Source organism: Anabrus simplex, chromosome 1 (genome assembly GCF_040414725.1).
Source record: "Anabrus simplex isolate iqAnaSimp1 chromosome 1, ASM4041472v1, whole genome shotgun sequence".
NCBI lineage: Eukaryota > Metazoa > Arthropoda > Insecta > Orthoptera > Tettigoniidae > Anabrus > Anabrus simplex.
In genome coordinates, this window is record NC_090265.1 from 1,758,234,325 (window position 1) to 1,758,378,503 (window position 144,179).

Below are 144,179 nucleotides of genomic sequence, written 5' to 3' on the forward strand. Positions count from 1 at the left end.
GCTGTCGGTCTTTTTTATTTTCTATGATCAATAAGCATATCTTTCTCCTCTTTCTTAAAATTTTCAGTGCGCGTCTTCTTACTACACTCTTGCTTCTCCATTTTGCTGCTTTGTTTACGTATCGCAGACAAATGAATGTCGAATGGCGTCGAGAATTGTCGATCGTTCCTATCTAAATCGCAAGTTCGATACAACTTGATTCGATACAATCGCAAATATCTCTCTTATTTAGCGATGTTGTCAACTCTGTTTCGTCGACATTAGTTCAACACTGAACTTGGTTAGTGTTATACAACTCACACAGAGAAAAGAACGAAGTTCATTTCTGATCTTCGATCAAAACTGAACTACAGTAAGCGATTTTTATGCAAGCGGCCCTCAGTGTGCCATGCGTACCGACGCTAAATTTCGAGACCGCGTGTACTTCGTGCATCAAATAGAAATGCGTATTTGAACTTAACCTACGAGAACGTAACTTATAACACGAGTACTGACTTTCGAATTATACATTAATATCAAACAGTGGATAGCTCATACGCGCTGTGATTGTTAGTTCGAGTTGTATTGAATATATCGAGTTCGTGGAAATTTTAGTGCGGTTCGCGCTCAGTGTAGGGCCTTAATAAACTTGTCTGTGACCGATTATCCTTAATATATGTGGGCACTGTTTTAGACGGTCTAATTCTGAAGTAGGAGATTTATCAAATCGATCTCGCCCAGGTCATAGCATCGTGCGAGATTCGCATGATGAAAATATAAAGAAGATTGTTCGTGTTTGCAGACGCCAGTTCCAGAACAAGACTAGCTCAAGAACGAAGACGATATCCACGCAGAAGCCAGTCCCGAGGATCGAAGCCCAGTATTCCAGTCTTGACGCCCAGAGCGTCATGAGTGGCTAAGCAAATCATGGGTCCCGGCAGGTAGCTGTGAAGCCATGATGGTGGAAATCAGATGATTAAATCTACACCTTCTAAGAATGATACACAATTTAAGCTCAAATTGTGCCCTATTTAAATTAAATGATAAGATTGGAGATATTCATTTTTCTGATCAGATCTGCTCTGATCAGAATGGTTTGAGGGAATATTAGTTTAATAGTTACGTGTTGTTTTAGTGTATTTATGTGACACCTTTTTCTATGGTGCAATCGTACCGATATTATGATCATTTTACATAATAAGAGGTAACACAACCTCATATGTTGTGCTGGGATAATGGCTAGGTTGCTGTGTAGTTAAGGCTAGGGAAGCGTGCTGCATGAATTACGGTTTGGAGCAAGGCCAGAGAGTCATTTACTTTACCACCATCGTAATGAGCTAAGTTCTTTCAGAGTAATTGAACAACAGACCAAACCATAGCTAAGGGTAAGAGGAGAATATTAGGGACATGTTTTTATGAGGCCGAGATGCGCCTAAATCTTCAGTACCGCCGCAGATGGAGATATTGTTTGAGTTGCGAGACAACTATTTTAGAGGCTGATTGTAAGCCCGAGTTACGAACCTGCGTATTGTAAGATGAGAAGCCTGTAGTGCTGCGTTAACTACGAGAGCTAACCATGTTATAAGTGAAATAGAGGAGCCCTGAGATGGCCTAATTTTTCCGCATGTGAGATAAATTGCGAGGAAGGCCCGTTATGTATTTGCGTCTCTGCGTGCTACCAGAGAAAGCTGGTGTATTTATGTCAGCCAAGAGAGCTGGTTTGTGTGTGAACTACAGGTTTGAAGGTTGTTCACAGGCGGTGCGGTACGATGTGCAGTGCCGTTACACTGTATCTCGAGCGAGGGGTGGTTCGTCATCCGTTAAGCTTTCGTTTTATTTGGCTCATTCATTCGTTCGCCCAGCTGTTGGACTCTGCCATAACGTTTACAGAGTCCCGCCACGTGGGCGTGGCCCGGTTATTGACATCCCAGGCATGCAGCGGAATCATATTGCATGATATTGAAGAGTCTATTTACATGTGTTTATTTTTCAGGTGTATTTCAGTGGTGTGTGTATATTTTTGTTCTTGTCATATTCTTGTGTGTGTGTGTGTGTATATACAAGGTTGATTAAAGTTGTGTGACAGCACGGGCTGTTTTATTAGTCGGAAGTTTTTGCCCTCTTCATTTGCATCCGGGCCGTCCCGAGATTGTAGAAGCAGAGTTTTTGGAGGTTAGTTACGTCAGTCCCAAGACTGCATCTCATTTTTTGTGTTTGCCGACAAGTTCGGAAGATTTGTATGTAAATATTCGAGCGTGTCAATGCGAGTCTTAATATTGAGTATCATCATTACTGTGTTTAGATTTTCTCGAGTCTTTATGTCATTCCGTAGATATATTCTCTGATTTAATTCTGCACAAACATGCGTGCTATCCAATTATTCACCCCCTACGATGCTTAATTGTGCCCTTAACCCATATTCTGACTGACATTCCGTGACGTCGATGGGTGTTTTCTGTAAATTAATTTTAACGTGTGTAAGTTATATTCGGTTGACGTATTTTATCTCATGCAAATTTTGCTCAACCATCTAAACCTACGACTTCCCATTTAATTAAGAAATGTAGACTTATACCTGTCCTGGTTTGTTTAAGTAATTTTTTTTTAGATTTCTCACCCACTTTTCTACCGGACGATGCACGTAGCTTCTCTGCTGTGCTAGGCCGAGGCGTATAGGACAGCGCAAAGTACTCTTCCAGTCATTCAATTCTCTTCGTTTACTTCTCTACGGACATCATTTCAGTGTTGGCAATGCAAACTTTTATACACTGACTGACAGAGCAAATGCAACACCAAGAAGGAGTGGTTCGAAAGGGATGAAAGTTGGGGAAAAAACAGAGTCGGCACGGAAGAATAATTGATGTTTATTACAAACCGATATGCAGGTTACACAATGCGCACGGCATCGACTCAGTAGGATGTAGGACCACCGCGAGCGGCGATGCACGCAGAAACACGTCGAGGTACAGAGTCAATAAGAGTGCGGATGGTATCCTGAGGGATGGTTCTCCATTCTCTGTCAACCATTTGCCACAGTTGGTCGTCCGTACGAGGCTGGGGCAGAGTTTGCAAACGGCGTCCAATGAGATCCCAAACGTGTTCGATTGTTGAGAGATCCGGAGAGTACGCTGGCCACGGAAGCATCTGTACACCTCGTAGAGCCTGTTGGGAGATGCGAGCAGTGTGTGGGCAGCCCCTGAAGGTACGGGAGTGCCACCGGCCGCAGCACATGCTGCACGTAGCGGTGGGCATTTAACGTGCCTTGAATACGCACTAGAGGTGACGTGGAATCATACGCAATAGCGCCCCAAACCATGATGCCGCGTTGTCTAGCGGTAGGGCGCTCCACAGTTACTGCCGGATTTGACCTTTCTCCACGCCGACGCCACACTCGTCTGCGGTAACTATCACTGACAGAACAGAAGCGTGACTCATCGGAGAACACGACGTTCCGCCATTCCCTCATCCAAGTCGCTCTAGCCCGGCACCATGCCAGGCGTGCACGTCTATGCTTTGGAGTCAATGGTAGTCTTCTGAGCGGACGCCTTCTAACCCGAAGTTGGAATACCAACTCATAAGACATTTAAAGACAAAGTCCGTAAGATCATGTAGACTTATACTAAGTTTCCAGTTGTAGTAAAAAAGACGAAGTTATACTATCGAAAACAGTTTCAGAATGTTCGTTTCTTCACATTTTCATATCATTACACCGCCCGTTACGTCTGGTTAAGTGACATAATTTCCCGATTAGAGTTACTTTTGGTCGAGATTGCAGCTTAACTCTGATTTGTTCCCTTTTACGAGATCACGGATCTTTCCAGAATTTTGACACCCCCTTTTCCACTCTTCCAGCATGACGTTAGCATACCACTGTGACGTAGCCCATGTGTCCTTGACAAGCTCGACCCAATTCCGACCCTTGCTTAAACGTTTCTGCCTGGATATCAGATATTAGCTCGTCCGTGTGTATTGCATGAATAATTATAAATCAAACCAAATATCCTTTCGTTCCCTTAAGGTACCGTTTGGAAGGGTTCATTATTGACAACCATGCCGCAGTGCGACGTCTTAGTAAAATGAGTTCCTGGTTCAAAGCATTTACAGGGTTGGACAAGGCTGTAATCTTTCATCTTCGTTGTTCACATTTCATAATCATAATTTCCTGAAGGGTATAGAACGACAGGGAGATTATCAGTTGGGTGATAGAGTTTGGTCTCTACCGATGATTTGATATTAACTGAAGACTGCTGAAAGCCCGCAGTCTAATATATTGGAGCTTGGAAAAAGTGCAACGTATATAATACACTGACTGACAGAGCAAATGCAACACCAAGAAGGAGTGGTCAGAACTTTATGCCAATTGCAGGGTAGACTGACGTCACTGAGGTATGCTCATGATGTGAAATGCGCCGCTGTGCTGCGCACGTAGCGAACGATAAATGGGACACGGCGTTGGCGAATGGCCCACTTCGTACCGTGATTTCTCAGCCGACAGTCATTGTAGAACGTGTTGTCGTGTGCCACAGGACACGTGTATAGCTAAGAATGCCAGGCCGCCGTCAACGGAGGCATTTCCAGCAGACAGACGACTATACGAGGGGTATGGTGATCGGGCTGAGAAGGGCAGGTTGGTCGCTTCGTCAAATCGCAGCCGATACCCATAAGGATGTGTGCACGGTGCAGCGCCTGTGGCGAGGATGGTTGGCGCAGGGACATGTGGCACGTGCGAGGGGTCCAGGCGCAGCCCGAGTGACGTCAGCACGCGAGGATCGGCGCATCCGCCGCCAAGCAGTGGCAGCCCCGCACGCCACGTCAACCGCCATTCTTCAGCATGTGCAAGACACCCTGGCTGTTCCAATATCGACCAGAACAATTTCCCGTCGATTGGTTGAAGGAGGCCTGCACTCCCGGCGTCCGCTCAGAAGACTACCATTGACTCCAAAGCATAGACGTGCACGCCTGGCATGGTGCCGGGCTAGAGCGACTTGAATGAGGGAATGGCGGAACGTCGTGTTCTCCGATGAGTCACGCTTCTGTTCTGTCAGTGATAGTCACCGCAGACGAGTGTGGCGTCGGCGTGGAGAAAGGTCAAATCCGGCAGTAACTGTGGAGCGCCCTACCGCTAGACAACGCGGCATCATGGTTTGGGGCGCTATTGCGTATGATTCCACGTCACCTCTAGTGCGTATTCAAGGCACGTTAAATGCCCACCGCTACGTGCAGCATGTGCTGCGGCCGGTGGCACTCTCGTACCTTCAGGGGCTGCCCAATGCTCTGTTTCAGCAGGATAATGCCCGCCCACACACTGCTCGCATCTCCCAACAGGCTCTACGAGGTGTACAGATGCTTTCGTGGCCAGCGTACTCTCCGGATCTCTCACCAATCGAACACGTGTGGGATCTCATTGGACGCCGTTTGCAAACTCTGCCCCAGCCTCGTACGGACGACCAACTGTGGCAAATGGTTGACAGAGAATGGAGAACCATCCCTCAGGACACCATCCGCACTCTTATTGACTCTGTGTCTCGACTTGTTTCTGCGTGCATCGCCGCTCGCGGTGGTTCTACATCCTACTGAGTCGATGCCGTGCGCATTGTGTAACCTGCATATCGGTTTGAAATAAACATCAATTATTAATCCGTGCCGTCTCTGTTTTTTCTCCAACTTTCATCCCTTTCGAACAACTCCTCCTTGGTGTTGCATTGTCACTGTCAGTCAGTGTATTTCGTGTGCGTTGCTTCATTCTGAGGTAAACTTGGGAACATTTCGAGTCGTTGAGAAGAAATTATTATTTCACGAGAGAACTCGTGAACTTGTCGAATACGAAGTGGATCAACATAGAGGATTACCACAGTGCGTAAGTTAGCGAGAGACATCTTCAAGTAACTAAAGGCAAGAGCTATGCAATTGTAGGACATTGAATTCAACTGATATTAGCTAGGAATTATATGTATCGGATACTATTCCAAGGAGTAAGAGAATGAATGGAGCGTTAAATATTGTACATCTCTGCGTCAAGAAATGGACACGTTAAGTATAACATTACACAATTTGGTGGTGTAAGTGCAAGTGTATCAAATTTCTAATTTGAGAGTTTCAGCGTAACTACGAGAGCGAGATCAACTGTCATGAACCGGCGAGGGAGGATCTCCACAAGAATTTCGTTGAATTTTGGAAGCGGTCAATAATGCAATGACTTAAATTAGAATATCGATTGAAGTTGAGATGTACTCTAACCACTTGAATCAGATGGTAACATTGATTTCATTCCTTGGCATCCACTTGATATTTATTTCTTCTCATGAGAGATGGAATAATTATCAGAAAATAAAGATCAAGTAAAGAAGGACGGGGTAATTAAACATAAGTTGTTGAGAGTGAAATTAGGTTGTGAGGTGATTGTTGAAATGCCTAGGATGCTCAATTCGACTGAAATGATATGGAATGCAATCCATGCCGCGAATGGGTTGCATGAGTGGGCTAATTGCAATGGTGGATTCAATTATAACCACGTGGTAACAATAAGGGTACACATTGGTCATGTATGATAATAATAAACTAATTGAAATGAACTCAACTACAATCAAAGAAGATTTCTATGCTGTGATAAAGTATTGGTCTCGCACTATTGAGTGTATGTTACATGAACTTTTCTCTAATTGTGCGTGGTGATGTTTTCATCCCTTATTGGGAATTGCGTGTGTCGTCATTATAGGGTCGTCTACAAAATCTGAGGGCACATAATCTAAAGATAATGAATCAATAATAATAATAATAATAATAATAATAATAATAATAATAATAATAAGAATAATAAGAATAATAATAATATACCTAGATAACAAAAATTATTTCCGTAATACATTCTTCAAGCATAAGGCTATTCACCGCTACACATGGGAGGCTAGGGGTACCAGATCCATAATAGACTATATCTTAACAGACTTTGAATTCAGGAAATCTGTTAGGAATGTACGAGTTTCTCGCGGATTTTTCGATGATACAGACCACTATCTGATCTGTAGTGAACTAAGTATCTCTAGGCCTAGGGTAGAGAAAGTGAAATCTGTCTGCAAACGAAGGTAGAAAATCTCCAGGACGAGGAAATTAGACAGAAGTAGATGGATATGATTAGTGAGAAGTTTCGAACAGTAGACAGTAAGCAGGTTCAGGATATAAAAAGTGAATGGGTGGCATACAGGGATGCTGTAGTAGAAACAGCAAGGGAATGTGTGTAAAGATGGGAAAAGGCGAACATCTTGGTGGAATGATGAAGTGAGAGCAGCCTGTAAACGTAAAGAGAAGGCTTATCAGGAATGGCTCCAAACAAGGGCCGAGGCTGACAGGGATTGGTACGTAGATGAAAGAAACAGAGCGAAACAAATAGTTGTTGAATCCAAAAGGAAGTCATGGGAAGATTTTGGTAATACCCTGGAAAGGTTGGGTCAAGCAGCAGGGAAACCTTTCTGGACAGTAATAAAGAATCTTAGGAAGGGAAGAAAAAGGAAATGAACAGTGTTTTGAGTAATTCAGGTGAACTCATAATAGATCCCAGGGAATCACTGGAGAGGTGGAGGGAATATTTTGAACATCTTCTCAATGTAAACGGAAATCATCATGGTGGTGATGCAAACAGCCAAGCTCATGGGGAGGAGGAAAATGATGTTGGTGAAATTATGCTTGAGGAAGTGGAAAGGATGGTAAATGAACTCCATTGCCATAAAGCAGCAGGAATAGATGAAATTAGACCTGAAATGGTGAAGTATAGTGGGAAGGCAGGGATGAAATGGCTTCATGGAGTAGTAAAATTAGCATGGAGTGTTGGTAAGGTTGGACAAAAGCAGTAATTGCACCTATCTATAAGCAAGGGAACAGGAAGGATTGCAACAATTATCGAGGTATCTCACTGATTAGTATACCAGGCAAAGTATTCACTGCCATCTTGGAAGGGAGGGTGCGATCAGTCGTTGAGAGGAAGTTGGATGAAAACCAGTGTGGTTTCAGACCACAGAGAGGCTGTCAGGGTCAGATTTTCAGTATGCGCCAGGTAATTGAAAAATGCTACGAGAGGAATAGGCAGTTGTGTTTATGTTTCGTAGATCTAGAGAAAGCATATGACAGGGTACCGAGGGAAAAGATGTTCACTATACTGGGGGACTATGGAATTAAAGGTAGATTATTAAAATCAATCAAAGGCATTTATGTTGACAATTGTGCTTCAGTGAGAATTGATGGTAGAATGAGTTCTTGGTTCAGGGTACTTACAGGAGTTAGACAAGGCTGTAATCTCTCACCTTTGCTGTTCGTAGTTCACATGGATCATATGCTGAAAGGTATAAAATGGCAGGGAGGGTTTCAGTTAGGTGGAAATGTAGTAAGCAGTTTGGCCTATGCTGACGACTTGGTCTTAAGAGCAGACTGTGCCGAAAACCTGCAGTCGAATATCTTGGAACTTGAAAATAGGTGCAATGAGTATGGTATGAAAATTAGCCTCTCGAAGACTAAATTGAGGTCAGTAGGTAAGAAATTCAACAGAATTGAATGTCAGATTGGTGATACAAAGCTAGAACAGGTCGATAATTTCAAGTATTTAGGTTGTGTGTTCTCCCAGGATGGTAATGTAGTAAGTGAGATTGAATCTAGGTGTAGTAAAGCTAATGCAGTGAGTTCGCAGTTGCGATCAGCAGTATTCTGTACGAAGGAAGTCAGCTCCCAGACAAAGCTATCTTTACATCGGTCTGTTTTCAGACCAACTTTGCTTTACGGGAGCGAAAGCTGGGTGGACTCAGGATACCTTATTCATAAGTTAGAAGTAACAGACATGAAAGTAGCAAGAATGATTGCTGGTACAAACAGGTGGGAACAATGGCAGGAGGTTACTCGGAATGAGGAGATAAAGGGTAATTTAGGAATGAACTCGATGGATTAAGCTGTACGCATAAACCGGCTTCCGTGGCGGGGTCATGTGAGGCGAAAGGAGGAGGATAGGTTACCTAGGAGAATAATGGACTCTGTTATGGAGGGTAAGAGAAGTAGAGGGAGACCAAGACGACGATGGTTAGACTCGGTTTCTAACGATTTAAAGATAAGAGGTATAGAACTAAATGAGGCCACAACACTAGTTGCAAATCGAAGATTGTGGCGACGTTTAGTAAATTCTCAGAGGCTGGCAGACTGAACGCTGAGAGGCATAACAGTCTATATTGATTATGTAATGTATGTAAATGTATCCGTTATCTCATATGATGGTGTGGTTGTGATGTGGTTTGTAATCTTGTGAACATAATTTTGTGTTTATTCACATTTGGATTTTCGGAACAATGTGCGTATTCACGTAGCGAGAGATTCTGATCATGAACCCAGGAATATGATTGGTGATGGATTATGCTGTATTATTTCAAACAAATCAATTAATACAGTAGATACAATTTTGTTAGATGATGAAGGAAATTGAATACAATTAAGCGAGTTCTCGGAAAGGAGGGAATAAATAAAAAATCTGATAAAAATAGAGTTTGTGAAAAATTAAGGTTAGTAAATAATAGAGAAAGTGTCGAATAATTGGAAAATATAGTAGGGAATATAGAGATAAAGTGTATTGTAATGGAATTGAGCCATGGGAATAGAGTCCCAGTTGACGTATTGAGAGATAGGTGTCTCGTATTAAAAATATTTCAACTAATATTAAAGGATGAGTGCAGGTATAAAATGCGGCATAAATTCATGATAGGATTAAACGTTGCCTATAATCTGTTGGGAAATAGTTATGATAACTTATGACGTAAAAGTAAGCTAACTGAGAAATTTAAAAAAAAAATTGGTAACGAAATACTTTCTAAGATTGGGAGTAAAGGATAGAAATGTTAATGTAGGCTACTAAACTTTATAAAATAGAGCCTATATCAATTCAATTATTACAGATTTAAATCTAATCTTTGTGTATAAAATATACAGTAATATGGGTAAGAATTAGGGCATAGAAATGAACATAAAAATCTATTTTCTTAAAGGGTGTAAGCATAATGATGAGGAGGTAGATGTGTTGAATTCCACGTGGTTTAATGCATTACTGAGTAAGTGGGATGACTAATTTCTCGGGAAAAACATTGTCAATTGAAACAAAAGAAGTTATATTGAGATGTAACGTTGTTAATTGGGAGATGCTAAGAATTTTCTCTAATTTTGAAAACCTTGCTTGATATACCGTCATTATGGTTCGCCTTGGATGACTGGAAGAAGAGTATACAGATAATAATGAATTTTGTTGATTTGTGTATACATCCAAGGGAAGTTCAAGATGTTGAAGGTACTTGTTAATATTTTTTCTTCATATTCAAGGATAAAAACAAATTTTAATTCATGAGAATGATGTAATTTTTTTCCATTTAGTAAATGTCAACTTTATTTGTTTATGTGTGAATTTATTGTGCTACCCATCGCCCATCCTTCCACCGATGCCCCTGCGAATTAAAATGTTATTAATTATCCCGGTACAGATAATTTTCGGCATCTACGAGAGTTCCACGCTTGGAACTCTCGTGTAGATGGTTGAGAGACTCCGGAAAAGGGGACGTTATAAATTCCTCGTTTTGTCTCTAATAAAATATCCCTAATCCATATTCCCCTAGCATGTTCAACATATTTTCCCTTGGTACTCTATCATATGCCTTCCCGTAATCTACGAAGCAATTCTTCAATTACTTGGCGTATCAGGTCCTCACAGCACCTGAGTGGTCTGTAACCACACTGTTTTTAATCCAAATTACTCTCCACTATTGATAGCACGCTCCTTTATACAATGCCAGTGGCCACCTAGCCTGTTGCACTGATCAATGAAATACCTCGAGAGCTGTCGCAATCCGATCACTTCCCCTGCTTTTAGGTAGGTGCAATAACTGATTCTGTCGAATCGGAAGGTATCTCATTCACTTTACACGCTAATCCTATTTTTATAAGCTGCAATTTAATCCCTGCATTCCCACTATATTCCAGAATCTCAAGTTAAATTTGATCTATTCCTGCTGCTTTAATATAATACAGTTTATGTAGCAGTCGTTCCACTTCCCCGAGTGTAATTTCACTGCTTTTTTTTCAGCTCCTGATTACCTAACTTCAACAGGAAAGTGTCCTTTTATGCTGAGAAGATTTCCAACGTATTCCTTCCATCTGTTCAGTGATTCATTTTGATGTACTAGTAATTCACCTGATTTACCCGAAACGCTATTGATAAATTTCCAACTTTTATAAAATATTATTTGGTAAAAGACTAGATAAACAAACGATAAGGATTCTTCCACGTGGACGACAGCCCTAAATGTAGATTAGTGCTGATTGATGCTTGGTGATTATTTTTATTCTCCTACTTCTTCATAGTGTTTTCTTCCTCGATGGTGCGCAGTCCGCTACTTTCCATTCTCCGTTTGGTGCTATCAACGACATCGTGTGATCTTCATCTTTTGACTTATACGATCAAAGCACCCTTTACAGGGACGGCCGCTTGATCAATTTCCCCTAATACTGCACTGGATGGCTAATTTAACCGCTCGTTTCTCCTCCTGACATGTCAATATGATCTGATGCATGCTTCAAGCATCTTACCTGAAATTAGTGTAACTCTCATCCATTGCCTGATGTACTCATTTCGGATACGGTCGAAATATCACGGATATTAGTAGTATAATGGGAGAGTTCTGCGGCCTCCTCCGGCGGGAAATTTGAATTTCGGCGGGAAATTTGAATTCTGGCGGGAAATTGGAATTTTTGCCGGGAGATTTGAATTTTGGCGGGAGATTTGAATTTGTAAACAAAGCCACGTGCTTTTTGACAGCTGTCATCGACAACAACGCATCGCGAACCTCACTGCTGCCATCTTGACGGGCCTAAACCTCAGTAGTACCAACTTAACCTAACTAGCGTGAGGTAAACAAAGCCACGTGTTTTTTGACAGCCACGTGCTTTTTGACAGACAACAACGCATCGCTAACCTCAGTACTGCCATTCTTTGTACTTTTAAGTTCATGTATATAAGTTATGCTAAGATACCAGTACAATCTAGCGGAAGAAGTTCAGTACGAGATTCGATGAATGCAAAATCAATAAGTAATGTGTACACGCTTTGAAACATGGCTATTCTTTGTACTTTAAGTTCACGTGTATAAGTTATGCTAAGATAGCAGCACAACCTAGCGGAAGAAGTTTAGTACGATATTTGTTGCATGCAAAGTCGATAGGTAATGTGTACACGCTTTGAAACATGGCTATTCTTTGTACCTTAAGGTCATGCGTATAGGTTATGCTAAGATAGCAGCACAATCTAGCGGAAGAAGTTTAGTGCGATAGTCGGTGATTGCAAAATCGATAGGTAATGTGTACACGCTTTGAGACATAGCTATTATTTGTACTTTAAGTTCATGCGTCTTAGCTTTGCTAAGATAGCAGCATAATCTACCTGCAGAAGTTTAGTACGAGAGTCGATACATGCAAATTCGATAGTTGATGTGTACATGCTTTGAAACATGACTATTCATTGTACTTTAAGTTCATGGGTATAGGTTATGCTAAGATAGCAGCACAATCTAGCGGAAGAGGTTCAGTACGAGATTCGATGAATGCAAAATCAATAAGTAATATGTACACGCTTTGAAACATGGCTATTCTTTGTACTTTAAGTTCATGTGTATAACTTATGCTAAGATAGCAGCACAATCTAGCAGAAGAAGTTTAGTGTACGATATTTGTTGCATGCAAAGTCGATAGGTAGTGTGTACACGCTTTGAAACATGGCTATTCATTGTACTTTAAGATCACGCGTGTAGGTTATGCTAAGATAGCAGCACAATCTAGCGGAAGAAGTTTAGTACGAGAGTCGATGCATGCAAAATCGATAGGTAATGTGTACACGCTTTGAAACATGGCTATTCATTTTACTTTAATTTTATGGGTATAGGTTATGTTAAGATAGCAGCACGATCTAGCGGATGAAGTTTAGTTCGATGGTCGATGCATGTAAAATCGATAGGTGATGTGTACACGCTTTAAAACATGGCTATTTATTGTACTTTATTTTTATGGGTATAGGTTATGCTAAGATAGCAGCACGATCTAGCGGATCAAGTTTAGTTCGATGGTCGATGCATGTAAAATCGATAGGTGAAGTGTACACGGTTTGAAACATGGCAATTCGTACTGCTGCTCTGTTCCCAAGACTTTTAAGCATAGCTAATCCTAATGCTGCTCTTAACGACGTCGAGCTAAGGATTGATTACGTGACCGTGACGTCACAGCCACGTGCTCTTGTTTGGTAAACATAGCCACGTGCTTTTTTGACAGCTGTCCTCTTGACGAACCCTAACCTCACTCTGAAGGACGCTAACCTCACTGCTGCCATCTTTGCGGCGGTAAACCTCAAGGCTGCCACCTTATGCATGTTATACCGCGGAATTTAAAATCCAACAACGGAACATTGCTAAACTCTCTGCTATCATCTTGAAAAGTTCCGTGTTCCAAACACTAGTTCGAAAAACGTAACTCGTCGCACCTCGGGGATTTTGTTAGGTAAAACGTAACCCCTAGGATCCATTCCTTGTTCTGAACATGAAACCATTTACAAATAAAGATTAATTTTCTACATTTAACAAAGTACAAGCGTTCCTGCTGATAGCGATCGATGAGGTTGTTGCTCCTTTAGCCCTTTAGCCCTTTAGCCCATTAGCCCTTTAGCCCTTTTGCCCATTAGCCCCTTAGCCTATTAGCCCTACAAGGAATGTGCGGTAAACTAATCTTCTTAGAACAAAGGTATCCCCTGACATGTTCTAAACACATGTTGTATCGAGTACAGTGTTCGGTTCTACTTATTCAGTGTTCTAAACACTTCAATCAATGTTCCGATCACATGATAAAGTTAACGGCATAGAGTGCAGTTTTCGATCCCAGCCTTGTTACGTTTCTTCTGTGATTTGCAAGTCTAAACATGCTTAATGGCGTCATCACTGCAGCACGTGCTTACTCTAGCTATTCCGATGTAGGTTTAAACTTGTTCGATAGAATATGCCTTGACATAAGAGGAGGCCTTAACAGCTTATGAAAAAGCACGTCGAAGTTTTCAAATTACCCGCCACCACATTTCAAAGGTATGAGGTTTAGTGCTGTAAAAATACCTGCACGATGCAAAGCTAGCTTTCTTCATCAGAGCAGCCAACATCTTGTGTAAGCACCTCTAGGCCGTATCATAAGCAGCTGTGTATAGTCATCGTCTTGTCGCTGCTACCTCACGCAAGCACCCCTAGGGCGTCTCAAAAGAGCAGCAGTCATCTTGTGCAAGCGCTCTTAAGCTGTCTCATAAGAAGCTACGTATAGCCGCCATCTTGTAGAAATAGATAGGTGCTAATGCCAAAGGGTCTAAGTAGGAATCGAACCGTCGATCTCATCATTAGACTATGCTTTTCTTGTTCCTGATACTGCAAACCTAGGTACCAGGTAGAAAAATTTTGTCCGTTTTCGAGATATTTAACATTTTGCATTTAAGCCCCAAATGTAATGAATCGAACCTGCACGGTACGTTATAGTCTCTACCATAGCTAGACCTGATCATGTTACGAAGACTTGCTTCATTACAAGCTGAAACAGAGCTAATGCCAAAGGACCTAAGTTAGAACCGAACCGTTGATCTCATCATTAGACTATGTTTTACTTGTTCCCCATACTGCGAACCGAGGTATTGGGTAGAAAAATTTTGTCCGTTTTGCTCTACGATGCACCGTTTTCGAGATATTTAACATTATGCATTTAAGCCCCAAATTTAATGAATCGAACTAGCACAACACGTTAGCCTCTAAGCTAGATTTCTTCATAAGAGCAGCAGCCATCTTGCCCAAGCACCCTTAAGGCGTCTCATAAGGAGTCGTGTATAGCCGCCATCTTGCGTCCGCCATCTTGCGCAAGCATCCTTAGGGCATCTCTAGGCATCTTGTGCAAGGACCCTTAAGCCGCCTCATAAGAGCAACCGCCATCTTGCGCAAGCATCTCTAGGGCGTCTCATAAGGAGCCTTGTATAACCGCCATCTTGCGCAAGCATCCCAAGGACATCTCATAAGAACCTATGTATAGCGGCCATCTTGCATAAGCACCTTTAAGGAGTCATGTATAGCCGCCATCTTGTGCAATTAGCGTCGAGAGATGGCTGATGTAGAATTTTTCTTTTTAAATTATCCGCCACCATATTTCAACTAAAGAGTGTAGCACTGAGCTCTATAGATTAAAGATGGCGGATGACAGCTGACAAAAAAGCGCGTGAGTTTGTTTACTAAACAAGAGCACGTGGAATTTTTCAATTTGCCGCCACCACATTTCAAAGGTATCTAGCTAAAGATGGCAGCACGGTGCTCTCTTGATTAAAGATGGCGGATGACAGCTAACAGAATTTTCAAATTGCCCGCTACTACAGAGAGCAGCACGGTGCTCTGTAGATTAAAGATGGCGGATGACAGCTGACGAAATATCCCGCATGATAGCAGCACAGTGCTCTATTGATTAAAGATGGTGGATGACAGCTGTCACCGCCTCAAAGGTAAGTAGCTAAAGAGGGCAGCACTGTTCTCTCTGGATTAAAGATGGCTGCTTGTCGAAAAGAATTTTTCAAATTAAGCGCCTCAAAGGTAAGTAGCTAAAGAGGGCAGGACTGTTCTCTCAGGATTAAAGATGGCTGCTTGTCGAAAAGAATTTTTCAAATTATCCGCCACCACAAAGAGGGCAGCACGGTGCTCTCTTGATTAAAGATGGTGGATGACAGCTGAAGAACACATAGAATTTGTTTCCAAACAAGGGTACGTGGAATTTACCACCACCACATAGAGTGCAGCACTGTTCTCTGTAGATTAAAGATGGCGTATGACAGCTGACGAAATTACCCGCATGATAGCAGCACGGTGCTCTGTTGATTAAAAATGGCAGATGACACCTGTCAAAAAAAGCACATGGCTTTGTTTCCAAACAAGAGCACGTGGAATTTGCCGCCACCACATTTCAAACTAAAGAGGGCAGCACTATGCTCTGTTGATTAAATATGGCGGATGGTAGCTGTCAAAAAAGCACGTGAGTTTGTTTCCAAAGAAGAGCACGTGAAATTTTTCAATTTGCCGCCACCGCATTTCAAAGGTATCTAGCTAAAGATGGCAGCACGGTGCTCTCTTGATTAAAGATGGCGGATGATAGCTAACAGAACTTTTCAAATTGCCCGCTACTACGTGCTTAAGGTAGTAGCCATAAAGAGGGCAGCACGGTGTTCTGTGGATTAAAGATGGCGGATGACAGCTGACGAAATTGCCCACATGATAGCAGCACGGTGCTCTGTTGATTAAAGATGGCGGATGACAGCTGTCAAAAAAGCACATGGCTTTGTTTCCAAACAAGAGCACGTGGAATTTGCCGCCACCACATTTCAAAGGTATCTAGCTAAATATGGCAGCACTGTGCTCTGTTGATTAAAGATGGCGGATGACGGCTGTCAAAAAAAAGCGCGTGAGTTTGTTTCCAAACAAGAGCATGTAGAATTTGCCGCCACCACATAGAGGGCAGCACGGTGCTCTCTTGATTAAAGATGGCTGCTGTCATGTGGAATTGCCTGCCACCACAGGTATCTAGCTAAAGAGGGCAGCACGGTGCTCTCTAGATTAAAGATGGCTGCTGTCAAAAAGCATTTTTCAAATTATCCGCCACCACATTTCAAAGGTAAGTAGTTAAAGAGGGCAGCACTGTGCTCTATAGATTAAAGATGGCGGATGACAGCTGTCAAAAAACACGTGGCTTTGTTTACCTCGCGCTAGTTAGGTTAAGTTGGTAGCACTAAGGTTTAGACACGTCAAGATGGCAGCACTGCGGATGACAGGTGACGAATTTGCAGCTACTGCGATAAAGAGCTCAGCACAGTGCTCTGTGGTTTAAAGATGGCGGATGACAGGTGTCAAAAAAGCACGTGGCTGTCAAAAAGCACGTGGCTTTGTTTACCACGCACTAGTTAGGTTAAGTTGGCACTACTGAGGTTTAGGCCCGTCAAGATGGCAGTACTGAGGTTAGCGATGCGTTGTTGTCTGCCAAAAAGCACGTGGCTGTCAAAAAACACGTGGCTTTGTTTACCTCGCTCTAGTTAGGTTAAGTTGGCACTACTGAGGTTTAGGACCGTCAAGATGGCAGTACTGAGGTTAGCGATGCGTTGTTGTCTGTCAAAAAGCACGTGGCTGTCAAAAAACACGTGGCTTTGTTTACCTCACGCTAGTTAGGTTAAGTTGGCACTACTGAGGTTTAGGCCCATCAAGATGGCAGCAGTGAGGTTATCGATGCGTTGTTGTCGATGACAGCTGTCAAAAAGCACGTGGCTTTGTTTACAAATTCAAATCTCCCGCCAAAATTCACTCTCCCGCCAAAAATTCAAATGTCCCGCCAGAATTCAAATTTCCCGCCAAAATTCAAATTTCCCGCGGGAGGAGGCCGCAGAATTCTCCCATTATACTACTGATATTCCAACCTGAAAAATTGTGCTTGAAAAACTGAATTACATAGTTTTCCCCCAGTTCTCAAAGGTTGGTTTTTCTACTCGAGATATCATTTATCAGGAACTGGGATACGACAAACATTCTGTGGGTGGGAGTCGTAGAATACACACATGAAATAGGCTGTCTGCTATCTGTCATAAGAGGCGACAAAAAAGTTGCCCGAGCGGTTAGGGCCTCGCCGCTGTGAGCTTGCATCCGGTAGATAGTGAGTTCGAACCTAACTGTCGGCAGCCCTGAAGATGGTTTTCCGTGGTTTCCCATTTTCACACCATAAACATGCTGGTGCTATACCTTAATTGAGACCACGGCCGCTTCTCTTCCACTCCTAGACCTTTCCTATCCCATCGTCGCCATAAAACCTATCTGTGTTGGTGCGACGTACAGCCATCTGAAAAAAAATGTTACGCAAAGTTCTCCGAGTTTGGGAGCATCGATTATCGAAACGTGACCTCCATCTGTATCCGATATTGATTCAACTTATCTGTGCTAGTCTCCTGACATTACTCTCTCCTATACGACCCCCTTTGGTCGACTCTTGTTCTCTTCCAACCTCGAAGGTATCAGTTTTACTCTCTTTCTTGCCCTTCCCCTTCTATTGCTAATACCTTAATTTCCCAAAAGGATATGTACTCGTCCTCTTAACCCCTGTAGAATAACACCTGCCTGTCTTAATAGGCGACTAAAACTAACCCAGGGGTAATTAACTTGTTAGCCTGGGTTTGCGACCATGGGGCCCTTAGCTGAGTCGTGACATTGCTTCCTCTTACATATGCTAGGCTCCTCACTTTACTTTTTCCTAACCGACCTTCCTTGGTTAACTCTAGTTTTCCCGCCGTGACGGTCTTACAGCATTCGATACCTAGCGTGTCTTTATTCACACGCCCTTCATAGTCCTTGTCTTTCTTTGGCCATCACCTTTATTTCTCGAACTGTTTGATCCGTTCTATATTTTCTGTCTGATTAGTATTGTATAAGAATGGTTGCCTAGTTGTAGTTCCTAGTAACACAAAACATGGATGTGTCTTTAAGCTGGGGGTCTAACTGGAATCAGCCTGATCAGTTTCCCCTACAGTGTTGCAACCATGCCAACCAGTGTTCGTCTAAGTACACTAGGTCAGTAGCGTCATCTTCTCACTGTGTGCTAAATTCCTGTAACTTAGAGCTTGAGGATATGTTGTATCAAATGAACCCCGTTTTATACCTGAGTCCAGAATTATAATGCTTGAACTCGGAGATAAACGAATCCAGGCCCTTGGAGTAAGTGACAGGCACACTACTTTCACACCACAAGGCTAAAAATAAGCATAACAATAACCATCTATATAAATAAAACCGTAATGAACGTGTGTCTGTGCATTTACTACTTTAGCGAAATTTTCATTCAGTTATCCGTTTCAGGTGTAATAATGACCATTTGCATATTTTTTTTAGTTTTGGTGTCTGTTTGTCTGTTTGTTTATCTGCTTGTCTATGTCTGGGTTCTTATAACTTGAACACTATTGAACATATTTCTATCAAATTTTCTATTTAGAATCCGCCTGTCCTTAATAGGTTTCAGGACCAATATTGTTTTTAAATCCTTGAATTGGCTGGGGGATAGATACGAAACCGAAACCTTGATTTTGCAGTCCCACAACATATACACAACCAAGATTATCGTCAACGATTGGTTTCGTGCGTCTTTAGCCAGAGTGCCACTGCCGGTTTCACATTAACAACATGTAACTTAAATGTAGGGAGAATTACGCACAACTTCGGACCAGGAGCTGTATAGTTCAATAAACTCTGTGATCTATGGTTTTCTGTCTCCTCTTAGTTCAGCTTTATCGTACTTCACGTTACTGCCAGGTGCTTTCGTAGAAGAATACTACTTTAACATGCCGTCTTCAAAGTTTGAATACAGGCATGTTACTCCGCATAAATTCATTAAGAAATCGTGAAATCGTTTACCAATTCCCATGCGAAGAACGGATATATATGCTAGTGTTAATAATAATGTACTTACGAGGTCTAAGTTACCTGTTTTTTCTCAAAATTCATAAGCCTTAGCATTATTTTTTAGACACACTCCTTTTCCTTTGGACTTATTGGAACTCATTTACCTTCTCTGTGAGTGGAGTTAAAGGATGCATTATCTGTACTCGCTCTTTTGTCCCCTCAGCCAATCATCTCCGTTATTCTATGCTTTTCCGTGCAACGAAGAAAAAGTTGTCGCGCGATTTTTCTCCCTCCTCGGTAGTGGTGGTGATTATTGTTTTAAGAGGTAGTGCAACTAGGCAACCAAGCTCTATTAACAATAATCAGAAACAAAAAATGAAAGGACACATCGAGAAATGAAGGTTTCGGCCAAAGAAAGACAAAGACTATTAAGGGCGTGAAAATGAAAGAATCCCTAGGATTCGCAAACCTAATACCGTCGGGCTCGAAAATAACCAGACTTGACCAAGGGAGGTCGGGTAGAATAATTTCTTTTTGCTAGTTGCTTTACGTCGCACCGACACAGATAGGTCTTATGGCGACGATGGGACAGGAAAGGGCTAGGAGTGGGAAGGAAGCTGCCGTGGCCTTAATTAAGGTACAGCCAAAGCATTTGCCTGGTGTGAAAATTGGAAACGACGGAAAAACATTTTCAGGGCTGCCGACAGTGGGGTTCGAAACTACTATCTCCCGAATACTGGATATTGGCCGCACTTAAGCAACTGCAGCTATGGAGCTCTGTGGTAGAATAAAAGAAAATGAGAATCGTGACCCATGTAAGTGGAAGCAATACCATGACTCATCTGAGGGCGCCGTGGTCATCAACCCACGATCCCATCTTAAGGGCCCCTGGTGCCCATTTTAGTCACCGAGGTTGTTTGCCCGGTTGTATTTTCTCTTAAAAAAATAAACACCACCACCATCTGTGATTAGTAGACACCATTTTCGGTACGCTCTAGCCATGTATTCACTTAAATCTGATTCCTACATTGTTATTATTTAATGGAATAGATATCACCGTTTACATCACCCGAGGTAGGTGGACTGTACGTTTCACGAACGCTCTATTTTCTCCGGTAATAAATCGTTTTGCCGGGTTAATGTAGCCATTAGAGTGCAAGAGCGTGTCGTCTGCAGGATGTTGGAGAATAAATTGGAGCCTTAGTGGCCACGAGAATATCACAGTTGTCGTAACGTGACAGTGAACCAGCAAAATAATCACGACATAATATTCAGATTTTCTCACTCTTGTAGCTAGAGTCACTGGTAAATTTTTGTCGTAAATTACTTCTATAGTTTCGGGGTGCGTTACAAAAATCCAAGGTTCAGGCAAGCAACTCAATGTTGAAAACCTCCTAGGGGTATGAGCTACGAATTTTAGGTAAATATAATATGAGGCTATAGGTATGAAAAGGAGCAATCTCCACTTTTCGTTGGTAATTAGTTACTGATACCGTTGTATTGTATTAATAACTGCCTATAAAACTATTTTGTTTGTTTTTTCAAAAAGAACAAAATCCCATCGTTTCAGAGCACGAAAGTACAGTTTGACTTTCAAACAGAACAATCTCCGCCATCTGTTGGTATCATAAGGGGCAATCTCCAGAACTACCAATCAGCTCTTTCTGCTCACGCCAAGTGAGTGCTGCCATATTGTTTCAATTGAGTTATAAATTGAGATTGTCTTCCTTATGCATGCCTATTTTTCGGTTTTAGAGTTATACTGGAGGTATTTTCGTTGTTTTGAAAGTATATGAACGTGCACGATCATGTTATATTACCAAAACAAACTGTAGCTTTCTTCAGTGTGTTCTGTGATGGACATGCTACCCCAAAACGTGACACCTGTGTCACCAACAAAAGCGAGGAAATAGAGTCACGATCATAGGAAATGGAAACCAGTTGTTGAAAAAAGTGGCAATAACATCCAGTCAGTAAATATTTTTTTAGCAGGTAGAAATTCAATTGGGAAATGGACTTATATACCCTTGTGTAGTCAATGTCCATATGAACTGATCGTAACTTCAGGGCACTTTATAATAAGAGTTATCCTTAGTTTACAGACTTCTCTTTCTTCTTTTTACTGAATATCTGAGGGATAATATTAATTTTTAAATTTTATTGTACCCTATATTGAATTTATTGGTAATAAGATTGTTTGCAAATATAAACTGATGTGTTTCGTGCTGGTGGTGTTCCGTTTTTCAGTCTAGGTAATATTATTCATCACTTTTGTAACTCTTAAATAAATGTACAGTACACTATAGTGACATTCTTGACCTTTCAATCTAGTGTAAAGAAAATAGTGTAGGTATCAAAATTCTGTAAGTTATTATCAAAAAGAGCAATATCCACGAAAATCTGAAAGTTTGTATCAAAAGGGACAATCTCCAACCTAATTAACCATTAATTATATGGTAGGTTTTCTTTGATTGCTCGCTCACAGCCCGTCTGTTGTATATATATGACAAAAATCACTCAGGTAGAGTGAATAGAAATGCTATATCTATCTATCTAGGTATTCTGCCTTATGGCAGGTCTTGTCATGGGATGAACCTCTTCCACTGTTGCCTGTCCTGCGCCAAGTTTTTCATGTCCGAATATTTATTTCCTTGGATATTGTCCAACATTTGATATTTTTTCCTTCCTCTTCCTCGTTTGCCTTTCACCATTCCTTCTATTCCTTCTTTCAGTAAACAGTCCCTCCTCAAACAATGTCCGATCCAGTTCATTTTTCTCCTTCTAATGGTTTGTAACTTACTTCGTTCTTCTCCAACTCTTCGTAATACCTCCTCATTCCTTACCCGGTCTTCCCATTTCACTCGTTCTATTCTCCTCCATACCCACATCTCTAGTGCCTCCAATCTTCTCTCATCTTTCTTTCTCAATGTCCAAGTCTCTGCGCCATACAGCGCTAGGCTCCAAATGTAAGACTTAGCAAGTCTTTTCCTCAAATCTTTTTTTAGTGGTCCACAAAATAATTGTGATTTTTTCCTAAAGCCTTCTTTTGCTATGGCAATTCTTTTCTTAATTTCTGTTGTGCAATACATATCATCTCTGATCATACTTCCCAAATACTTGAAGTTACTGACTTGCTCTATTTCTTCTCCTACTATACTAATATGACAACTTCTACCTTTTCTTCCAATTATCATACTTTTGGTCTTCTTCTTATTAATTCTCATTCCATATTCTTCTAGTTTCATGTTGAGTTTATCTAACATTTGTATCATTTCACGTTCGCTTTCTCCCATCACAACCATATCATCTGCAAATCTTATACATTCTACTCTCCTGCCTCCAACACAAATTCCACTATTTCCATTAAAACATTCATTGATTATTTCTTCGAGATATATGTTGAACAGTGTCGGTGATAAAGAGCAGCCCTGTCTTACACCTCTTCCTAATTCAATTTCTTCACTCAACTCATCTCCTATTCTCACTCTTGCTCTCTGGTTTATATACAAATTCTTTATTAGCCTTCTATCCCTCCAATCAACTCCATGTTTCTTCAGGATTGTCATCAATTTGTCCCATCTGACACAGTCAAAAGCCTTCTCAAGGTCAATAAATACAGCATAAACCTTCCTGTTTTTTCTCTATGTACCTCTCTCCTATCACCCTCAGAAGTCCAATGGCGTCTCTTGTTCCAACTCCTCTCCTAAAACCAAACTGTTCTTCACCTATAAAGTTATTCAGCTTTCCATATATCCTTCTGTTGAGCGTCCGCAGTAAGACTTTGGCTGCATGTGAAATCAGGCTCAATGTTCTATGTTCTTCACATTTTTTGCTGTTCTTTTTTCTTTTCCATAGGAATTAAGATGATTTCACTGAAGTCCTTTGGCCATTTTCCTGCCATGTATATTTGATTACATAATCCAATCAACTCCTTTCTCCCTTCATTATTTAACGCTTTTAACAGTTCAACAGGAATCTCATCTATTCCCATTGCTTTTCTATTTTTCATCTCGTTCAGTGATGCTTCGATCTCTCTTCTCAGTATGGTTTCCCCTTTATCATCCTCTTTAACCATATCTTCCTCCTCTAATTCAAGTTCTTCTTCATTTGGTCGATTGTCCCGATCATATAGCCATTCTATGTATTCTTCCCATCTTTTCATTATTTCTTGGGGTTCATATATCATTGTGTTATCTGTAGCCTCTCTTTCCTCATTGCTGTTGTTCCTTCTCTATTCTCTGAATACTATATTTGTTTCTTCTTTGTACATCAAGTCATATTTCCCTTCTTTCTCCAGTTGCTCTATCTCATCACACTTTTCTGTCAACCATTTCTTCTTTGCCTTTTCTGTTTCTCTTCTTAATTCATTATTTAACTTCCTGTAGTTACGCTTTCCTTCTTCTGTATTTACTGTTTTCCATTTCCTGCGTTCCTCCATTTTACTTATCATTTCTGATGTTATCCATTCCTTCTTTGCCCTTTTCCTCTCCTTGACTCCAAGCGTTTTCTTAGCTGCTTCTTTTATCCCATTTTTAAAAGTTTCCCATCTCCTTTCTACATTTTCTGTTTCATTTCCTAATGTATTATTGTTACAATACTCATCCTCTAGTTCTCTATACTTGTCTTTATCTTTCAGTTTCTCACTATTAATTTCTTCTCTCTTCTTTCCTTTCCATACTATTTTCAATTTAATCATTACCTCTGCTACAACTAATATATGGTCAGAATAAATGTCTGCTCCTGGGTAACATTTAGCATTAGATAAAAAATCGCTCCCTCTGTAAGGTGCAGGAAGGTGGAGATTGCTCCTTTTGATACAAAAAGCCTCATATAATAGAGTATGAGACTATATTCTTCATTTATTCCTAAAAGTTACAAGCCTTTTCTTAACCATCGTTATCCGCTAGATTAGATTAGCAGTTTGTCTTTTTCAATCACCAGGAGTGCTAATGTGAACCAATGCATTGTTCGATTTAAGCACCAATTGGAGCGCTAATATAAGGCAATACAGAGTTTCACTTAAACCCTTATAAGTACATTCGGTGTGGACATTTTTAAAACAGTCAAAACAACCGGAGGGTATTGAACCAAGGAACTTATTACAGAAATAAATTATGCCAATTATTAATTTGGCTAGGATTCAAATCAAAATGGAAACGAGAAAAGGAACGAGCCATTTTAGGCGGTTCTGCCGGAAATGCATTTAGGCCAGAAGTGCTGTTTAAATTTCCTTTTAGTTTGATAGATCCAACCAAGACTCACAATTTGGAAGCCTTCCGGGGCATTTAGCCCTTCAAGTTTCGGCACAACTGAGGACGTTGTATAATTCTGTGTTTTTCGTTGTGTGCGGAACGTTACTATATCTGCTAAGATGTGTTTTAAACAGTAAAACATGGAATTGTTCAATTTATCATTGTAAAGAAGGAGTAATTTATCTAGAATCTGAAGCGGTACGATGTTATAAAGTTGCGCATTTGCTACGCAATCTTGAGGTGCTAACCGCGTGGCCTATAATTAGTGTAATTATAAACTTGTGGGTGGTAGCACGTCGCTATAGCAGTCCTTTGATTGATCTCTACGAGCTCTACAAATGGACACTAAAACAAAAATACAATAGCGAATATTCGATGCAATGATGTGCACAAAAACATTTCTATCGCAAAATGTCTTGGCATATGTACAACAGTATAAATGGCTGAAAAATTATCGAATACGTATTCAAAAGGACAGTGTAATTAAGAGGAGACCAACACTTTTGACTGACCAAAAATGCGATTTTTTAATTTACTTTTTCATTTAAAACTGAACTTTTGTCTTTATAACAGTGCAAAAGTTTTCTTAATATCTGCGATATTTTCGGAGTTATGACCAAAAATGTGGAGGTCTATCACCCAATCAAGTCCTTTGTCGGTAAGTTTGTTTCACATTTACCGTAACGACTGCTTTTCAGAACCTTTTACCTGATAACTTAGAAATATTTAGAGATATTAAGATGAAATTTTTTACGCATGCATATTTCATAGAAGAAGACGAATCTCTAGAATTATTGAGCTGGCTTCAATGGTTAAGTTTTTTAAAAATAATGAAAATTAATGAAAAATTGACTATTTGAGTATAACTTCATGAAGAAAAATATTTATACTTGATGGACTTCACTGATTCTAATACAGATTGTACCTATAACATTACTAGTCACAATAAAACCGAACGAGATAAAAATATTCATGTGTTTGGAAATTATCAGAGAAAAGGCAAAATAGTGGCCATCATACACCACCATCTTGAACAATTAATTACATACAATGGCATGGGTTTATATCATTTCTAAATATGCAGGCATATTCTTAAGGAATAATGTGTTTTTCGTACTAGGTTTCCTTTTAGTATTCACTTCCACTGCCGCGGAAACAAACAGTTAACACACCCCATTGAAATGAAATGTCGTATGGCTTTTAGTGACGGCAGTGTCCGAGAATATGTTCGGCTCGCCAGGTGCAAGTCTTTTTGATTTAACTACCGTAGGTGACCTGCGCGTCGTGATGAGGACGAAATGATGATGAAGACAACACAAACACCCAGCCCCCGTGGCAGTGAAATTAACCAATGAAGGTTAAAATTCCTGACCCCGCCAGGAATCGAACCCGGGACCCCTGTGACCGAAGGCCAGCGCACTAACCATTTAGCCATGGAGCCGGACAATACACCCCATTTATCTATGCTCAAAGGTGTAGGTCCCGCCTTAACAGAATTGGAAGAAAAACGAATGTCATTGTGAAAAATATTATCGGGATCGTATCAAATTATGGCGACGAAGCGTTGTGAGGTGAGTTTCGCACCACTGGAACCCCAGCGAAGCTCATCTTCCGCTCCAGTGACGGAAAATGATATGGAGCTCGTGGATTTGGATTCTGATGATAATGCTTCGTGGTTGTGAAACTCTGCGAAATTGTATAGATTAAATCGTACTTTGTCAACAATAATATTTCAGACCTGCACTGAATGAATACTTAATTTCGGCAATACTTATCACGTAGTACGTATTAATACTTACAACCGCGACCCTGACGTAATTTTGTTTGGTTTTCTTTGGGAAAATTCAATCGCCACACTTCCTCTACAATCAAACGCGATGTTGTGACCTTGTGACGTTTTCTGGCAGTACTGGAAATCGAACGTGGACCTCTAAGGATAGTAGGTAAGAGTTGTGCATACACCTGGTGCTATTGCACCCATTCTCTGTTAAAGTGAGTTACATGTTATGGGTCAGCACGGTTGCTGCTTTATCCGTAAAACTTTCCCTGGGGCCAAATGTATTTTTAAGTGATTTGTATTATTTTACGCATATGGATTGCTACCTTGAATTTTATTTTCATCTTCAACAATTATAAGGTCTCATTTTCATGATTTTCACTGTCATGCACATATGAGTGACGTGGCCCTGTGTTAATTTGGAGGTATTCTGTTACATATCGATGGCTTTCTTTTAAAACCTCGTATGTTCAAATGTTCTTCCTACCTATTATATAACCCTAAGACTGGCCACGCCTCCCGGTCATATATTTGTATGCAGTCCATCAGAATAATTTTCGCTGTGTTCATTTTCCTTTGCTGCTGTCTAAAGGAAAATGGACCTTAACGTACCGTATTGTAGGGATGTTGAATGCATGGCAATTTTACACACTCCTACAGTATAATGTATTTAAGGTTCATTTTCCTTTACACATTGGCAGAGGAAAATGACCATAACGAAAATTATTCTTTTGCACTGCATATAAATATGGGACTGGGAGGCGTGACAAGTCTTAAGGAATATAATGGATATGAAGAGCATTCCGACTTACGAGGTTTTTAAAGAAAGCCATCGATATGGTGCACATAACATTCATATACGAATGACACATTTTAATGTTCTTTTCTTTTTCTCTTTTCAGAATTGGTTAAAATTTGTTAAATTGAGTAAGACACGTCGCACAAAAAGACTATCTGAGGTAGGATTGAGGCAAGAAAACATGCAAGGATGGTTTTCACCTATTGCAAGACATGTCCTGGCAACTGTGTCTAGACTGTTTCAGTTCTGTGCACCAGTGATTTCTGAACTGCAAACTTTATATGCAGGTTGTTTTAGATAACTAGACTTTTTTTATTTTTGAGCAAGGCAGAGGGAAAATTCAAATACTACAAACATGAAAATAAACCATTACCAGAGACGGTTCTAGCTCAGCCTGCTTGCTACCAGTTTGAATAGTAATTATAAATCGTCGCCATAAGACCTATCTGTGTCGGCGCGACGTAAATCCCCTAGCAAAAAAAAAATAAAATGTAAAATTGTAAAATTTGTAAGTCTACAGCCACCCCTGGTCATTACTGGTATTATTACATATTATAGGATATTTAGAATACGTTTAAAATGCAATAATTGCGATAATAATTCAGAACAAGTGTGTTTGATAAAATATTTCATTTGTTTTCAACTAGAATAAATAACAAATTTATTTGTGCATATTATGTTAACATTCATAACGGTATACCTAATTCCATTACATATACGGCCAAACCAAGCACACCAGAAAGTAACCCGTAGGTCACACTTTAAGGCTACCATTTGATTTTACCGTAACGTCGTTCGTATGCGAATGGCGAAGCCTGATACAGCTCATCTGCTCGTCATTCATGTATGGATGACGCTGCAGTAGCGGGAAGTTAAGTGTCATTCATATATGAATGACGTGACATTCAATTTGTTAATTACACCCGAATAAAGGGAAATTATTTTCTACCCTCGCAGTTACTAACTCACTCCTAGCCACAGTTCAATTAGTGAAAAACATTCTTTCATTTCTTTCAAAGCGCATGCATTACTCTCCATAACACGCCTTTAGTCATTGTAATACGTTTGCCTTTGAGTTACATCGTGAAAGAGCATCCCTTGATTTCACTCTCAACTTCAAATACGTGGTATGTCTTAAAAGGAATGTTGATTAACAGAGCATTCAGAGTGTAGAAGTCAGAAAGTCTTTCATTCTAAAAAGACATTTTCCATTAAATTTCTCTTTCTCATTCTTGTTTGTCTCAGCCTGTAGAAGGAACATATATTTAACATGAATTCTAATTTAGGTGCAGGACCAAAACATTATCTCTCTGCACAACGAATATCGACTCAGCTATATAATCCTCCGCTATCAGAAATGGACATGTTTTTAATTACAAGTGAATTACTTCTCGTACTCATCACATACAGGGGATGCCTGGCCAAGGCGGTAAAGGCGTGCTCGGTTCGCCCGGAAGGACGTGGGTTCGAATCCTCGCCAGGAAGTCGTAACATTTAATAAACGAGATTTTCACTTCCGGAGGTGCATATGGCCCTGAGGTTCACTCAGCCTGCACCAAAAATGAGTACCAGGTTAATTTCTGGGGGCAAAGGCGGCCGGGCGTAAAGCTAACCACTCTACCCCATCACGTGCCGTGGTTAACAATGGTGGAAACCTTTACCTTCCACTCCTCCAAGGGCCCTCATGGCCTGTACTGAGGTGACTTTGCTTTGCTTTACTCATCACATTCTGATGTCAACGTTTTCAGACAGACCTCTAACAAAATCAGTCTCCTAAGATGGTAGAAATGTCGTGATATATAAAATCTTGGGAAATAACATCATAGAGATTTGACATATTTCAACTGCCTGTGGATTTCTCAAAGATACTGAAGGTTCACACTCATTCGATTCGAGTACAGAGGAACGTCTAGCCTAGGAGGTAGAGATGTGATCGTTTCACGTGGGAAGACCTAAGCCCTACATCTCGACAGAGAGCCGATATATTTAGAAACGACTTTTCAAGTTCTGAACGGGCATAATTATGACTTTGCGGACTTTTAGCCTATGGTTAAACTGAGTACTTCTTTAAATCACGAGAGGAAAGGGAGCGAAGTACTGGGCAATTCTTTGTGAATTTGGAAAGGATACTCTCCCTGTCAGGTTAAATACCACGATCTTATTCCCTCTTAAACATACATCATAGTGATTGATATAAAATCTATTTATGAAGAAATCCTTCATTCTGTCTGTCACTCAGAGCGACATTGAGAAAACGAGAAAATTTAAACAGCTTAAATTGGTACCAGTTATAGATTTCTTTGTCCTCTTTACAAGAAAAGCACAATGAATCTCTCCCGAACACGACTTTTGTACTTTTTTGAAGTAAAATACTTTTTTACCATCGAAGTCGTTGTTGCGTATTTGCCAAAATGACATAAGTACACAGCTATGTCTATCGGCATGGTGTCAAACTGAGTACATTCTGGCTTATGTTGCCTTCCATAGATACATTTGAGAGACTTAAACAAGTACCAGATATGGGTTACAAGAACAACGCAATGATGAACATTACAATTTAACTGTTCAGTGAAAAATACTATCCATCAGCGATGAATGGCTTCTTTTTTTCATTCTGGGTTTATCCGTATCGATGAGCACGAGATAACGCAACCTACTTGGTCGCCATGGTTATTAGCGCTTCGAGAACAGGTTTATATGGCCAGACTCCGTGGTTAGCCGGTTCGAGTCCTGTGCATTGAAAAGAGTTTTACCATCAGAATATTGGCTGGCAGGGTAGGGGAGGTGGTTTATGCAATTTCTAATCACTAAAACGCGTGCCAAAATATTGGATTAAATTCCAAACACCTCCTCATTGCTCATGTGGAGTGAAGGAATATGTTGATGGTGACTCGTTTTGAACAGTTTTATGTACTTTTCTCAAGAGTACGCAGATCCATAGACGTGTAAGAACAACTCCGAACTCCAACTGCACTCAATATAGTTTGTAAGGAAATATTACCTATAATACCTGCTTCTATTCCATTAGAATGCCGTATGAAACTTCGAAAGTGTAAATATTATTCATAAGATATATTAATAGTCCATTCAGAATTTTCAATTTAATTTATAGATAGCAATTTCAACTGTCGAAGAGAGGCTAATGTACTAGTATTGTCATATTTCCAAATGCGGTACATAACCTCTCCAGTTTTGAGAATATATCTAGGATAATCTAACGTACATTGTGAGAACGGGTCTGGGTCTAAAATTAATTAATCATAAACCAATATTTCTACATTTCGGGAATCTTAGCTATCGTTCACTTCTGATCTTATATTTCATTAAAATAATCGACTTATACTGTCCTATTTGATATCTTGTGGCCAAAGAGAAATTATCTTTTATGTTTTCTTAAGCGGAGGTATGACTGTAATTTTAAGGATTTGGGTGAAAATTTTATTTTTATTTTTCGCAAAATAAAATCGCCCAGTCCATGCTGTACCAGAAAATAATAAATTAATATACAATTATATCTCTATAATGCAAATAACAGCCATAACAGGACAATTCTGGGGTGAGAGCCTGGTTGTCTCTCTTTTAAGTATTGTTTTCTCAGTTTGACATTGTAGGATCTCCTCGTCACAGAGTTTTCCTCATAACCTGTACGAAATTCATTCACAAGCTGTTTTTATGTCAGGATTAACACTTGCTATTGACTTTTTTTATATCCCGTATATATAACATACTTATCCTTTACATTTAAAATGATAAAATTCAAATTTCGGAATTAGAAAATCTACTGACTGAAATAATCTTTACAGAATTATAAACATGTGCAGCAAACTTTATTTGTACATACATAAGGTACATTTTTCCTAAATTTGGTTTCATTTTTCACAAAATTGTGTTACGATGAGCGTTTTATACTACGCATAAAGTATAGTATTAAAGGAAGATTAATTTCAAAATCAAACGAGCTAAATTAATGAAATTGAATAAACATAGTACTAGTAAGGGTCAATCTATGTGATATAAATTTCATTACGATAGCTTGAAAACTGCAGACGTTTGAAATTTCAGTCGAACCTCCCCGTAACTCATGTAAGAGGTCAGTATCAACAGCCAAAGTTCTTGCGAATTCTGTCTGATGTATAAGTGATTCTTTTATCTACACTGATGTGGCTGATTGTGCATATCGTCGTTGCCGGGACGAAACCTCCTATGTGATAATATTTTTGGAGATATACTGACCCGCAGCACATACATCATGAAGAGCGAGAATGCCTTGACAACTGTCGCACAATATTGCACCTTATGACAGACCCTTACCGAGCAAAGTTCTAAGGTAATATATTTCACATAAGAGGTTTTGTCCCGGCAACGACGATATATTATTGGAGACTAGAACGGAGTAAAGGGGCGGCTGTATCGTAAATAGTGTGTATGAAACCAAACCTTGACCACTAATCTGCGCCAAGATAAATGTAGAATGCTATTCTTTTGAAAGGGCTTATTATTATCCTGGCGAACTTTAATTTAGGGAAAAAATGAGCAAAGCATTTAATCATGAGAAGATAGGGTGCTAAGGATTGAGTAATCTTTTGTGAGTACAGTAATGGTATTGCTTCAACCAAGTTAAATACTAAGATCTTAGTTCACCTTGAACAAACATCAAATTGGTATATCCCAAGTATACGAGTTCGAATACGGCCGAAGTTGCTGAATTTTGAGGGCGGGAACAGGTCGAGCATTTACGGTGCGTAGAATGCGTGTTCTCTCAATAATATAGTGGAGTAAGTAAAATCACACTGAAGCGTAGAAAACCTAATTCACTGATGTCACAGTTATTTTATTAGGAGTGTTATGTAGGAAGGAAGTGATTTCCCAGATTACGTTCTTACAACGATCCGTTTTCACGCCGGTGGGGTGGACTTAGAAAATGATTCACAGGCTCAAAGTAACATACTTGAAGATTGAATTATGGTAGTGGGGTAATTTCGGGTGAATAGAGGAGGATGGATATCTTACGAGAACAATTGACTCAGCCATGGAGTGTAAGAGAAAGGGACAAAGACAACGTCAATAATTTTTATGGTAAGTATTTTTACAACAAATTAATACAATTTCCTGGAGGTGAGGGCCAATCCATCTGATCAGCCCAAATGGCACTTCTGGGCTAAACTCTGCAAATGCGCACGGCCTAATCACCCAAACGCTGGTTCTATTCCCGTCATCGTAAAATTAATACAATTCAGGGACTGACGTTTGGAATTTACTCAAATCCTCGGCCTATAAGTACAATAGGAAAACATGCCAAGTTTTTATTCCATAATTACAGAATCCAAACACAGTGTATAATCTTACTAAAGGTGCATTAAAATATCAAAAATGTAAAATTAAAAATTAAAAATTAAACATATATTCTGCGGGGCGAATGTTTGACGTAAACAGAAAATGGTGTAGAGGGAAAATCGATACATAAAAAAATGCCACATCTCTACTGCAACGATTAAATATGATTACATTGAAATGGAATGGAATGAAATGGCGTATGGCTTTTAGTGCCGGGAGTGTCCGAGGACAACTTAGGCTCGCCAGATGCAGGTTTTTTATTTGACACCCGTAGGCGACCTGCGCATCGTGATGAGGATGAAATGATGATGAAGACGGCACATACTCTCAGTCCCCGTGCCAGCGAAATTAACCAATTAAGGTTGAAATTCCCTACCCTGCCGGGAATCGAACCCGGGATCCCTGTGACCAAAGGAGGCCAGCACGCTAACCATTGAGCCATGGAGCCGGACTATGATTACATTTATTTTATATTAATGCAGCGCGCGTGGACTCTACGCCAGCCATTTTAACCTTCGACTGGGCGGGGCTAGTTCGCATAAGCCGTGTGACGGCACCAGGCTGGAGCCTCATGGAATTGGGCTGGGGCTCATTGGTTAGACGATGCTCCAAGTGCCGTCATCGGCCGCTACGTCGCTGGGGCCTCGATAGGGGCAGAAACTACTAGGCTCGCCGGTCAAGAGTCTTCCATATCTGGAGTTTTCCACGAGCTTCGAGAGGCCGATATATCTCGAAGGGGCGGCCCTCTTGTACATTATAAGGTGACGGACAAGTGCGAGTTCAGTTGGATTTCAGCCAGTAAGCGAAGGAGAACGAAGGGTGCTACAGTCATGGCCTCTACTCCGTCAGTCAGCGGCCGAATGTGAGTACATCCTGAGCTGAGTTGGCTATTCTGTTGGAGTGTCCGTCTTTTAGACCTCAGGAGTCGATCTGTATGCCTTTTCTCGTGTGTGTCTCCTTTGTGCCAGCTGCTGGGAGAGGATGGGCGTGTTCTGGTGCGTCGTACAAGAGAACATCGAATTTCTGCATGGAGCTGTGAGCGGAGTTCTACTGGAGTGTCTGGAGAGTGGATCTCATCCCAAACTGCTAAAGTCACGTGTGCCAACTGTGAACTGTAGGTAATATCAACTCCTTTCATTTCCGACTTTTCACTTCCATAGTAAAATATTCTAAATTCGTCTGAACAGAAGTACCCGTTTCCTGTCCACCGTGTTTCACATATTCCTAAAATATCAAGTGCTGTTCCTTGCATTGCGATTTTGATTTCTTCTACTTTTCCTATTCTTAGCAACGTTTTCACACGTGCCTGAAATTACAGAAATTATAAGTTCTTTTCATTTACATTCTCTTATTCAACCTTGCTCCTTAATTCTTTAAAGATTGCTCTACCAATTCTCCTTTTCTTTCAGATCGGACAGAACCTTCAATTTTTCTAAACTTTTCGAATTGAGCACATCTCTTTTCCTTGCGTCTTCTATATTGATCTTGATCTAGAGCTTAGGGGATTTTCTATTATCTTCATTAAATATTAGGATCATGTAAAGCTTTCTGGTTCAATTCTTGTGATATATCCATCATTTTCTAATTCGTCGTAGAGATCATTCAACACTTTTCTTAGATCTCTTGGTTTTTTTCTTAGACATCTTCGAATGTTTTTAGCCATACATTTCTCCGTCTACCAACGGATCGTTTCTCTTGTATCTTTCCTTCAATAATTAGCTGTAATAATTGATACCGCTCACCCCTCATAACATGCCATATGCATTGCGTTTTCCTTGCTTCTTCTTGCTTTTACATCCGAAATTTTCAATATCCCAGATATGCGCAAGAAACGGTGATAAGGACACATTTTAAATTTTGGATGCACGGCTCAGCTTTCACATCCTAATATGAGAATAGGGAATTTGTAGCAGCGGATCACATGGATTCATAGTTTCAGAGATCTGACCTTATTTTAGACTATAAATCTCATGTTCAACCCATATTGACGGTTGAACTTCTTGCACAATTGTACAAAATTGTGTTGATTATCCTCCTAGTCAAGACTACAATAATTTACATCCAATTAAGATGAAATTGAAAACAGTTCTGAGCTGGAGGCTTTTCGTTACAATATATTTTCGTTGTCTCCTGATGTAGTTCAACTGATATCTGTAAACTGTTTTAACGATCACCTCCTCATATTTTTAATTTCTAGTATGTTTTTAAGGGAAAATGTTTTAACAAGCACTTCTTATTGGGTGTCTGATATTTTTAATTTATTATATGTGTCTTACTGAGGATGACTCTGTGCCGGTTCGAAACAAGTCTGCGTCAAGTTTCATCATAATTGGATGTAAATGGTTGTAGTACGGCCTGGGGGGGTAATCAAAATAATTTTGTACAATTTTGTAAGGTGAGAATGCTTTCCTGGTAATGAATTGTTTCCTGGCCTGCTCAATTTTAGATTTTATTTCTCATTTGGAATCACATTGGTCGTAATTTATGAAACAAGGATAGACATTAACATTCATATCCCGGTATCTCTCCATCAGTTAATTTAAGGATATATATGATATTGAAAACAGAGCTTCATTTCATTTATGATCAAAAATATGTTTTTCAACCACTTCTAATAAGAAAGAGTTGCTCAGATTCCATGCGAATTACCAGGGCACATTCTTCGTTCAATCACACGACACATGTTATCATTGATTACAGGTATCAAAGGCGGTAATTACTTTCCGCATCGGTCTATATGAGCCTCATTAATGTCTCGTTATTCAGCTCTTTCGATAGGTGTCACATTAGAGAGATGTCTGTTACACGAGGCTTAGATCTCTCATTGCAAGGGGAACAGGTGAGCTGATACGACCTCATGTGTCTACATGGCAAAAGCTATTTTATTAACAACATGGTGTCGCAACATCGTTATGGATAACTTACTGCTGAGGGGACAATGATAGGGGTAAAATCTTTGCTGACACTGACTCTGTTGTAGAATCTGACAGATAAAGTCATAATAGATTCTTTGACTCCGATTATAGAGTAATCCCGTGAATTCATGTTTCTTGAGGAAATATTAACTAAACTAGTAGGGAATTCATGGGAAGTACCTATCCCTTTTCTCTTCGTCGGCTTCTACCGGCTAGCTGTGTGTCATAACTATAGAATCTGGCGTTTCCCTTGGTTTAAGTTACATTGGTAATACAAAAAAATACTAATAACTAATTGGCAATAAACATGCATGTAGCTGTTTGAGAAATATTATTCTCCACCTTCATCTTCCAGTTTTCCCAGATTCTTGTGGAATTGTAAGTGCGAGTGGTGTTCCCGACTGCGAACCGAACCGGGGATCTTCTGAACCGAAGGCCGCACGTAGACCATGCAACCAAGGATCCGAACTGTAGATGTAAGAGTAACGAACTATGTAAGTGATTGGAAGGATTACAGAAGTACAGTATGTCTTGTTGAAACACACTACGAGGGGTCTGTCATTTTGCAGTTGCTCACAATCTTTTAACTTATTTGTTATTCTGTACAGTATGACATCATCTGCAAAAAGCCTAACTTCTGAATCCAGTTCTTTACTTATATCATTTATATATATATAAGAAAACATAAAGGTCCAATAATTCTTCCTAGAGAAATTCCCCTCTTAATGGTTACAGGATAAGGTAATGCTTCACCACTCTAATTCCTTGAGTTCTATTATCTAGAAATATAGTCACCCATTCAGCACTCTTTTGTGTAGTTCAATTGCACTCATTTTTGCAAGTAGTCTCCCATAATCTACCCTGTTGTCCACGATACGAAATCTCAATTTTTCAGGCAGTCCACAGACAGACGTAGTGGGTGTTGAGATGGAAATGGCGTGTGGCTTTTAGTGCCGGAGTGTGTCCGAGGACTTCGGCTCGCCAGGTGTAGGTTTTTTGAGTTGACACCCGTAGGCGACCTGCGCATCGTGATGAGGATGAAATGATGATGAAGGCGACACATACACCCAGTCCCCGTGCCAGAAGAGAAAACCAATCATGGTAAAAATTCCCCACCCTCTTGGAATCGACCTCGGGACCCCTGTAACCAGAAGCCAGCACGCTAACCATTTAGCTATGGAGCCGGAAATATTAGGTGTTGACAGGAGTTTTCTTGTTGAAAAACTTCACCAGGTTGCTATCTCATGAAGGGGAACACATGAAGACGCTGAAAGTCACTCATGTACCACTTTGCTGTCAGATCCTCAGATTTAACACCGCAGGTGACATATCCTTCGGCTCTACGCACCATGATTCCAGTAGTAACGCCAGTGTGTTTCTCCAATACATTGAGAGGATATGTCCTCTCCTTTCGGCGCTGCCATTCCCACACACGAATGATCATCCGTGGTAGTAAAGAGACAAGATTCATAACTGAATAAATGTGACACCGCAGGGCATCATTTTTGTCTCCTGGCTACGGCATCACTTCAAACGCAAGAGTGTATACTCTGGTGTTAACGATACCCTTCGCACGGGAGGGATCCCTCAGTCAGGCTGACACTGGTTATCGAAACATGGTGTAGAGTGACCCGATGTGTTGTAGAAACCAGTAACTGTGTCTGCATGATAAGATGTAGAGATCAAGTGTTCTCGTACTCTTTGACGCACAAGACGGCTATCCTCCCTTGATATGAACAATCTTAATTGACTGGAACCTTCATGAATATATTGCTGCCTCGACGTATCTACTGATGCCAGCATCGGACCACCGTGATATATTTGTGATAAATGGAAAACAATCACACCTTTTAATTGTACAACACGAGCACCCAGCATTATGAAGACCCTAAATGAGTCCCTATGAAATTCCTTTCCACTTAACGCATCTACAAAGAATTCTCCTCCAAGTTCATTCTCTCGTTGAATTGACTGACTCTCCAACGGTCCGCACATGTCTCATAAAACTACTGCTATCACAATTGTGACACAGGTAATGCACTCTTGCAACTAAACTGTGCGTTGTACAAGGAGTGGCAACGAACAGTTACGGAACTCTGCAGGGGATATTGGGAAAACAGATTGCCCGTAATACATGCTAGACTCATGGGCAAACTATAGCACCGTGGGCAGGCGTTCTATTTCATGAGGGTAAGCTTAAATGATTATTAGTTAAGAGTTAATAATGAATGAAGTTGAAAACTCGTGTAGAGAACACGTGTCAGAAAAGTAGCAGTTGAAAATGATGTCCATCATTCTGGACACAAAGGTTTTAGCATCAACGTGCAAAAAAGTTCCGAAACTCTTTCTATATCCACATCTGAAATTTCATGTATCAGTTGTCTAGATTCATTCTCCAGCACTTCAGGAGTAAATTAAGTGTTCCTGCACACCTCCTGTTTTCTTCTTCTTCGACACAAATGGGTCACTTAGGACCACACAGAATCAATATGTGTTGCCTTTTACTTTTAGCCTCATATTCCTTCATATGTAGTGAATGAGTCAGTTTTCGTTACAGGGACCATACATGTCGGTTAGTCTTTATCTCAACATCCTCAAAACTCCTTGTGAATGTGTTTTTTCTGATTTCATCTCGGTCCAATAGTTATGGTGATTCTACTTCCTACAGGTCTTTATCCATCGTATCTCTTTGTACCAATTTGATCAAGTGGTTTTTATTCTTTAAGAATGTGTAAAATCTCTGAGTCAGTCCATTTGTGCCCATTCTTTCTAAGTGCCCCTTGAATAGTTATACTCTTCACACGGGCATTGTCTCAGTAAAATTGAAGAGCCCGGTGCAAGAACCAGACAGCTCCTAAATAAAAACATTTTCAGGATACAAAGAAACTTGATAAAATAATTATATGTCGAAAAGTAAGGGTTATCTATGTACTCTAGCTAGAAGCAGTATTAACGTACATATTAAAGTGGAAATTTTACGGTTGTGTTACTGGACTTCTCTCAGTTTATTCGCACATCTGCTAGAGATGTTTTGTTTCACGCTCCAGGTAAACTATGTTTACTATGTAGAATGAATTATCTGAGTTATCAATGCGAGATACTTTATTATACTGCAGACATACTGTGAGAGTAAATATCGTTACAATGCAGCAGATTTACATACACCAAGGAAATGAGGTTCACAGGAAGTTCACCATTATTCAGCATCAACATCATCACCAGATGCAATATCATCACTCCTAGTTGAAATTATCTCGTTGTAGAACCTCAAACAGTCATGTGGAAGATATTTCGAAGCTAAATCTTTAACATCCTTTGTCTTATTTGCACTGACTTTGAAGACACTGCGATATAGAATTGCGAATACTCCACTCACATATAATTAAAAGTATGAAATTGAATTAAAATGAAATTGTACCGGGAGGTACACCCTAATGCGGCGCATTTAAATCTAGCGCCTAAAAGAACTCTTCTACTGGTGAAACAGTGAAACTGAACCTGCACCAACTTATACATTTACTCAGAAGATCTCACCACTAAAATATGATGTAATTTTGTTATTGTGAAGTCTCCTGGACTGACTGTATTTCTATTTGTTTTGTTTGCCATTCGTCAAGAAGTTTGGACATTCTTTCATAGAGCTCACTACTAAAAACTATGATCACACACCATGGTGCGAAGTGAAGGAACTTTTGATTTAAAGAAGTTTTGTATTCATAAGTTTTATTTACTAATTGATGTTCATTTATTTTTGGGTTGGCAATATTTATCTTTTCTTTCCGCCAGTTTTGAATCCAACCAATCAATAATTTCGGTAATTAATTTGCTACCAATCACAGTCCTCTTCTTCGATTTTGAGTGTAACTTTTCAATTAACCAATAAAATTGAGAGGATGTGGCTAGTTTAATCTTGAATGGTTTCTAACATTCCCCGAGGGTTTATAAACTGCTGATTTTCACATCTCTTGGCCAATTGATCGTCATATTACTGAGTGTGTGTGTCAAGCAGGAGGCGGAGGTCTCTTCGTCAGCTGCTAGAACTTCTACCAGGCAATGGCCACATAACATTTTCTTCTTTCTTGCTAGCTCCGCAATTTAACCCGAGGGAAAGGTCCGAATCATCAATTACGTTACCTTCTTTTCTAAAAAAGTAACTTTCTGCCAGCTAATGTAATAACTTCATAAAATCTTCAACTGTAAATCGGGGATAGAGAGTGATATACCGTCTCGAGCTCCCCTTCATCTTCGTTTGAGGTGCCACATTTTGTTTTTGCAATGCATTAAAGTTATTTCCATGCGTGCAACCTGAGTAGTTTGGGAATAGCTCCTGTTTCGTCGGCCCTATAGGTTTTAGGTTTTTGGAGTTCAGTCTTCGACTCCATTCAAATTGTACTCGGGCCGTTTATTTAACCTGTTCCTCTTCAGTAAGGCCCTGTAGGTTGGGTACTGGATACCTCTGTGTAATAGGTTTTCTATTTTTAAATAGTGGCTGGTAAGACCAGAGATTATTACAGTTTCATGCTATGTTGCCTTGAGTAGGCTTGGAAAACTGAGAGCACGTTAGCTCTCTTTCAAGTGTTGTAAAAGTGCCTCTGGGAGGCCTGACATTGTAATTTAGCGAGCAAGTGCTCCGTGTATTGTGGGATTTCTGCCCTTGAGTAAATTTGTGCTCTTTGTAAATTTGAGCTAGGAGCTCAGAAAAAGTGAAGCGAGGGCTTGAAGCCCATGATGTTAAAACCACTAATCTTGGATTTTTCCCAATATCATTCAATGATTGCTACTTGTACCAGAAATATTGTCATAAAATTTTGTCATGTGTGAAGTTCTGAAAATATAACCTTCAGTTTAAGTTTTAAATTCAATTCTTGTCTTTGTAATTAGACCCATTCACCCTGGCACCTTCTTTCACCTCTGCGATCCACGAAATACCACGGAACAGAAATAATATTAAAATATTCATGAAACACAATACTCAATCGTCGGACTACCTACTCACGCTAAGTCCCTACTTGATTACTTACACACAGTATTTGATTGTCGTCAGCTACAACACAATGCAGCAATAATAGAATAGAGTCTTGAATATGTCTGGGGTGTGGGGTAATAAGCTTACTTAGGCAGCATAACATACACTGTAGCTTCCAGGAAAAGGAGATTGTCGTTTTGTTTCCCCATTAAATTTGAGGTTATCTAATTCTACCATTGAAATAAAACGATAAATTAATTTGATATTGAACAAAATATATTCTTTAAATTTTGTTTTATAATAGCAAGACTTGCTGCGATAAAACAGATGAGAATATAAAATTATGACATTACAACTGAAAGAAACTAGGCATTAAATTTGAATTCCTCTTGACCAGACATTTAAAATCTGTAAAAGAAATTTATCCCTCACTGATTCACATAAGAGTACCTTTAAGACTTTGAGTGTAATTACGATGTATTCCTTTGAGTTGGTGTCATCTGTAGGCATATCAAGCCTAATTTCTTGATGTATCCTTTTTGTTTCACTGACGATATATAGCATGGCTTGAATTACGACGTATTTCTTTGAGTTGGTGTCATCTGTAGGCATATCAAGCCTAATTTGGTGATGTATCCTTTTTGTTTCACTGACGAGATATAGCATGGCTTGAAATTAGATTCACACTCAACATTCAACTTTACAAGTAATTCACAGATAACTACACTAGTTAACAAATTTAAACATTTTTTTTGCATCTGGTTTGTAAATAGGTGGATTTACCTAATTTTGGGGTGCTGAATACACTGGTAAAATCAGTTTTTCTCTATGACGTCACATTTCCTAGATATATAGCAGAATAAAAAACGGCAATAGCGAAAATTGACACAATTAAGTCAAACAAAAATACACATTCAGAACGTTTGAAATCAATACTGTTTTGTATGTATATATGGGCATGATGCCAATAAAAGGTCCAAATTAGTTCAGAAGATATTTTCACCTTTAATCGTCTTTGGTTTTTGAAAAATGTGACGACGAAGCTCTTCTGTTGTTTGCCGTTTCATCACTCTCCCGAACAAGACCCCAGCAGCAGTAGTCACCCATCATCGAAGGGTTCCAATGGCGTTGGTAACAGTGTTCCTTGGTAAGAATGTCTTGGTGAAAGCGTTCACCATGCTCATCGCTTACGGCTCCCAAATTTTCCGGGAAAAAATCAAGGTGAGAATGTAAAAAGTGAATTTTAAGCGACATTCTACACCCCATGTTCTTATAGTTGTCCAACAGATCATTCACAATGGTAACATAGTTTTTGTTTTTCCTGTTACCCAAAAAGCCCTTCTCAATTGCTTTAAAAGAAGACCAAGCAGCTAATTGGATATCTGTGAGTTTGGTATCAAAGGTTGGGTATTTCAGCAATTTTCTTATTTGTGGTCTAACAAATATACCCTCTTTCAGCTTTGCCTCACTTAATTTGGGAAACTTTTCTTTTAAGTGATTGAAGGCCTCACCTTCTTTATCCAGAACTTTTACAAAGTTCTTGATAAGGCCCAACTTGATATGAAGGGGAGGCAAAATGATTTTATCAGGCTCAACCAATGGGGTATTGTTCACATTTATGTTTCCAGGAACATACGACTTCCTTATAGGCCATTCCTTGACTGTATAGTGGTTCTTGATGTCACGGCTGTCCCAAAGGCACAAAAAGCAGCAGTATTTCGTGAATCCAGCCTGTAAACCTGTAAAGAGTGCAACAACTTTTAAATCACAGCACATCTGCCATTCATGATCCTTATATTTGATTTCCTCTAGCAGCAAAGCCATGGCTTCATAAGTTTCTTTCATGTCTACTGCGTAAGCCAAAGGTACCGATGGAAATGCATTGCCATTATGCAGTAGTACTGCTTTCAAGCTGGATTCAATAAATATTCGCCACTCCTGTGGATTATGTTGTACACCTAGCTGCATCATCAGACCATTGACATCTCTACATACACATTGAATTCTGCATATCGAAATATTGAGCGAAGGAAGCACCTCTTGATCTGAAACAGGAAATTTTTGTCCCTGGAGCTAGAAAGTTCCGTTGCTGCAGTCTCGACCCCAAGAGTTCAGCTTGCTGTTTTGAAAGTTTTAGATCGCGAACCAAATCGTTCAGTTCCTCTTGATTAAAGAGCTGAGGTGAAGTGTCATGATATTGAGGGCAGTACTCTTCTATATCTTCAGTACTTTCTGATTCACTTGACATGGTGTCTGGTTCCATGGCTTTCAAGTTACAGACAGGAACAGACATCCCCTCGTCATGGGGCACAGGCAAATGCACTGAAGATACATTTGTATACTTTATTTTATGTCTAGTTTTGCTTGAATGTCCCGAAATATTTGTAAGACGGAAGTAACAGTCTGAATAATGGTCTTTAGGCTCACACCACACCATCGGAACAGCGAATGGTATGGCTCGGCGTTTTCCTTTCAACCACTCGGTTAAAGTTGTAGTACAGGTTATGTAGGCAATATGAGGTGCAAATTTTTTATCTTGATCACCAACAGGACAATCAAAATACAATTCATATGCCTTCTTAACCAAATCAGTGATTGGTTTTCTCTGGGCTTTTGGAGTGAATTTCCCACACACATAACAAAAGTTGTCGGGGTGGTTTAGACAGCAACGAGATTTACTAGTTGCCATTTTTCTTAGTGTAAGTTTTAAACACTTTGCACTATCTTTCACAGGAAACACTCACTGAGGATCTCTTTCACACCACTGAATTACCACACCAACCATTTACTGACGATTTGTAGATCTTCTAGCTCTCCTCTGCAAATCAATAAGAAACAATTAGACATCAAAACAGAAGAACAGCAAAAAGCGAAATACTGAATACAAAAATAAAAAACCTTTCAAACTCAAAAATGGTACGTGCTAGAACATTTTGAAAGGTATATTCGGATTCTACACACCAAAATACATACTAGTTGATGTATCACATTCCAGATGCAAAATGGCTGTTGACTAGTGCTATTAGTCTGAATGCCGACGATTCAATATTCGGCTGTCATTGACCTAACACAAGAAATCAACCAAACAGATATACGAAACACACTCCGAACATATAATCCACATGGTCACTGACGACTAAGTATCCATGTTACTGCTGCTTCACCATCTCATGGACTGACTACTACCATCTCAGTAGTGCTCCGTATGGCAAGGTTCGGTATCCATCTGACTTCATGGCAAGTCTCTCCATTCATCTCCGTCCACTCAACTGCTTCCAACTAACTGAACTCTCTAAGTGACTGACCGACTGAGGCCTCTCCATCCAAATGACTGACGCTATAATATACGGCCAGCTTATATAGGCATTTCTTGACACTCATACGCAGTCTCTAAAAATAACGATGATGTCACGCCCACCCAACTCAGACTGTTGCAGGTTGTTGTGAAAAAGCCTAAGGCGGCTAGGTATTTCCCTGAATATGAGCTCTTGGCTGAATACACACAATAACATAGCGATGACTCGACAATTATGGTAGCAGTATTGAACCTAGTGTTTCAATGTCAAAAGGTTTCACAAAGCATATCCATATATGATATTAGGTAGCAAGCCTCACTTTACATGTCTTTAATGTTAATCTACACACACACACACACATATATATATATATATATAACAAAATCACGCAAGTGATAATCAATTACTACATATCGAGTCAGATTACAGAATAGAATTAAATAATCATAATACAGAAACAACAACAACAAAAATAGCAATATTAATAATAACACACATAAAATAATAATAAAGTATGTTTAGTCCTCAGCCCGAAGACTGGTTGGATCCTCAACAGCTCCGCCATCAGCTGTCATAGATGGCCTAGGCATCACTGAAGAGGCGTACTAGGAAAATGAGGAGTGAGGTAGTTTCCCGTTGCTTTCTTCACCGAGCCAGAAGTTGCTATTACATATCAGTCTGCCAAGCCCACTGAAATGCATGCACCAACTGACCCTATGAGCAATATTTTCACACCATTCATAGCAGGGACTGGCTGCAGAAGGAATGATATTACTAGCATCGCCCATACCTCAGTCACATTCATTTCGTCAAAGCCAATGATAAAGCTGAGACAGATCAATGAAAGTAACAAGATTGCTCTAGCCCATACCAGAAGACATTGTGCACTGTAAACACTAGGTCCCGCCAGCAAAGGCATATAATAATAATAATAATAATAATAATAATAATAATAATAATAATAATAATAATAATAATAATAACAATAACAATAATATTAAGGTAATAATAATAATAATAATAATAATAATAATAATAATAATAATAATAATAATAGTTACGGAGTTATCCGTGGAAGGCAGAGGTGAAAGAAGGTGCGGGCTGGAATGGGTCTAACTACAAGACCGAAAGATGAATTAAAATTTCAATAAATTTCGAAACTAAACAATGGTGACATAGAATTTTGAGCATACAACAAATAACAATTTAAATTAGGCACAATCAAGAAGTCCAAGATTAGATAAAATTTAACGAGTTTCCACTAGGGGAAATAACAAAATCAGGTACCAGAGTAGTTTTACAAGGAAAGCCCGAGTTTCGAGTTCATACAAGTCCTGGGCTTCGAGCCCCGATACGACAATCCTTGAGCTCTTAGCTCACAACCACAAAATACAAAGGGGCAGAAAACCCTTAATTAGATGGAGCTCTTGCTCCCGCTTAGTAATGTCAAGCCTTCTAGAGGCACCTTCCAAAATACCAGAAAGAGCTGACCTGCTCACAATTTTACCAGCCTATCAAAGGCCACAACAAACTTTACTTCAAACTGCCCTCAAGGCACACTTACAGTGAAACAGGGGTATCTTGTACCCAACCTACAGGGCCTTCGCATGATGAAAAAGAAAAAAACAACAGGTTAAGTTACTGGCCCAAAGTACAAAGAGGACTGGAGGCGTGAACTTGCACTCCTATGTAAGGTTAATACCTTATGTTTAATCTCCTTCAAACATGTCCTCCTTAAATTGTTAGCAGAGGTATACATATCTTTGTCTGTGTACCTCTGTTTCACGCTGCTCTAATTGTGGCTATTTTCCTCCTTCCCCCCTCCACTCGCTCCCTGTTACTAGCGATAACGGCGGGGCCTTGACGAGTGTTGTGGAAGCCATTTTGCTTTTTGTTTCCTGTCCTTGTACGGGACGGACGTGCCATGTGAGGGTTTATATTAATCCAGGGTTTTCCCTGGGTTTTCCCCCCTTTTGGGGTGTAATTTTGGTAGGTTCTGACCTTTTTGACTATTCTTATTTTATTTACGTAAATTCAACTTGTGTTATATTTTTCTGTTCTGATTCTCCTTCGGAGCCGTCATTCTCGCTAGTCCATAGCTGACCCCTTTTCAAAAACTCATTTTCTTCTGGTTCTCGGTTTTATTTTTCAGTGGTCAGCTATGCTAATTTAACCTTCCCTTTATGCAAGGTATCAAAGTTGTTCTATTGAAAGAATGTAATTCTGTATAGGGTTATACCCATTTCAAACTTGGCAAGCTAAATATGCCTAACTGATCTATAAGCTTAAACCTGTATCACCAACCACCTTGGGTGGTAAATTGTTATTTCTTAACGGAGCTGAGAAAAATGAATTCCAATCCCTTCAACGGTGATTGGTTTCTCGTTGACCGTCTAATTTTAATTTTAGTTCGCGGTTGCCTTGGTGACTTTTATTGCCATTGAGATTGATTGACATTGTTCGATTGAATGAGGTGACTGATGTTTTTGCTGGAGACTGACACGGCTACGTTTACTGTTGGTTCTTGTGAACTTGACTTGGAATTTTGGGGAATTATTATTATTATTATTGATTTCTTAATTTATCCCCGGTAACTGATTTCTTAGTGAGATCCGTGCGATCTCTATGGTGATTTGGTACGTGAAGTGTTGAATTTGGGAGTAACTTCTCCGTTTCTTGTAAGGCTCTGGTTGAGTCGGTATGGAATTTTATTGCAATTACTCCTCTGCGCTTGTGATGCCCTTCTGATTATGGGCATATGATCTAACCTATGTAATATTATATCGAGCGGTTATTCCTGCTCCCGCCGATATGCTCCTGAAGTATTGGTAAATATATTACCGTGTTTCCCATTTCTGGTCTCCACTGGCCCTGTGGTGTCACACATTGAATTTATTTCTTAAAACTGTATTCTGCTATTTCTCGAGTTAACCATTTTATTTGTGCCCGTGCTGTACCTCTGGTTTGTGAGGTTTTTCATGTTTCGCGTTTTGGGGCTTTTCCTGTTTTCTGTGTCCTGTTAATTTATGCAAGTATTTCCAGATTAACATCGTGGTAAGGATAGAATTCATTTCTCTCCTTGTGATTGTGAATTCATGTAAATTATTATTAGCTCCACCCTTTGAATCTTTAATTTCGCAAACCTCTTGATTAATCTTCGTTTAGTTCAACCTGGTGTAGTATTTCATTTTGTGTTTAAATTAAATTTCTATATTCCTAAAACCTCGGCTTATCCTTTCGTGTTTATGAAAGTGCACTAATTGTTAGATTACCATGATACTGTAATACTATAGGTCACGGTTGCAACGATCCAAAAGCACCTTCTACATACCATCCTCGAGGTAAGTTGTTTTTTTTAAAAAAAACTGGCATTTACTTATTGCTTTCGCTGTTTCTATGTGGTGACTCTGTGTGATAAGTTACTTGGATTTTCTGGGTGCATTATCTTCGGTAATTGCTGTGCACCGGAGTACTTACTGCCTTTGAACTGTCACTTGACAAACGCCTACTACTTACCAGATACCTTGGTACCAAAGGATTATTAACTAGTGAGTCGCTCTGAGCTTCTAGTGTTATGTTTGGTGTCCTAGCTCCTTATTGTGCTAAAAGTGTTTTCATATCGATGTACCAAACTCTCTCTAGTTTATGTACTGACCTAACCCGTCCATCACTGCGTGTCTATAGTCAGGCTTAGTGTAGCAGTGCTACGGATACTGTCTGAGTTCTAATTGGACCTCACCGTATACTTGTAATCAACCTAACTGTAACTGAGTATATCTCTTGGAATTTTAACTAATTATCGTGACATCTCTGAGTGTAACCCAAACCTAACCTTTAAATAATTGCATCGTCACCGTTCTTATTATCGCACGTCACAGTGTCATTGTATTTTAAGTGTCCTCTCCCCGCCACGTTACAGTGGTTAAGTGTGTCTCCCCGCCACGTTACACCTAAATACACATTTTTCAATCTAAGTGGCGCTAGGCCAATACACAGGGGCTAATCCCAAGCTAGGGAGGTGACTGGTATGAGAAAACATTAATACATTAAGGAAGAGAAGAAACGGTCACGAAAATGTAGTCACCTCAATTTCAAATGAAGGGGAGCTCGAGAGGGTGAAGCACTCTCTATCCCCGAATTACAGTTCAAGTTATGTGAAGTTTTTACAAGGGTAGAAAAGGCTTACATACTTAAAGATATAGATTACATATTAAAGATTTCGCACCTTCCCCGAGAGTTAAAGTGCTGGGCTAGCAAGAAATACAGATGTTAAAAGGCCATTACCTTGTTGAAGAACGGCTGCCTGAAGAACGAGGCGCTTCCCGCTCCCTGCTACATATTCACACACTGAGAAAGATGTTATACGAATGGCCCGGAGACAAGAAAATCAGCAGTTTTATACCCTCGTGGAAAATTCGAGACTTTTCAGGAATGAGTAAACATACCCACTCAATTCTTATTGGTTGACTAAGAGTTACACACGGAAATTTGAAGAAGAAAGCTGTGATTGGAGGAAAATTAATTACAGAAATTATTGATTGGCTAAATTGAAAACAGGTGGAAGGAAATTATTAATATTGCCAACCCACAAACCACAGAACAAAATTTAGTAAAGACAAAACTTATGAATGCAACATTTCTCCAAGAAGGTTCATTCCTTTACACCAGAGTTCGTTATCATAGCTTTTGGTAGAGACATCTGTTAGAAAATGTCCACACTTGTTGATCAATTAAAACCAAAAGCAAATCAAAAACACGCAGTGACATCTTCTGATAACCAGTAGAGTTAGTTCGGTTGTTAAAGTTCCGGGTTTCTCCAGTAGAGAAGTTTCAATTGGCGCAAGATTAGAACTTGCGTCGTAGAGATGTACCGCCCGGTACAGGCCTCCCCCCCAAAAAGTCCTTCCAAGGGGTGACCCAGAAGAATTTTTTTTTTTCCAAAACAAAGTCCAAGTTTGTTGCTGACTGGTTATTTTTCTAAGTCCACCAAAGGTTGATTTGAAGCAAAAAATTATGAATTGCAGAAATAGAGTGTGAATGTAGCTGAAGAAGTACATTAGCTGTCGATTAATTTTGACGGCAAGACAAGTCGCCGCTGCCAAAGTTCTGTCGAGGTCGCCCGGACCCCTCAAGTACCCTGAGATACCTATCTCCCGCTACTATGAGAGGGGTAGTCGTGGTGAAGCACGTCGCAGATACGAAGTTTGTTTACAGTCCTCGAGTAGCTTGCGGGTGGTGCGCCGCCCATCAGCTTTGGCCGGAAGGAGGGCTGCGGCTCACCGTACACTGGTTGACCTCCTGGAGTGGAGTGGGCCCGTACCCCACCTCAGTGGCGGTACGGCGCCGCACGGCTGCGGGGGCATTGAAACAGTAAGATCTCGGCGGCTGAATTTGTGTTGGACATTAATGTTTTAGGGTACTGTCTTTGTGGTGAGGCTGAGGGGCCAGCGGCGTGGAAACTTATTTTATTTGCCACTGGTGTGGTTTAGCAAGAGACGGGAGCGTGGTAATGGCCGAATTGACAGGACAGCAGAGTAACTATGGGGAAGGTTGTACAAGGTAAATGAACAAGCACAGAGCAGAAGGCCTTAAAAATACCCCCCCCCCCCCCAAAAAATATAACCTTTGAGGTTCTTACAAGATGTTAAAGATCCAATGAGCAAGTAATTTACACAGGTTTCATCTGAGACAGGTGAACCCTAAAGATTCTCTCGGAGGCTGGATTGCTCACTAACAATGTGACCGGCGTTAGAAAATCTAAAATAATGCACGGCCCATGAAATCTGGGGGCAAGCTTGCCCGCGGGAACAAAGTTCTTGACCATAACTTGGTCTCCTACCTTTAAATTGGTGGGCCTCCGTCCACGATCATATCTTTCCCTAATTGTTTCATGAGAAATTTTAAGATTGGCCTTAGCCTTCTTCCAAAGATTTCTAATATTATCTGGATCTATTGTCTGAGGTAGAATATCACTAAGAGACCAAAGGTTAGAGAGCGGCGTGTTGGGTACAAACTTGAACATCAATGAAGCAGGAGTGAATTTATGAGATTTGTGAACCGCCGAATTTAAAGCGAAAGCTAAGCAATGCAAGGACGTGTCCCACCTGGAATGATCATCATGATGATAGGCAATAAGAGCCGACCTCAGATTACGATTGACCCGTTCAGCCAGAGATGGTTGAGGATAGTATGCATAAGTTGTTACATGTGAGATAGATAGATCAAAACAGAATTTACGAAAGAGATTAGAGGTAAAGGCTTTAGCATTATCAGACACAATATACTGACACGGACCAAAAGAAGCAAAGATAGAATTTAAACAAGAAATGGTGGACTGAGCGGTAGCCAGCTTAGTCGGAAATAACCAAGAAAATCTAGTGAAGCCATCTACACACACAAGAATGAACTTGTTGGCATTCCCCTTTGACTGGGGGAAGGATCCTACGTAGTCGATGTAAAGACGTTCCATGGGGCGCGACGCTTGGTGAGAAGACAATAGGCCTAGCTTAGTGGACATGGTGGGTTTACTAAGTCAACAAGATTTACAAGCTTTTACTAATTCACGAATTTCGCCGTCCATACCTTTCCAAATGAACATATCTCTGATCATTTCTCGAGTTTTAAAGATGCCTTAATGCCCCCCTAATGGGGTCTCATGATAGTACTTGAAGATCATGGGCACGAGAACAGTTGGAACCACAGCTTTCATCTTCTTATCACGCCCCGACGGGCAACATAAAACACCATTCCTCAATACATAAGGGACGACATGTTCCCCAGAAGAAAGGATTTCCATAATAGAAGCCAGCACTGGATCTTCACGTTGATATTTTTCGATATCGCTAAATAATATGGGAGCATCCGTTAAAATGGCATTAACCTCAGGTAGTATGGATTCGGGAGGTGAAGAACTATCAACCTGTTCAGGGGTCTCTACATCATTGGCAAACATACGGCTTAGTCCATCTGCCACAACATTTTACGTTCCTCTTATATGCCTAACATCAAACTGGAAGGCAGAAATTCCGATGACCCGTACGACGTGGCCTAGTTAAGACCCAGCTTAAGTCTTGGTTATCTGTTTCCAAGTCGAACTTGACATGTTCCAGATAGAGGCGGAACTTTTCTAGAGCAAATAAGACTGCTAAACCTTCAAGTTCATAGATGGAATACTTGCATTCTTGGGCCGATACTGTCCTAGAGGCATAGGCGATGGGTCGCCTCCCTAGTTCAGTCTCTTGAAGAAGGACTGCAGCTGCCGCCGACGACGACGCGTCAGTTTGTACGATGAATTTCTTCGAGAAATTAGGCATAGCAAGAACAGGAGCGTTACAAAGAGCTAATTCGAGGCCTTCGAAAGCGGCTTGTTGAGAAGGCCCCCATTCAAATTTGACACCTTTCCTACGAAGTAAGTTCAAGTGTGCCGCTCTATTAGCGAAGTTAGGAATAAATTTCCTGAAGAAATTCACCATGCATATGAACCTGCCAATACCTTTGATGTCCTTAGGAGGCTTAAAATCACGGATGGCCTGTGTTCTAGAATGATCTACAGCGACACCATCGGGCGACACAATGTGCCTAGAAATGACATGGAAGGTTTAGCGAAGGCAACCTTCGACAACTTCACCGTTAACCTTGCCTTACGAAGGCGACTCAGAAGCTCTTTCAGATGATCTGGATGTTCTTCAAAGGTCTCAGAAAATACGACGACATCATCAAGATAATGGTATAGATACTCAAATTTGATGTCGGAGAAGACCCTGTCTAGCAGTCTCGTAAGCACGGCTGCTCCCGTGGTGAGCCCGAAAGGTACGCGGTTGTACCGCTTAGAAGTTGAGTTTATTGAGCAGAACGCAGAGCGCATGCCCTGGGTTATTGATTATCCGTGAGTGGATCACAGACCTTGAGAATTTCATATGTTTTCTAAGCTTTGATAGAAGGTTATCATAACCTAGCTTTATTTCAAATTCAAATAGTGTATTGTACACTCGGTGAAGTGAATTTGCGGGAATGTGCCGTGTGGTTGTGTAATATTGGGGGTAGAAGGTGCATTGATGTTAATGTGTGTGTCCGACATGGTTGACTTTTGCTATTCTTACCTAACTGGTCAAGGAGTTGTATCATAATGAAAATCTGATCTCTGATTGGCGGAGAACCTGTATCATAATGATACTCTGATCTCTGATTGGCGGAGAACCTGTATCATAATGATACTCTGATCTCTGATTGGCGGAGAACCTGTATCATAATGATACTCTGATCTCTGATTGGTGGAGAACCTGTATCATAATGATACTCTGATCTCTGATTGGCGGAGAACCTGCATCATAATGATACTCTGATCTCTGATTGGTGGAGAACCTGTATCATAATGATACTCTGATCTCTGATTGGCGGAGAACCTGTATCATAATGATACTCTGATCTCTGATTGGCGGAGAACCTGTATCATAATGATACTCTGATCTCTGATTGGTGGAGAACCTGTATCATAATGATACTCTGAACTCTGATTGGTGGAGAACCTGTATCATAATGAAACTTGTACTATAATGATCCTCATTAAGGTTCAGTTTTCTGGCATATAATATTTACACTTCTACATAGTCGAACATAAAATATATTACGGTACCGCGGTAATGTTTGCCCATATCGGAGCGGCCGCAAACGGGTTAACGGAAACGTCTCCCTTGAGGGCTAGGCGTCAAATGAATTGCGGTCACTATTCGGCAACATTTGCCACTCTCCTTTTTGATTTTCTCTTGACGGGACGCTCCCCTGTACAGATTAGACAGCATCACTAAATTATAACATATTCCTCGGCTCAGAGGGGCTTTCCTCCCTGACGAGAGATGAATACCACCCCTCAGCCAGATCATTTGTCCCCGCCAGTATAGAACCAGATACTTTTCCGACTCATCGGTATTTCCCGGAAACAGATGAGTAAAGAGCCCTTGTTTTCGCCCTGGGAATCTCATGTACTCGCCCTCAATGAATGAAAGGGATAGAAGGGCAGGAGGGATTTATTCGAAGTTCTTGAGGAGTTTCACTTGGAGTTGCCGTGCTGTAACTGAATACGCTGAATGTAACTGTAGAAAACCGCAACTAAGTCAGTGAAAAGGGTTAAACTACATAAGATTTGCTGATACTAGCATGAAACATCGTAACTGGTAATATTTTAACAACGAAATTTAGTAAATAATGCATTGCATTTTGCTCTATCCTTATCTTCCTTGTTTTGGCTTGATATTTTTCAGTGTAGGCTTTTTACATGATAAAACTTGGTTTAGTATTTGTTGTGCTCTTAATAGGCCTACATCTGTTTTACATATAGTTTAATATTGATATTTCCCAACGTTGGGCATCAGAATCGCGCGTTTACCATGTGTTATGTACATTTTATGGGATTTAATTAAAATAGTAAAATCTGCATTGGAGACGATTGTGTTAACTTTCATTAGTAATCCAAGCCACATTGTAAAACAAACGTTTACAAACAATGATGTTTATATTTGGTGCTTTGATTTAAATGTTCAATACCACGTTATACTTATTCTGTTGGCGGAAGTACGGTGAAGTTGATCAAATATATCGGCTACAGGCTTGTGGCGAGTTTCACCCTGCGAAAGATGTAAAGGTAAATTGAATCGAAACCGACTTTCAACCTATTAGGTCGTGTTACGTACATTTAGTACGTGTTGAAGAGATGTAAAGTACAGAACAAAAATGGCCAACCAGACACCAGTGGGATCCGAACCCACAACCATAGCTCAATTGGTAGAGCAACCGATGCGAAATTGGAAGGTTGTGGGTTCGGATCCCACTGGTGTCTCACTAACCATTTTTGTTCTGTACTTAACAACTCTTCAACACGTACTAAATGTACGTAACACGACCTAATAGGTTGAAAGTCGGTTTCGATTACAATGCGGTCGTGAAAATTCAATATTCATTAAAGGTAAATGATTTATATATTATAGGACTACCTTAATCAGCTTTATGGAGATTTACCTTCTTTTTGTCAACCCAATACTATTTCATCCTTCATCATCATCATCATCTGCTTACCCTCCAGGTTCGGTTTTTCCCTCGGACTTAGCGAGGGATCCCACCTCTACCGCCTCAAGGGCAGTGTCCTGGAGCTTCAGACTCTTGGTCGGGGGATACAACTGGGGAGTATGACCAGTACCTCGCCCAGGTTGCCTCACCTGCTATGCTGAACAGGGGCCTTGTGGAGGGATGGGAAGATTGGAAGGGATAGGCAAGGAAGAGGGAAGGAAGCGGCCGTGGCCTTAAGTTAGGTACCATCCCGGCATTCGCCTGGAGGAGAAGTGGGAAACCACGGAAAACCACTTCTAGGATGGCTGATGAGGGAATCGAAGCCACCTCTACTCATTTGACCTCCCGAGGCTGAGTGGACCCCGTTCCAGCCCTCGTACCACTTTTCAAATTTCGTGGCAGAGCCGGGAATCGAACCCGGACCTCCGGGGGTGGCAGCTAATCACGATAACCACTACACCACAGAGGCGGACACTATTTCATCCTTTCTGAAAGTAATTCTCTTTCTACTTCTGGAATAACTCTTCCCACTCTCCGATTGTATATTCTCGTCTGTAGGCTAGTGTGTTTATCTTTCAATATCTTGAGGGTATGTGTTTTGTATTTAAAATCTTCTATTGTAGTATGTAAGTCCCTTTTGTCTTTAATTTCTCTGATCGATCTAATATAACTCTTACTCGTCCATCATATTTCTATTATTTTTCTACTGGTTCTATTTTCTAGTGACTGTGTTAGATGCCCTAAGAATAATATTCGTTCCTTCTAAAAGTTATAAAACCGGGAGAGTTGGTCGTGCGGTTAGGAGCGCGCGGCTGTAAGCTCACATCCGGGAGATACTGGGCTCGAACCCCACTGTCGGCAGCCCTGAAGATGTGTTTCCGTGGTTTCCCATTTTCACACCAGGCAAATGTTGGGGCTGTACCTTAATTAAGGTCACGGCCGCTTCCTTCCCATTCTTAGGCTTTTTATGTCCCACCGTCGCCATAAGGCGGTGCGACGTAAAGCAACTAGCAAAGAAAGTTGTAAAGATATTTTTGTAAAATAACATATGCAAAACCACTTATAAACTTATTTAGAAAGAATTGTAGAATACTAGTCAAATAATTTCAGTTGCAAGAAGATTTAGCTTGGTAGTAAATGAAGGGAATAAATGTAGGAGGATGACATGAAGGTGCTCTACCTTTCAGACGTGGTCGGTAATTTTCTCCTTCGAAACAATGAAATGATTAAGAAAATAACAGGAAACAGATAGATCTACTAGTTTTTATTACTAGATTGGTAGAGAACATGAATAGGCACTACCTAAAATACCCACAGGCTATTTTCTTTTCAATTTTAGTCGAAACCACGTAACATTAGTCACTTAAAATCAAAAATAACAAATCTAAGTAGGATCCACCATTGCTGAATTTAGAATTGTCACTTATTAACATCACCTAGCATTACCAAATCAAATAAAACCTCAATGAAATCTTACTAAATGCACATTGACTTTTCTGAGTACATTATTCACGAAATTGAAGACATATCTTTGTATCACCAGGGTATTCAATAAATTATCCATACATTCCGCAATTCTGTTCTCCTTGATATTATCATAATAGTCTTGTAATTCTACTAGCACGTATCCTCGGCTTCGCCCGCGTTTATTAATTCAACCGTGTTAGATGTTTCTAAACTGTAAAAGTTGCTTGCTGATGACGCTGACATCTCTAGGTCCCACAGATTTGGCTCGACATCGCACGCATTCATAAAGACAAACAATTCTAGATATCATGGACTGAGCTAAAATAGCTTCCTAAGCCATGGACTTAAAATAGCATCTTGACTGATGCCTGTATTACCATTCCATTGTTTACAAAATTGGCTTTACGTCGCACCGAAACAGATAGGCTTAATGACGATGATGGGATAGGAAAATGTTTGGAGCGGGGAGGAAGCGACCGTAGTCTTAACTAAGGTACAACCACAGCATTTGCCTGGTGTGAAAATGGTAAGCCACGGAAAACCATTTTCACGGCTACCGACAGTGGAATTCAGAATCCACTATCTCCCGAAGGCAAGTTCGCAGCTGCACGACTCCAAACCCTGTATAAATATTCATCGAACAATTGGCCTGTATCCAAAATTTCAGAATTCTGCGTGCCGTAGATTAGGCTGGGCATCAGGCACACAGACAGACAGACAGACAGACAGACAGACAGACAGACAGACAGACAGACAGACAGACAGACAGACAGACAGACAGACAGACAGACAGACAGACAGACAGACAGACACTTCCTTTTATTTTTATCATAGAATTGAATATAATAATTTATTACACTCTGAACTGCAGCAACAGTGAATATAGCAAAACGACAATATGGAAGTTGGTAACAGTTTAACTCTTCGCAAATCATGAAAAATGCTATCAACATCAGATCTGAAAGATAACTGCAAGACGTCGTTTAAGCCAGCAGGATAACATCACTGAGTCAACGGAGCACTTGAAAAATAATATAAATCACATTTTTCGGTAGGATTTTTAAGACAATTTGTTTTACGTCGCACCAATACATCTTTCAGTAGTATTGGAAGAGAAATGCTGAGGTTTCTTGCTTATGGACCAAACTTTCATGACCAAAAACCAACCAAACTTTATTTTGCTACAGAATTGATGGCCGTTAGCCTGTCGAGCTAAAATGCCTGCAGATTTCGAAGTGACGCGTGGTTCAAGCGACGAATCCTCGCGGTAGATAATCTTAACTTTTTAGAACGTTATGTATGTCAGGAGGCTCGGTAATTACTCTCACGTACGCCGTCTTGAACTCGAACCAGCCCTCTTATCGAATTAAAACCCTGACCTGTCGCGTAATCGAACCCAGAGCACCCTGTTAAGAGAAATACCCTCTACCCCGAGTGGAGAAAACAAGATATGGCCGGAGGGGGTTTCCAAGTTTCTCGGGAAATAAGAAATAAGGGATCAGCAGTTACAACATTTATTATATTAATAATGTAAAGATAACAAAGACTAGAGGGAATTTGACAATAATTAATGACACTTATTATATTGAGCGCATGGCATTGAGCAAAAGGTAGCCACCGGCTGTGCGTATATAAATGTTAATATAAGTAAGACTGTTATCTTACGACACCGGAGAAATTCATAATATCTGAGTAATCACATTAATATGAAGCATGGTCGAAACCAGACCGATAATTGAAGCTAAGTAACGTGAATAAGTATATAACTATTAAAGTTATCAAAAGAATAACAAAGTTGAATGTACGAAATTTCGATAACAAAAGTTTACACAGTAAAGTTACAATTTGGATCAGAAAATCTTAAGTTGAATCTTGCAGCACTCAATTTTCCGCCAGGGAGTAAAAAGTTCAAAGAAAAGTGAAAAAGACCTTAGTCCATCAACTTCATTATCCGGTAGTGAGCTGCAATTAGTAACATTCAAAGACGAATCAGTCGACATATAGAATAAATGTGTCCTTGCCAAGTATTAGACAGGACTGGTTAAAATATTCAATAAAATCTCAGTAGATTGGCGCATATCTTGCTAAGAAGAAAACCAAAGCCTAGGCTGGCGTTCATTTCATGTCTGAAGTAAAAATACAAAGGTCGGGAAAGCCAACATCGAGTGCAGCTACGCTGAATGACGAGCCATGCTGTAGTGCTCAACACATGAGCGAAAGGCGAGGTGACTGACCTCGAGCAGAATGTAGTGAAGGACATGTTGACCAGAAGCCGCAATTCCAAATGGGTGCGGCTAAGTATGTTGCCGAAATGAAATTGCAGCATAGGAGCTGCCGTAGAGTACTGGCGGCGATTCCGGTAAGACCCGGAGAGTGAAGGCAGCATTCATGTAGATATGATCCGGGTAGACCTCAAATAGCGCTGTAGAAGGTTCCAGACAGGAGGCAATATAGTGCTGTAAGACTAACAGAAATAACAGAAATGAAAATCTTAACAAAAAATACAAAATAGTGAGGGAAAGCGAGTCCAGAAATAATATTTCAAATTTCAAATTAATTAATTAATTAATATAACAAAGACTAAAGGCAAATAGCAGTAATGACCAACGAAAAAATAGGAATGCGCGGAAGACTACATTCTCGGTACCAATAGAAAGGAAGTTGCCGGTGACGTAAACAGTCATGTCAAGGTGATGCCACCAATCAGCAATCAAGAAAAAATGACGTAATGCAGCAAAGAAGAGAAAGATAAAAGGCGAGGAGTGTTTGTATGACCTGTGACATGATTGCACGTCGAAGGGAACTTATTAGTAAATCAGCGAACAGTAACCAAACCGAAATAATTAAGGTAAGAACAACATATAACATAAATTGAAACAAATAGGAGAGGTACCGAAAATAGCGAAAATTACCAGCGAATTGTACGTTGATGAACGCATGAACCACCGAGACTACGGGTTGTCAAAACGTTACGTAAGACCGACTAGAGTATGTTCAGTACTTTCGTTGCTGGTATCAGATTATGAGGGGGACTTTTTTTGCTTTACGTCGAACCGACACAGACAGGTCTTGTGGTGACGATGGAACTGAGAAAGGCTTGGAGTGGGAGGGAAGCGGCCATGGCCTTAATTAAGGTACAGCTCCAGAATTTGCATGGTGCTAAAGTGGAAAATCAAGGAAAAACATCTTCAGCGCTTCCGACATTGGGATTCGAACCTACTATCTCCCGAATGCAAGGTCACAGCTGCGCGGCTCAAACCGCTCTGCCACTTGCTCGGTGAGATTTTGAGAAAATGAGATACAGAAAATACTTTATGTTCACTGCCATCTTGTCCATCAACTAGCAAAAGTCAACAACAAGAATTGAGCACTTCAGGTCGTCCGTTCAGGGAATACTGACTTGAAAGTTACTCATGTTAGTAAATGTGAGTCCTAGTCACCAGATTACTAACCCTCTTCGCCATTTCCTGCAGTGATATCGTGTCTTGAGAAACACTCCTCGAATTTCTCCCATCGCAGTGGACAGGAAAGTGGTTTCCAATTCAATTAGCAAGGCTGGTCCATTAGTTCAGCGGGGATCGAGTGAGTTCGAAATTCCACTCAACTAATGTAGAGACTTTGGGAGAAGTAAGTGCTCTCCGTATACTTTCTATGATTTGATCTCTGTGTGCGATGATAAGTTGGAGTGAAAAATATGTATTTAGGATTTCTCACATTTACAGAAGCGAACATCAACTCTTGCCTGGTTCTGAAATTCGTACAATCCTGCTGGCATAGAAGCAATGGGCGTATTTAATAATGAAAGTCATGAAATCAGAATGTACGAAGTTCAGTTATAAGAATGACATTAAATTCGCTTCGTAAATATGGAAGAACGTTTTGACGTTTTGGACACACTGGTCATATGTGCCCCGAACAGACCTCAGTGAATTTCAGTAAGGCATGTAATCTCACCAAGCTGCTCCAGAAGAATTTCCTTGGCGACCAGAGGAGGAAAGATTCAACTGCGGCGAAGTGTTTTTTATTTGCTTTACGTCGTACGTTTGCCTCTGAGGCTGAGGCGGCAGCACGCCGGGCTCTCAATGCTGGGTACCGTGGTTCAAATTCCGGCCACTCAATGTGAGATTTGTGCCGGACAGGTTTCTCTCCGGGCACTTCAGTTTTCCCTGTCATCTTTCATTTCAGCAACACCAATATTATTTCATCTGTCACTCATTTTAAACATTGCCCCAGGGAATTGAGAGAGGCTTCGGATGCTGGCGCAGTTCATACACTCACCGCTAGATTGGAGCTTCATTCATTCCATTTCTGACACAGTCAAATGACTGGAAACAAGCTGTGGATATTTTTTCTTTACGCCGCACCGGCACAGATAAGTTTAATAGCAACGAAGGGTTAGGAAAGGACTAGAAGTGGCAAGGAAGCGGCGGTGGTCTTAATTCAGGTACAGTCCCAGCATTTTCTTGGTGATAAAATTGGAAACCACGGAAAACAATCTTCAATACAGCCGATAGTAGTGTTCAGATTCACTATCTCCTCAATGCAAGCTCACAGCTGCTAACCGCGCGGCCACTCTGGCTCGGTTACCATCATCACTTGTGGCCCGGATGTTGATGGCATGTCATCTTTTCACTGAGTGGTCAGGTGCAATTCTCCAATATCTACAAACTCTGTTCACGGCACTCGATTACAAATAAATCCTTTTTATTTTGCATTATTTGCCTTTGTATATTTTAAGAACATTTTCTTTGATTTTGGACAAATTTTCGGTCATATTTTGGACATTTTTGGCTCTTTGGCTCCTTGGTCAAATTTCTTTGTTCTCGATTTATTTCCTTTCTTTCTAGACTATTATTATTATTATTATTATTATTATTATTATTATTATTATTATTATTATTATTATTATTAGCTAATGTACCCGTTCTTCGCTATGGTATCCTACATTGTATACGGATTCCTCCATAAATTACTGTAAAGGCATTTAATAAGATTCAATTAAATTGCATGCCTCTTAGCGCTATCCTAGAAACAAAACAGGAAGGTCACAATACTTTTTTCTGATGTAAGATAGGCATTGAGGAAGTTTTGAGGATAATGGAAGGCCACATTTCCTATTGCCATTCAAAATCAAGTTCGACAGATTTGATTATAATCGAGAAATGAAGTGCTATCTAAAGTATTAACAATCCAGACAGGACAGTAAATCATAAGACCAAAGTTGTTGATCCCTCAAATTAGAACGGGGATTTTGCTATCTACTTTGTAGAGTAATAGGACTTACCGTTTAGCCAACATTTATCCTGAAACGAAGCTCTGCGCCGTCATTAAAATTGCATCCCTATTTGAATACTTCCCGGGGCCGAAAATTATATATTTGTATAGCATGGAATTTTTCCTCAAAGAAAAGAGTTTCCATGTTTCAGGATAGCACTCGCATACAAACGAAGTAATTCAGGAAGAAACTAATACAGTTAACAAAGTTGAAGTTAATAGAAAATATGATTATATCTGAAGAGAGACGACGGATAGGACAAATAAGTAAATACCAAGTGGATGTATCGGAAAATCAAATGTCCCTCAATAAATTATAAAGGTATGAATTACGGATATAAGAAAGCGGTAACCGAGGGGAAATTTGGGCGGAGGGATTCTTAGGTAAACAGATAAGAATATGACTTATGGGTTATTACTTAAGCTATTCGAAGACGGTAGTAACCTCCAACAATATTACGCCAATATCGCGCAGAATGGCCGATAGACGTCTCTCTTGCTTTCTACCCAAGGAGCAACCACGAGTTTACAGGAATGATGACGATAATGGCAATACTCTACTTCCCTCCTGGCAAGCAGTCAGAGACGTTGCTATGGTAACCGGTAGGTTCGTTGTCGGTCTGTCGGTCACTCAACGGAGAGCATGATACCCGCACAAAATAGTAATTTTCTCCGTCATTTGATGAGTAAGCTAAATTATGAACATAACAAAAGTTGTTTATAATGAAGAGGCGTTTAGCATGCAGTCCAAAGATTTTACAGAATAGTGTAAGAGAAAATAAAGGAAAACTGTTCTGGTTTTCCTATAAACCCCCCGTCTATTGAAAGATTTTAATATGATATGCATATCAAAACCTTCCCGCGATGAGTATACTGTAAATATGAAGATTGATGGAAATATACTCAGACGTTTCTCCGTGATGGTGGAACAAACAAACAAACAAACAAACATTCAGACACGAAAAATTAGAACCACAGATTCGGTATTGAGTTGAACTAAAACGGATAAATATCTGAAAATTTGCAAAACAAACGAAATAACAGGCAGCGGATCCCATACGCACACATATATATACACTGACTGACAGAGCAAATGCAACACCAAGAAGGAGTGGTCAGAACTTTATGCCAATTGCAGGGTAGACTGACGTCACTGAGGTATGCTCATGATGTGAAATGCGCCGCTGTGCTGCGCACGTAGCGAACGATTAATGGGACACGGCGTTGGCGAATGGCCCACTTCGTACCGTGATTTCTCAGCCGACAGTCATTGTAGAACGTGTTGTCGTGTGCCACAGGACACGTGTATAGCTAAGAATGCCAGGCCGCCGTCAACGGAGGCATTTCCAGCAGACAGACGACTTTACGAGGGGTATGGTGATCGGGCTGAGAAGGGCAGGTTGGTCGCTTCGTCAAATCGCAGCCGATACCCATAGGGATGTGTCCACGGTGCAGCGCCTGTGGCGAAGATGGTTGGCGCAGGGACATGTGGCATGTGCGAGGGGTCCAGACGCAGCCCGAGTGACGTCAGCACGCGAGGATCGGCGCATCCGCCGCCAAGCGGTGGCAGCCCCGCACGCCACGTCAACCGCCATTCTCCAGCATGTGCAAGACAACCTGGCTGTTCCAATATCGACCAGAACAATTTCCCGTCGATTGGTTGATGGAGGCCTGCACTCCCGGCGTCCGCTCAGAAGACTACCATTGACTCCACAGCATAGACGTGCACGCCTGGCATGGTACCGGGCTAGAGCGACTTGGATGAGGGAATGGCGGAACGTCGTGTTCTCCGCTGAGTCACGCTTCTGTTCTGTCAGTGATAGTCACCGCAGACGAGTGTGGCGTCGGCGTGGAGAAAGGTCAAATCCGGCAGTAACTGTGGAGCGCCCTACCGCTAGACAACGCGGCATCATGGTTTGGGGCGCTATTGCGTATGATTCCACGTCACCTCTAGTGCGTATTCAAGGCACGTTAAATGCCCACCGCTACGTGCAGCATGTGCTGCGGCCGGTGGCACTCCCGTACCTTCAGGGGCTGCCCAATGCTCTGTTTCAGCAGGATAATGCCCGCCCACACACTGCTCGCATCTCCCAACAGGCTCTACGAGGTGTACAGATGCTTCCGTGGCCAGCGTACTCTCCGGATCTCTCACCAATCGAACACGTGTGGGATCTCATTGGACGCCGTTTGCAAATTCTGCCCCAGACTCGTACGGTCGACCAACTGTGGCAAATGGTTGACAGAGAATGGAGAACCATCCCTCAGGACACCATCCGCACTCTTATTGACTCTGTACCTCGACGTGTTTCTGCGTTCATCGCCGCTCGCTGTGGTCCTACATCCTACTGAGTCGATGCCGTGCGCATTGTGTAACCTGCATATCGGTTTGAAATAAACATCAATTATTCGTCCGTGCCGTCTCTGTTTTCTCCCCAACTTTCATCCCTTTGGAACCACTCCTTCTTGGTGTTGCATTTGCTCTGTCAGTCAGTGTATGTATATATATACATTCGTTTAGCCCCTTGGAACCATTAAATAGCACTGGTATTATTTATCTTCTTGTTCTTCTTATCTTCCCAAAACTTCCTCATCCTTTCACTATGGGCCTGCCGTCTTTCTTGTGTCCATGAGTTTTTGAGTTTCAAGCTTTTCTCAGATGGATTCTTGGGTGCAAATTTATGTCAGTTGATCTTTTGTCTGTATGTGTTCCTTGTGGTTGCCATTGGATCAACGTCGACTTCTGCGAGGTCCTTTTGTGCATCCACTAGCCAGCGAGCTTTGGATAGTCGGTTTCCATTGATAATAAGAAATATTTTCTTAGTCAGTCGTGAGTCATCCATTCTTGTTAAATGTCCATAAAATTTCATAAGCCGTTTGCGTGCGACTGAAGTGAATCGCTCAGTTAATGTGTAGAGTTCTTCCGAGCTTTTTCGCATCCATTTACCCTCTTGAAACTTGGGCCCGAATATCTTCCTCAGTACCTGTCGTTCAATTTTTTCAATGTCCTTGATGTTAATGGTATGTGCTGATGTCTCAGTTGCGTAGAGTGCCTCAGGGAGGACAACAGTGTGGTAGTGTCAGAGTTTGGCTTTTGTGGATATTGATTTCTTATTGTAGAAGTTCCAGGTGATTAGGTATGCTTTACGTAGTTTTTCTACGCACATTTTGTTGGCTGCTGTTTCATTGCCTGAATCACCAATAATTTCACCCAAGTACCGGAATTGTTTGAGTTGCAAAATGTTGCCATATTTGGTCGCTAGTTATGTTGGGTGTGTGCACTTGGAGTCCATGTATTGCGTTTTTTCATAAGAGATGTGGAGACCAGTTTTGATTGCAAACTCGTGAAGCTTCTCGATGGAGTGCCTGGCTTCTTCGGGAGTGCGGGTAATTATTGCTAGATCGTCACCAAAGGCAAGGCATTTAATATTAATCCGTTTACTGTTCGTTCCCATGTTTATTCCGGGTACTTCTTTCTCCCATGTTTTAATGACCTTATCCAGTACTAGGTTGAACAGAAGTGGGGACAATCCATCACCTTGTCTAACGCCCGTTTTTATTTCAAAGGGTGCAGAGATTTCACCCATGAACTTCACCTTAGAGGTTGTATCTGTTAAGGTTTGTTGGATTAACGTGACTGTTTTGTTACCAACACCGTATTCTCGAAGGACATTGAACAGGCTACCACGGTCTATTGAGTCGTATGCTTTTTTAAAATCTACGAAAGTGACCACTGTGCGGTTTGACTGGCGGTGTTGGAGTATCATCTTCAGGTTACAGATCTATTACACGCACGATCGAATTGGACGGAAGCCCGCCTGGTATTCGCCGATCTTATCTTCTGTCTATTATTATTATTATTATTATTATTATTATTATTATTATTATTAACATCGCAATAAACTTAAAATTAATTATTGGAGATTCGCAGTGAGGATAGGGCTAAGCTGCCCAACCGCAGACCTGCTTGCGTTTCTCCAAGCTGAAGTTAATGAATGAGGCACGCAAGTGACTAATGAGAAAGTAGAAGGACAGCGGAGTGAGAGCGACGAACAAGCTGCAGCCCTAAAGTGAAAGCAGGGATGTCTTTTTGTACCATGCATGACGGCACTTGCTCCGAAATGAAACCTAACGCACAATATGCACCATTCTTCAGCGAATAGCAAATACTTGTTAAGGAATTTTGCAGTAAATTCACATGGACATTCACCGAATGCTACCACTTTTTAAATATTTTTCACCTAATAATATGGTATCAGCTAATGTGTTCAAGCATTTTAATTTTATGCTGTCTTACTCTACCACGTTACAAAGTATAAATTATCTCTGTTGGCTGATCTACGCTTGATTTTTAATTATTTTTCTTGGTCATACATCAATTAAGCCAGGCGTATCCTCGCCTGCAAATGGGTCTGCCATGCAGTGATGTGACCCATCTGTAGGCTAACTGAAGTATGGAATTAGAAGGATTGATAGAGATAATATATAGTGGGCATGGGTAAGATGACTATCTTAAGTCTGGAATCTCATTGGGTCTCCCAGAGCAAGTGTGAATTAACAAACGTTCTCTACAGTGATACACAATAGGAACAAGTTGAAGATCTGCACGTCATAGGTTACCAAAATTAGTACTTCCCTGAAGCGAGTTCATCTAACTCTAACTGCGGGACTAATGGCAAAAATAAAGGTCGAACATTGCTTCACATCCGTAAATAAAACCTTATATTGCCCTACATGTATACTCCGGGTGGTGCTAAGAAAGCAACAGTGGTACTGTCACCGTAGTGCCCCATGGGGTCTCACGTCCATGGCAGTAGAAATAAGACATAGAGTCCTTCTAAGGATTTAGCATTCAATACTCGGACTCTGTACCTTCAATTAACTACTTGTCAGCTTAACATTGAGGGCATTAGAAGAGGTAAGAGTGAATATCTATCCAAGATACTCGAGGAACAATCTGCATATCTGTTGGCACTGCAAGAAACCCACACAGAAGATGATATTCAGCTGTCTATTATGGGTAAAATTCCAGGATACAAGATTGCGACAGAACTACATCACCAGAAATATGGTATTGTTATCTATATTGAGAGTGATATTGAAGACTATACAATCTTGCCGTCTGATATACGCCAGAATATCTTCTCAGCTTCCATCAAGATACAGAATGTTACCATCTAAAAACATCTATAAACCTCCAATGGTCTGCTGGCCAGATTCTGTCACCATTGTACCTAATGAATATAGTATAATATTTGGTGATTTTAACAGCCATCATACTTGTTTGGGACATTATAGAAATGACGAAAATGGGGATTAGTTGGGTGAATGGATAGTTATAAATATAAATATAAATATAAATATAAATATAAATATAAATATAAATATAAATATAAATATAAATATAAATATAAATATAAATATAAATATAAATATAAATATAAATATAAATATAAATATAAATATAAATATATTTGATGCTAAAGATCGCGGCACATTCCATTCTGATTGGTGGAACCAGAACTATTCTCCTGACCTTTGCTTTGTCTCGCAGGGCCTAATGACTACAACACCACAAATCCAAAGACAAGTTCTGAAGAACTTTCCACGCATCCAGCACAGACCGGTCATTTACAATATCGGTATGCATATTCCTGTAATAAGGTCTGTACCCGAACCTCGCTGCAACTTCCAAAATGGTTACTGGGAAATGTACGCAACATATACAGATGCTAATATTATTGGTAGGTGGGTGTAACCAATCCCCGAGAATTATGACCGATTTGTTGGCTTAATCAAATCTACTGCCAAAAGAAGCATACCAAGGCGTTTTCGAAAAGACTATTTCCCCGATTGGAATGAAGATAGAACTCGCCTAAGCTGTGAATTTGAACAAAACAGTACCCATGTAAAAGTAATTGAACTTCTGAAATACTTAGACAATGCTAGAAGAGAGAAATGGTCTAAGACTGTTGAAACCTTCAACTTTACTCGCTCAATTAGGAAAGCATGGTCCCTCATACAAGACTGTAGGACACAAGAAGTTCAGGAAGTCAAACAACATCCAGTGTACTCACAGCCATTCTCTTTTGAAGAGATACAAAAGGGTTTAGATGGTCTCCAGTCTGGCAAAGCAGCAAGATTTGATGGTGTTTATAGAGAGTTCCTTAAGAAGTGTGGCCCAGCAACCAAGCGATGGCTTACAACCTTCTTCAGCTCCATTTTGAATTCAGGACGTCTGCCTCCATCTTTCCAGAAGGCCGAAATTATTGCAATATTAAAACTAGGGAAGGATCCAAAAATACCTCAAAGCTACAGACCAGTTTCCTTACTTAGTGTCACGTACAAATTATTTGAAAATCTCTTACTGAATAGAATTGCTCCTGCAATTAAGACACTGATTCCTTTTTTTTTTTTTTTTTTGCTAGGGGCTTTACGTCGCACCGACACAGATAGGTCTTATGGCGACGATGGGATAGGAAAGGCCTAGGAGTTGGAAGGAAGCGGCCGTGGCCTTAATTAAGGTACAGCCCCAGCATTTGCCTGGTGTGAAAATGGGAAACCACGGAAAAACATTTTCAGGGCTGCCGATAGTGGGATTCGAACCTACTATCTCCCGGATGCAAGCTCACAGCCGCGCGCCTCTACGCGCACGGCCAACTCGCCCGGTACACCGATTCCTATTGAACAAGCTGGATTTCGCCAAAAACGAGACTGCAGCAATCAATTTCTTTCCCTGTCTTCCTCCCTAGAAGTTGGTTTTGAGAAGAAGCTCAAAAGTGTTTCTGCCTTAATGGATCTCTCAGTAGCCTATGACACAGTCGCGAGAAGAGGAATTCTCTTCAAATTTGCAGTTTCTTGCCTGAAAATTGTCACACTAATTGGCAATATGCTGAGTAACAGACTATTTCAAGTTATAACTTAAAATGTTATGAGTGAGTTCCATACAATCAATAATGGTCTACTGCAGGGATCCAATCTATCCCCTCTGATATTCAACTTGTACACTCATGATCTACTCGAAATTCTATCTCGCAAATTCAACTATGCAGATGATATAAATCCCAATGTTCAAGCTACCACCTTTGATGAAGCTGAGGATACATTAAATTCAGATCTTGGGATGATGGATGAGTACTTCAGAAACTGGCGGCTCCAGCCAAGTGCCTCAAAATCTGAGGTTGCCATATTTCAGCTTAGTCACCTACAAGCAAACTATCATCCTAGAGTGAAGTTTAGGAATCAATACCTAAAGCAAAATAGCTGTCCCTTGTACTTAGGTGTGACATTGGACAGGACACTGACCTACCGAAATCATATTGGAAAAACGGATTCAAAACTGAACATCATGGGGTGCCGATGCCAGTACACTAAGGACTACTGCTTTGGCTGTTGTATATTTCCCAGCTGAATATTGTGCAGGCATTTTGTTAAATAGCTCTCACCGCCAACTAGTGGATATACAACTTCGGCAGACAATGCGTATCATCTCTGGCACTCTGCGTTGTACTCCCTCCCAGTGGTTGCCTATAGTATGTAACATCGCTCCACCCCATCTTAGAAGACAACAAGCTCTTGTTTGCTTGTGGTGTTGGATCATGGAAAATTATGCTCTTCAGGTTCATCATGATGTCAAAGGTCTTTCTAAACCGAGATTGAAATCAAGAAAGCCAGCTTTCAAGACGGCTATAGATCTTACGTCAACCAGGTTCAACCTCCGAAATGCCTGGAGAAATGAATGGTTAAACTCGACACTTCAAGGCTTACTTTCAATCAGTGATCCCACTGCAAGGCTTGCTGGCTTTAATCTACCTCGCACAGTCTGGTCAAGGTTAAACAGGATTTGATGTGGTACTGGTCGAACTGGTGCAGCCCTATAACCATGGGGTTTGGTAAATTCTCCCCAATGTGATTGCAGTATTGAATTTCAAACCATCAAGTGTATTGTGCAGGAGTGCCCTCTACGTGCATATCCCGGCTCCTTGGATGAAATCCACTCAGCATCTCCAGAAGGAGTTAGATGGATTGCAGACTTTTCTATCCATATTTGAAAAGTGGTCCTAATGCTATAAATTGTATATATGTAATAAAATAATTTAATGTAATTCTTATTGTCTTGTAAGCACCATACTCTAAATACATAACGGCAAAATCGAGTGCAATTGGACTAGACAAATTAGTGTCTGAATGGGTTGCAATATTTCTAAAGAATAGATCTCAGAGAACTAGAGCAAGCGAAACTTTATCTGACCCTGTAATAATTAAGAGAGGAATTCCTCAACGCAGTATTATTGGGCCTTTATGTTTTCTTGTACATATAAATGATACGGTTAAAAAAGTGGAATCAGAGATAAGGCCTTTTACAGATGATGTTATTCTCTATACAGTAATAAATAAGTTAAGAGTTTGTGAGCAACTGCAAAATAACCTCTATAATGTTGTGAGATGGTCATCAGGCAATTGTATGATGATAAACGGGGTTAATAATGATGATGATTGTTGTTTAAAGGGGCCTAACATCGAAGGTCATCGGCCCCAAACGGTGTTAAAAGTCAGATTGCGAGTTACACAAACAGGAAAAGTCCTCTCAGTTTTAATTACTGCGTTTATGGGGTGAAAGTTTCTTATGGGGATCACTGTAAGTACCTAGATGTTAATGTGAGATTCATTTGGATTACCACATAAGTGTGATTATAAATAAAGGGTACAGATTTCTGCATATGGCTATGAGGGTGTTTAGGGGTTGTAGTAAGAATGTAAAAGAGAGGGCATAAAAGTCTCTGGTATGATCCCAAATAGAGTATTGTTCCAGTGTATAGAACTCTCACCAGGACTTCTTGATTCAAGAACTGGAAAATATCCACAGAAAAACAGCTCGATTTGTTCTGTGTGATTTCGAACAAAATAGGAGCGTTGCATCAATGTTGAAAAGTTTGGGCTAGAAGGAATTTGGTGAAAGAAGACCAGCTGTTCGACTAAGTGGTAATTTCTAAGCTGTCAGTGGAGAGATGACGTGGAATGACATTAGTAGACAAATAAGTTGGAGTGGTGTCTTTAAAAGTAGGAATGATCAAAATATGAAGATAAAATCGGAATTCAAAGGGACAAATTCGGGCAAATGATCGTTCATACGAAGGAGAGGTAGGGATTGGAATAACTTGCCAAAGGTGATAATCAATACATTTCCAATTTCTTTGAAATCAGGTAAGGAAAGTTTAGGGAAACAACAGATAGGGAAACTGCCGCCTTGTCGACTGCCATAAATGCAGATCAGTAGTAACTGATTGAACTGACTATATTTATGACAACAACGACAACAGATGGGCCATGAAATCTGGAACGACTGGCAGAAAACTGAGGCTTCCATTACAGGAAAGCGACTACTGACACGCAGTTCTCACCTGTCTCACTGCTCACTATCAGTGGCTAGGTAGTTAAAACGGAGAGTTAACAACACTGTGTCCTGACTTGGGGAAATTGTGGCACCCAGTGGGAAGGGAATGTAAACACAGTCGGCCAGCTAGGTTTCAAAAGCGTGCCGGTCGTTAACGAGGAAATTGCAACAACTAAAGGCCTATAGCCTTTAGCGTTATATATTAGGATTTTCACATGAAGTGCGAATCTTATTGAACAATGGCGAATGATATCTTTTGTTTTGCCATTTACTTTTGGTGGTTCAACTTGCGATGCTACTGTACCCGACTCATTCGATACACAGATGCATTTTTGGTCTCATTCGACCCATTATTGATTGTAATTGCCTACCATAAACATTTCCTTCCGGGTTTTGCAAGCATATTATGTATTAGGAAACGTTTTTGTTTTGCGTGTTTGTACTCCGTGTCTATGGGTTTATTTATCGCTTACCTTTTCTGTTTTGATGTGCAAGTTTTGAACCTCAAGTTAAGTATTGAATTCCTCGTTTCTGCAAACAGTGAGTGTTGCTGTGAACGTTACAAAATGGATTGTCAATTGGAAGCAGTGGAACATTGCCGATATATTATTCTTTTTGAATTCAATAGAATGGCAAAGGCAGCTAGAAACCTTTGCGCCGTGCAACGCGACGATACCTTTAGAGAAAGCATGGCAAGAAAAAGGTTTTCTCGTTTGAAGGAGGGTCGTTTGACATGATTGACACTCCACATTCAGGAAGACCTTCGGGGTTTGATGAAGACCTTTTATACACCTTAAATGACAATTATCCACATCAGTGCACACGATAACTGACAAATGTGATGAATTGTGACCATTCAAACGTCGTGCAGCATCTGCATTCAATGGACAAGTTTAAGAAATCGAGTGTATTTTTACCGCTTGTTCGAAGCCAAAACTACAAGAATCAGCTGGTGCCATATGTGCGTCTCTGCTTGTTCATGATCGATCGGCTCTTGATCAACATCGACCATTCCTATCCAATGATGTTACTGGTGAAGAGAAATAGTGTCTTTATACTAACCTAAAATTGAAGGGAATGTCTGAGCCATAACAAAAAAGCAACTCTTCGTACAGAAGTCAATCCGCATGCAAAAATATATAATGTTACGCATCTGATGATACAAAGAAGATCTGCGATGCTACGAATTGTTTTCCCGTGGTGTATCCATCACCTTCGACAGTGACTGTTAAGAAGTGAGACGTCCTGCAGGCGCAATCCAAATAAATGACCAAAGACTGCGTGAACTGATGCTAAAGCAGTCTGCTAACCTGACAAGAATGAGGGATGGGATGGGAAGTCAGAGCTTGATATCTCATACTTTCACCCTTTCCACACTCTTTCGAACAACCTTCAAGAAACTTCCTTTCGGGATTAAAATACGTTCCGAAATTGGTATGACGAACTTTTAAACTAAATAAGCACAAGGTTTCTATAGGCGTGGAATTAAAAAACACTCCAGCGTTAGCAGACTATTATAGATAATGAAGGAGAATATTATTATTGATGGTGATTAAATTCTCTCTCATGTGAATACTATGTGTTCAATAAACTTATATAAGCATGCTGCACTTATGCATCTACCCAATATTTGGACATTTTTGTGAAGTTTTTTGAAATTTCAATTTACTGTATTTTTTCTGCTGTTTCATGATAGGTCTCGTAAAGGTAAATCAAATGACATCTCGCTTGTCTCTACTTGACATCTACACACCATGTTTATATCGCTCAGTAAGTGACGTTTGAACGTGATAAATTATACCTTAATATGGCCGCCGTGGTTACCGTGGTTACATCTTGTGCATTCATCCTTCTACTTTGCAGTAATATCGAAACCATTCCCTTTCATGCAATATTTTAAAATTGTCGTCCGTTTTTGTGTATAATGAAAAGCGTTACACCGATTTTTCGCAGATGTCCGATCCTATTCGAAAAATGGTTCAGGTCAAGATTTGATCGTTAATTTTAGGTATTATTATGCATGAAATCCTCAGTTTCATGTAACATTTTTGTGTGTGACAGTGACATCAATAAAATGTAATATTTTAACAAAAAGGTCTATTTCACTGATTACAAGACTAATTATTACAAGTGAAATAATGGCCTTGTATATTTATTCGCCTTTATACATCTCCCAATTTACGTTTCATCCTGGCCCGAAATGACGAACATTATAATTCATCTTTCATGCGACACATTTTAAAGTGCTTCATTACACAGATTAATGGCATAGACTTTACATTTGCAGATATTTTAATTCATTCTATGCCATATTGTATTTTTGCTCAAAGTTCCCATAAATTAGATGTTGAAAATTGCACGGCGACTGAACTTTTGACGGACAGCATCCTGACCAAGGCGTGGATACAGGGACAACCTCATATATTCCCTTGTTTTATATCTGAGTTACTCGTACAATATTGATTCTGGTGTGTACTCTGACGGTTACCCCGGCAAATGTCGCACCATTCCCCGGTCAAATGTTATAAATACAAGCCCATAAATCATTCCACCCCGACCAGGTAGGTGGTCACTTTTATTTCCTCCGAGCAATGTTCATTTCGGTCTCACCTTTCTCTTCTTTGTCATTAACATTGATTTACGAGTCCTTGTGACCTCAGAAGACAGATGTGTTAGAATTGCGAAAAACATCCTCACACCACAGAAATGAACTATTAACAACGGGCAGGCATACTGTGGATTATAAAATAGCGCTAAAATGGGTGTGAGGTCTCACTAGCTGCGTAATGTTTCTGTCATCGTGAAGGATAATACATTAATGAAATTATTTAAAGCCATTCTTTATTCTAAAGTTGAATATCTAAGGAACTATCAGATATTACATTATCATTTTTCGGTTAGAAATTAATAGAATTTCTAAGCTTGTGAATTCTGAACGCAACAAACAAACAAACAAACAAACAAACAAACAAATAAACAAATTTGTTCAAATTATAACTTTGAAAGAAACAGCTGCCATTTGTCATTCTTACTTGAATATTAAAGTAGCTTATCATTTTTAAAATTATTTGTGCCAATATAATAGCATTATTGCCAGTTCACGATCAACATAATGTGATATGATAAATCTACTGTGTAATCGATCACTGTCCACACTTATCTATCTCCAGCTATAAACCATGGATATGTGATCACACGGACGACTGTGCTGTGCGCGTTGCGTTAGACAGAGTCTAGGCGCTCGATAACATCGTCGCCACGGTTAGCATGCACAATGAACGTAGTATACTTACTCAAGAATATTATTATTCAACATCGCAACCGTCTAGGCTGATTTGTTGACTTCACAGAAGGACAAGTCTTAATAAACTGGTTCTCACCTAATTGAAATATGTCTTTGTTTTTTTGCTAGGGGCTTTACGTCGCACCGACACAGATAGGTCTCATGGCGACGATGGGATAGGATAGGCCTAGGAGTTGGAAGGAAGCGGCTGTGGCCTTAATTAAGGTACAGCCCCAGCATTTGCCTGGTGTGAAAATGGGAAACCACGGAAACCCATCTTCAGGGCTGCCGATAGTGGGATTCGAACCTACTATCTCCCGGATGCAAGCTCACAGCCGCGCGCCTCTACGCGCACGGCCAACTTGCCCGGTAAATATGTCTTTAAAATGTCCAAAAATAGAGTTGATTCCCAAACTAACCACTGGTAAAACCATGAAGTCTCGTTTGTGGAAGCCTTTCTCCTGGAGATATTGCTTTATTTTGGAGAACAGCTCGATTTCAGAGAGAATAGGGTGGATGATCCAGGACCAGCATCCAGGACTTCCCACTTCAAGCGTGCCAAAAATTCCCTCACAGAAGTAGCATTGTTATAGTGCGAATTGTTGTACAATACATAGAGAGGATGAGTTTGACAAAGGAACATATTCCTTTGCAGTGCTGGACTAAGATGATATCCCAGAAACCTTCCACGCGTCACCTCGATTTATATCCATATTCGTTCCTCTACCTTCTTGAACATTACTTTAGGGCGGCCCAGTTTGACACCACAAATTCAAAGCTTAGCCCTCATTCGTCTACAGGACTTGCTTTAGGGTAATTCCAGATTCAGGTTATATTGAGTACAGGCCGGGAGCCGTGGTAAGGTACGGGCAAGTTGATGTGCAGCGGGGTGTCGTCGGCTAGGCTCGGTTGGTAGGTGGGCTAACAGTGGCGGAAGTAAGGCTATAGGGCAGAGGTGCTCGCGCTGGGCATTCGGGCCCAGCACAGTAAGCGGGTGTACCGTGCGTTATTTCAGGAATCTAGCCGGCCAAAAATCGTATATCGGAATCTAATGGACCGATTTACATAAAACTTAGTATGTAACTGCTATTATTAGAGTTAATTAACAGTGTGGTCAATCAAGTACAAAGAACAAATTACTACGCCAGGAATAGAATTAGTAATTTTTATAATTTAAATCGTTTTTCGTTATAGCTTTAAGAAATTCAATACATGTTAATAGTGAGAGATGCTGCTTAGATTGTTTAAAAACAGATACAGGAATACCTGTACTTAGTCATTAGATGCAGTACATCAGAATCGTTAACTTCACTGTCATTATCTCCTTCGGCAGAATCAGATACGGGAGACTCAGACAGTAAGTTGAGCACTTCTCGTGAAAGCGGAATCAACTTCCTCCTCTCTGATTTCCTTAATCTGGTAATGTTAGGGTCCGATGAAATAAGTAGCCTATCGAAAAGATCAGTATCTGTGTCCTTTCTGGAAGGTTTCCTGTTATCTTTATTCCTTGTATCCTGAGCTTCCACGGAGAGTTGTCCAATAGGTACAAAACACTGCCTAATTACCTCCTCTCCATGAACCAAGAGTATGTGCAAAGTTCCAGCATGTAGTACATTTGTATTTCTGTAAGTACAATTGTATAGTTTCCTTTGCGTACATTCCAAATGTCACTTTATCAATGGCATACCCACACGAAAGAGTTTCTAAGATGACACGTAGATGGTTTATAAAATTTAGATTTACTCCAGTAATATCCGCAGAAGTGAAAGCCTCTCTGAAGACTCTTCTAGCGGTTTCCATCATTAGCATTCCCAGCACTTTGCTTCGGATATCAACCAATAGACCAGTTTCCTCCCTGAACCAAACTGTATATATTCTCCTTTCTTCAACCAGTTTCTTCTCCTCGACGTCTCTTACTTGCCACTTTCTTACGTCAAGTCTGTACGCTATATGTAGAAGGCATTCGAAACATCGAATCCATGCATGAAGGGGTCATAACCCAAACTTCAGTGTTGTTGGGTTAATTATTCTTTCAGTCACTTAAGGAATATTATTCATCTCTTTAAGGGACGCGCCACATAATATAGCACCATTGGGAAGACTGATAAGAGGACAATGCACTACAGACATTTCCATCCACCACAGTGAAGTGTAGCTCATGTTCAACAGCTCTGTGAACCGATGGCAGCTCACTTCTGTAGTGAAGTCATCTACAGTATTTATTTTATTTATTTATTTATGTACTTATTTATTTATTTATTTATTTATTTATTTATTTATTTATTTATTTATTTATTTATTTATTTATTTATTTATTTATTTATTTATTTATTTATTTATTTATTTATTGCGTGTATATTTTAGGCTTTAAATCAGTGCTTAATCGTATTGTGTTGAGTGAGAGTTATGCGATAAGCCTACGTGTGTGATTTCTTTCTTAAACATTAATACTGTGATCTTTTATAGTCATCTGCAGTATTTATTTATTGCGTTTTTTATAGACTTTATTGTCTGGAAAAAACTATTAAATGCAATTAAATACATCCCCCGCCCTTCGGGCCCATAAAATTATTTGTCTATTTTCTCCCGCAATTTGCCTTGTATTTCAGTGTTGAGGTTTCTTATGTGCCATAGGCCTAGTTTTTCTCTGATTCTGTACAAAATAAACTTGGCCCCTGTAAACCCCGCGTCCCCTTTAGTTCATAAAAATAATTTTAGCTTAGTTTCTTCAGCTTTTTGTCTTAAATACTGAATTTCACGAATTTATGTACTGCCGTTTTCCCGTGATGACGTTGAGAAAAGTCGTTCGACATGGCAACCCTGTTGTCATAAGAGCAATACTGTTTTCTTAACATGGAATGAGCTATAGTACTGGCAGGCTTATTCTGACATCGTTGTGATGCACGTTCTTATGGAAGGCTGATTCTCTGGTCGAACGGACTTTTATTGTACTTCAGCAATTTGTCCCTTTTTCTACAATATTTTGTCCAGCGTGATCAAATTTTAGAAAACAAAATACGGACAGACTTTCTTATTGACTTGGATATATCCTCGTAACAATCCTCAAAGCCTACATGTTCAATTACAACATTCGCAATATCATCGTTCCGCTTATATTCCCTGCTGTTCCTCAACAGCTCGAAAACCGACCTCCGGGTTACAGAGTAAATGGCTTCTGAAAAAAATTAATTACTCTCATGGTTGCTCCTAGTCGCAGCAAAAACTCACAGTTTTATATTCTTTAAAGTATATATAACTCCTCCAAATACTTTCATTGCGGAAATCAAAGGCAATCCATTTTGAAAGTAAGCTCAAATTCGTATAATTAGATAGCGCATGAACACCCTGTACCTGAATTTTAAGTGCATATTCCGGACGAAAATATAGCAATTTTCAGAAAATGCTACATACTATATAAAATACATACCTTCATCTAATATAATCACATTGCAAGCTAGAGACATACTTAGTTCTTACGTCTTTACTGAGCCCTCACCTAATAATAACTGCGCACTCGCCTCGCCAGAATATGATGCCCTAACGGAGAAGAGCCACTTTAGGCATTCGGTGAGATTAGATAATCAGACAGCGCGACTTTTCAATACTTAATTACTGTACCCAAGAGTCTTATAAACACGACTCACGGAAAATGCGCACCAAAGACAAGGGTTGAAAATCGTATGTTTGGCCGGCTATATGCTAAAAATTACCCACTGTGGGGTGGGCGGGCAGCCAGGCGCTGAGCGAATGCTATTCAACCACAGCGACGTTGATCGTAACGAATTACAATTTTCATTAACACATTTTAAGAGGTACTTAAGAAACAGTTCTAATATAATACGAAGTTAAGGTGGATAATCTCTGGCTTGTGGTTGATTGAGTCTAAATTATCTGATAAACCCACCAACAATCCAATCATACTTACCGGGAAAAACACCAGTTATGTTATTTATTTGAAGGCGTAACTGAATATCTATATGTAGATACATTTACATTGTTGTTGTACTTTAATCTTGGATAGTAAATATATATGTCCTCACTCTTGATGAAACTCTCTCTCGCCATTTAGAGGCCATTTAGAGGCTAGCTATTATCATCAGACGGCTGCTAAATTTTAAATGCTATTTTCAGAAATTTAGTGAACAGAGAAAGTCAGACAACACTACAACACAATTAAAAGAACGTATAAAAGAGGAAAATATGTACACACAATATAAAAAGAACAATTAATAATATACGCATGCAATTGGCTGTATAATGAAAGAGAAAAATAAATCATGTGACAACAAAAATCCATGGTTGTCTCAGAACTCAAACCGATGATATCCAGGATGGCATCGACAAACGGGTCTATAAAAACTCCCTTTCATAAATAATCATAGGGTCAACAAATAAATAATAATACTGGCGTTCCGGTTATGTTATTTCATTATAAAATTAAACATGAAAAAGTTAAAAGAATCCTTTAAAATATAATCGGTTTTCTGCAGAATTCCCTGCCTCCGTTCTAAGTGGAATAGCTCGAACAATAGAGTTGACAGTAACCCTTTTACAAGGGACAAGCTCTCTCGTTCCCCTTCAAGTTGTAAGTCATTCGATGTCATACTATAACAAGTAATGGCCTTGTGTGGCAGAAAATATTTTGTTAACAGCTCAAGGCGAGACAAAATCGTCTCCCTTAGAATCCATCATTGTCAAATAATCTCATTTCAATACATATTCTCTTATCATATTTCCAAAGCTCCACTGGCTTATTAGTTCACTGCCTTATCACAATTCTTTAACTCAATATCAAGCCACCTTTTATCTTATCATATTCACATCCTTAGAATTAGAATGACCGGGTTCGTATCCATCCGATTACAGAGGTACACAGCCTACGTTTTCCTACATTTTAAACTCAGACAAATAAAATCAAATATGGATTTTAAACATATCCATAATGTTATTCTCATATACAGAAATGGAAAATATTTGACATTCAAGGAAAACGTTAACCACAATGGGAGGGCGTTTGTTCGTTGTCCAGGCTTGTCACAAGTTACGCAAATAATTAATACAGCCATCTACAAATTTTATCATGCAAATTACGTGAAGATAAGAGTGCCTTCCTATCTTGATATAATGAACCGATAGTCCATTTTTGAAGGGATACTCACCATGCATTATCACAATAAGCTAGGATGTCTCGTAAATAAATTATACATATCACGATTTTGGATCAGTACAAATAAAAATCTGCATTCTTATAATTTTTATCTAATCTAAGCACTCTCAGGCTAACTAATATTTTTCATCAAATCATGGACATGCATTACGTTAAATATATATTGAAGATTATGTAGTAGACTATTAATTCCATCTAGATGAATATCAACGATATGAAGACCACTCACAAGTTCTCCCTCTAATTCAAGAATACATGCAATTTACATTTCTAATCTAATTTATGTGATATATATGTTAAATAATCGCGCATTTATTTAGAAAAAATATTACATTTTAGTACTTATCACCATGTCGTGAAATCCAAGGTTAGAGCCAGGAAAAGGCCCTCATTTTCTTTTTAAGCTTCCATGGCACTGTGGTTGGTCACTGGTTTGTGTCCATTGCTACTCCTGCTGAGCGCGTTCATAATCCATGGTCCTCTTCTACACTTATCACAACTTTGATGATATCATATGTGCATAACTTAAACAAAAATATTATTTTAACACTTTAATGATATTAACATATATTGCGTCAGTTTAAAAAACTAATATAACACTGTTCTTGCGGTCACATTACTTCAACCCTTTTAATACTATCATTTGTAGATAATTATAATAGTCTCGAAGATGTAAAATGTATATTTCCAGTCTGAAATACTAATAAAATCAGAACACCAGCAAACCGTGGTTCTGTCTTGAATCCTTCGCGTCAAGCGGATCCTGGTGTCATCACCGCCATCCCTTTTAAAAGATTTTCCCCACTCACGCCAGAGACAGTGGCAAATCCCCACTACTTTTTCAATTAATACTTCAACGTGTCGTATGAGATCGGTAATGAACTCAAACATGTGACTCAGATTCTTAACTAGTCTAGTTATGTGCGGAACCTGCGTCGATCGGCTGTTTATTTAAAATTAATTATTAAAATAATGCCCCTACAGAGTCCTCCATGAGGGTGCTGCGTACATAGCAATCGTGCTGACGCTTAGCTGTTATATAATGCAAATGATCGCGTATTTTCCACACGTTAATATATTATAAAAAACTGGAATTTTGGCAGAGGTCTATTATGAAACCATATAACATAACGAGGTTTTCCATACTAATTGTTATCCATATCTCGAAATCTTCTCATACAAATGAAGCTTGCAACCTGGCATCGCTGCGTTTCGGCCATTTTTCAACGGGTGGAGGTATCATTATCGCTTTTTCTGGTTTGACATTTGTCATCTCTCTCTCTCTATCTGTGGATTCTTTCAGTTAAGACGGAGTGGTGTTTACCGGGCTAGAAAGGTTGTGTAAGCATGTGCAACCTAATGCAACTTTCTGTAACATGTACGAGGGAGCTTAAGAAAGGTTTTTCGCTGCCTAAAATAATTAATAAATATGTATATGACCGATACGGTCACAATACACGCAAAGAAGAAAGAAAGAAACAGTAACTGCCTACATAAAACAGGTTTGAAAAAATTCAATACACAACGAAAGAAATACGAATGTATAAATACTAGTAAGCTTAATAAAAATATTAAATGAAATTTAACTAATTGTATCCTCGCAAGACTAGATCTAAGTTAAATACTATACTTACTACTAACAATGTTTAGGCTACTTCTACTTCGTAAATACAATATGGATGTTTTTAATTTAATTTAAATTATCATATTAAACCATTATTTAATTTATTGTGCAATAATCTCATATAATTTTCACACACAATCACTCGTTCCACTCATACAGATACTGTACCTTGCTGGAAGCACTTAACGAGGAACTGCTGGTAGGAGGTTTTTAATATACTTTTTGATGCAGCATCCTTGATGTCTTTGGGAAGAGCATTCCACCATCCCGAAGCGGTGATAGTAAATGATCGATGGTATGTGGTTGTTAGGTGGACAGGTATTTCTAGGAGGGACACTGAGCGAGTATCATGGATATGTAAAGAACCAAGTTGACGAAAATTGCCGGAGAGATAAGCAGGGATGTCTTCCGAAAGTACCTGGTACACAAGAGTATTTGCATGTTTTTTACGCCTGTCGTCTAGTCGTAACCAAGATAATTGTTTATAGTAGGGAGAATCTTGAGCGTCATACCGTAAATCCATAGTATATCTAAGACAAGCATTTTGAGTGCGTTGTAGCTTCAAGCTTAATTCTTTTGTTACATCCGTAAGAATTACATCACAGTAGTCAAAATGGGAAACAATAATGACCGAACAAGTTGAATTTTTAGTGATCGAGGGAATACATTTCTGAATCGTTTTAAGGGGTGCAAGCCACAATAAACCTTTTTGCATATATTCTTAACTTGCGCTGACCAGTTTAGAGTTTCCGTTATAATAACACCAAGGTTAGAAACTGATTCACAATAAGGTATAACAGTATTATTTTAAGATACGGCAGGAATGCAATTTTGTTTTAAAATGTTAAGATTCTTTGATGTACCGATGATAATGGCTTGCGTTTTATGGGGGTTTAATTTGAGGTTGTTTTTAATTGCATAGCTATTAATTTGCTCAAGGTCAGCGTTTACATTACATATTGCTTGTTGTATATTATTAGTTCTAGTGTGGTAATAAATTTGCAGATAATCAGCATAAAGATGGTACTTGCAGTGCTTAATTGATCTGGTGATATCATTTATATATAAAGTGAATAGGAGAGTGCCTAGGATCGACCCTTGTGGAACACCAATATTTTATGTTAGCCACGTTGATTTATTATTATTTGCAACCACACACTGCCGGCGGTTTGTGAGGTAAAAATGGAAAAATTCCAGCACTTTCTGGCTAAATTTTAAGGACCCTAATTTGTAAAGAAGCAACCTAGAATCGACAGTATCAAATGCGCTACTGAAATCTAAAAGAGTAAGTATTGTCACTTGTTTGTTGTCCATTGCATATCTAATGTCATCTGTCACTTTCAGCAGAGCTGTCATAGTACTATGTTTTTTTCTTAAAACCTGATTGGTAAGAGTCGTGTAAAGCATATTAATGTAAGTACGTAAGGATTTGCTCATGTACCAGGCGTTCCAGCACTTTGGACAGGGGTGGTAGGATAGAAACTGGTCGGTAATCTGAAGAAATACTGGGTCCATCCTTTTTTGGGATTGGGATGACGAGGGCATCCTTCCACGCCGTAGGAAAAAATCCTTGGGTTAAACAGTAGTTAATAATGTGTGTTACGATCGGCATAATGGCGCCAATGATATATTTGTAGAAAGACAGAGGTATGCCATCGTGTCCAGCAGCATTTGATCTGAGAGAATACATAACTCGTTTTACGTCATTTATACCAACCTCTTTAAACACAAATGTATCTTGAATTGGCATAAAATGAACATTATTATTATTATTATTATTATTATTATTATTATTATTATTATTACAAAATTGTTATTACAAAATTATTATTATTATTATTATTATTATTATTATTATTATTATTATTATTATTATTATTATTATTATTATTATTATTTGCTCTTACAGTGGATTCGGCTGACGTGAAGTGTAAATTTAAGTCATCAAGGGATACATTTTGCGCCTGATTTAATAACATTCGACCTATACCCATCGTTCGTAATTGTTTCCATATTTCTGTCGAGTTCTTGCATTTCGATACTTGACATATGTGTTTATATTTACTGTTTCTGATTAACTGTTTAACCCTGTTGCGGAGAACGCGGTAATTTTCAAAGTCATTAGCATTACCCGTTCGTTTGAACCTTCTGTACCATGAGTCACGCTTTGCCATTTTTGAATTAATCTCACTAGTCAACCACGGAGAAGGTGGTCGAGTTACCTGGATCTATTTCCTGGGAGCAAATCTGTCATACAGTTCTAACATCAGATCAGATAGTTTATGTATTTTTACGTCAATATCATCCATGTGTAAAATATCGTTCCACGGCAGATAATATGCTTCGTGTCGTATTCTTTCCTTGTCCAAATTTTTTATATCCCTGCGTGTTATATATTTAGTTTCATATTTTGGCATCTTTAATGAATAGAAGACATATGTAAGATCATGGGTAGAAATACATGGCACTGAAAGCTGTCCGTGATTTAAAACTTTCTGAGTATTGTTTGTTATGATCAAGACAATCAAAGTATGAGTCGTCCGGTTTACTGTATGTAGATGATTAGTAGCATTTAGAGGTAGGTTGTTCGGGTCTAAGCTAAAGAACATATTTTGTAAATGTAATGAGTCGTTTGTCGCAGTCAGCAGATTTGTATTTAAATCTCCAAGAATAATTATATTTTCGTACAGTGGAATTAACTTGGCTAAGCAAATTTCAAGGCCGGATATATGTTTTACGTCTGGGGGTTTATAAACTACTCCGATCAGTACTTTTTGATTGTTAGCCAGAACTTCTATAAACATAAACTCAGGTCGATTGGGAATTGCCTGGTCTGAAGTAGCCACTATTTTACTTTTGAGATCATTACGACAGTATATAGCACACCCTCCCCCTATACGTTTTCTTCGGTCTAGACGATGTAAAGTCATGTTATTTAATTCAACAAGGCCTGAGTTTAGTGAAGGTTGTAAGCAAGTCTCAGTTACACATATGCAGTGCAAGGTATTACAAGCATGAAAGAGGGATTGTATTTCGTCAATGTGAGCCATTAACGATTGCGCGTTAATATGACAACACTGTAGGGCTCGCCGATATCTTGAAAGACTTTTCCTGAGAATGTTTCCCGCTGACGCTGTTGAAGGGTAGGGTGAGGGGGGCGACTGGGGAGGGGGTGGGAGCGGGTCACTGACATCAAGGTCACTACAATCGGTAGAAATAGCACTTGTATTGTGACTAGCCATTATCTAGAAAATACTTTTGCTTACTCACCTTGTTTTCTCCACAAGTACTTCCAGTGGCACAATCACATTCACTCACACACATACACGCACATTTACTTAAAACTACCACATTATCCATTAATGCCATCTCAGTAATAAGTCCGTATCAATGCTCACTCGTGTTTTATATTAAACTAACAAGTTGTACCATTGTAATAATTAACACCTTTCGTCCATTGTCACATAGCACAACAATGCGACCGTCCTGGCTCCAGACACGATTTAAGCCAAAGTGATCTCGTGCACGATTTAAAATGTTTTCCTGGTACCCGTGAGCGATTCCGTCAGGAGAAGGTGCGTGTCTTTTAGCCGACGTTTAGCCCTCCAAATGCGGTCACGATCTGGAAATCTTGCAGACGAAGCTAACTGGTCGGAAATCTGCAAACCAATTTTGGTGACATCAGCATTATGAAGACGAGCGTTATCCAGCACACCAGTTTGACGTACAAATCCGATATCAGAGTTCTTGGGATAACGATGAAAGTGCTGCTGCTGTCAAGGAAAATTGCTCAACAGACCACAAATTCTGGTATATGTGCAGTGAGTTGACGCCGCACATATCTTGGTTCCAAACGCTCATCTGGCCTTCTCCTTGCCAATCTACGACCGTATCTAGCACCAAGACAGAAGTGACTCTCGTCTAAGGACACAACAGGTCCGTTCAATGAGCTGTACTTTGACTCCACTGCAGTCGCAGATGGCAATGATTCGGAGTTAATGGTACGAACTCTACAGGACGTCTGCGTCGGACCTGTCCTTCAGGTAATCTTTTTGTTACAGTTCTCTGTGTCACTCTGATGCCAACTGAAGCTCTAGTTGCTCATGTAGATGCAGAACGGTCCATCACAGCCGTGCAGCGAATATGGTGGTCAACCGTCTCAGTAGTGGCCCGTGTGCGGCCGGACCCCGTTCTCCTTGAGACAGTGCCTTCCCTTCGCCATTGTAGCCATACATGGATACATGCCTGCCATATCTTTCTGCAATATCGTGAAAAGAACATCAACGTTCTCGTAGCCCTATTACACAGCTTCGTTCAAAGTCAGTAAACTGATGTTACTGCCTTCTTCGTCTCCTTAAAGGCGCTACTATGATCAACCTTCGTCAACTAAAAAGTAAATTTGAATAGGCGTCATCCATCAGATGTGTAAACACGCCCTCTGAATTTCGTTTATCTAGCAAAACTCCTTCTTTGTGATGCGATTTCATTTTCCAGCAGTGCATTTGGCAGGTACCAATTATTCTGTACAGTGAGGTGAAATATATTGTGAAATTCAGGCTGACATTAAGTTATCGCATCTCATTACCGAGGCAGGAAGGAAATGACAGTGTTATGTTTATCCAGGTTAATGCTAGCATTTACAGGCAATCAATCAACGTCAAGTCACTCTTTATTTAAGCTGCAGCCAGATGTAATGAGACAGTCAATCATGGCAGTCAACTCATCATTTCAGCTTCCACTACAATGGGCAATAAGTTCAGATTCTCAGCACCCTGCAATGGAGAGACGGGACTGAATAAAGCAGAATTGTTTTATTCCCCTTTTTTCTCTCTTTTGGATCAGTCTGTGCACCACATTTGTCGAAATAAATCTTTATGCACTGCCATTCTAGCCTCTACAATAACATACATTAAGTTGGATGAAATTAATTATTTTAGTAGGAAAGGATGAGGTCTCCAGCTTCAACTTCCTTAATATAAAGGATCGACAATTGTATAAGCGTGTAAACAGAAACAAGTTCTCCTCCACTTAGGTAGTAATTCATCAGTTTTAGGCTGCCGTAAATTTCATTATTGTAATCAAAGGGGAATTTGGAAAGGGAAACACAATCCAAGGAGAGGAAAACTAAACCCTGAGATTTGTCTGTGTTATTGTTATTTTATCTTAGACTGCAGAAGTTCTGTAGAATTTGCTGTACGGTATGGTCTGTGTCTTCGGGAAGGTACAAGATGAAAATAAGGAAAAACACCTACAACCTGTTTCCCAGTCATTGACCGGGTCAGGGATTGAATTAATGAAGCCCTCATCTTGCGGCCAGGATAGGAATTGTGCCGGCTGCCGAGGCTTGTCGCACTCCTCTGGGGCAATGTTTAATGACTGATAGATAAAATTAAATTATTATGGAGAGTGTTGCTGGAATGAAAGATGGCAGGGAAAACCGGAGTACCCAGAGAAAAACCTGTTCGGCCTTCGCTTTGTCCAGCACAAATTTCACATGGAGTGACTGGGATCTGAACCACGGTACCCAGCGGTGAGAGGCCTACGCGCTGCTGCCTGAGCCACGGAGGCTCGACAAGATGAAAATAAACAAGTCCAAAACAAGTATAATAGATTGCAGTCGAGCGAAATCTGGTGATGCAAGTAATATTAGATTAGGAAATGAAGTCTTTAAGGAAGTAGATGAATATTGTTACTTGGGTAATAAAATAACTAACGATGACAGAAGAAAGGAGGTCATAAAATGCAGACTAGAACAAGCAAGGAAGAGCTTTCTTAATGCATAAATTTCCTCACTTCGAACATTGATATAGGAATTAGAAAGATGGTTTTGAAGAGTGACATTGTATGGAAGTGAAACATGGACGATAACTAGCTCAGAAATGTGGTGTTATAGATGAGTGCTGAAGATAGATCGAATTACGAATGAAGAGATATTGGATTGAATTGGTGAGAGGAGACCGATTTGGTTAAATTTTACGAGAAGAAGAGGTAGGATGATATAACGCTTCTTAAGACAACCAGGACTTGTTCAGTTGGTTTCTGAGGTAAGTGTAGGGGGTAAGAACGGTAGGGGTGGCCCATGATATGAATATGACAGGCAAATTAGCGCAGATGTAGGATGCAGTAGTTACCTAGAAATGAAAAGATTAGAACAGGATAGGCTGGCATGGAGAGCTGATACAAACCAGTCTATGGACTGGTGAATCAAGCAACCAGATAATAATAATAATAATAATAATAATAATAATAATAATAATAATAATAATAATAATAATAATGAAAATAATAATAATAATAATAAAAATGTTCAATATAAATGTTTTACACTCGGACGCAGGTGTCTGGTCACTAAGATAAATTTTACCTGCTGTGCTGCTTATGGATCCTCAGATAACAATATTACACAGAAGAAGTTCAGTAATTATTTCAGTACACTGTAGGTTATCTAACAAGTGCTTATCTAGAGAATGCTATATGCATGGAATTAAAATAGCTAATTAGGCTATTTCAAATTTAAAATAAGTGGGGAGAATATGTACCCCAGGTATGTGGTGAGGGTTAAGTTTATCAAATGAAAGCCATCAGTGTAGGAGGTTCGTAAACCCATGTGGAGAATGAACCTTGGGGATGAGGTGCACATGGGTATAGAACAATATATTCTAGTACCAGTGGTGTGTTACAAATATTCTCTCTGAGGTCTTGTGTTCACCCCGATTCTATTAGCATATTTAAACATTGGTTTGATCATAACAGTTTTATATCGATAGCGTGTTCTCTGCCCAGCGTGCTCATAACAAATGGAATACATAAATACAATGCTTGTTGTACCACGCGAAATACCTCTTACAGAATAAACCTTTCCGAATAGAACTGCGCTTTCGTAGTGGCATTTTCCCCCTGGTAGTGAATGTAAGACACAGAGAATGCAGACAGATTTACGTAATTCTACGTAGTATAATATATATTAAACAGGGTTTACAAAATGTCGTTTTGTCCAATTCGTCCGTTCGTTCTACTGGAACGATTTCCTTACTCCCGTTTTTATTCTCTCCGAAATTACCTATTCGTGAATCATCAGACATTAACAGGTCTATTAAGATAAGTCATTTTTGAGTAATTCTAAAAACAAATAACTAAATGGTTGCACTTACTTGTTAGTGGGCTGCAGACGGTTAAGGAACAATATTTAACGAGCTCGATGGCTGCTGTCACTGTGCGGTCAGTATCCACTATTCAGGAGATAGTGGGTTCGAACCCCACTGTCGGCAGCTCTGAAAATGGTTTGATGTGGCTTCCTACTTTCACACCAGACAAATGCTGGGGATTTACTTAAATTAAGGCCATGGCCGCTTCATTCACATTCCTAGGCCTTTTCTGTTCCATCGTCGCCATAAAACCTATCTGTGTCGGTGCGACGTTAAGCAACTTGTAAAAAGAAGGAACAATATCTTTCCGTCAACACGATTAAAAATGGCATGTTTCTATAGGAAAGAACTGCACTTTCAACCAAACTTGGTACACATATGATATTATGTGCACTGAAATTCTGTGGGGGTAATACACCCCTAGCACCATAAGGGTGTACTGGGGAGGGGCTGACATGTAGAAAGAATTTAAAACAACTTATATTACTGTTGAATCCAAGTTTTGGAGATCGTTGAGATGAATAGTGGCACGCCGGATGCCGTTTAAGACTCCATCGGCATTAGTGGTGAGAAAAGAAAATGACCGATATTATGGATGTGTGCATTTTTCAGCATAGATCTCAACCAGACTTGTTACACACATTACTTGCTATAAGATGAACAATACTCCGGTGGTAAGACATCCCTAGGACCCATAAGGTTAGGGGTTGGGGGGGGGGGTGTGACGTGAATTAAAATAATCGAAGACGAACAATATTGGTGTCGAATCCATACTTTTCGGGGCCACTGAGATGAATTGTGACACTCTGGATGCCATTTAAGTCCATTATCAGTTTCAAGCGGAACAAAGTTCAGGAGGGTTGAAAAGAAACGTCCAAAATGACCGAAATTAGTGTTGTATCCACGGGTTTTCGAATCATGTACATCATACCGCGACGCGGAAATACCTACCATTATCACTTGTCTTTATTATTTGTCTGAAAGGATTATTTACCTCGCAGACAATTTGGACTAGCACAACGACACAGTTTAACGCGAAACAAAATAATCTAAAAATAAAGCTTTAAATAACAGATCAATAATTCTAAAACTGAAAAATAGTTCATAAAGTACCAATAAACGTAATAGTAAAGACATCTACAAAACTTCGCTTGACAAATAGTTAACATCACAGACAGGTCTTATGGCGACGATGGGACAGGAAAAGCCTAGGAATGGGAAGGAAGCGGCCGTGGCCTTAATTAAGGTACAGCTCCAGCATTTGCCTGGTGTGAAAATGGGAAACCACATAAAACTATCTTCAGGGCTGTCGACAGTGGGGTTCGAACCCAGTATCTCCTAACCGCACGGCCAACTCGCCCGGTATTGTAAATAATCAAAACATAATTAATATTACTCTAATTTTACAATAATCAAAAACCGATTTTCCTTGGACTTAGACGAAAATCACTTCTCCAGTCTCTGGGTTTTCTAGTTTAAAAAGTAATATCGTAATTAATATTCTCTTCGAATAAATCTGTTTCTTTTCGTAAGTTTTGAGTTTTAGTATGTAATTTCCTACAAATTTTGAATCTGTCTTCTCAGCTTTAAAGTAAAATATTATTTTAATAGCCATTCATTGTAAACCATTATGTTTGGAAAGTCTTCAAAACGTGATATTGTCATTTTTCTCTAGGAATGAAACTAGTTTGTGCTTAATATAGTTATTAAGGTAGGCCTATTAAACGCTTAACGTAAATAGATTTTGCCTGTATACTCGTTTTCCACAGTGATGTCTGTGTACTTAGCGATGTCAGTATTCCAAACACAATAATTTGGTGTTTGTACCCTTGTGACACGTTCTCTCTGATTTGAACTTCATTAATCGGAAGTGATATCAACTCATTATAATTAAATGGAACACTCAATACGGAGTAGTTTTACAGTTTCGAATAATGCTCATTAGGAGCTATTCACAACGGATACTAGCGAATGATAAAAACGTTCTGCCCCCTGCAAAAACGTTCCACTTGCTAAATATCTAAATGATTTATTCAAATAGTTAGCCCTCAACTGCTTGACGACATTCTAGTCGATCATAGACACCATTTTAAGATTGTCTTACGCATCTTCTATTATTTGATACTACAGATCTTTCGAGTTGTAGGGGCTTTATCGATATATTAATGAAATCAAAGGGCCTCACTAAAAGACGTTGGCACTTTATGTGATTCATTCCACCAAAAAATAGTTCTGGAAAATCTTATGCTGAATGCTCAAGTATATTCTGTCCATACAGAGCTGTAGTTCCAACTTGCTGGAAAAATATGCCATCTCAGGGAAGTCCTTAGTTGTGGATTAGGAAACAAATTTATGATAGCTGGAACTGCGTAATTTTCAAGTATATCTAAGTATCTATTGTAATTCAACGTTTCTCTGACATGCACCAATGATGTGATCCCCAAATACATCAGCCTTACCACTACAGTTTCGTAGATGCAACGAGTGGTTCTCTTTAAGCCAGTGTGGATTTTTGTCTGAACAGTATTGCCAGTAGTCTCTGCGGGAAGATTCATTCAGGCAAAAAGTCGCTTCATCTTGGAATACAATTTGTCTAAGAAATTCTGGAATGTGTTTAAAACGTTCTATCATTAATTCCCAAAACAGCATTCTCCTATTGTAATCGTCCTCATAGCTCCTGCAAATGCTGAATTTCCTGACGATGTTACTAGGCACTCGTGAATATATTCAACGTGAAACATTGGCTTATTTTTCATTTTAATGCCAATTGTGTAGTAGAAATTTTTGACTTTTCCTACACACGGAGAATAACATCCAATATTTTTTAACTGAGGATCGTCTGCAACTAAATACGAATCACTGTATCATATTGTACAATTCCTTCGTACTTCATTCTAAATTACTTCAGCTGGTTTCCCACAAAATTTTCATGCTTATTCAAACATTTATCGTAGCGTGCTACAGGTATTTTAGGCTCTCATCGATGAAGTTCATCGCTTGGGAGGAAAACTAATTCTGAATCATCATTTTCACCACGGGTTTTCACTTCGTCTTTGTGAAAACGTTTGCCACCGAGGAATTTCTTCATATGTAGAAATAGGTAGCAGAACAGTTTAACTACCTCACCAACTCAGATAAACTCGACGGTAAGGAATACTTCGATCCCAACAAAGTTAATAACACAGACCCCCTGTACTCCTGAACCTGTTAAGGTGGATATCTTGAATATTACTAAAAAACCAAAATCTAGCAGAATGGCTGCGAAGATGGCATCATCGCGCAACTGTGGGAACATGCAGACGTGGAATCAAATCAAAGTATTCAATTGGGTGACAGAAAAGCTACCAATCGATTGGATTTCGGTTATCACCCACCTGCTACACTAAGATGAAGACAATTCAGACCTTAACAACAGCGGAAGCATCTCCCTCCTGTCGGTGACTAAAAGATCTTCTCCGAGGCACTACTCAGGAGAGTAGAATCTCGACTGGATTTCTGCATAGCAAAAAGCCAATCTGGGCTCAGGAGGCAGGAAATCGATCCAGAACCTCAGAATGATCCTCATATCATGGACCTAATGCAGAGCCATACATAGCAACTTTCATCCATATCCAAAAGACCTGGATATATGGGCAGTTTTCCTTCCAAACACTCACTGAACTGGGACTAGGCTATAAGACCCTGAAACATGTGCTACACCACGTGCAAAGCTAAATTCACTATCAGGCATCTTTGAAATCAGGACACGAGTCGGATAAGGGAATATTTTATCCCCAAGATTGTTCAACTGCCTACTAGAGAAAGCCATTCATGAGTGGAAGGACACGTTGACAGAAAGCTCCAGGTTGAGGATCGGTTAGAGAAAGGACAAACTTCTAGGAAAGTGCCTGGATATGAAAGACGACCTGATATTCCTAGTTATATACCAACATTCCTCCCTCTACCGCACAGTAGGTAAAGTAGAATTGAGGATCGCCGTAAGCAGAACAGGTTCAGGAGGGCTTACTAATGCTACTATTACCAAGCTTACCAGCTGTTATAGGAATGCTATTGTACAAAACACACCTAATATTGCCAATATGAAAAATGCTATCTATGCCACTCTCTTCCACTACATGTCAACTAACAATAAGCCCCAACATAAGAAATGCCCCCAAGGCTTAGACTCTTGGTGCTTCTACAACAAAAGCATAGCGGAAGGTAAGGTGCCTCAGAGTCATGACAAAATGGCTGTCAAGCTTTCTGAGCCATTAGTGTGCAAAATCATGCCTGTATATCAGAGGCTGGCCTCTGATGAAGTACTATCCCGATGTGTCCGTGGCGCCACGCAGAATCAGAATGAATGTCTGCATTCTAGCATCTGGAGAAAATGTCCAAAATGAACTTTTGTATCAATAAAGAGACTTGAAATTTGTGTATGTAATGCTGTGGCGGAGTTCAATATGGGATGCAGTGCAACAACAGACCTGAAGCTGGACGTGAAAAGAACTTCAGTTGCTCATGTGACAGAACAGGCAGTCCTTAGGCTTGATGCTCGCAGGAAGTATGAAAGACAGCGATCGTCCTCTGAGAAGAAAAAAGCAACTCGACGGAAGATGAAGGTCACAAAGATGAACAAGGAGGCTGCGAAACGGAAGAAGGAGGGTGTGACTTATGCTGAAGGACAGTTTTAATGAGTAAGTTGAAGCGGAAATATTAAAAAATATGCATGTTTTAGATAAAATGCAATTTTCTCAGTGTCACTTTTTCAGAAGTGTAAAATCTACTACACATTACAGATCTGATGCTATTATCTTGTAAATTCTCATACTTGTTCCCTAGTACTTTGTCCACAAACGTGTGCATTACTTTTAGGATTGTAGCTCAGGTTTGCCTGTAAAAAAATTTAAACCTTAAAATTTCAAGAATTTTACAAAAAATAATGGTCGACGTGGGAAAAAAAATTCTTGATAGTGAATAATACAATATCAAAAACGATGCACAGTTTCATTAGTATAATAATAAAAATTGCGGTATCTGGCTCGGTGTGTTATGCTTGACATTTAGATCATTTCAATAATTTGCATATAAATATTAGAAAACAATTAATATCTATGAAACTATTAAAGCTATATTGATCAAATTTGGTACAGATATTTATACTATCACATACTCTTAGTACATAACATATTAAGATGCTAACTTCATATTTACAGGAATTAGACATTTCAGTCTCAGTGTCCCTTAATATATAGTAATCTAACCTACAAGAAATTGAAGCACTACACTGTCACACAATATAATTTGTAAGTACATCACGATTATTATTCATAAGTTTGAGGAAATCACGTTATCCATAAGATTTATACTAGACGCTGCTCTGTTACATATTTGATGTTACACCACACTTCACTCTGGTTAAGAAACGGTTGATGATGTTCGGTGCGGGATGATTCAAGAGTGTGACTGTCAACAAGTACACGACTACGAGATGAAATGAAAATGGACACCTACAGCCTATTTTCCAGTCAGTCGCCGGGTCAGAGATGGAGTGAATTAAGCCCCAATCTTGCGGCGAGGATAGGAATTGTGCCGGCTGCCGAAGCTTGTCGCACTCCTCTGGGGCAATTGATTAATGACTGGCAGATGAAATGAAACGATATCGGAGAGTGTTGCCGGAATATATGATGGCAGGGAAAAGCGGAATACACGGAGAAAAATCTGTCCCTCCTCCGCTTTGTCCAGCACAAATCTAACATGGAGTGACCGGGATTCGAAAACAGGAACCCAGCGGTGAGAGGCCGACGCGTGTCCAAGTGTCACACAATTCAGGCGCTTCATTCCTTGATCTGAAACGAACTCAAAGGTGAATCACAACATTCAAATCTTGGGAGTCCACAGGAAATGAAGTACTGTATGGTCAAACAGGTGAAAAAGTCATTTTGCATACAAATTCTGAACATTTCTAAAAATAGAAAGAATGTTCATTTAAACATTTTTCAGAACAGTGTATAACACGTACAGTTTGATATTCGAACCGTGTGGTTGGCTACGTTGGCCTGCCACCTACGTGAGGATATGAAGAGATATAAGTACTTATTTTAAACTCAAACTCAGATACCACATTACCGCAGTGATATTATCAGTGCTGTACCCCTCAGAATAACCGAATATGTTCAGAAAAGAGCAACTCAGAAAACAGGAATTGATACCTAAAGCAAAGATCATTATGGAGTACTGATAGCAATATCAAACCCTGTTCTTTCATTAACAACCAAAACATTGCATTATGAGGAAAAAGCGAAAATGACACAGGAATGAAGAGACTCTCACAAGGCAAGGATGAGGAATTACTTGGCTAAGAAGGAAGAGCGCCAGATGTAATAACCACGTGCTCAGTATTTGGTCCAAACGAATACAGCTGCCTAACCCTTCAAGTGTCCTCAAACAGGTAATATTATTTATTGGTCCCTTCGTGTTGTTGTTGTTGTTGTTAAGTCATCAGTCCGTATACTGGTTTGATGCAGTTGTCCATGCCACCCTATTATATGCTAATCTTTTCATTCCTACGTAACTACTGCATCCTACAACTGCCCCAATCTGCTTGCCAGAGTAATACCTTGGTCTACCCCTACACTTATCGCAAAATACCAAATGAACAAGTCTCGGGTGTATTAAGATATCGTCGTTGCCGGTACAAAACCTCCTATGTGATAATATTTTTGGAGATATACTGAACCGCAGCACATACATTATGAAGAGCGAGATTGCCTTGACAACTGTCACACAATATTGCACCTTAGATGACAGAACCTTACGGGCCAAAGTACTAAGCTAAAATATTTCACATAGGAGGTTTTGTCCCAGCAACGACGATATGTACTAAAATTCTATCTCTTCTTCTCGTCGAATTTAGCCAAATCGATATCCTCTCACCAATAATTCGATTCATTATCTCTTCTTTCGTGATTCCATCTATCCATCTGACCTTCAGCATTCTTCTGTAACACTTCTTTCTCAGGTAGGTATCGTCCATGTTTCACTTCCATACAATGCCACTCTCCGTCCGAAAGTCTTCGAAAACACACTTCTAAACCTATATCAACGTTCGAAGTGAGTAAATTTATATTATTACCTTTTATTAGTATTTTATTTACGTATTATGTTAACCAGTTACTCGGGAGGTTACATCTCTGAGAAACTGCATTAAAATATTTCACAGTGAGTTAAGTAGTCAGCACAATCACTACCGGAAGGAAATAATTATATTTAATGTGCTCTTTCTTTTTATACTGAAGTTGTAACGTGCAATAAAAAATGAAAAAATTCCTGACTAGATGCCACTTTTAACTTTCGAAACATACACAGATAAAACTGCTTTACAGTGGAGGAGATAAATGTTCCATGTTATCAAGTTGTACAAAGCGTAAAATATTAGCTTACTTATCAGTAGGTTTATATCATACGATCGCTCTGAAATTCTGTAATGATGGATGTGTGGATCAGGGTGGTTTAATAAGAGAGCCACATTTTTTGATTCTTTCTCCAGAATCACAGAGAGTTACATTATATTTATTCTACCATATACTGCCTCCTGTAGACGCGTGCTTGACGATTTATTCCAACGAGCTCTACGCTTGTTGAAATAATAAAACAATGGGCATTGTTTTCCATGCTACCACCATATTCCCTGTTCTCTGATTCAGTGAGAGAGATAACTTCATACACGTACATTGCCAACGGAAATACAATACAAACGAGTTAACAATATTTTACAAATTGCAGGTATAGTTTCGTGGTGGTACACTTCTGTTCACAACAGGAAAGTAAATATTTTGCGAACTACCGTCAAGAATGAAGTGCACAAGCGTTTCTCTTTTTACACAAAAATGAGCTAGAATTTTACAGAAAGGATCCAGAAAGGAGGATAAAAATTACAGTTAAAGTTTCTGTTTTCCTAAAGTTATTTGCAAATTTTAAAATTTTCTCACGATCATAAAAGTGAAAAAGGCAAAACTATACTCCTGCGAGGGCAAGTAAAAGAAAGAATAGGTTTTACAATTTATTTCATTTAGTGAAATTGGTAAAACTGTAACATTTTTCAAGGTAGTTTTCATTACATTCAATATAAGTCATCTAGTGGTTAAAAAATATGTGGATTCCTTTGGTTGCTTGGGCAGGTGCGCGTGAACCGCATTCATTTTCTGCCTTCTTTCTTTCCAGTGCATTCTTGAGTGGCCCATACACGTAGTTATAACAAGGAGCGAGGTCTGGCGAATATGGTGGATGTGGAAGACAACCAAACTTCAATTCTTAGATTGTCACAATTAATACATAGCATCGGCTTACTTCTAAAACCTCGTATGTCCCGATGCACTTTGTGCGCATTATTTTCCTTAAGGCTGGCCACGCCTCCCGGGCCACATATGGATATGCAGTCCATCAGAACAATTTTCATTGTGATCAATTTCCTATGCTGATGTGTAAAGGAAAATGGACCTTACCATACTGTATAGTACGGATGTTGTTTTCATCATGCATTTACGCACTCCTACAGTGTAATGCATTTAAGGTTCATTTTCCTTTACACGCTAGCACAGGAAAGTGAACTCAACGAAAATTGTTCTGATGGGCTGCATATCAATATGTGGCTGGGAGGCGTGACCAGTCTTAAGGAAAACAATGGGTGGAAAAAGCATTGTGAGATACGAGGTTTTAGAAGTAAGCCGTCGATAGGCAGTGTAGGGCTAAGTGTTGTTATATTGGTGCTGTAACGTATATGCATCACCGTACTGATTCATCATTCCTCATTCAATAGATTTCACACCTTCACTTATCAATAATAACATTACGCTGTTCTTTCGTGTGCATCTGATATGAGGTGGCCATTATTTAATTATTATCTTGACGGTGTTTGCTGTATGCATGTTACTGCCACCTAATGGATATTCGTTAAAGCATTCGTAACATAATAATTAACAAGAAGGCAGAGTATAATATGTTCTTCAACTTTGCGCAGCCCGAGGAAGCGAGACTACATAACAATTTTCCTCGCTGGAGATCCCCTGATGATGACAGACAAGTTCAAGTATCTTGGATCAGTCATCACAGTTGATGTTAATATCGACACAGATGTTAAGCACTGCATCATTGTTGGTTGGACGAAATGGCGGTCTCTTACAGGTGTTCTGTGTGATAAGCGGATGCCAGTCACATTAAAGGCCACATTGTATATAAACACTGACAGGCCTGCCCTCATGTAAGGCTCCCAGTGTTGGGCAAGGCAAAAATATATGACCAGCAAATGCATGTCACAGAGATGCGAGTGTTGCGATGGTCGGAGAGTTTCACTCTGCATGACAAAATGCGCAATGAGCATGTACGAAGATCTTTCAAAGTTGTGCCCATCAGCGATAAGATGGAGAGAAAACAGCTCCGCCGGTATGATCACGTCGGAAGAAATGAACACCATTTAGTACAGGAATAAAAGTTTACAACTACATAATATGAACCGCATAGTCAACTCGCTCAGTATAATTTTCCTGACACACTAATCCTTGCTGTATTGCTCGCATAACCTTAAGGGAGACCTACACTTTTGAACTTGGAAAAATGAGGTGTGTTAAACATTTTTTACGCAGAAAAGGAAATGATTAATAAAAGGAAACTTAGTATGACAAACACATTTTTCCTTAAAAATGTTCTTACATATTTAGAAATCGTACAAGCCTATGCAATTGTACATAATTAATTATTAAAAATGGCGGTCTATCATGGCCACTATTTTTCCTTTTCCCTGGTAATTTCCAAACACACAAATATTTTTCTATGATCCCTTTTTGTTATGATTAGTAATTTTATAGCAACAACATTTACCTACTAGAATCAGTGAAGTCCCTCAATTATAAATAATTTTTAATGAAGTTATTTTCAAGTAGTCAATTTTTTATTAATTTTTATATTGGACTGTTCTTAAACCTAACGAGTGTAGCTAGATCAATAAATTTGGGATATATTCTTCTTGTCTATAAAATATACATGTACACAACATTTCATCTTAAAATCTTAAAAACTTTCAGATTTATCAGGGAAACAGTTCTGAAAATCTGAACTTATCGATAAAGGGCTTGCTTGGGTGACAGGGCTTCACGCTTTCGATCATAACCCCGAAGGTTTTGCATACATTAAGGAAACGTTTACACTGTCATTAAGGGAAAAGTTCAATTTTAAAAGAAAAAATTAATTGAAGCCCGCCTCTCTGGTGTAGTGGTTAGCGTGGCGTGATTAGCTGCCAACCCCGGAATTCCGGGGCGATTCCCGGCTCTGCCACGAAATTTGAAAAGTAGCACAAGGGCTGCAACGGGGTCCACTCAGCCTCGAGGGGTCAATTGAGTAGAGGTGGGTTCTATTCCCACCTCAGCCATTCTCGAAGTGGTTTTTCGTGGTTTCCCACTGCTCCTCCAGGCAAATGCAGGGGTGGTACTTAACTTAAGGCCACGAACGCTTCCTTCCCTCTTCCTTGCCTGTTCCCTCCAATCTTCCCATCCTTCCACAAGGCCCCTGTTCAACATATCATGTGAGGCAGCCTGGGATAGGCACTGGTCCTCCTCCTCAGTTGTATCCCGATCCAAATTTTCGCGCTCCAGAACACTGCCCTTTAGGTGATACAGTTGGGACCCCTCGCTGAGTACGAGGGAAAAAATGGCCCTTGAGATTAAGCAGATGAAGAAAGAAAGAAGAAAAAAATGAAAAATCACGTTTTGGTCGGCCAAAGGTGTTGGTCCCCTCTTTAGTATTACTACTACTACTCTTACCAAACGTCTTCATTCCTCCCCTGAAGGGGGAGGCGGGCCTGTTAGACGGTTACGCCGTCTCTCAGGCCGGGAGAGCTGTTACGGTGAAGGAGATGTGCGGAGAAGGTAAGGGGGTGGGTAGCCGTGGCCTACACTACGAACTGTCCTGGCATTCGCCTTAGTGCAGGAGAATGAAAAACCACGGAAAACCATTCTCAGGAGAGCCGACGGGTGGGGCCAGGCGTGAAGTCCAGCCTTATGCCACTGACCCGTCTCCCGAATGCAGAGGCGTAGAACCACGGTAGATCCGTTGCCACCCCTGCTCTGCTCGATTGGCCGGTCAGCGTACAGAGCTGTTGGACCACGGGCAAGCCGTGGCCTCTTAAGGGAAGAAACCCAAGGGCCAAACCCAATCTGCATCCACCGAACCTTTTAGTGTTGTTGTGTTGTTTACAAGTTTTCATTCCCCAACCTGAAGAGGTGGGGCGGGCCACCTAGAGGGTGTCGCCCTCTCTCTGGCCATAATATGCGGGTGGGTCGGGGAGATGTGATGGAAGAAGGTGAAACTGCCAGCATTTTGTAGGTACTTCCTCTGCTGTCCGTATACTTATGCACGGATGGCTCACATTTGACTGGATGTTATTTTACTGCGTGTAGTGCGGTAGAAAGTGAGAAAAATTTGCTCTGGTAAACGGGTCCTCTATTAAAAAGGTATTTAGCCCTTTCTTCACTTTCTGTCTGATTCATTCATGTGACACATATGCTAAAAGAGAAACACCAACTGTTTTACTCTCTGTTCTGCGTACTACTAAAGGATTTTCATCCCAATTATATCCGGCTCCACGGCAAAATGGTTAGCATGCTGGCCTTCGGTTCAATGGGTCCCGGGTTCTATTCCCGGTCGAGTCACGGATTTTAACTTACATTAGTTAATTCCTGTGGCTCAAGGGCTGGGTATTTGTGACGTTTTCAGAATTAGATTTCATCTTAGGTAGGGCCCCATCCTCGAAGCCGCGCAGGTCGCCCATAAGGTGTCAAATCGAAAGACCTGCTCCAGACCACCCCTGAGGCCACACGCCATTATTATTATTATTATTATTATTATTATTATTATTATTATTATTATTATTATTATTAGTATTATTATATAATTCGCTGGAGCCATCAAGGACCACGTTAAGTCTTGTTGCATTTGACACTGAACTTGGCCTTCTTTAGAGCCCAAATTTCCCTCATTCTTTGCGAGTGGGCCTGCTTACGCTCCACTGTCCAAGGGGCACCATGTCTTCTCTTCGGCTGCTCGTCTCAGTTTAGCCCGTTCGTCAATATTTTCTTGCGGAAGAGATCTCTGTTAAGGGCGTCTTCAGCTGAGATATGTAGCATTTGCAGGTCTTCTTTGGTATTTCTAAACCAGGGAATTGTGGTTTTGGGGTTTGAATCAAAAAAGTGAAAGATTTCTTTAGTTAACTTTCTTCCGTCCATTCTTTTCAGATGACCGTAAAATCGTGCCCGTCTTTTTCTGATCGTGTCGGTAATTTTTTCTATTTTGCTGTAGACTTCCTTGTTGGATCTCTTTTGATGGATTCCATTTCTGTACTTTGATCCCAAGATTCCTCTCACAATTTTGCGTTCTCTTTTCTCCAGTTCTTCAAGGAGTCCTTTGTTTGCATTTAGAGACAGGGTTTCGGCTGCATATAGAACTACTGGCTTCAGAACTGTTTCATAGTGACGTATCTTGGTGTTTTGGGAAAGGCATTTTTTGTTGTAGATTGTGCGGGATGTTTGGTAGGCTATTTCCAGTTTGCGTACTCGCTCCTGAAGTGCTTCTTTGTCCAGTCCATTTTTCATGATGATCTCACCCAGGTATTTGAATTGGTATACTCGGGTGATGTCCCCGTATTTTGTATGGAGTTTTGGTGGAGCCTCTTTGATGTTAGTCATTACTTCTGTTTTCTCAAACGATATCTGCAAACCAGTTTGTTCGGCAATTTCCTTTAAAATTTCAACTTGAGCTCTAGCGGTTTCTATGTCGTTTGAGAGAACAGCAATATCATCGGCAAATGCTAAGCAGTCTGTTGCGATCCCCTTGGATTTGGTTCCTATTCTCAATGGACTGTAGTTGGTTTCCTGTAATCTCACCTGCCAGGTTCTGATGATCTTTTCAAGAACACAGTTGAAGAGTATCGGGGATAGTCCATCACCTTGTCGGACTCCTGTTTTGATGTCAAAGGAATGCGAGAGACATCCGTGGAACTTCACCTTGGATTTTGTATCGGTCAGGGTAGCTCTAATTAATGCCAGCAGTTTCAAATCAACTCCAAATTCATTTAAGATGTTTAGCAGGACTTCCCGGTCAATGGAGTCGTACGCTTTCTTAAAGTCCACGAAGACAGACACATACTGCTTGGACCTTAGTGTACAATATCTGATGATCGTTTTCAGATTTTGGATCTGTTCAGCTGTTGAGCGACCTTTTCTGAACCCTGCTTGGTATTCACCTATTTGATGTTCGACTTGTGCTTCCAAACGCTCCAGGATGGCAAGTGATAGAATTTTGTAAGTCACGGGTAGCAAAGATATTCCTCTGTAGTTGTTGATGTTCTTCATGCTGCCCTTTTTGTGTAATGGATGGATCAAAGCTATTTTGCAATCTTCGGGTAGGGTCTCCTTGTTCCAAATTTCTTCTATTTGCTTTTGCAAGATATCAAGTGATTCCTCTGGGGCATATTTCCATAGTTCTGCTACTACTGAGTCTTCTCCCGGCGCTTTGTTATTTTTGAGACGGGCAATGTGGCGCTTGATTTCATCTCTGTCGGGTGGTCTGGAATCTGGGTACCTGAGTAAGGGTTCCTTGGTCTCAATGGCGCTTTGAGGTTTAGAGCATTTAAGTAAATTCTTGAAGTAATCTGCCAGAATGCTGCAATTTTCTTCATTTGATGTCGCCAGTGTGCCGTCCTTTCGCTCAAAGCATAGAGATGGTGGTTTATAGCCAGTGAGTTTGCGTTTGAAGGCTCTGTAGTACTCTCTGCATTCATTCTTCCTAAAGTTTTGTTCTATCTTTTCAATGAGAGATTTTTCGTATTTACTTTTCTCAGTTCTGAACACCCTAGCTGCTTGGGCACGTTGGGTTTTGTAGGTTTCCCAATCATTTTCTGATTTCGTAGAGTAGTACTGTTTCCACGCATTGAGTCTTTCTTGGAGGACTGATTCGCAGGTACCATTCCACCAGGCATGCTTTTTGCCTCTCTTGATTTCTGCAACGTCTTTGGCGGCCTCAACAAGGAGACTTTTGGCGTTGTTAAAGTCAGTATCATTTGGTCTAGCCTTCTCCTGGAACTCCTCGACCCTTTGCCGAAGTTTATCATTGTCGAAGCGTGTGATCTGTTTGGTTGTCTTCCTTGTGTTTGCGGGAATTGGTTTGAATTTGATAAGAGACATTTAATGATCTGAGGCCACATTGATGCCTTTCTTTACCTTGACATTCATAATCTCAGGGCTGTTTCTCCTGGAGATTGCAACATGATCAATTTGGAACTCTCCGAGAGCTTGGACGGGAGAACGCCAAGTCATTTGCTTTCTGGGTAGATGGCGAAAGTGGGTCGACATGACCTGCAGGTTGTGATTTTCGCAAATGGACACCAGTCTTTTGCCGTTGGGATTGGTTCTTTTGTGAGCAGGGTAATTTCCTATAACTCTCTTGTACTTCTGTTCACGACCTAGTTGGGCATTGAAGTCACCCAAAAGAAGCTTGACATGGTGTTTGGGGATTTTGTTTTAAGTTTTCATCCAGTAGGTCCCAGAAATTATCAACTTCGTCTGGATCAGACTTGTTCTTATCGTTTGTAGGAGCATGTGCGTTAACTAGGGCGTAGGTTTTGTTCGCGCATTTAATTGTGAGTATAGACAATCTGTCATTCACAGGTTCGAAATTTGCAACCGATTTAAGGATCTTGGTTCTAACAGCAAACGCGGTTCCAAGCATCACAGCTCCATTGAGGATTCCTCTTTGCGCTTTGCTGTTGAAAAATCGGTAGCCTTCGGATTCAAAAATCTCTTCATCTGGGTACCTTGTTTCCTGTAGGGCCATTATGGATATCTGATTTTCGTGAAGAGCTTTGGTGAAGGTTTTCAGCTTGCCAGTTTGTGTAAGTGAATTTATGTTGAAAGTTGCTAGAAAGGTTTTAGATTTTGGCCAGAGTTTTTGACTCTTCGGGGTACACCGCGACGCTCCGACTCGTCTCTTGCATGATGTCGAGTCTCCCCCAGAATCCGAACGAGACTCGTGCGCCGTGGCGTTCACGACGAGGGATTTATCCGAAGATTTACCCCCTGGGGTATATTTCTTGAAATGTTGTGCCATCATGCTTTTTGACTTGACTTTGCTTTGGACGGGTACCCATCCTTTTACAACTAGGGTTGTTAGCCCTAGAGGTTGCCTCAAGATGTTTTCTGGCTTCTGGTCATTTACCAGTCTTTGCCGTAACCCTGGCAAGGGACCAGTTTTTTTTCACGGTGGTATTTTATTTCCCTACTACCCTCTGACTCTGCTGGCGCAGAGCCAGCGAGCTTCCCCAATTCCAATGGGATGGGCCCGATGGAGGTATTATTATTATTATTATTATTATTATTATTATTATTATTATTATTATTATTATCCCAATTATAGTAGCATTCTTTGTAGTACAAAGTGAAATTGCATTTAATTATTTCTTAATATTTCCTAACCTAACTTTATTTCATCTAATCTTTTAGGGGGTTATTCTGCCCGAAGGCAGGTCCGGACCTCCGCAGAGGTGCTCCTGAGCCGGAGTTTACGTGCGGTAGGGTAGCCAGTTCCTTTCCGCTCCTCCATTCCCTTACCCCCGACCAACAGCGCGTGGCAACCCATCCAACTCCTGACCACGCCCAATGTTGCTTAACTTCGGAGATCTCACGGGATCCGGTCATCTAATCTTATGTAATTTAATTAATCTAATCCTATCTCTCCTGTTATCATGGGCTTGGGCTTACAAGTCTGACAAGTCTGAACTAAAGACCCCGACGCTGGCTATCAGTCAAGGAATTGGAACACATATTAGTACAGTGCTCTTTTTTTAATAAAATAATGGTCTTCTCAATCGTCAAACTTAGTTCTTCTATATTCATTTCCACTCAAATCCATTTAACATGAAGTAACAGTAACTTCCTTCCCAGTTACTGGTCATCATTGTTTGCGAAGAGGGAGTACAGTATTCTGTTCGTTCATTACTATCCCTTTATCAGTGTTGGTACTAAAAGTTATTTGAGTAAGAATAAAAAAATATACTTTAAGAGTATCTATGGAAATTCGGCCAGAAAATTTTCATACAGCGCTAGACGGTCTTTGAACTGATGGAGTGATTACAAAGTGAGTGGTCACCATTCTATGAAAGTGAGATATTTACTCTATCAACACAAAGGAAGTTCACCCGTCTCTCCATCCATCCATCTACTCTGTGTGTGCACCAACTTTTCTGCGCTAACTGTTAGAACTTGTGTTTACGTTCCACCCTCATTATGGGAGCTCTGTGATGGCTCACTGTAGCTTGAGTCTCTTAACGCGAATGTAATGAAGACCTCAAGTCAGAATTTGCACTAATATCATCCTCCCGTTCCATCATTGTAACTGTTCATATTCTCACTCAAAAGGAAATAGATAATATTCTACAAATTAAAACAGTTTATTAAAAACAGCTTTGTCCAGTTTGTCCGGCCATTCTAAATTACTTGACCGATTTGCTCCATGTTTTTTATTCTCTCCGAAATTACCTTCCTGTGAATCATCAGGCAGTGACAGGTCTCTAAGTCTAGTCAGTTTTGAGTAATCCTAAAATAAAATCACTAAATAACCACTCCAATAATTGCAGGCGAAGACTTATCCTAGCCCGCAATACATTCTGTAGTTTGCGTGTTGCTAAGCGATTTACACTTTCATTAATATTTTGAGAAATGGGATTTTAATCATTAATAATGGGATTTCATGCGGCTATGTTTGATTACTACCTGTCAAGCCAGAGAGTATACACCTCCGCCTTCCCTAGGTACTAAACATAATCAAAGAAAGGCAGAGCACTTTTAACTTACATTCTGCTAAGAGAAAACAGTTAGCGTATGCACAGACGAGAAGGTATAAAGTCGACTAGCCTTCTCTATGAATATTAACAATCGCAGGGACAAACTCTTGAAAAAGTGGGTGTCTTTTCACCCGAACCAGTAGGCAATCTCGGCCGATTGTATGTTACACTATCTCGGGCAGAATCGTTTACAAATGTTACGATCCAGATAGTTCTCAATGGTTGAAGCGCAGTGAATACTGTATAGAAATAAGTGTTATAAACTACATCACGAATGGATACTATGAAAGGTTCATGAAAGTATTGAAAAGGGCAGGCAAACCAATGTGACTACAATGAGAGTATAATTAATGTCGTTTACAATTTGTTTAGCGTCGTTCGGACATAGGCAGGTATTATGGCGACGATGGGGTAAGAAAGGCCTAGGAGGGGGAAGGAAACGGCCATGGCCTTATTTAAGGCACAGCCCAACATTTGGCTGATGTGAAAATGGGAAACTATGGGAAACCACCTTAACCCGCGAGTGGTCGCTACATGAGATTTTCTCTCATATTATTCGTTACTGTGATATTACTTCACAGTGATGAAAGGGAGGTGACTGTTCCTTCTTCTAGCTGAGTTTATAACTGTCGTGAGTAGAGCGATTCACATTTGAAGGGTAAGCACCCCCTCCCCTAGTCAGTGCAAAGGTTCCAATGTGTCCGTGCGTGCTGGGTGAGAGTTTCTCTCATCGCGCGACCAATGACGTTGGTGTTATTTTGAAGTGGAGCGGAAACTTACTCCTATTGTACGTATTTGTATTTGTATCATGAGCACTTATTGTTTTTGAAAATGTTATTGTGTTCAAAAACCTTGCTTTGTACGTAAATATTACTAGATATAATGCATGTGTGGGCTTTTATTTTTTACAACTTCAGGACGGAAGTTATTTTTATGTACATTGCATATGTTATTTTAAGTAGTAATTTCTGTCTTTAATAAACAGCTAATCATGTATGGCTCCATAGCTAAATGGTTAGCGTGCTGGCCTTTGTCACAGAAGTCTCGGGTTCGATTCCCGGCGGGGTCGTATATTTCAACCTAAATTGGTTAATTTCGTTGACTCGGGGACTGAATGTATGTGTCATCTTCATCATTTCATCCTCATCATCACGCGCAGGTCGCCTACGGGAGTCAAATCAAAAGACCTGCATCTGGCGAGCCGAACTTGTCCTCGGACACTCCCGGCGCTAAAAGGCATACGCCATCTCTCTCTCTCTCACACACATAGCTAATCATTTAATTTTTATCTAAAATATATAAGGTAGAACTTGAGTTTCATTTCAGTAGTAAATTTCTTCCTTTACGCCCCACAAAACTGTGAAAAATGTCATTTTTATTTTTATGTGAGAGAACGTCTCACGCGCTACCACTCACGCTACATTTCGGCTAGCGACCACTCGCGGGTTAAGGGCTGGCGACATCGGGACACGAACCAGACACATCAAGATGAGTTATATGATCTATTTATAACGAATGCTGCAGAGAAGCACGAGCATGTTGAAATATTATTCTAAAAACTCCATCTTGGGATCAATGGCAGAGACCCGGCGGAGGTAGTAGGATCTTTCAAGTGTGGAGAAAATCCCGTTCAACACTTCATTGCGTAAAGTGTTGGCAAGTAAAAGAGCATTGGTGATACATCTGTTGTTCTCCTGACAAAATTAATTAAAACCTAATTTTTTAATTAATTAATTAAAACCTAGCCACAGACCACCCAAGAAAGATAAGGACTACTCCGCTATCATGTAGAAAAACAGAACGTCAAAATTGATGCACGAGCAACCTACACAGCGTCAAGTAAAAATGTTTACATACGGCAGCTGAGACCATGAAAAAATGAAAATTTATAGCCTGTTTTCAGTCATTCGATCGGGTCAGGAATGGAATGAATGAACTCCCATCTAGCGGCGAGGATAGCAATAACTTCGTGCCGGCTGCCGAAGCCTGTCGCACTCTTCTGGGGCAATGATTAATGACTGACAGATGAAATTATGTTGGAGAGTGTTTCTGGAATGAAGGATGACAGGGAAAACCGGAGTATCCGGAGAATAACCTGTTCGCCTCCACTTTGTCCAACACAAATCACTCATGCAGTGACCTGGATTTGAAACACGGAACCCAGCGGTGAGGGGCCGGTGCGCTGTCACATGAGCCACCGAGACTCAGCACTACGTTAGTACTTTGTTTTAAAGTACGTGCAGAGGTACAAATCCATTGAAATATTTCAAGGATGATAACCATTGAAAATATTCATAGAGTTACTTTACTTGCTTATAGACTTGAACTTTCACACCACCGACGTTGATATTTCCCTTATTTTAAGTAACTCCAGTCATCATCAATCTTCTCATAAGAGGTGGTGGTAATGATTATTGTTATGTGGTTATTATTGTTTTAAGAGAAAGTACAACGGGCAACCATCCTCTATTAACACAAACGCGGCCACAGGAAGACAAGGACCGCGAAGGGCGTGAAAGTAAATGACTCCCATGGATTCACAAAACTAATACCGTTGGTGTCTGAAAAGATCAAGGGTTAACCAGGGGACGTTGGATGGGATAGACTAAAGTAAGGAGCTTAGCACAAGTAAGTGGAAGCAATTATACGACTCATCTAAGAGCCTTGTTGTCGATAACCAACGCTCCCAATTTAAGAGCCCCTGTGGCCCTAGTCATCTCTTATGATGGGCACCCACAGGGGTGGACAATGCATCGATTTTTTTGTTTGGTGTTCCTTCTGAAGGACCCGTTATTTGACGATTTTTCGATTTGTATAGACTTAAGATCCTACTCGCCATTGTACTACTGTCAACGTGAATACCAAGTTACAATAAAATACACTGATCAACTTTTCCATGATTCTGAAACAGACGAACAGGCAAATATTAACCGAACGCGGCATAGGGGAGGAAATAAATTAATTTTAATATTCAGGAAGTACAGGCAGAAGGACGATTTTGGTTATAACACGTTTATGGCTTTGTGCATGCAGTTGAAGTTTGGACTTCTGAAAATGTTTATGGCGCCATGGTAAACGTTTAAATGAAGAGTTAATTATGTGTCGGCGAAGAGAGTAGAGATTATTTGAACAGAAATTTGAAACAAAATGCATAGGAGAATGTAGGGTGAATACATTATCTCCTAACCCCTCTTAATACTTCGGCGTTGGGTTGTTGGCACCCGAGTATAGACAAATCCAGCACTCTTCGTCCTGCGTAGTTAGTTTAAATGGCATGCGAGATGACTGCTGCAAGACCGCAAATTCTATTTACATGAATGGATGAAAGAAAAACGCTCGTCTGACCTTACCCTAAGAGAAACAGGAGACTTAGGCGACGATCGTTTTATAAACTGTTCAGTGGTTTCAGCGAGGAAGGAGTAGATCTAGGAAAGTTCACTGTGTTAGTTGTATATGTTGGCTACGAAGGCGACTGCTTCATTTCACCTTGATATGCATCCTGAATGCCTGAAGACACGACACTCTGTAATGAAGATGTATGCATGAATAACATCGTAAGAAATGCTAGTATTTTGAATTTAAACCGTCCGTGTGAGATCATGTCAATTACTATGGTTTGTTTTTACTAATAGGTTGTGACACTGGAGTTAACATAAGTTGATTCTTCTACTAGTGTAACCGATACTCATTACAAAGAGATGTCAATGCTGTGACGTGTTAACGCTCCCCTCCATTGCTTATAAAGGTTATTATTATTATTATTATTATTATTATTATTATTATTATTATTATTATTTTTATTATTATTATTATTATTATTATTATTATTATTATTCCCCTTTATGTCTTGGAAAGGCGTGTCGGTCCAATTGATGAGCCCAATGGCACACTACGTAGGGTATTCACCCCGGAGGCTGGTTTGACCCTCCACAGCTCCGCTAAAAGCTCCCATTGGTAGCCTAGGTGTCACTCAAGAGGCATACTAAGGAAATGAAGAGTGAGGTAGTATCCCGTTGCTTTTCTCACTGGGCTAGAAATGTGTACTGAACATCAGTCTACCAAGCCCACTGAAATGTATGCACCAACTGACCCTTCGAGCGATATTTTCACACCATTAATAACAGAGACTGTCTGCATAAGGAATGGTATTAATAGCATTGCTCATACCTCGGTCACCTTTGTACTGTCAAAGCCAAGGATGAGACTGAGACAGGTCAATGAAAGTAACAAAGTTCTTCTAGACCATACCAGAAGACATAGTGCATAGCAAACACTACATCTCGCCAGAAAAGGCACAAACAGGACCTAGGAACCTAACATTATTATTATTATTATTATTATTATTATTATTATTATTATTATTATTATTATTATTCGAATATTTAAAATTATCGATTGTTCGAGGAAGGACTCATTAGGTAATTGCACTGTTCTCTTAAACAAAAAATATAGTTTCACATATCGTCGGCTTTCTTTTAAAACCTCGTATGTCTCAATGCTCTTCCCGTCCATTATATTCCTTAAGACTGGTCACGCCCCTCGACCACATATGGATACGCAGTCCATAAGAATAATTTTCGTTATGTTCATTTTCGCATGCTGCACTCCAAAGGAAAATGGACCTTATCATACCGTATTGTACGGATGTTGTTTGCATGGCGAATTTATGCAGTCCTACAGTATAATGTATTTAAGGTTCGTTATCCTTTACAACATAGCATAGGAAAATGGACAGAATGAAAATTATTCTGATGGACTGCATATAAATATGCGCCTAGGAGGTGTGACCAGTCTTAAGGGATATTATGGGTCGGAAGAGCATTGAGACATACGAGGTTTTAAAAGAAAGACGACGATATGTGCTTTACGTCATTATCTGTTACTTTTGTTAACCCTTCCCCCTGCAAACACACACACATTTCCTCACGCGTAAGTTAGCTGGGTACTCCGTTCTTGAATATTGTTCTCATTAATATTCTGATTGTTTCCTTGAAGTCCTGTAAATCTTTGTCTTCGAACCTGATCACTCCAGGTCGTAAACACTCCAAAGTACGTTGCGTATTGAGTGACTGAAAACGTCTGTTGTGTAAGTGAAGATGGTATGTGAGATGCCTGTTGCAAGCCCGTAAATTTGCTGTCCTGAACATTCGGTTTGCTTGAACCGTTATTATAACTATATAATTATAAATAAATAGCGTATGACTTTTAATGCCATCAGTGTCCGAGGACAAGTTTGACTCGCCAGATGCAGGTCTTTTGATTTGACCCCCGTAGGTGACCTACGCGTCGTGATGAGGATGAAATGGTGATGAAGACGACACATACACCCAGCCCTCGTGCTAGCGAAATTAACCATTTAAGGTTAAAATTCCCGACGCTTCCGGGTATCGAACCCGGGATCCCTGTGACCAAAGGCCAGCACGCTAACTATTTAGCCATAAAGCCGGACACTAAATAATTGAATTACCGTTCTAAAGGTTTGTGTTTCCGCTTTGATAGATGTTTTCTGATGGTCTGAATGCCGCTGCCGTGAACATTGCAGGTCCAAAGGGGCCAGTCACGTTTATGTCCATCGTAATCATCATTTATAAGGATGATAATTTGACATTTTATTTAATAATATATTATTGTAATTTATTTATTTTGTTAATGCAAGGCTTGCTTTATTCTGTTTCTCACCTCTGCACAAACTGTCTTATGGCGACGATGAGATATGAAAGTCTTAGGAGTGGGAAGGAATCGGCCGTAGCTTTAATTAAGGTACAGCCCCACCATTTTCATGGTGTGAAAATGGGGAACCATGGAAATCCCCAGCAGGGCTGCCAACAGTGGGGCCTCCGATTGTGACTTGAAGAAACTAGAAGTTAACCACTGGTTGGCACTTCGCCAGAAAGTTGTTCATGATTCTTGACTGGTATTTTATCTGTTGGTGGTCATTAGTTTTATTTGAATTGTATTTGTGATAGTTCAGTATAAATAAAATTAAATGTACATAAATTTCTTCATTCTGTAAAATAATGTTTCCTGTGTTAAAATGGTAATAGGTTAACAATTTTTTTAATTTTACAATTCCGAACATATTCTTCTTTGAAAATCTGTTCATTATTGTATTTTCCACCCTATTTATCAGCTATATTTATTCCTTTGTAAAGTTCGGGCACTTTTTATTGCCATTACCTTGTGCCTCAAAACTGAACTTAACTAAATATTGGAACTATTTTATTTCCCAGAGAATGTACTTCCTCGGATATATTTCTCATCTATTCTTCATTTTATTTTATCTTTCTTACATTAAAATAGGTATGAAACTAATTATCTCAAAAACATTCAATGCCGTTCATTATCAAATTATTGCTCAACCAGTATAATAAATGTTAAACGGCACACGAAATTCTCGATTCACATTTAATCATTACTTCAAGTCGGTATAAATCAATGCGCTATGTACACTGAAATAAGAATATATTACATTTAATAAACTATTCTCTAGATACATACAGCTCAATAAGTCGGGTAACTTAAAGTCATCCAAAATAAAGGTGGATAAATATATAACATAAAATTCAAATGCATATGAACTGCTGTTGTGAATACAGAAGTACACATTGGTGGCCATTCAATGAATACTGTATGTACGGAGCTAATCGGAAAACGTTTGCACTAGAAATTAATTAAACTTACTCAAATATGGAATAATATAGGCCCACCACTGAGAATCAGTAAATCATTGATGTATGGTATTATTTCCACTAATCTCCTGTACAATAAATTCGAGAGCCGTGTTGCCATTGGCAAAATGTTTTCATCTAATCTCCGCTGACTGATGCCTATAAGCCAGTTCTATAAATTCACATGAATACTAGTGCATAAAAGCGAATACTATTTAATATTCTAGTAACGTCATGGTCAAACGGGCCAACCAGGATTACCGAGTGCATTTGAGTGCTGATTGAGCAGCCATTTAGCTGGAGACTCCTAATAACATTATGTCGTAGAACAGAAAGAATGCTCTTTGATTTTACTTTTTAACTGCAGGCAACGCAGGAATAATGACGTTTATTCTACCATTTCGTTTTTAAACTCTATTGTTACTAAACCCAACACATTCCTTATATTAATACAGCATTATGCACCGACTTCAGGACAGTCTGCTTTTCTGCTTCGTTGTATCCCAGATTGTGTTGGTCTGTTTCATAATTTGTCACTATTCAAAGCGATGAAGAGGTAAATATTCATCGTCTATCAAGGAGATGAAGGTGGTAGGAAATACAGTAGCGTAAATACCCAATAAAAGAAGTAAGTAATATTTTTATAATACGATGATGTTACCTGGATTTTTGATATTTAATTTTAGCAAAAATGTAATCTTCCACCTTTGTTGTTTGTAGTTTACATGAATCATCTGCTGAAAGGTATAAAGTGGCAGGGACAGATTCAGTTAATTGGATATATAGTAAGCAGTCCGGCATATGTTGGCGACTTGGTCTTGATGGCACATTTTGTATAAAGCTTGCAGTCTAATATCTCGGAAACTGAAAATAGGTGAAGTGAGTATGGTATGAAAATTACCCTTTGGAAAGTCTCAGTTGATGTCAGAAATCCAAGAAAAGTGAATGTCAGATTGATGATACAAAGCTGGAACACGTAGATAATTTCAAGTATTTAGGATGTGTGTTCTCCCACGATGGTAATATAATGAGATTGAATCAAGGTGCATTAAAGCTAATGCAGTGAGCGCGTAGTTGCAATCAACAGTATTCTGTAAAAAGAAAGTCAGCCCCCAGACGAAACTACCCTTACATCGGTTTGTTTTCAGACCAACTTTGCTTTGCGGGATCGAAAGCTGGATGGATTGAGGATATCATATTGATAAGGTGGAAGTAACAGACATCGAATTAGCGAGAATTATTTCTGGTAAAAACCGGTGGGAACAATGGCAAGAGGGTACTCGGGATGATATAAATGTTTAATTAGGAATGAACTAGATGGATGGAGCTGTACACATTAACCGGCTTCGGTGGTGGGGTCGTGTGAGGCGAATGGAAGAGGATAGGTTACCTAGGAGAATGATTGACTCTGTTATGGAGGGTAAGAGAAGTAGAAGGAACCCAAGAACTCGATGGTTAGACTCAGTTTCTAATTATTTAAAGATAAGAGGTATAGAACTAAATGAGGCCACAACACTAGTTTCAAATAGAGCAACGTTTAGTAAGTTCACAGAGACTTTCTGACTGAACGCTGAAAGGCATAGAGGTCTATATGGATGATGTATGTATGTAATTTTCTTACCCGAATTTTACATCGAAGAAATGTTCAATGAATTGATTCGTGATCCGTACGTACAGTACATATTGAAGAAATGTTAGGTACAGAACAAAAATGGCCAACCGGACACAATTGACATCCGAACCCACTGGAGGTTGTTCACTGATAAGCTACCTTCGATATGGGTCCCATGTCGATGTTACATGCTAGAGGAATTCATTCGTGAATGGACTAAAACTTTATCAGACAATCGGTTGAGAATCGGTTTCAAGAAGGACAAGTTAAACATCAGTTGCCTGACCTTCGCAGATGACCTCACACTCCTAGCATCAAGTTTGGAGGAAGCTACACAACACTTCTCCTCCCTCAATCAACTGAAGTAGGGTTGCGGATTGTCATTAACAAAACGGGCTTCATAGCCAAAATCAGAAATGAACCAAACTCAACCCCACATACAAATACCTCGGAGAATGGATAATCTCGGACGGTAGTGAGGATATAGCCATGAAAGTCAGGTGTAACACACTGGAGTTAGCTTTCTATATTACAAGTCCAAGTCCCTCTCCATTCGCCTCAAACTTCGACACTATGAAACAGCGGTAAGGCCTTTGGTACTATATGTCTCTGAATGCTTGATCGTGTTCAAAAAGGGACAGCCGAAGTAGAGGACTGCCTGTAGGGGAGAAGTACTGTAAGAACTTCGAGGGCCCTGGGACCTCTACGGTAGCCTCCGAAGAGGTCCGGTGCGCGCCTTTCGAGTTGGCGCCTTTTAGGTGACCTGCGCATTTATGAGGATAGGGCTCTAACTTTGATGGATTTTAATGATAAAGATGGCACACACACTCAGCCCCCGAGTCATCGTAATTAACCAATGCAGGTTAAAATCCCGGGCCAGTCGGGAATCAAATCCGGGACCCTCTGGGCAGCACACTAACCATTTAGCCGCGGAGACCGACACATTGGTGGTGTTTATCATACATAAAATTTTATTTAGGTGTCCCACATCTGAAATACCGGTACAAACTTGCTTTAATTAACTAGATATGCCGGGCTCAGTTGGTTAGACGGTTGAGGCGCTGGCTTTTTGAACCCAACTTGGCAGGTTCGATTCTGGCTCAGTTCGGTGGTATTTGAGGGTGCTCAAATATGTCAGGCAGGGTGATTTACTGGCACGTAGAAGAACTCCTGCAGGAAAAAAATCCGTCTCCTGGGCGTACCTCAAAGGTAATTAGTAGAACAAAGAAAATATAACATTTTATTACTTAATTAACTAGATATAATTAGTTACACGAAGGAAAAAGTTATCCTTTCCGAGAGTAATAACTACTTCTGATTTAAGCAAAATGACGTTACGTACACAACGATACAGTAAGAATTTCAACTCTAATATTAAAGGGAAAGAGCAGTTAAAGCACGTCGTGTTTCTCGTCAATGTCATTAGAAATGCCTCCCACGGGTCAGAGCTGAACTCTGTGCATGCAATAAACTGAGCTTTAATATAACGTTATATGACGTTGTAGAGAACTTTCTAAAGTAGTCATCGTGTCCAGTAGCAATTGAGTCTGACGCGAAACACGTAGTTACTCCATGCTCATATTCAGCAGTACATTAGTGATTAATATTCGATTGTCTTGATTATTAACAATGATGTGTTTTCATTTTGAAACGTCTGTGGCTTGTTAACGGGACTTTGTGATAGTACATATATCACACCCTCACACTACATGTAGAAGCGAGAGATAAAATTGTCAGTATTCGATTTATTATTATTATTATTATTATTATTATTATTATTATTATTATTATTATTATTATTATTATTATTATCTGTATTTCATTTGTATATTTATTCTTATTTGTAAGCTGGAAGGTCTCCATATGGAAAATTTGGATAAGGCATGTGTCTACCCCAGTGTATGATGAGATGTACTTTTTGTTGTCGTCGGGAAGTTCTATGAATCATGTGAATAGCCAAGAATCACATGAGATTTTTGATGTTGTACTCGGAAAGTTCTACGACTCATGTGGAACACCCCAGAGTTCGTTTTTGACTTGAGAACAAGAAGAAGTCCACGGCGTGGTCTTGACTAGAGGACACACTCATGATTGGCTGGCCAGGATCAATCTTGGCGTATCATGTGAGAGGAATGGGAAATGCTGATGTCTATAATGATTGATAATACGACGGGAAACGACACACATTGTACAGGAAGGAAATAGTGCTAACACACACGGGAGTGAAACTGGATATACGATATTCGAGTGACACTGCTACAATGGACTGGACTTCAAACGTTCGTGGAACGTAGTTTTGTTATGTTCGTGGAAAGTGGCTGATCGACAAATTGTGGAGTGCGTACGCATTAGGTATTGTAGCACTTGTGGCGGCCAGGCATTATATGTTGGTGAAAGCTATCTCAGACATTCCATAATTGATGTTCAGGATCGACAAGCGTGTGTTGCTCAAATATATATATCTTTACAACAAGTGTTAAAGTCTGTGAACACGGTGTTACGAGTACAGTACAGTATCTGTGTGATGTTACAAGTGCCGATTTTGAGAATCGGCAAATCGTGTTGATACAGAGACAGTGAAGGGTTCTTTTCTACATATATTTATATTGGCCAACGGACTATGTTCAAATGGTGGCATAGTTCTCGCTTTCGTCTTCCCACTGTTTTCTTTGTTGTTGTTGTTGTTGTTATAAATGTGGAGTCTTCCAGCAATCTTTTGTTTGTGTATTATAAGTGTATTTTAGTGTGTTGATGAAGTGCTCATGCACGGATTTTATTGAGAATATAGTTAGATATTTTACAATCAGTGGAGTTATTGATGAACCTATCTGCAGTTCCTACCTATTTAGTCGTTTTCAGAAAGTTAGGTAAGGCCTGAAGCAGATGTACCTTTACGCAGCATTATGTACACGCCCTGGGATTTAAAGAATTATCATGCTCTATCTAAATTCGAGGGATCCATTCTGGAGAACTATGGCGCCCATACTACGGACATTTCATTTAATTATGTTTATTAATTTAATTTATTTCAAGTATTTTATTCAGTTTGTGAGTTATGTTATTTATATATTTTATTTATGGTATTTATTGCTATTTATAATCAGTTACAAATTAGAAGTTCAAGTTCGCGAAATATGGAAATAATGATTGAAATTTGACATTTTCACTAACACACTCACCTTAGACTTATACGATTTTGGGATTTTGAAACAAAGAGAAATCAAGGGAAATTCTTTACGTTTTTCGCAGACTCTACGTGATCAGAAGAAAGAGGCTTATCTTAAATTCATCTTCTCTTAACACGTCCGCGGCCGATGATGGCAACAGATGTGCCTCGTGACTCCACTTTCACGTAATGAGAATGACGACAGACGTGCGTCACACTTCATGCCAAATATTAAAGCTCGTATTTCCTCTAGTATTTATGTAAACAAGCGGACCTCTTATGTGTGCATTGTTAAGTTGTTGTTAAACACAATTATGCTCCACCAGGTCGTCAGGTTAATTGTTAATTACTATATCTGTAGTCATTACTATTCGGCATAAATTTCTGCAATGGCAACAGAGAATAATAAAGTTGCAGGACTTCTCTGCCCGAGAAACACCGCCTCTTTGGCTTTCAAAACCTAGTATACCACCTACAGGAGCACATTTTCACATATTCAGTAAATGTGTGGTTAAGGAGAATGGGCGTAGATGGCGGAAGCCGTGCAGACAGTGTTAGAAGGAGCGATTGCGCAGGACTGCATGCTCTACTGTAGAGTGTCCAGGGTAACCCGGCTTGTGTCTTGAGCAATATTTCGAGAAATTTTGTAAAATACAGACGTAAGTGACTCCAAACAATGCCATATCTACCGGGGTTTGTTGTAGCGCCCTATTACAGGCTGCTGCATTGACTAAGTCCGTTGTACAGCGATTGTTCACAGAGAAATAACACGGATTTTACCACGCAGAATTTTTGCCAGAAATGTTCAGAAACGTGTTTATCTGTTGTAGGAAATTTATTGAATACCTAGGATCGAATAAAAAATATTTCTACGATTCCACTTCATTACCTGTCATGTGCATACGGTGCGTCAAACGGCACTGCAGACGAAAAGCTAATCGGTAGTGCCGTTGAGGCACCGTGAGGGTTGTGGCTCCAACGCAGAGGAATATTATTGACATAATTCAAATTCTCTAAAATACAGAGGGACACAGAAATAAACTGCGTTATGCATAAAAAGTATTACGGTAGCGTAGTAACTGTTACCTGCATCCAGGCGGGCCCGAACATTAATTGAAAAATAAATTCTTTTCCTGAATGATCAGCGTTGTGGCACAAAAGATTCCGGGTTCGATTCCCGACTGGTCTGGGGCTTACAAATATGTATGTTTAATCCCTCTGGGTATGGATCTAGGTTTTTGTTTCTTGTCTTAACACGCTCTCGATCCACACACAACATATCACATTACCAACCAAACAGCACAAAATCACGCAATACTTAAAACATCTCTCCACGTGGGTTTGGTTCCGGGTCAGAAAACGTATCGAGCCGTAAAATTTAGTCAATAACACACGACACTGCTTATAAGAGCAGGACGTAGGAAAAGAGGACATGATATTGAAACCTTTCCCACCGTCCCCCATGACTCATGGGACCATGTGACAACAAACCAACCCTTTCGGGTCACGAACACATGGGACCATGCTCCACGGAAGTCGATAGTCAAGGGATCTTTTTGGTCTGTGCCGATTTCTCCTCATTGGGATTGTATACTTAATCCACTCACATGAGAAGTTATCAGCCATACGACTCAGCTAGATCACAGCTACTCTCCCGTTCCTGAGGTCTGAACACGGACTCCTCAGGGCCGAAGAACCTTCGCGGCATATAGGGGCTATCAAACATAAACTATCTTAAAGGCCTACAATGAACGGAAGAGGATTCTGGATGCATGTTTTTCGGTATAGATAGGCATGAAATCGTTTAGAACAATTTACTATTCACTCGGTGAAATATACAAAATTTACATACACTCTTGATACTTCTTACACAATTGATATAAGCAATCACTTATTTTAGCAGCGGAAAAATCCGGGCTGCCATTGACATCAGATGTTACCTCCACATTCCACAGACCAAAATCTATGTGGACGGCAACGTTAACTGGTACTTTCTCTAATCCAATAAATTTTCCCTTTTGACACAGACGTAAATATCCATATCCCTCTCTACCAAAACAGAGAATTACCGAGAGGTTATTAATATGATCTCACTTTTTCACATACTATCACCTTGAATTGCCTGTGTCCTATATTGCTTACATAACTATTACATTAGTTTGGATGTATGCTACACAAATTGTTTTGTGTATTATCGCGATTGTTTTGTGCGTTCAATCACCCGGTTACCATAAACCAATTGAGTACGACATACACAATAAAATGACCCTACCATATTCACAAAAACAAAACAAGCCATGTTCCCCCCAATGCGAGTATTCCATGGGACTGAATCCCGTATTACACATTAGACTCTATTTACACACAAGAAAACTATCCCCTTTTTTTTTTGAATGGTCGGCTAACTTAAGAAATCATTAAAGTAAATATTAAAACATAATTAATCCGAACATTCTGACCATATCAGAAATCCGTCACTAAAACACGGAGAAGGAAAATAAAAAAAATGGACTCAAGTCTTCCATATAAAATTAAACAGACTTGAACAACGAATTATCATTTGCAATCACTACCAGTGGACTTTCACGAAGTCTAGATTCAAATCGACATCGATTATAAGTAAACAAAACACTTCCTGGAAAAGAAATATATCAAACACATGTATCAATAAAGACAATGGCTGTAATTAACCCGTTGTAACCCGCTGTCTTAGCGAGCTGTTGATCCCTGCTGTGCTCACACGAGGTTTGAACCTGAGACTCTGGTCGTCTCCATCCAGGGTACTGTAATCAAGCCCTAATTAATCTAATCATGTATCGAACAGTCATAACAAAAATAAACATCTATATTGCTCTGTGGGTCATGGTCTACGGCGTGGCAATTAAAGAACTTGCTGTCTTTATTCTCAAAAGAAAACAGACTGTTGGTCCGACCAACCTTTCTGCTTGTATCTATTCCTCCCTGTTCCAGATTCTCCCCCTCTCAGCCATAAATTCACGGCTGACACTTGTCCCACGGTCCGGAAACTAAAGACACTATTCAACCTGCTTCCCGCTAGGATTTTTCTTTCTGTGTCCATCAAATTAATTCATTAGAAAACTGGCACATTTCATTCAATGCTCGGGCCAGCCCACATACCTTCAGTACACGAGAATCATTTCTCAAATTCGACCGTTAATTCACATTTCACTCTCTCATATCTCTGGAGGTCTGAAGTTCGACTCGTATCTTCTCTCCTTCCAAAAGTCCACCATCCGTTAGCCACTGACCACAGCAATACTCCTATTTCTCCGCCCCTGAGGCGAGAGTGTGTACCTATCAGATACTACACTATTGCTCGAAATCTATCGGTATAAATCATCAATCAAAATACCTTTGGTAAAATAATAACAATAATAATAATAATAATAATAATAATAATAATAATAATAATAATAATAGTAATAATAATAATAATAATAATAATAATAATAATAATAATAATAATAATAATCAACATTAATTAAAATTATTAAATCCTGCCAAAACACTAACAGACCTTCTATGTGTAATCTCATTAGTGTAGGGGGGAGATGGGTTCAAACCTCGGCACGTCATTCCTTGAGCATCTTCAGTTACAGCCAAAACTTATATTATCATGCAACAAACTATATCTTTACGAACATAGTGCTGATTCTACCCCAAGCCTTTCCTTTGATACGGGCACTTGTTGATGACTCTGTCACCTCGCTAGTCCCTGCATAACTTAGGCAATAGCTCAGATGAGATCTACATTATTAATCTACATAGCATTCTACTCCTTTTCCCCCTCAATTCCTTCTCAGCACTAAATAAACAAAATATGATAACATGCAAATGTAGCCACTAAAAGGGGTCCCAAATTCTATACATAAACAAAGGATCACTCCCTTCCCATATCTAATTAATTAAAACCAAAATGAATAAAAGGATTCCCGACCATTCTCAGGCGGATTAAGCCTATTTATAATGTTATTTTTAACCCTATACTTCATGACTGTTATTTACAAAGGGAAATACTAGCATTGGAGAAGAAACATAACTTTGTACTCAACGGTTGATGTCTTCGGCCCCATCCGGAGGTTCCGGAGGCCTACCCATGTTGGATTACTCCATGGCACCGGATCCTGGAGTCCTGGAGTTCAGAAGTTCCATATCTTGTCTCGTGTAATCCATTTTAGTAGCACACGGATCACTGAAATTAGATTGTAATTTACACAATTTATCGATTTCTTGCTCACGTGTCACCATTCACTCCTACTACTTCGTTGTTTACCCACTGACAGTTACATGGAAATGAATATACCGGCTACTTTCAGCTAGTCTACCCCAATCGCACTGTTACGCTGGGCATTCCCAGCATCCGCATGATGCAGAATTTTCTATCCCTATCTTTTGTATGTTTTGATAGTTCAGGAACACTTCTCACTGCCTGTTACTCAGTTAATAATCTGACCTGCGCTTTGTTCAGAAAACAGCGTAGATTTATACTGTTCTTTGTTGTCCTACAGAAATTCTGCGTAATATCAAGTAGTTGTTAGACCAAATCCTACTTCATATTTCACAAAGTCTTAGTCTACTTTGCAACCGAGATCTTAAGTACATCTCATTACCGTAATCTTCTGTTGCCTATCACAAATTATAATCGAAAAAACTGAAAGATTTCACTCCTGCTTTGTTCACACAGTATACAATGGAGCGGTAATTCGATAGCGGACCGGCCGTCGTTTCCCGTCGAAAGCTCCTCAACGAATGCTCCAGCTTCCTGGGACTGCAAAAACTTATACTTGACCCGGCAGTAGGGGCGGCTAGCGAGATCCACCCCCACTCTTATTTCGACTGCTCCTGGATAAACCAGCCTGTCGAAATTTGCAATACGCTAGACTGTGTGACTTGGTTATGCACAAGTACGCTATGATATGCGGAGTTGAATATGTTCGGCGGATCTGCAGTAATTAATTTATCAGCTTGGAGGGGAAGTGGGGAGTCCCCGAAGGCATCTGGTTTTTCACTAGGCGTACGTACGCTAACGGAGTTATGTAAGTTGTTTACCAACGCCTTTCGCTTGGAGAGTATTTTCTATCAGAACTCCTGACTTTCTAATTCCACCAAAATTCAGCACACTACTCTGACGGGTGCAGTTTTGTTAATCAAGCCTTATTTATGCCGAAAATGCATTAAATTTAGCCCGATCGCTTTGGCATCGCTGTACGCTGGCATTTGTTTTCCAATATGGAGTCGCTAAATAGTATTCTTCTCCTGCTTCTTCTATGACGTGTGCCTAGTTCGGGGATTCTTTAAGCCACCCAGTGGGCGGGTGAGGCGCCTCTCTGGCGGGCGTCTTATTGCACAACCTGATGATACTCCCAACATCCACACAAAGAGAGCTAGCTGCCTGCTTTCTAACAAAGCATATCACTTGAAATAAATACTAATTGTGCCGGTACGGTCACATCTGCCCCTCCGTTGGTTTCAAGAAATTTGAAACGGAGTTGCGAATTTCTTGAACAATTACTACCCAATCCGTCTTAAGATCAATCTTCTTTAGCTGCTCTAAGTTTCTGTGATTCCAACCTCAACTGGGCATTTTCTCTCTGGAGTAAGTAACATACTCGTGCCATAATGTCGCGTCTTCGGTACAGCTCTATGCACTCCTCACAACTCTGGTGATTCAAATCATCTCGTTTCTCCACCGTCATTACATGGACTGCTGGATCTTCTTCACCATCTTCTTCGTCGTCCCCTGGATCCTCATCTTCGTCTCTCTCCAAATCCTCTTCCTCTTCTTCGGCGTTCTCGTCCACCTGATTGGCGTCTATTCTGCTGCTTCCTGGAGGATGGTGAAACTTTACATGTAATTTATTCCATTTCTCTTCTAAAACCATTTCGAAGTCAATTTATTCTCATGTTCAATGGTTTTCGTTGGTCCGTTACCTCAAAGTCTATTAAATTTAATTATATACTATTTACCATGGAATGTATTGTACAGTAGGTGTTAGACCATTGCTCACTACTGGTCTTGCTTGTCCTCTCCTTTTCTTCGATAACGATATTCAGTACCCTGGGATCTAACAAACCATCCCTGGCTCGACTTCTATGAACACAAAGTTCAAACCTTCATTTTTCTTCTTTCTCCTCCTGCTGGATTTGCCACAATGGTATCGGTCTTCCCTCTTCCGCGGTCTGTCGTTTAGTCTTGCATGCTGTATTGATGGCTGCCTCGTTTGAACTCCGGAAAGTCGCTTCTTTCTTCTTCTTCGCCATCTCGGTTTGCCGTACGAACCTCGGTGTAGGCTGGAAAAACCTCCTCTCGTCATCCGTGACGTACCTTTCTTGCGTTTCTTCTTTCGGCCAATATTCTTACCGGCAGATTTATTTAAATGCTCCTTAGAGTCAGCACTAATTTGCTGTCTGCACCATTTAGCTTGAAATTTCCCGTTAGCTAAATCAGTCATGTTCGCCTCCTCGTTAATTTTCCTCTTTAAAAGGACTATACCAGCCGTCCGCTCTTGCCTCTCTTGCACACGCCCAGCTTCCTCTAACGGTTCCTGCCTGACCTCTCTTGTTCCTGGACGGGTTTGGGATATTTCCCTAGTTATACCCTCAGTTTCCCTACGCTGATTTTCTTGGTATTCGACTGTCGCCTTCATATGTTCGTCTAACTGCTCCGCGACACATGTGCTTCGATTCTCAACACAGTCAATGCGTTCAATTGCCGTGTTCATGGTCTTATTTATCCCCCTTGCTTCCTTACACTCGACCTGTACCCGGTCTATCATTCCCAGAACGTCCTCACTATACTTATTCAGTTTGGCCTGCATGTCCTAATTATACTTATTTAGATTGGCCATCATGTCCTCGCTCAACTCCCGTAAGAGTTCCTTCAATACCTCCATATCCATCGTAATACAATTGTTTTCATTAAAATGAGACCCCCTTCACCTTCGGACCTTGGACCTCGGGTTGATAGACACACAAAACAATGTTCATTCAAGAATGTGTTCCCCCCATTCAACTTCGAAAAAATTTTTAAAATCAAAACATTAATTCCAAAAGATCGCCTCAAATACGGCTAACTCGAAGTTGCCTAACATGTACACCCCTATTTCACCGAGAGCGTAATCAAGATTTAAAAACATAGCCTTTTTCATCAATAATCAATTTTGAATAAGTTAATGACGCGCGCATTAAATTACCAACACAGGTGGTTTATGCCAATAAAGCAGGTCATCCGTCAAGCATTGAGGCAGATACACCCGATACAATAGGTAATACCGTCCCAAGACTTTCCGTCTGAAACCTAATTTATTGCCATTTCATAATCAGCTCAAGGGCCTGAGGTTACCCTTGCTAAATCACGAGAAATCTACCGTAATATGTAAATAACATTCACTACCAGCAATGAGGCCTACATCAAACAGTACCTTCCGACTCATACCCGCGAATATGATTACCTGAAGGGTATCGATATTCATTTTTCCCCAGATTCTGGAAAATCATTTCATTGTTTCCTGGACTCCATTAAATCCTTATTTACCTTCCGGGTACGTCCATTGCTTTGAATGACCATCATGGTTATTGCAATGATAATAATAATAATAACCACGACATACCAAAAAATTCTTCAAATTAACATTTATTATTTACTTAGTCATTCAGATTTAACTACTGGTCCAATTACGTGCATCCAAGTATGAACTAAATCAGTTCCTTGTCATAATTGGCCATTCCTATCCATTTTAACTTAGGCATAAGTGCCATGCGCCCAATAAAAGAAAAAAATTAAAATCCGAAAAAACCTACCGAAAAATGCCGAAAATGCCGAAAATGCCAACACGGAGGGCGCCATATGGAACCTTTCCCACCGTCCTCCATGACTCATGGGACCATGTGACAACAAACCAACACTTTCGGGTCACGAACACATGGGACCATGCTCCACGGAAGTCGATAGTCAAGGGATCTTTTTGGTCTGTGCCGATTTCTCCTCATTGGGATTGTATACTTAACCCACTCACATGAGAAGTTATCAGCCATACGACTCAGCTAGATCACAGCTACTCTCCCGTTCCTGAGGTCTGAACACGGACTCCTCAGGGCCGAATTCTGCAAAATTCATTCTACCTATCCTTATTTGCCTAGTTCCATTTCAAGTTGTGAGTTCTATGCAACCCTCTACCTTATCTACTTATTGTTTTGGAGTTGAGTGATGCAGTAGGGTCATAACACCTGAGGACTGAGTTCCTTTTAACCTGTAATGGTTTGGTCGTGATCCTGTGGTTGGAGGAAAGTGTACGGTACCGTAAGTTTGATTTAGGGATTTGCATATTGATTACTGAGCATGTTGTTGAGGATGGTGTATTCCTTTAATCCCTTTAAGGGCTAACACGTGGCTTGGGGTAGTCATTATGGTTTTACTATTATTATTGTAGTGTGTGTAATTGTGGTTATGGCATGTCAGGTAGGGGCGATGTGTTGCCTTGATGTCTTACCTTGTGCCTCTGTAGATTTGGGAATAACCCCTCGCATGAATTTATTTCTCGTTTGGAACTATCTTACCTTGTTGTAACTTCCTGGTTTCGTGTTTCATGGTTTCTTCATTTCCTGTCTCCATGCATTTCTGGTTGATCTGATGTCATCGTATCTGTTTTTGCTTCTTCTTTAATGCTCATTTTGAATTTTATCTGCCACTCTATGGTGTTCTTCTCTCAGTGGTTCTTTGTGTCTGTTGACATTGGTGTTGATCATCTTACCGTGCTTTGAGTTTGCTACTCTGGTATGGGACGGATTAGGATTCTCTTAGTCGGTACTGGAATCTTCCTGCTAATAGATTATGGGGTCTATTAGTTGAGAACTGCCTTCTTCATGCTTCTGTGAGCATTTTCCATGGACTTCCCTCGTATTCCGCCACTTATGTTTTATTTGCCTGCTCCCCTGGGAGATAGGGGGAGGCACCTGTTGGCTGTAGAGCGACAGTGTGATCGGAAAGTCACGTATTTATAGACCAGGTAATGCTGAGACCCTATTGGGTAACCGGTGGTGTACGCTGTGTTGGTCAGTGCTCGTTATTTTCCTTTTGGGGTCTTCTGATCTGAGGTTTTGAATTTCCTTTTAATTTGATTGGGTGTCCCTTTGTGGAATGAATTGTGATTATGTTTCCATGCAGTTGGTTAGTTACCTGATTCCAGATTTTGTTCCCTCCTGAGTTTCTCCTGTCCCTATTTCTGTCCTGTTGCTTCCATGGAGCTAACTATGGTCCTGTGTTGTACTTAAATTTGATCTGTAAGTTTTGGTAGCTTGGTGTTTGTTGGTTGGTCTGTTGTTGATGACAAACTGAAACGCGTACCCTCCATCTAAATGATCTTTAAGAGGTCTCCAACCGATCCTGCCTACTCTTCCCTTGCTATGAATTTGTTTACCTTTTTAGCCTTGGATTTTTCCATATTTTAGGTTCTATTTTCGCTTACCTGTAACTTTGCTAATTGACTGTGTATTGGTTGCCTCTCCTTGTTCTTGTTCATCTTGGTTATGCACGGTGTATATGGAATGTTGAACCTCATTTGTTGGATATTCATTTGCATCTTTTCTGGTGTATTTGTGAAATTTGGAATTTTGCGAGCTCGCTGTGTTGAAGATCAGCCTCTGTTCTGTTCTACTTGTTGGAGTTAGTTCTGGTTACCTTGGTTCTGCTTGTGTTATGCATTATTTTGGGTATTTTTGTGATATACTCGGGCCCTAGTTCAATCGAGGGCAAGTTAAAAATTTAAATTAAAGCTAATACTTGGATCTTGGGTATCATGTAGTTCTGCATACACCCATTTATGATTTTTTTTTCTTATTCCCTGTTCCTTGCTCCCTTGCGTTCCTTCCTTTTCGGGTGGTAATCTTCGTTTATCTTGATTTTAAGATTGAGAATATCTCTATTACTATCTCAAAAGGTTTAAAATTGATTTATTGCTAAATTTATTTATTGTCCTTGGGCATGTACTTAAAGGGTTTAGTCTTGTTAATTGGCTCACTGATTGGTGGTTCTATTCCGTTTTAAATTTAATTTTAGGGAGGTTGTAAGCTTAATTAATTTGTAGTTCAGTGTTACGTTTTTCAACATCCTTTTCCTTGGTCTGGGTTTTGGTTTCGTAATATTATGTATGGACGGGAGTTTCTCTTAGCTTTTCTGTTATTGCAATTACTCAGCACCCTTGAGTTGGTGCTTGTCTGTAAGTTTTTCTATGTAAAGTTGCCTCCTCGTTTCTGTTAGTCAATGGTGACGTTATTGTGTAGCCATCCTGGTAGGATTGGTTGTATGCTTTGAAAGGTGTTTTGTGGTGATAACTATCTTGGTTTCACAGGTTATTGTTTTCCTTGTGTATTGAAAATTGTATCCTTGGCCATATATTTTAGTTGGCATGATACCTTAAATGTAATGTAATTTGGTTTTTGGGTATGGATTGTTTAAATAATTATCGTATTCTGTTGCTGTGTCATACCGTAATCTTAAGTCATGTTAATCTAGGTTAAGGTTAGGTTAAGTATTTTCCGGTTGGACCTTGTGATTGTGTTTTACGCTCACCAATGTTGTTTTCTCTCTTCCCTTCCCTTTCTGGGCGTTTTTCCTTTTTGGGGTTGTCGTTACCATCCAAGCCAAAGGTTGGAAACCAAATGAAGGCGTTTCTTATCTAACGCAAGTCCTATAATATTACTAATTTAACAAACATGTAGTAATTTAAGTCTAGGTATGTGATCTGGTGCAGTTAAGACCTAGAAGGTCTAATGTTCTGAAAGCAAATAGTTATGAACTTTACCTAAAGGTGTGTATGTACCACAAGGTAGCGTAACCTCCGATCAGATGACGCAAACGAACTTGCGGAAGATAATAGTTCGCATTAAAGTTTAGCAAGAAATCTAAAGAAGAAGTGTTACCTGTGATCTGGACCATTAATAATTTTCCTGCGACTTGGGTGTTGCACAGTTTGGTGCATGGAACTTCATTATTATTGAAAGTGGATAGACATTTGGTGTCGTCTAAGTGAACTGTACTGTTCTTTAAATTTAAATCACATGTGTTTGGGTTCTTAGTGACTGTTGGACTCGTTCTGCTGGTGGTGCATAAACTGAAGCTGGCGATTGGTGGTCACTTTCACATTCGGACTATTCTACCAAAAACTTTGTTTGCTTCAAGACCACCGCCTTATGATGGTAAACTTGTGCTGGACATGTCAAGTTTCGGGGAGGGAGACTGTTACCTGCGTAACAATTTTTTCCCCTTGGGAAATATTTTTGAACTAGCCTAAAGGCTGTGGAAAAACTGTGTCTTTAGAAGTGGTTCGCCGCTTCTGTATTTCTTCTTTTCAAACCTTATAACTGACTGTATGCACGTCCTATCTGTGCCTGACCGTATTCTCCTGCACTCTAGTGGCGTAGGTATGTACTACCTCGCGAGCTACGTTACCACTCAGGCGCTTTGCCTCTGCGCACATGTGATCGTTGGAGCCGGCACTGCGGAAGCTTGGGAAATCGCCATTGCGTTTTGGTGACAAGGAAGAGATGGACGTGTGTGGCTTCTCTCTCCCTAAGGAGATAATTTCACCGAAAATGTTCGAGCCTGGCTAAGTTATATATACGGGGCTGTTGCCCTGGGGATTTCTGCAAGTTTTCTGGTTAATTTTTCCTCGTCTGGAATTTACATGTTATGTTTTATTTATGTAAGTAAGTAACTTAGGCTACCGAAGCTGCCCTCACAACTTTCATCTGGAAGAAACTGTAAGTGTTGTTACAACTAAATCTTTACTGATTTTTGGTGAAAGACCTGAAAATTTTCCTATGTGCAGAAAGTGCGCGCGGTACCATGTAACTGGCGTCATCTAAAAAACTAAGTCTTGCCTTGTGGAATTTTAAACTTTCGGCTTGTTAATTGGAAATTATACCATGTGTAATTATGTCTGTTAAATTGGGGCTTGCGTACCGTGTGAAGGTAATTTTTGGATTCTTTAAAAATGTAATTGGGTAACCTAACGTTGTTTAATGACCTTTTCTAGGCCTAAAAGTTTTGTGCTAAAAAGGTATTATTTAACCTGAATAATTTAACAAGCGAGTCGCTTCAGGGGTGTGGGTGTTACGTGTACATTTGTGTCCCGGTTCCTTTCTTTCTTGTTTCTCGGGTTGATTTTATTTTAATTTAACTTAACTTAATTTAATTTACTGGTTTCTGGGTTATTTTTCTGCGTCTGTTTTCTTGGTCCTTTGTTGGTTTACGCCTATTGTTGTTTGCGGCCTGCGATTGGCCCGTTCCTTCCCTTGACCCATTGTTGGTCGTTGCCATGGGAATGCTAATGTTGTTGATGTTGGTTGTGATGATTGATGATTTGTATTTGATGTGCCGGTGATGTATTCTGCCTTCTGCGCGGATTTCCTTTGTCCATTTCATTTTTCTTTGAGATTTTAATTTTACCTTCTGGTCATTTTCCCTCCCGGTGTTTCGGTGCTTATTATTATTATTATTATTTTAATTTTCTTGAAAAGTGCACGTAATACCTACCCATCCTTGCAGGGGGTCGTTTGACACATCCTAAAAGAGGTTTTCTGTATCAAAAATTAAAAACTGTTTCTGTCAAGGTTGTTTCTCACGGTTAAAAGGATGTTAAAAAAAAAACCTTGGTACTGTACTAAGAAAACTTTTGGTCGTAAGAAAACTTGAGAGTTGAGGAGTGGTTTCATAAATATGCATTATCTTAATAAGTCCTTTAAGAACTAAATTATCATTTTCTTTATAAACGGTCGACCGTAGGGCTTTGGTTTGAGTTTAAATATTTTCCAATTTTTAATTTTATTATTTTCCAGCGAGGATATTACTTTCTTGTTTACTTCTTTATTATGTTGATTAAATATCTTTGTTCCCCAAGGTGTTGGTGTTTTCCTTTTAAAAGGGGTGATAATTTGGGATGACCAGGTGTATTTTATCCGCTCCTTTGGGGGGCCTGTTTAATTCTCCTATGGTAAGTGCCTTTGTTTTTCCTTCATTGGTCTTTGTCTAGCACGTTTCCACCTATCTGAACCGTGCCTTTCGTACACGGTCAGACACTTGGTGCTGTCACTTGGGGTAGTTATGCCATTAATTGCTCTAAGTGTTACACTGAACACAGAAAAGTCGTCATTTTGACAGTCATTGTCAACGCCACAACGAGGTGCCCTCTTTAAAAAGTATTAGTTCACAGCACGTTCCATTACATCATATGTAATACTACACTCTCTGTATGAGACTTCAAAATATTGTTTTCATAGACAATCTTAAATAACATTATGACTCTATGGCGATTTGTTAATTCCATAATATCATGCATAATTAATTCTGTTTATTTAACATTACAAATTCAGCTATATTACTCTAGAATGTGCTGAATCTATTATTTACATACACTAACATTTAATTATCTAATCTACTACTGTCCAAATTAATCGAATTTAAGTAGAAAACAAATTATTTCGTAAAATAGATCACTAATTTAACTTTGTCAAATGTCCACATTCCGCACTTATTTATTATTTTATTCTTTAATAATTGTCTTCTACTTTCATATTTTCCACACCTAAAAATATGTGATCATCCATTTAATCCTCAGTTCTATATGTACATAATGGCCTCTCCTTAATTTTAAATCGATAGAAATATGAGTTTATTTTCCCATGGCCTATTAATAAAGTCGCTCTTTCCGGTGCCCTGAATTCAACATCATTATAGGGTAGACGAAATGATCTCCAAATTCTTTCAAAATATTATTTCAAACGTTATTTTCAGTCGCCAAACTAGAATTTCGGAAATCAGTGCTCGCTAATATAGCTGATTCTCTCACATACTTTATATATTGCTCGAAACCATCCACGCATCGTCCAAATCTGATGAAAATTAGGGCAAGGAAGCTCTTCGACGCAATCCGTAGCATAGTTACACAGATATGAAACTGTGACGAAGACACTTGCAAATACGGAAACGTAACTTTATCAGACTCGTTCGTGGGAGGATATGGTTTCGGAACTTGTTAAACATTCCATTTCTCACCACCATCCTTCCCAAAACCATGCCGTGCTTAACACCCATGTCAGGCAAGAAAGGGAGGTTTGTGAGCACGATAAGTTAAACGGTGAACTTGAATTCCTAAAGAGAACGTTCCTGGCTATTCAATGAAACAAACTTACGAAGTGCTGTATCTTAAGGCAAAAGATATACATTGTAACGTGATTTTCGTCCCCTGGGTCTGGCCTTCTTGCTATTCGTACAATCTGTCACGGATGGATTGTCAATATTCACAGAAGGCACAATATCAAGACGTCTTTAAGCCCAATATTATCACAGGAAATTGCTTGCGATCTATTAAAGATCCTGTTGGCTTAAACTGTGCTAGAAGATATGTAGTTCCTTGATTCTGTGGGTCAGTTTATGTTGACCAGATATGTAGGAAGCTACTGTAGCTACCGGGGTTCAGAAATACCGCGGCATTTAGGTCTTTGCTAACCAAAGAAGTCTGCTGTGACAGAACATCGTCGTTGCCGGGACTAAACCTCCTATGTGAAATATTTTAGCTCAGAACTTTGGCCGGTGATGTTCTATCATCTAAGGTGCAATATTGTCAAGGCATCCTCCCTCTTCATAATGTATGTGCTGCGGGTCAGTATATGACCAAAAATATTATCACATAGGAGATTTTGTCCCGGCAACGACGACATGCCGTACATAATGGCCACCAAATCTTTTTTGATGCAACTTTTGTCATTTATAACGAGAAATGTTTTATACGTAGAATCATTCGTGAGGCGATAGAAATTGCTAAACACCTGCATAATTTTAACATAGACGTCGGCTATACATTGAGTACATCATGGCTACCCTAGATAGTAAACTCTTCAACATCTTTCTCCTTGCTCTAGAGGCCCTGAAGTGAACTGCATATCGTCACTCTTATGCCAAAACCACGAATGTGACAATGCTCTTCCTATCCATTATTTTCCTTAACACTGGCCACACGTCCCAGCCGAATATTGATATGCAATCCATCACAACAAATTTCGTTGAATTCATTTTCCTATGCTAACGTGTAAAGTAAAATGAACATTACTGTATCTTTCTGTGCGAATTTATGTTTACATGACAATTTACCTTTTACTTTACACACTCGCATAGGAAAATGAACTCAACGAAATTTGATCTGATGGACTGTTTATCAATGTGCGGCTGGGAGGTGGGACCAGTCTTAAGGGAAATAATGAATAGGAAGAGCATTGTCACATTCGCGATTTCGGCATAGGAGTGACGATATCTAATAGGGCCTTACAATCTGGAGTCTAGTTACTATGGAGTGAGAATTGCGAAGAACATCTTTGTCATTGTTCTGAAGACGATCCTGATTGCAGATTTCAAACGAGTGAGCGTAAAATAATATCTTTACACGACCTAACGGGTATAGTGCGCATTCGTATCCCTGAACTATCACTATAAAATTTGTCACAAATGGAATATAATAATTACTTTTACACATATCAAGTGAAAAATCTGCGGCAAATTAAGAAATATTTGATTTTTGGAGAATATTATGTGCACGTACTTTATCACTTTACAAGTACATGTGGTGTTACTCTCACAGTGACACACGTATGACTTTTGTCTTACACTTTCAACAATTTCGTGTGTGATGTCTGTGTTCACTGAAGTTCTTTGCTTTCGTTTCATTGCTTCAGTTGTCAATGACATCATTTCCTGAATTGTATCGCTATATGCAATATTTAATAGACAACAAAATGGTATGGCCAATGTACATAAGAAGAATTCTGTGGACTGGTGATTTATTGGTCCAGGGATCGAGCTTCTTTCGTTCGAACAAAACTAAAAATATTTATTGGTCCAGGGATCATGCTATTTTTCTGTTGACCTCCATTTTGCTGTTTGAACTTGCCGCTCTAGTTATATGCACAAAGATAATGAGAATCCACAGACATAGCACTCCCATTCCACGGTACTAGCCCTGGACCTGAAGAAAGTAACAAAAGATGGCACCAGCAGCGGAGTACGACATAAACCAGTCCTGTCTACAACCCTTAAGTATGTATTCATATTTCTTTAATAACGACGATATTTCTTAATTTGTCGCAGATTTTTCACTTGATATGTATAAAAGCAATTATTATGTTCCATTTCTGACAAATTTTATAGTGATATTTCAGGGATACGAATGCGCATCGTACCCCAACCTAACATACCCTAAATATTAAAAAATTCCTATCGACCCATAACCAGAACCAGAACCCCCCACCCCCCATGCCAAGCAAACAACTTATCATAGACTAAAGTCTCCAAGTATCCCACCCCCGCCAAGTCAGCAAGATCATGCCCTCACTTCCTTAACAGCACAAACACCTCGCTCCTTAAAGCTCCAACTAAACAAAACACTGGAACACTCGGACACCGAAGCGGGTGCACCACAACGAACTGCCGCATTTCCAATGCTGTAAACTTCCACACTTAAATGCTGTATTTCTAAATTAAAGTATCAAAACCACCCGATACTCAGGAATATAAACATATTCCAGCGCACAATCCAGCGGCAAGGCCCGGTCATCCACAGTAACACCGGGCGTGGTCAAGGTGTGGATGGGTGACCATCCATATTTGCCCTTGCCGCTGGCTCAAAGCCAACATTTAGACATTTTATTAACATCCAGCCATGGCACGCAAAGAATAAGGTTGCATTTACCCATTATACCACAAAACCGCACCCACTGACAGTAAAACTTCTACCATTTTATTATTATTATTATTATTATTATTATTATTATTATTATTATTATTATTACTATCACTTTAATATATTTTATTCTTTTTATATATCTATTTTCTACAACAGGCCAGGTGAGGAGCGCGGCATAGCGCACCGGTACTGGCACCGCAACCGGCACCCCCCTAAGGGGTGTCCAAACTGAACATATGGGAAATTTTTGTTTGAAACATCAGCATTTCAGATTTGGTATTGAAGAATTTGCTGGCACTCTAGTTCCAGTATATTTTCAAGGAAACTTTAACGTTCTTGTACATGTGGCCCATGAGTAAAGTGACCAATGTCTCCCCCACTTGACACCCATGTATCATAAACACGCACTTTCCCAACTTTGTCATTTTCTGCGTGGCAGCGCAGCGTGAAATCGATGCAGCAGGGGCTGCTGGCAAGTCCCCAAAAGTTACCAGAGCTTCACTGCAGTAACATAAAAAACTCAACAACAATATCACTGTTAGAAATCTTCCTTCATTTATCATATCAAGCAGTAGGGAAAGAACGCCCTCACTTCCTTTGAAGGTTGCAGCTGCCGCTATTACGTTTTAACGATCGTTAAGGGGACAATTGATTGCGCTGAACCGTACGTTGAAATAACATTAAGGGAGTCAATTATTTCTAAGTTAAATGTGTATTAGTAACAATAATAACAATAATAATAATAATAATAATAATAATAATAATAATAATAATTTATTTTATTTAGTTATTAATGCCTTTTTCAGTGGCGAAGTTACGGCTCGAGGGCCTCTCTTCCACTTAACCACATACTAATCAAAATCATAAATAAAATACTGAGATATTTAAAATAGTTAAAACCAAACAAAAAATTTAATACAATTGAGAACAAATTTAAATACATTACTAAGTTAATAATAAAACTAATTAATATTAAAAACTCTTAATAATGTCTAATCCCCAGGCGCGTAGACATTCATATTTCAAGCATTCAGTTAGCTGTCCTCAGCGGGTAGTCTCGGCAGGTTAGACCTAGTTTCTCTGATCTTAGCTGGCAGGGAATTCCATAAACTGGCACCGGTCATTACAAACGATCTATTAATTTTATTTGTGCGGTGCACTGGAATATAAAGAGAAGATCTGGAACGTGTATTTAAGTTGTGAAATGATGATGAAAAGATGAATTTAGAAGAAATATACAGTTGCTTACTTTCAGCCAGTACTCTAAACACTATCGTAAAAATGTGTAGCTGCCGACGTTTATCAGGCTTCAGCCATGAGAGGGCCTTATAGTATGGGGTAATATGAACATCGTGCCAGATATTGTAAATAAATCAGTGCTCGTTGAAGTTTAAGTGTTTCTTGTATTGTCATATCAACTAGAACAACGTCACAATAATCAAGAATAGGGAGAACCAGTGTCTGTATTAATTTGGCCTTAAGCTCAAATGGAAATACATCCCTTTGCCGTTTAAGTGGGTGAAGCGCTCCAAAAATCCCTTTACAGATGATTTTCGTGTGATCAGACCAGTCAAGTGTTTCATTCATAATTACGCCGAGATTTTTAACTGTTTTACTGTAGGGAATAATGTTATCATTCATTAGGATAGGCGGGATTGCAATATTATTTGAGCAGTTCAGTAATGTTCGTGTTCCACTTATGATTGCCTGATGTTTTGTGGAGTTTAGTAGAAGAGAATTTCGTTGAGCATATATACTGAGTCGTCGGAGGTCATTGTTAATATCTGGTATTGTTACATCTATGTCTGAAGTCTTGCAGTGTCGATAAATCTGAAGATCGTCAGCATAGAGGTAGTATGTGTTATTTCCTGTCACAGATGGTATGTCATTGATATAAATACAGAAAAGTAAGGGCCCTAGAATAATGCCCTGTGGGGCACCACTAAGTTTCATTTTCCATTTAAAGACCTTGTCGTTTACTGTTACACGCTGTTGACGGTTACTCAAGTAAGAGCAGTTCCATTTTCTATATCATAGTCTGAATGTCTATAGTGTCAAAAGCTCTACTGAAGTCAAGAAGGATAAGTATAGTAAGCAGTCGTTTGTCCATAGCATTTCTAATATCTTCAGTAACCTGCAAAAGTGCTGTCGCTATACTGTGCACTTTCTTAAATCCAGACTTCAAAGGGTCCAAAAGAGTAATTTTATTTAGGTACTCCAGAACTTGCTCATATAATAAACGTTCAAAGGCTTTAGAAAGCGCAGGGAGTATAGACACCGGACGATAGTGAGAGGGTGATTGTGGGTCTAAACTCTTAGGTACCGATATAATATTGGCTGTTTTCCAGACAGTTGGGAAAGTTCCATTTAGTAAACAATAGTTCAGTATATGCGTCAGTATAGGCAGGACAGCACCCATAATGTTATGTATAAAACCAATAGAAATATCATCTACACCTGTGGCCTTTGGTTTAATCGAGTACAAAGCCTTCTTAACCTGATTTTCTGTGACAATGTGAAATGTGAATGTTGGATTGGCTGGAGGGGAGGGCGGTGAGACGGAGCAGTTAACTGGGGTAGGTTGAATATTTATTCTACTAAAGTAATCGTTCAGTTCGTCAAGCGGAATGTCAGGAGTTGTCTGCTCTGTTGATGTTTTCGTGTTCCCAGAGCTCTAAGTTGGTCCCATGCACGATTAGAATTTATGTTGTCAGCTAAATTCCGGATATATGCACATTTTTTATTACTGGTTAATTGCTTTGTGCGATTTCTTAACATGCGGTAAGATTCGAAGTCTGTGTCATCCAGGGTTTGTTTATAATGTCGAAATAACGAGTTACGGTGGTCAATAATAATAATAATCTCTCTCAACTGATATTTCCAACATGCTAACAAGTTGAAAATAGTGGGGTGATCGATCTAAGTCGGTCTCACGGTTACAACTAAGGTATTGAGCCTTAGAGGCTGGATAGCTGCAGTCGCTTAAGTGCGGCCAGTATGCAGTATTCGGGAGATAGTGGGTTCGAACCCCACTGTCGGAAGCCCTGAAGATGGTTTTCCGTGGTTTCCCATTTTAGCACCAGGCAAATGCTGGGGCTGTACCATAATTAAGGCCACGGCCGGTTCCTTCCCATTCCTAGCCCTTTCCTGTCCCATCGTCGCCATAAGACCTATCTGTGTCAGTGTGACGTAAAGCTACTTACTTTTTGAGCCTTAGAGGTGGCCTAAAAATGTTTCCTGGCTGTTATTTTAAGGATTTTTAGGAGACATTTCAGAGCCATTTGAAATTACAAGAGGGGCAGACAAGGCGAAGGATTATCACCACATATGACTTGGCAATCTTCTCCAGCAACAAACAGGAATCACTCCAGTCCGTAGAGAAACTCATGAAATAGCGGCAAGAACAGATTTGCAAATTTCATAAGAAAAGACAAAGTATATGGAAGGTACAGAATCAGGATTTAACAACCATCCTCTAATCACTAGATGGGAAAATCTCCCAAGTAGATACATTCAAACACCTAGGCGAATAATACAACCAAACGGCATAAATCAGCAAGAAAACAAAGAAAGAATAATACATTTACAAAAAGCATACAAACTGCCTGGAGCAGTTACAACAAAAAATGTATATCCCAAAACGCAAAATTACGACACTAAAACACCACTGTCAAACCAGAAGCCGTTTATACTTCACAAACTCTGATAATTGGTGGCAGGTCACAAACAAAAAGCATAGGAAAACAAGAGAAGAAAATTCTCAGGAAAGTCCTAGGACCTAAATGCGAAAACGGCATTTAGATGAAAAGGAAATCACAGGAAATATATCAAGTAACATAAAAAATCAGACACCATTAGAGAAGAATAAAATTCTATGGTCACCTGATATGGATGGATAATAATAGGCTAACAAAGAAAAACTAAATCTCTCAGTATCTCTAAAAAATCACAACTACTGGCTTAGATAATTAAACAAAGATCTTCAGGATATTGGTATAATTGAAGAAATCTTGCAAGACAGGACAAAATCAGAAATCTCATAATCAAACGCAAATTTGCTGCTCAACCTAAAAGATAAGCTACATGATGGACGGAAGAACGCTAAAATGAAGCACAGAGAAACGATGAAGAGATTTGGGGAAGACAAGAAGAAACGTTGTGCTAAATAAGTTCACACGCGCTTCTTGGTTGGGCATAACGAATCAATAAAACCTCTGTGATCAGTCTGATGGACTGCATATCAACATGTGGTTGGGAGGCGTGACCAGTCTTAAGGGAAGTAATGGATAGGAAGAGCATTCCCACGATTAGCGGTTTTGGCACAGGAGCGGCGATACGTCTTCAACCCTGAAATGCAAGCGGCCAATCGAAGGGGGTTGGAGAACGTTGTTAGCGGTTGATGACACTTAATTCATTTCTCAACTCCGATGGTCTACAGGAATTCGAGATAAAATTGATATCATTTCAATCTTTATTAGGAACATCAATTATAAGAAAAGCTAGATTAGAAGTTATTTGTGGACATTTTAATTACACACAATCCTATTTTTCTTCTTCCATTTCGTTTCACTTCACATCGTCCTTGTGCCTGGAAATATAGCTATGTGACAGTGTTGAGCGAAGAAATACTGGGCCCTCAGCAGATGTATCACTAAGAACAAAAAATCGTCAATATAGTTCTTGCAATACTGAACCATAGATGATAAAGCCTTTCTGGTCAGAGGTCAAGCTAAAATATTTTCACATAGCGGTTTTTCTCGGCACCATTCTCCCTTTCTAGCTAAGAAATATGACCGCTCCCAAGTAATAACAGTTAACTACAGTATCCTAGCGGCCCCTGTTCCATCACACTAGGATACTGACTAATTTTCGTGTTTTTTTCCCACAGGGGCTGAATGTTTGTAAACAGTTCTTTTTAGCAGTCACCTTGGATCCAAGGGAAACTGCTATACAAAATTTCATTTTTATGGGATCAGTAGTTTCCGATATTTTGTAATGAATGTGTGAGGGAGTAACGTTTCGAATTTATATAGCCCCTAATAAACGTTTAGTACCACTATAACATGTCAAGTTAAGATATACCGATCCTTCTTGTTATCAAAAACATGCATTTTTGAAAGTAATTTTGTCAATAGTTAGTGTACTCCTTTGAACATTCTTAATACTTTATTATTATTATTATTATTATTATTATTATTATTATTATTATTATTATTATTATTATTATTATTATTATTATTATTATTATTATTATTATTATTATTCAAGTTACGATTCTTCTGTCTGTCTGTCAGGTCAACAGCCCAAACGCTGGTATTTTTATCATTTCAGCGAACACAATATCACAATTCCATATAATTTTTCCTGATATTTTATAAAAAAATTGTAACGTATGTCATTAATCTAGATTAGGTAAAATATAAGAAGAATACGTTTTTTATATTTTAAAAGCGGTTATGTAGTTTTAACAAAAGGCATACATTAGGTAGAACACATAAATTTCCTGGCTAATTTTGACATGCAGTCTAGCAGAACTATTTTCGTTGTGTTCATCTTCCTATACGCGTGTGTAAAGGAAAATGAACCTTAAATACACCATACTCTAGGAGCTGATAAATATGTCATTCAAACATGCATTCCTAGAGTACATTATAGTAAGGTTCATTTTCCTTTACACACGCATAGGAAAATTAACTCAATGAAAATTGCCTGATGGACCACAGATCCATATGTGGCTGGAAGGAATGACCAGTCTTAAGGAAAATAATGGATAGGAAGAGCATTGTCACATTCGCGGTTTTTTCACAGTAGTGACGTTATCAGACATGTAGTAATCTCCTTTCTTCGTTATGCCCAACTACGGAGCGCGATTGAAGTTATTTAGCTGGTTCTTCCAAAATCTCTTCATCTTAACGCTGTGGCTTTTCTTACGATCTTCTGACCAGGTTTTATTGGATTTTAATGCTTGGATGGCGTTTAAAGCGGTGATTGTCGACTAATTTCCTGAACATAGATTTGTATAACACATTATCTGTGATGCCTATTTCCTTTTCTGTCTTTTCCATCTTCGAGCAGCCAATTATATTTTGCTCTCATAGATAAGGCAGGGTTCAGAATTCTTTTGGTCATTCTCTGATTGCTCATTCTGTCCATAAAATTGCAAATTTCTTTCTTGCTTTCCTACACCTTTCATCAATGGTTTTCCCCCAATGATCAGTGTTTCAGGTGCATATAGTGCTTTAGTTTTGATTACAGTGTTATAATGAATTCATTTTGCATTTCAAGATATTTATTTTTATTATATCTACTCCAAGTGAGTCTGTAAGCTCTTTGCAGTTCAGAGAGCCTTTCTTTGTTTGCATCACGATTCGGTCCTGAAGGTTCGATGATTTCCCCCGGGTATTTGAATTTAGAAACTTGGGATATTTTTCCAAATTGGGTTTCCATTGGTTGTCCATCTAGGTACGGAAGAGAGTAGTGAGTGAGAGTAGTGAGTTTTCTGATATAAGATCTGGAGTCCTGTTCTGGATGCAATTTCATAGAGTTTTTCGATGGATGCAGTCGCTTCCTGTCTGTTATTGGACAAAACAGCTAAGTCATCAGCGAAGTCCAAACACTGTAAATTAATTTTGCTTTTACGTAATCTGCCAAGGGTTACCCCTTTAAATTCTGTTTCCCAAGCCCTAATCACTTTTCCTAAATCAAGATTAAACAATAAAAGGGACAACGCATCTCCTTGTCGCACTCCAGTTTTAACATCAAATAGTTAGGCCATTTCCCCTAAGAATTTAACCCTGGAAGTGGTGCCTGTTAGTGTTGTATTATTAATTCTCTTGTTTTCCTGTCTACTTTGAATTCTCCCAGTACACAGAATTTATTATTATTATTATTATTATTATTATTATTATTATTATTATTATTATTATTATTATTATTATTATTACTATTATTATTATACAGATGTCATCAATATAGACCGTTATGCCTTTCACTGTTCAGTCTGCAATCCTCGGAGAATTTATTAAACAGCATCACAATCCTCTAATTGCAACTAGTGCTGTGGCCTCATTTAGAAACTGAGTCTAACCATTGTCGCCTTGGTCTCCCTCAGTTTCTCTTGCCCACCATAACAGAATCATTATTCTCCTAGGTAACCTATCCTCCTCCATTCGCCTCACATGACTCCACCATCGAAGACGGTTTATGCATACAGCTTCATCCATCGAGTTCATTCCTAACTTAGCCTTTATCTCCTTATTCTGAGTACATTCCTGCCATTGTTCCCACCTGTTTGTACCAGCAATCATTCTTGCTACTTTCATGTCTGTTATTTCTAAATTATGAATAATATATCCTGAGTCCACCCAGCTTTCGCTCCCGTAAAGCAAAGTTGGTCTGAAAACAGACCGATGTAATGATAGTTTCGTCCGGGAGCTGACTTCCTTCTTACAGAATACTGTTGTTCGCACCTGCGAGCAGTGCATACCTTTACTACAACTTGATTCAATCTCACGTACTAGATTACCATCTCGGGAGAACCCAAATCCTAAATACTTGAATTATATACATGTTCCAGCTTTGTATCACCAATCTGGCATTCAATTCTGTTGAATTTCTCAACTTCTGACATCAATATTGTCTTCGAAAGGCTAATTTTCATACCATACTCATTGCACCTATTTTCAAGTTCCAAGATATTAGACTGCAGGCTTTCGGCACAATTTGCCATTAGCATAGGCCAGACTGCTCACTACATTTCCACTTAACTTAGTCGCTCCCTGTCACTTTATACCATTCAGCAGATGATCGATGTAAAATAAGAACAACAAAGGTGAAAGATTACAGCCTTGTATAACCCCTGTATGTACCCTGAACCAAGAACTCATTCTGACATCATTTCTTACGGCAGCCCAATTGTCAACATAAATTCCTTTGATTGGTTTTAATAATGTACCATTAATCCCATTGTATCTCAGTATGGTGAACATCTTTTCCATCGATACCCTGTCATAAATATATGCTTTCTCTAGATCTACGATAAATAAACACAACTTTTTTTTTCCTCTCGTAACATTTTTCAATTACCTTGTGGTTACTGACAGCCCCTCTGTGGTGAAGCCACACGGGTTCTCATTCACATTGCTCTCGACCACTGATCGCATCCTCCCTTCCACGATGCCTGTGAATACTTTACCAACACTCTATGCTGATCTTACTACTCTATGAAGCCATTTTATCCCTGCCTTCGCACTATACTTCACCATTTAAAGTCTAAATACATCTATTCCTGCTGCTTTATAACAATGGTGTTTATTAAGCATCCTTTCCACCTCCTTAAGCGTAACTTCGCCAACATCATTTTCCTGCTCGCTATGAGCTCGGTTGTTCGCGACACCACCAGGAGGATATCCTTTTACGCTGAGAAGATTATTATGATTATTATTATTATTATTATTATTATTATTATTATTACTATTTCTGTATCCCAAATGTTTCTATGGTCCAGAAAATCTGCAGGGAAGTAACGTTGAAATCAGAGTTATTGAATTAGAACCTTGACAGGGCCACCTCGTGGACTTGGTATTGAATATTACTGAGAAGATACCTTAACAAATATTTATTCTTCCTCCTGACCTTCTCCCAGCTACATGAGGTCGGCATTTTAAATTCCTATTAACCCTTTGTGGAAGGATATATTCACCTCAGCGTATTTCCGGGATAGTTAGGAGTGTAATCTCTTGCATGTAAATAGAGTTGTGCATAAAGGCTAACACAAATTCCCACTTCTCGAGCTATACGAATTAACCAGACAGAGACTAGGAATTGCGGCGGTAACAAAGGCCACTACACTGACCACTAAGCCAATGAGGCGGATAATAGTGAGAATATCGGATAGACATACGCCATTAATCTTTAATAACAGTGACTATTGCATTAACTCAAGGGAAGTGGGGTCCTGCATTTTCACTAGCTTTCACATAATAAAATTCAGGATTCTGTTGTTCAACAACCAGAGATGCTACATTAGATAAAGTTTGCATACATAATAATAATTAAGAAAATAATATTCGGATTTGTACGAGCCTCCGTGGCTCAGGAGGCAGCGCGCCGTCCTCATACCGCTGGGTTTCGTGGTTCAAATTCCGGTCACTCCATGTGAGATTTGCGCGGGACCAATCGTAGGCTGGACAGGTTTTCCTTCGCGTACTCCGGTTTTTCCCGTCATATTTCATTCGTGCAACACTCTCTAATATCATTTCATTTCATCTGTCATTCATTAATCATTGTCCCAGAGGAGTGCGACAAGCTTAGGCAGCCGGCACAATTCCTATCCTAGTCGCTAGATGGGCGCTTCATTCATTCCTTTCCTGACCTGGTCGAATGACTGGAAACAGGCTGTGGATTTTCATTTTCATATATTCGTGTTTGTGAAAAGTATACTAATTAGTAATTAATAATGATCTGTTTTTCACTAATATTTACGTGATTATTTTTTAAAATAATTTAACCCTGGGCTGAAAACGTAGCTCTTTTGGGCATAAATTGAAACATGTGGCAAAGAATACTGCATATTTTAAATAACAATTTGCGTAAAGCATCCCGCTGTATTGGAACTAATAATAATAATTTCGTGTGGCTATTTCTAGCCGGGGGCAGCCCTTGTAAGGCAGACCCTCCGATGAGGGTGGGCGGCATCTGCCATGTGTAGGTAACTGCGTGTTATTGTGGTGGAGGATAGTGTTATGTGTGGTGTGTGAGTTGCAGGGATGTTGGGGACAGCACAAACACCCAGCCCCCGGGCCATTGGAATTAACCAATTAAGGTTAAAATCCCCGATCCGGCCGGGAATTGAACCCGGGACCCTCTGAACCGAAGGCCAGTACGCTGACCATTCAGCCAACGAGTCGGACGTATTGGAACTGAAACACACTGTAATGCTGTTACGAGCCAGGCCTATAGGCTCCGTGCGTACAACAATGTGCTGCTGCGGGTGGAAATTACGAGAACTACTTAGGGGCACCTTCATAAACAGCTGACCATAAGGCGCTGGAATATGCGTGATGTTTACATACATATATTCAGGAATTTTACAGTGGTCCTATATCGCTGAATCCCATTGTATGTTTTTGTATAAAGCCATTATTAGAATCTGAGGACACATTCCCTATGTGTTGATCCGCTAATGTTTGTGATGTAGATCATGGATGTCACTGGCGTTTTGTTTGGTTTGTTTTTGACTTAGTATTTGATACCCACGTATGTTGTTCAGGTAATTTCTTATCTTCCCTTCTTGCCCCCACCCACCACCACTTGACAACTAATATATCATCCTTCATAGTCTACAAAACGACTAGCGGCTGGGTAGCCTATGACGCGAAAGTGGAACCCAATAAACAAATTAACGAGAAGAATAAGTAGGAGTACAAGTACACAAGTAGTAAAGTTCCCGAATATTCTACCAAAATGCAGAAATTGGTTTTGCGTACCATTGCCCACCCATGTGGGGTGTACATCTTTCACCACAGGAGAGACAAACATTGTTGGTGGTATTCCTCTGTGGCAACCCAGACACCAATTCTTCCGTGTAATCATCATTATCATAATGTTGACAAGGTTCATCGTCACATATATCATCTGACGAACTGTTGCCTTGAATTTGCAACTCGAGTTTTCTTGACCATTGTGTACTCGTTTCTCTCTCTTCTTTTCTAGCTCTTCTAATATTGATTTTACGGAGGTTGCTGTCAACATTTCTGAGTGATGCTTAGGCCTAGATCTTTGTTTTTTCGCACAAAATGTTAATGCTCTGATAGGAACAGGAGAGGAATTGATACAAAAACAATTCCGCAGTACTTGCAGAAATTAAAGGGGAAAGTGATGTGTGACTCGAAAAGATGAGTTGGATTGTTCACTGATGATCGGGTGTGCAGCGAAATGCTTGAGCCACGTCAGGAACAAGTCCCGAGGTGGTGCATTTCTTTTCAAGCACACCCCTAATGGAAATGAGCTGCATGCACTGTTTTAACCACATACCAGTTTCTGGTAGTGTCAGGTTTGAGCCCCTGCCCCCGAAAAGGCACCTAGTAGCGCCATCCGTTATATTGCAGAGGTGGACTTGATCATACTATAAATATACACACACAATATAAATAATCACTTATTAGTAACTTTAAGTGATTCTGAACGTTGCTTCCCATGCATATTTTTTGATTGTGTAAATGAGGTTTCAATGGAATTTTAAAATATCCAACATCAAGCCTGAGTCTTTTTTATCAGAAGCCGTTCCTCTACTCTCTTACCCCTCTTGTAGTTCTCTTTCCCTACGTTTTTAGACTCCAGGTCGAGACCATTCACATGCTCGATCAGTACGCGAGGTGACATGTTCAGATGCAAAGTGCATAAACAACAGCTGAAGTATGGTTACATTTCGTGAAAACAGATATTCGGCTTCCTGAAATAATGATTGCTGCCAAGGCCTTCCTTAGAAAACGTGGTTATGTTTACAATTAATTAAATTAAAATTTTAAATGAATCGCCTCTCTAGCAGTATTAACCCACACTAACATGATATCGTATTAGATATAGACCAAGGATATTTTCTGAAGACAGCATTGTTGAATGTGTAATCTCCTTATCAGTACTAATAATGCATAAAAAGCTACGTTGCCTCTATCGCGAAATGGTAGAATATCTAGGGAACCAATGTTTCTTTCTGATCACGTTTGCAGTTATTGCTCTGTTGCCATTTCCTGCGAACTGTTTTTCTTGTAAATGTATTGCATGACCACTTTCTGCAAGTTTGGAATATTGTGGAGAATTGTTCTTGCATAAAACACTCTGAAATCCCACTGTTATTTAGTCGGCCATGGCAGCATGCGGTGAAACGACAGCAGATATGTGCGCGG